The 121,896-nt window shown below is 40.7% G+C and overlaps 3 protein-coding genes across 5 annotated transcripts; 1 reads left to right on the forward strand and 2 right to left on the reverse strand.

Annotated features, from left to right (window-relative positions):
* Positions 1-25,019: 25,019 nt before the first annotated feature.
* ndfip2 (Nedd4 family interacting protein 2) lies at positions 25,020-35,545 on the reverse strand. The gene is made up of 8 exons (XM_040142267.1): positions 35,307-35,545; positions 30,943-31,159; positions 30,504-30,634; positions 30,055-30,142; positions 29,272-29,396; positions 28,469-28,535; positions 28,251-28,356; positions 25,020-28,165 (listed from the first exon to the last, which is right to left on the reverse strand). Exons 1-7 carry the CDS (start codon positions 35,331-35,333, stop codon positions 28,253-28,255), a joined length of 759 nt encoding a protein of 252 aa, XP_039998201.1. The 5' UTR covers positions 35,334-35,545; the 3' UTR covers positions 25,020-28,165; positions 28,251-28,252.
* Positions 35,546-51,342: 15,797 nt separating this feature from the next.
* On the reverse strand, positions 51,343-116,125 carry LOC120798044 (gamma-aminobutyric acid receptor subunit beta-3-like). Of its 3 annotated transcripts, XM_040141995.1 has the most exons (11): positions 115,974-116,125; positions 91,708-91,755; positions 89,845-89,936; positions 89,624-89,691; positions 75,339-75,559; positions 71,332-71,414; positions 69,857-69,994; positions 63,008-63,160; positions 54,748-54,995; positions 54,097-54,165; positions 51,343-51,714 (listed from the first exon to the last, which is right to left on the reverse strand). In XM_040141995.1, exons 1-11 carry the CDS (start codon positions 116,123-116,125, stop codon positions 51,343-51,345), a joined length of 1,644 nt encoding a protein of 547 aa, XP_039997929.1. The 3 variants fall into 3 exon arrangements, with proteins under 3 accessions (XP_039997929.1, XP_039997930.1, XP_039997931.1); XM_040141996.1 differs by lacking the exons at positions 91,708-91,755; positions 115,974-116,125 and adding an exon at positions 90,047-90,126; XM_040141997.1 differs by lacking the exons at positions 54,097-54,165; positions 91,708-91,755; positions 115,974-116,125 and adding an exon at positions 90,047-90,126.
* On the forward strand, positions 94,544-119,782 carry LOC120798045 (gamma-aminobutyric acid receptor subunit alpha-5-like). The gene is made up of 10 exons (XM_040141998.1): positions 94,544-94,628; positions 94,772-94,853; positions 95,742-95,866; positions 97,605-97,672; positions 98,926-99,146; positions 105,158-105,240; positions 110,498-110,641; positions 117,791-117,943; positions 118,170-118,381; positions 119,483-119,782. The coding sequence occupies exons 2-10, from the start codon at positions 94,804-94,806 to the stop codon at positions 119,780-119,782; spliced, it is 1,356 nt and encodes a 451-aa protein (XP_039997932.1). The 5' UTR covers positions 94,544-94,628; positions 94,772-94,803.
* Positions 119,783-121,896: the final 2,114 nt, after the last annotated feature.

Consider the following 121,896-nt stretch of genomic DNA (forward strand, 5'->3'; position numbering starts at 1 on the left):
GTGATGATTGCTAAAAAGGTGTTAATCATTTTGACTGATGAAGTTTATTTTGAAACCGAAGACTCATTGAAAACTTTAAAGCGGCAACAATTAATTTTCTTTTTTTTTTTGCCCTCTTTAAGGTTGCGTAAAAAGCTAACGACACTAATATTACCTCATAAAAGTTATTTGGCAACCATATCAGCAAACAAATGCCTATTTACACATCTCGCAGACACGGAGTTATATTAGCATTCATTAGAATTAGCATAGTTTATGGCCATCTAATAAACTGAAATCCAATACATTCTACTTTTAGTGCTGTTTGGGTCTCCATGGACTCCTGAGGGAAATTTCTGGCTCCTGATTTCCTAAATGCTCCACTAGCTAGTTGAAAGCTGGCGCTGGGCGAGTAACGTAGAGTGGGATTATCAGAGTTTATTCGCTAAAACCAACTGCTGGTTTTAGCGAATAAGATTCGCCCTGCGACGATGAATCTGAGCAGATTGTGGAATGATTAACTGGATTTGAGAGAAGAAATTAAAAACATTTCTGCAGCACAGATTGGTTTATTTATTTATTTTTACAAATCTTCGTTGTTTTCTATGTGAAATACTCAAGAGTGTTATCTCTTCAGGAATCAACTATTCAAATTAAACAATCCAAGAAGGGAACATCACTCTTTGCCATGTATAACGTGTCATAAACTAAAAATATTGAGAACTAGTGGTTAAATTATATATTTTGATGGCTTTCGCAAGCTATTTTTCATCCATGCTACAAGGTTCTGTAAATACAATGGGGAAACAAAAAATCATGGCTCTCTACAGAAACAACCTACAACCTGGGCTTTAACCAAATATATTTCCATATTTGAGTTGGTTGTTTTTTTTTCCCCCTTTGCTTTACTGGCCAGAATTTGCAAGCCAACGTCTCCTTTTTCCAGACGAGCGACACAATGTAATCCTCTGTCTGAATAGTGTCATTGAGATGTGGATCGAATTATTCAAATTAGATCACAACGAATGACGCAGAGGACATTTGCAAGTCAAATCGAGATAGACATAACTGGTGTTATGAAAAAATATGATGCAGCAGAGTACGAGACACACACAAACTTTAAATCTTAGCTGTGTGGAGGAGGAAGATGTAAAACCTGTTCCATGACCACTGTGTTAGTGTGTGCATGTCAAGTGACAGCAGCGTAGAGTTCAGAGGAGTTCCAATGACGTATTACTATATATGTCTCCACTGTCATCCTTCCGTTGCAAGCTGGAGACTGGGGGGAGGGGAGAGAGTGAGAACAAGTGGAACAAAGCCATGGAAGCAAAAGATATGATCAACCGGTGTGCCATTTAGCTCCATTAAAAAACAGATTTCCTCTTTCTATGACTCAAACTTAACGATCCATCGGGTATGTCTTAGACTGTAACTAAGAGGGGATGCACTGAGCACAAATGTGCCCTTACACGGGAAATTCTGAAATACACTTGAGACTTTCTATGAAAGGCACTGGCACACTTGCGGCATCATGTCTTTTTGAAATTGTTTCCTTTTGACAGCAAAATCTGCGGGGAAGCCAGTTGCCTCTTTCAGCATGGTGGTCCTCATATTTTAATCCGGACCTGGATATTACCGGCTACTCGCTCTAGCGGTGGACTGTATTTCCTCTGAGTTTTGGCCAAGTTTTCGGCAGGAAAAATACCTGCAGCAAACCGACGTTTCTAGCACTGAGCACTGTCGTATGCATATACTGAAACATTCACACGACCTTTCCCAAACTTCTTAATGCTACCATGTAACTGCCATAGCTAAGCACTTAAACTGAGACTATGTGACTCCTCGGAGAAGTAATAACACATTCTTCCTCTTACACATTAATAGTTGAAATCAAAGGGAATAAAATACACCCTTCTTCACTTCAGTGCATTTGGCAGTTTTGCCGATACAACCTTACTTGGTCTGATATGACCAGTAGCTTGTGGAGGCTACTGTTAGCTAATGTTTGCAGACTTTAGAGAGATATTGCGGTTTGACTCATATAACTGTGCTATTGTGCTAGTGCTACTGTTTCAGCATTTACTGAATGTGAAATACTCAGTGGCCCCAGTGTTTGCTGATCAGCAGAAGTTATGTAGTCCCACTATAAAACCGACCTTGAAACGATGTATTTACTGTAATACAACTGTAATATCACTTTTTCAGCTTCGGTGGTTTCTTCCAGTTTTTCTTCATGACAGATTGGCAGTTTACAGGTGTGTGGCCTTTTTTTTTTTTTTAGAAAAAGTGAGGGCAAGGCAAAATCTATAAATGAAAACAATGCCACGTCTTAAGCAGCCCAAATAGACATCCATTTAGAGTGGAGAGCATTGCAACTATGCATCCAAGAACAATGCTCCAAACCGCCCAATGGATGCATGCGATAGATTTTTCTTCTCTCACACTGCAACAAGTAATGACCTCAGATTAGCGCTATGAAAATGGTCGTGTGCTCCCGTATAACAAGTCGCACTGGTAAAAACTGGTAAGAGGATGGGGTGAAAAATAGCAGATCAAACGATTACGCATAGTTGGGCAACGTGTTTTTGGCCATGCTGGCAGCACGATTTTAAGGATGGCAATGTTGGTCCACCACTTTGGTTCAGACTGACGTATCTCATCAAAAATGCTAATTCGCACATGTTAGCATGCCAACATGCCAAAGTAGGATCGTGAACGTGGTAAACATTATATGCTTGGCATCAACATGTTCAGTATTGTCAGACAGTAAGCATGTTAGCATGCTTACATTAGCCTTTGCCTAGGTACAATCTCACAGAGCTGCTAGCGTGGCTATAGACTCTTACACTGTGTTTACACAGAAGGCGCAGCGGGTCCGTCACCGCTAGCAGAGCAGCCGCAGCTCCGGTGCTCATGTGTGTCCCACACAGGAGGCGTGTGTTGAGTGTAGGTCGCCCGCACTTTGGAGGCACTCAGAGCCCAATGCGCAAGAGCTGTAGTGATGCGCGTAAAACACAGAAAAAATAGACTTGGAGTGTAAAAATATGCCGCAGGCTGCGTTTACCTGTTCCGTCAGACGAGTGTGAAACGGACAACTTAAAAACCCTGCTGAAACGCTTTTTGTGCAGACATGCCATTAATCTTGTGTCCAGCTCGACGATAGGTGATACTATCTGGATACTAAAATAAACGTATCACAACATTAAATCTACACTTCTGTAATATTAGATCAGAGTGTAAGTAAACTCAAACCACTCATTGCCCCAAAGTGTGGTGTAGTTTCATACAGCTGTTTTTTTGACAGGTCCAAATGACTAATTGTCGAGACGTGTTAACCACTAAACGTGTGGATGTACATGTTGCAAAGGAAGTGGGGAGATGTTTTACATTGACCTCAAACGACGTCTGTCCTATTTTAGTTCAACTACTGATCACTTATGGTCGGAGTACTCAGTGTGCACTGATATCATTTTCGAAAAATTATGTTAAAGCTGATAATGTTTTTCAAGTAAATGGGAAGATATGTTGTGGTTTTCTTCTCATTAAAACACGCTCTCTGCTGGAGGAAATTGATCTCTTGAGTCTGTCAGACAGCTATGAGAGCGCTGCGAGCCACGGGGTCTTGTTACCGTTCGCAGGTGCGGGACGCTGACAAGCTTATGATGACTGCCGAGCCAAGCCAAGGTGTGTGCGTGTGTGTGTGTGTGTGTGTGTGTGTGTGTGTGTGTGTGTGTGTGTGTGTGTGTGTCCATTATGTGCACATGAGAGCATGTGTGTGTGTGTGTGTGTGTGTGCCTCCCCAGCCCGAAGACAGAAATTTGTCAATGGCTGCAGAGATTGTCGGCATACCTGAGATTCCTCCCGATTCCAAACAACTAGTGACAAGACAGGAGGGAGAGAGGGGCATATAAGAGAGAGAGAGGCTTTTTCTGCCAAAGCTGTCCACTCTGCAGCGAGCACAGGTGCAATATTTCACAAGATAAAGGCTCCTCTGTTTAGAAGGACATACCGCTTTACAGCCATGAATTAGAGGCAGCAGGGACATGCAGCTCTGGACTGCCAATGTACAAAAAAAGATGGAATTATCATGGATATCACTGAGGGCTACAAAGCTAAAAAAAAAAAAAAAATCACCAGATGATCACATCTGGTTACACTGCCTTAAATCATCGCAGGATGTCATAAACTCTATTCGTCATAGGGTGAATCATGTGGTTTATTTAGGAGGCACTATCAAAAGAAATCTGGAGAACCTGTATATGAAAGGTTTATACAAGATTCAGTGTCATCCTTTCCTTACAAAAATAGCGAGGATTATTCAAATCCTGTATTTATCAGATGTGATGGCCACAACACATGTAAATAAAATATTCCACAAAGCTATTGTAATGCTGCAGTAAGTCCATTTCAAGCCCAGCATATATATATATAAAGACAGTTTAAAACAAGCCAAAAGTGATGTACCAATTACAAAATGTAAATATGTGTTTATGGAACTTACTGTATGCTCCATCTCTAATGCGCCGTAGGCCACTAGACAGAGATTGCCTCATTGCTGGGACTCCAAAGTTAGAGAAAACAAGCCGCACACTTAACATGTCATTTCACTGCGAGGCGTCTTAAGAAGCAGCACTGCGGCTGGCCCAGGGCCAGAAGCAACAGAATTCCTTCAGCTTGGAATGCCTGCTTGATTAATATAGAAAACAGAGTCTTGCTTGAGATCATTTGGGTGCAGAAGTGTGTGGCACTTTCCTGCAAGTTAAGTTGCCTGTCAAAATAACGAGGCATGTCTGCCATAATGGGGGAAGGGGGCACTACACTGACACTTTTTTTAAATTTTGTTTTTTTTTAGGTTTTTTTTGGATCTACAAATCAAAACACAGGATGGAGGGTATATTTGGTACAAAACTCTCATCAAACCAGACATTCATACATTTCCTGTGATGTCTATCTACTTTTTGTGATAGAGCAGTTAAAGCAAAAGTCAAAATCAATGCTAAAGTCTCCAAGGTCTCATGAACACACCGCCATTAACAGAGATTTTCCTCCACGCACACCCACACCGGCACTGGATGAATAACACAAATGGGAGTGCTTGTGTGTGTCCAGTTGAGTGTGCATGCCTGTGTTTGTGTTTGTGTATAAGTTTGCCCACAGAGGAAGTTCCTGTGGTGAGACGGTCCTAAGCTGAACACACACACACACACCACTGGAAAAGCGCTGGAAAACAACTTCCTGTGGTCACCTGCGCTCAGTGACCCTGAAGAAAGAGACCCTTACAAACCGAAACTCACTGTCTCTCTCACATACACACACTGTACTACCCAGGCTGCCGGCATGGTTGTAGCCAGGCCTTGGCTTTCGCTCACAGGCAAAGAGGGATGAATGCAGCCCTCAGAAAAACCGTCATTGCGACGGTCGACAGGGAGGAAACGCGGCAAAAAAATCCTTTAAATCCTGTTGACATCTTTGAACAAGCATTTATTTTTCCCTTCTTGAAACTATAAAAAAAATATCCCAGAGTTTGGTGAGATAATTTGCCTTCCTCTGCAAGTGACAGTGGAAGTAATTCATTCAAACACAACAGTAACTGCAATCCATTGACTAAATTCTGCATGATATTACTACACGCAGGGGATTGCCGAGTCAGATTACATAAGTTTCCCTTTTCGGCGCAGGGGACAGCCAATGAAATCACCATGCCAGCTCGAGTTTTGCTTATTTAACACTGTTGGGCGGCCTATTAGGTGTCCACGCCTGTGGGCAGGTTCAGTGGCTGCATTCAAGGCAGAAAGGTAGAAAGGTTGTGTGGTGGATTTTGTGTTTTATAGGAGGGGGAGTCGGGACACATTTTCAAATTCCTTGAGATAAATAATACGCACATGTAAGCTCAAGATTTTTTTTGTGTACTTGAATCAGCTCAAACCGTGGCTAAAGTTAGAATGAACTGACTTGGCCAGCTTTTAGATTTATTATATTCTACATCAATTGTTTCAACTGTTTATACAGTACATTTAGCTAACGTTTTCAACTGTGTATTCATTACTTTTAGCTATTTCAACATTATATGAATGTATTTTTGGCTGGACTGCAACAGCGGGGTCAGCCCTATAAACGCGAATGTCCGTGACTGACTTACTGACTGACTGAGTGCTTGAAAAAGTTGGTCACCATTGGTCAGCCGTCCGAGTGTGGGAAGTTCCCCATTGGCCCTTGCTCTTTCAAGATGAATTGGTGCAAAACAATCCTCTATGGCGTCAATCGGCGGGGTGTTCACAGGCAGTGTTGGCGGCTCAGAGCCTTTGGCGAGTTTTCATCACAAAAGCACCTGGCGGCGAATCTAGCGACTTTTTGGACGAGCCTCAGCTACTTCCTGTAGAAGAGAGACGCCAGCATCGCGCCCGCAAGCGCAAGGTCGGGCTTTCCCTCCGCAGGCACACCTCTCCACGGGTCTCATTTTTTGACCAGAGCAGCAGCTCGGAAATGGCTTGGAAGAGACTGCTGGTCGACATGTAGTCTTAATGGGCCGGTAAAGCCACATACTGGATTTTGACCTAGTCCTTCTTCCCTAAAGGCGCAGCGTTGCATCATACAAGTACCCCTGGTTGAGAGTCACCGTTTCGACGGCATACTGACAGGGGTGTGGGCACAGTAGTCACTCTGCCGTCACTACGAGCGCCGAGCTGACAGTGAAGCTACAGTTTGCTTCTGCTGACAGCTAGCTGACAAGTGTCACGTTCAAAATGGTCCCGTGTAGAAGAAAGACGGAGAGAGAATGGTGTGGATTACTTGTCGGCTTGACTGAAAGGGACACTTTGGATTGGCAATTCATCAGACCTTAAGAGCGATAATGAAGCCAGCCCCCAAATTTGACTTTGCTCGCTGGGCGTCAGGCAATTCTCAGTCGGCATTTATGTCATTTCAAGTGCAATGGATGAAAGGCAATCAATGCTATTCTAAACTGACATGAAGCACTCCTATAATTGCAAGAACCCAACTTGCCATACTATTGTTAGTCATTGGTGGCTGTTGCACTTGTCACTGTGCATGTGTGTGTGTGTGTGTGTGTGTGTGTGTGTGTGTGTGTGGGTGGGTTGGTTGGTGTGGGCTTGTCACTGTAAGATGGAGTAGGTGGTTATACTGGGTCACATAAGTACGTGACAAGAGGCCTGGTCTTGAGGGGGCATAATAAAAGCTGGTTTAGGCTCGAAGCTAAGTAGCCGTCAAACTGCGTTGAAGGGGCAAAAGTGGTTCATCTTTATTGTTACCATTATCGTCCAACTCACTGCCATTAGGATTAAGGTTCAACATACTACAAGGATTATCGGACATAAAGTTTCATCATCATTTCCTAATTCTGAAAGATTTAAAAACACACTTCCTCTGAGCCCCTGAGCCAACCTTTCACTTTCACGTCCGGGCACAGCAGCTTTTACTTTTTCTAAAATTCAGTCACTGCCACTGACGTTGTAGCAGCCAAAACGCCATTTGTTTTGCAGTCCTTCAGGGAAGCAGCACTGTCATTTTCCAGCCAGAGGCCAGCAGACAACCTTTTGCTGGTCTTGAAAACAAACAACCACCAAAAAAGGACTGCGAGGTGCTGTTCCGCAAAAAAAAAAAAAAAAAAAGCCACCAAACCTTTTGGGGTTATGACAGACCTCTAGAACTGGACTAAGGGTCAGAGTCAGGATTATGCAACTTCGGGGAACAAGATGATTTTTCCACTGCAAACAAATTTGCAGAGCCTGAGTTTCTCTTCCCTCTTTTTGAAATAAAATGAAACGAAAGTAATTACATTTTTAAATTTGCCAAACCTGATGTAATCACAGTTACCTTTAGTCAGCCTTGAGACGTCAAACATTTAACAGAACACCCTGCGAAACCTGTTTCAAAACTGGTAGAAAGTAGTTTGAAAGGTGAGGGCATTTAACAGGCAAGCAAGAGAGATGCTATTGAGTTGCATTATGGGAATTGTAGGATTCAGCATTTTTGAAGCTTGACACATACTAGGGGATAAACTCAGCATATCTCTCCCTCTGCTCCACTGATTTTGACCTTTTTCTTTTTGCAAATCTGTCTCTCACAAGTACTTCAACTTTATGGAAGTGTAAATAGACGGAGTGAGCCTTTAATCTTATCTTAGATGACATGGCAGATATTTTTCAGTAAAAATAATACTGAGAACATTTTGGTTTAACTTTCAAATATCGATATCGTTATCATCTTTAACAATTAGGTATGACTTGAGCTATGCTATGAACCTGTAAACTAAAAATTGTTGACACTTCTCAAAGTAGTCATCTTAATCTTTGATTAAAGGTACCATGTGGAGTTTTGGACCGCTAGTAGCTCTGTGGCGCAATGTTTTCATGACCGGGCCCCAGTTCTCATGTGTTACGCAGACGCGATGCACATTCCTGCCGATGGTTTAGATGATTTCACACTTTTCCACTTATCGACAGGTGGCGCTCATGCCTCAAGAAAAGTCGCAATGCATTGGCCAAAGGCAGGAAAGAAAGAAGACTTCTAGTTCGCAAATGTGGACGCAAGTTTTTAATTATTCAAAAAAAAAATCTACTTTTTTAGTGCTGTTCAAGGAAGAAAATGCATTCAACACACAGTTAATGTAAATATGACTTAAAAGTGTTTAGAAGGAAATTGCACGAGGCAGCTTTGATTAACCAACAAAAACAGCTAAGCAATAGGATCTCAGCAAAAAGAGTTTTTCCCCTTATCGTTTTTTTTAATGCTTTGCAGATTCACAGGCTAATATTTGAGTGACATGCTGACTTGAATTGCGTATCAAGTTGTGTAATTAAGCACAGTTGCAAATGCATTTGATAGCATGACAGACTACATCAAAAGTTACAACCAGTATTTTGGCATGGTCCTCAAAACATTTTATGTGTACTGGCCTTTAGCCAAAGAATCATTTCATGTCCTACTCTTTATAGCCGGAGAAATACTGTCTATAATCTTATTTTTGTTGGCCTCCCCATAATCCCCTCTGTGCAAAAGAGGAAGTTACTTATCAAGGATCTGGTCTACCTGTGCCAAGCCAAGCTTCATGTTACGGCCTCTTTAACCAACCCAATATCCTGTGAGTGTGTGGACGTGTGTGTTTTCCATGTGTTTTTTGGAAGGAGGTGGACTACAGCTCCTTCATGTTTAGACTCAAACAGACACACACGCTGGCACATATTCACTTAACTGTGCACGCACACACACACACACACACACACACACACACACACACACACACACACACACACACACACACACTCGCACAAACAGGCTGCTGCTCTTTGAGGCCACGAAGTGAGCACAGCAAATGATCACCGTAAAGTTTGCTGTTGCTATCGACAAAGCAGCCTCTGTTCTTCATTTTGTGCCCCCCCCAGACTCCCCCACCACAGACGCCCCCTCCTCCCCCCTTCTCCTCCCACACATTTCATGCTATATATCCCTCTCTAGCCTCTCTGTTCCCCCTGCCTCTCTCTTTTCTGTCTGTATGTCCACCCCCTCCATCCTCTCTCTCTCTCTCTCTCTCTCTCTCTCTCTCTCTCTCTCTCTATCTCCTCCCAGCCTCCCCCCTCTCTCCCTCCGCTCTCGTCCTCTTAATTCAGCTCACTTCTCTCCTCGCATTTCGGATATAGGGGCAGGAAAAAGGAAACAGCGCCAAGCTCCGTTTTACAGGGGGAGAGCAGGGGCTGAGACTGCGGCAAGGGGACCATTTGTGTGCGTTTGTGTGTGTGTCGTTAGTGAGCGGAGTGAGGTGTCGAGGAGGGACGGGACTTCCACCCACACAGACAAAAATAAGAAAGATCTGGTGTACAGATCGGTCTGGGCTTTCCACGTGCCTGCAGGGGGGATCTCGTGCAGGTGATGCTGCCAGAGTGTTATTAAAGAACATAGCAAACATGACAAAGTTTTAACCTCTTACAATCTGTCAATTGTGAAAAATGTTGCTATATTTAAAAAAAAAAAAAGTAAAATAGAATATTTAATTGAAAAACTGCCTAAAAAAAAAAAAAAAGGATACAATCTTAAATTTCACATTTAAGAGTAGGCTTAAAACCTCCCTTTTTGATGAAGCTTAGAGTTAAGGCTGGCTCAGGTTTGGCTTGAACCACCGCCTACTTCTGCTGCTATGCGCCTAGACTGCCGGGATGCTTCCCATGATGCACGGAGCTCCTCTCTCCTCCTCTCCCTCTGCATCTGTACGCACTCATATGGCATCAATGCCCGTTACTAACTGGACTTCGTCTCTCTCCCGTAGTTTTGTGCTTTCTCGTCTCTCTCCTCTCGCCTCCTGTCGCTTCTTGCAGGTTTTTTATGCCCCTGGTGCTGCAGAGTCTTGATCTGTGACTGCAAACCACCTACTGCCCCCATGATCCTGCTCAACACCCGCTGCTTCAATTATTATGATTATCATTACTATTATTATATATAGTTTTATTACTATTATTCTTCACCCTATTATTATAATTATTAGTTTTATTAATAGTCTCATTATTATTATTATTATACATCTTTATATGTTTCCTGTACTGTGCTATGTTCTCTCTCCCTCTCTCCCTCTCTCTCTCTCTCAACCCGGCCGGTCGGGGCAGACGGCCGCCCACCGTGAGCTGGGTTCTGTTCAAGGTTTCTACCTGTTAAAAGGGAGTTTTTCCTCGCCGCTGTCGCCAAGTGCTTGCTCATGGGGGAACGTTGGGTCTCTGTAAATATAACTATAAAGAGTCCGGTCTAGACCTGCTCTACATGAATAGTGCCCTGAGATAACCTCTGTTATATAAATAAAATTGAATCGAATTGTGGAACTGTGCTCATATCATCAGTACATTGGAACAAGAAAAATCAAGATATTGAAGAATAATGCTTATCTTTTGATGTGTACTGATTCTATAGATTTATAAATGAGTGAGCATAAATAAATATTAGAATCCAGATTCTGAATTGGGTTCTTGGAGTAACCCTGTTATGTTCTTGCGCATGTAAACATTAAATCCTAGTTGCTTCAGAATCTACAAAGTCTACGTCACAGTTTTAAGAAACCTGGATGTTGCACCAGTACAACTCAGCTCGAGATATGTCGTGCAAAACAAAATATATGATGATAAACAAGCAAATGCACTGATAAATGAATATAACTCAGTCTATAGAGGTGGGCAGATCAAAAGCTAAAGTATCGATATTACTGATACTAGTTCTAGTTTTGAGTATTGACACTAGCACCAATTTGCTAGCAGCAAGTTCCCCACACCATGGCATCGTTTTCGGTTTGACTTGAATGTATCACCCAGTTGCATCCTATTAAACTAAGTCTCTGCCCCTGTTAAAAGGTGTCCTGTAGCTTTTTTAGTGATCATTGTATGTGTTTGTTTTGATTGAGACTGTGTACCTTTAACTGTTGGCCTATTGCTGATATTGTGAAACTCACAGTGTATTAACTGCTGTCAGTGACGGACCCTCTACTTATGGGTCTTTTTTTTTGTTGCTGTTGTTGTTTTGAGGTCTAATTTCTGCCCATAATGCCCGATCATAATGTGGTATTATCACAGTCTAGCAGCTGTGGATTTTGCAGCAGATTTGCTTTTTTGTTATCTGGAACATAAATAGTAAATGTCAGCCTTTGATGTCAGTCTCTCAGAACCAAAGAGAAAAGGCTTTTTTTATAGACTGGCTTTTTTTTTTTTTTTTACACCAACATTCAAAGATTATACAAATTACATTGTAGAAGAAAGAGGGAGGTTGACTGCATATTCATCTCTAAACAGAAGGTAGAAAAATACTGCAACCAAATGAAGAAAAGAGGAATGACTACTGGTGCTTTCAATGCCAAAAAACTGAAATTTGTATAAGTGATTGGCACGAATAGTTAGTTTGTCCAGCAGCCTCAATAGGCCTAAAATAAAATGCTGTGTCCATCTACACTTTTTACACACAAATGAATGCAACAGGTGAATTCTGTAGGAAATGTTGTTGTTGGGTAATCACTTACTAAAGTAGGTAGGCTGGTGGAAGGTGGGCTGAAATGTGTACAATCTCCCATGAAAAAAAATCACTTTTTTGTCCAAAGCTTTTTTTTGTTTTTAAAAATCTGTATTTTTATACATGTACTTTTTAAATTACAATGGGTCACATACCTATGTGTAATGTGGAAGGTGTTGCTCATAGTGATGTACTTACAGAGAATTATCGCCCAAATCGGCAGTTTCCCTCCATCTTTAAGCTCATTGTTTTGGTTTTCAATCCATGCAGCTTGAACGTTTCCACAACTTTAATTGCTCAACTTCATTTGCTGCAGCAGGCACCTTTTTCAGGCAAAAAATAATAATAAACCTCATAAAGCCACTGTACACTACCTGCCCAGTACCTAACATTGTCGAGACAAAGTCGATGGTTGATAATTGTTGAACAGCAGCTAAAGAGCTAGTTATTTCCCTCAGAAGTTGGTGGAGACCAAAATCAGAACTAAAAAAAGGGTGAATATTGAACTTACAATAAATAGTTGGCCAGAAACACGACTTCGGATGAATGTTACAGTTGCTCTGTGCTCTGCTGGATGTGTAAATAGGCAACTGTTTGCTAGCACATATGCCATTATCAACTTTAGAAGGTGATAGTATGCCAGTGTTGTGTTTACAGCTTGTTCTTCTGCCCCCAAGTGGCCAAACATAAAACAAACAAAAAAAAAAAAACAATGCCGTTTTCAGTGGTGTATTAAGTATTCCAGATTGATATGTTGATGTGTACAAATACGCAGAAGAGATCTTTCTAAAAAATTTTAATAGTGGCTTGTAATTCTGAATAGCCTGCAGTGATATTTGGTTAGTGAGTGCAGTAAACTAGCAATTTTCAACAGAGAAGGAGGGAAGTGCAGGGGATAAAGACAGAGGCTGAAGTCATCTGGCTGGATGAATTAATTGATGGATCTGCGGGAAAAACAGGATGAGTAGGGGGAGATTTTAGATCAGAATGTAAAGTTGGAATTAATTAGGGCCCATCGCAGGGAAAATGAATGGCTCATTGTTATCATGGACAGACAGCGAGGAGGAACAATCTGGCCTTTGTATTCTGAGTTCACCTCTTCGTCCCCCCTCTTTCTCTCTCTTTTCTCACCGAGTGCATAACATGGATGATAATGTGTCAGCATGCTATGTAAAGAGGACACTATTTAAATCGTGAAAACAAAATGAAGGTGGCAGAAGATACCCATTGTTTATTCCAACAGTATATAATAAAAACTACATTTTTTTGAACATTTTTGATGTGAGAAAAAAATACTTGAACAAAAAGGTTTTTTTTTACTTGACAATTAATATTTACACCCCAAATGATTTCCATTGATAACACACATGATTCATTTGTCCAGTAATGCATATGGGTTGTTGTGAAACTAAAGGCTCTGTTTGAACTCAGCAGAAAGGAGAAAGGGACAGGCAGGTGGCTCTTATCTCTGGCAGACCATAGCATGGGGACACTTGCTGCATTGTATTCTATCTCTCTCACTCTCTCTCTCACACACACACACACACACACACACACACACACACACACACACACACACACACACACACACACTCTCTGACGAACATACTCGAGCACAGGCCGGCTGGCTCGGTACCAACCATCTGCTGTGGAGGACAGGAGCTTTCCACTCTTCAGCGGTGATATATGGTGTCTGGCTGCTACTTGCCACCTCACCCCACAGTCACAAGTTCAACACTTCATCATATAGAGCCAGAAGTGGGTCAAACTCCAGCACTAATTGCTTTGAATCTTTTGAGTGTTTGAGAGCATGACTTTGTCTGCCCGCTAAGACCTGCTGGAGTTCTGCTAGAGAGCTTTCATGTTGGAATTGAACTTGAATCATTTTGAAAAGAAAATCAAGACTTTAAATGCCAAGTCTTATGATGGTTTGTACCACTTCTCCTGTCAATCTCTGTTTTCAAAAGCATAGGGTATTAATTTAACGGTGTCTTTGACTCGGTTTTTAGCCATGCCAGTAGCTTGGATCTATATGGATGGCAATGTTGGTCCACCACTTTGGTAATAAATATATGGAATGCCATTAAATTTTGTACAAACATTCATTATCCCTACTGGCTTTGGTGATCCCCTGATGGTTCCTTCATTGGGTTGACATTTTTGGTTTTCAGTGAAATGGCTGGATGACTATCAGATAGATCAGCATGAAATTTTGTACAAATATTCAAGTTTCCCAGACGATAAATCTAAATAACCTGTGATCCCTTAACTTTTTCTTTAGCATCATCATCAGGTAAATTTTATCAACTGGCCCATATTTTGCTTTATGATGAAATATCCCATTCCCAATGAAAAACGATCCAGGAAATCTGGTTGGAGTGAACATACGAATTAATTTAAAGGCTTATCAGACGCCAAAACACTGCACAATAGTCGGTAATTCTTACACACAAGATCGTACAACAAGTCATCTACCAGTGACATGTGCTTTGCCAGTGCAGTGCCTTGTAGAGCCTACATTGTTTTGCTGGAGCCTACATTAGCATCCCTGCTCAAGGTGCTGTGAATGCAGCTTTATCCTACCTGTACTGCAGCAGCATGGCTTCACGTCATGAGGAAACACTCACCATAGCGTTTTCTTCCTGACAAATTTGAAAGATTTACCAGTCTTCAAATATTCTGATGCAACCAGATCCAGCTTTATTTTGTCTTGACCTTAAAAGATTGCTCTTATCGACTCCAATCCCGCATTCAATCTCAGCCGTCTGCTGGGGAATCAGAGAGCATTTGCCAGTAAGTGCTGTTTATCCCTTTCAACTAATGGGGATCTATGCATCAGAGAGAATGTTAGACAACCTCTCCTCCCCATTGACATCTTGATAAGTGGAAAATTGGGCTTGGAAATGGAGCTGGAGAAGGTTTACGGAGTCTCTCCACCCTGCATAATTGCAGCCTCGAAGCTGGCCGTAATTAATCTTTGAGAAAACTTGTCAAATTATTAATAGGGCCCTTAAGTAATGGCCCTGAAAGGAGGCCACTGTTCAGAGATGAAGGAGAGGGAGCAAGAGTTTTTGGAAGGTTACTGTTTACTGTGAAAATATGAAGAGGTCGCTCTCCAGGAGTTCCACAATTCCACGTGTCAAGGCTCTCCACACATGAAGGAGTTAAAGGGAATGTAGGTCTCTCTGGAAACCAGAGGGCTCAGACTCAAAACTTGAAATGTCATCATGTATGAAGTCAGCTACTCTGTAGACACTAAATGGAAGACTGGTTTTTGTCTACGCACCAAGCAGTCTATGATTTTAGGAGAGAGATGTTCATGTTCAGACATACATAGGCATTCTTAAAAACTCTATTTTCCAACACATATGCTACACTCTTTACCCTCTCTTCCTCTCTCCCCACCCTCTGCTGCTGGTGAACACAACGACCATTGTTTTAACCAACTGGCCACGTCACACCATCCCATTTACACGTTTGCATCTTTGCAAGCCTCCATAGCTGTGTGCAAGAGGGATAACTCTATTTGCACCGACTGAATATGTCAATTTGTGCCTTGCATACAACTATCATGTAATTATTAGCAGGAATCCCCCCCAACCCCCAAAGGGAAACAGGACTAAGAGGCTACGCGCTAGCAGCTCACTAAGCTAATACACTCATTTTGACAATTTGCTTGCTGATGTTAAGGGGATATAATGTGTTCTATGTTCACTGTCTTAGTTTACTGTGAAAATATGAAAAGGTCGCTCTCCAAGAGTTCCACAACTCTGAGTCTAATGGGAATGTCATTAGTTTTTCAGGCCGATGATCATAAATCAAAGTAAAAAAATCTGACCTGGTGATGGTGTAAGATGAGAAGTTAGGGGTTATTAACAGATCCTGAGGGAAAATGAATGTTTGTTCCAAATTTCACGACAACCTGCCAAATAGCTGTCGAGACATTCCACTAAAAAAATAAAAAAATGTCAGCCTCATTGTGGTGCTAGGGGAAAGGTCAGGTTATCACCCCTATCATTAAGACTCATCCTCTGGGGACCATGAACGAATCAATCCAATAGATGTTGCGAATTTTTCAGTCTGGACCAAAGCGTTGGATCAACCAACTGACCATTCCACCAGGAGACCTACGTCGCTGGCATAGCTGGTATACTATCATTTTTAATCAAACAGATGATGGTGATGCATGCCTTTCTGCCTCATTGACTTCACATTGGATCCTGTCATTACAACTCTGAAGCACTCATGTGTGTAGCGTCAACATTCATTTTAGTTTTAATATGGAAAACAATTAGAGAGGAACTGCAACAGGCCAGTATTCTGTAAGCAGAACTGATTATTGTCAATATACTGAAACAGAACTCACACTATTCTCTGCTACAGTTAGCTGATAATATACTCTGTAGTCAATGTCATATCACTCTCTATTGTTGTTAGCACGAAACTAATTAAATGCTTGAGCACAGTTGACTACTTCTGTTTTCATAAAGAAACAAAAAGGAAGCAAAACGTTCAAACCGCTGCAAACGCTGAAAATAAGAATTAAGATTAAATGTTATGTGATGATAAAGGTCATAATCCTTATAGTCAATTCTCCAGGCACGAAACTCCAGAACATAGAGCATGTTCAGTGAATTCTACTTGCAACGAACAAAGCGGTAATTGGCAGTATTTGCGATACAAGGCCATTTTGTTGGATTTTTCTTTGGGGTAACTCTGACCCGCTGTACTCTAAGTGGAGGTCTTTCCTTTGTCTTTTCAATCATACCACCTGGGAACAAGGCTCCACATGGACATTTCTTTATATAAATGTTTCCGATTAATAGCTTGCGTTTTCCTTTTTTCTAAATCTACCCACAGTTGACTGTCTCCCACTGCCCTCCTGTAGCAACGTGCTGCTCCGGAAACACAGTGCTGCATGGGAACGAGGGATAAACGGTGCAGAAGTCAAACAAAACTTATAACAGCTGTCTTTGAGAAGTAAGATGTGACATTGGTTGACAAAAACTGGTTGAGTGTAGGATATTGGTGCTGCTTCGGGACCAAAAGGGTGTGGTCTGCTGCTCAGGATAATACAAATAAAGTTAAGGCAACTTAAGGAAAGAAATTAAGTAAAATTTCTTTTCCACCAGAATGGTGCCAAGGCAGGACAACCACCCATGAAGAATTACCCCACACACTCATTGTATATTTGATCAAAGACTTGGGAAAAATCTTCTCATCCCATAAACAAATTCCTTGCTGTTTTAAGAGAGATAACCTTTCGGCTAGATGGGAGGTGGTGCGTAGTCTTCCTGGGTTTCACCTTTGTGGGAAATGCCCTAAAAATCCCTGTGTACGTGCATATGTCCGTTGTGTGGGATAATGCCGTGTGTACGTGCAGTCTCGTGAAATGTCACAGTTCCATGCTTGACGTTCGACAACAGACCGGTATGTCTCCTGGACGCCATTCCAAACCCATTCTTCCTGTATGTATGAAAGACGCCCCAAGGCCCCGCTGTTTGTAGTGACTCCTGAATGAAGGAGACGTGTGTGTACATGTGAATGCGGAAAAAAGTGGAACACACAGCTATCCTGTTCTTTCCTCAGCACCATGTTTCATGCCCACTTGAAAGCCGCGCTGCCAATTTGCCAGAGAGATTACATATTTCCTCACCTAGTGCCGCAGGGTTAAGAGGCTTTGCCGTTGTGTGGGTTACTGCTGTTGGGAGTGAATGGAGGGTTTGCTAACAGCTACACATATGCACAAACGCATACAACAAAAGGCCCTATTTACGCTTACCTAAGGATCAGTCCTTACGTGGGGAGTAAAATAAATACTATAAATAATATTTCCTTTTCTTTCCAAGGATTTAATTTGACACCTTTTTTTTCATCATAGTCAGTGTTTCAGAGCATGAATGTTTTAGTACCATTTGCAGCAAGTGAAAACTCAAACACAAAACCATCTGTGCACAAAAGGGACTTAACAGTTTTGTTTGTGGTTTGACAACTCTGATGCACTGAAACTTGGTCGCCATCCATATATGATTGGATCACTTCAGTGGTTGCCTGTATCTATATAGTTTCCATCATGGTTTTATCTTAAGCGTGATCAGACAGCCATCAGACCACAAAAAATTTTTTTCCACAACGTTTTTGCACATGGTCGCTGGTTGCCAAGCAACAGTTCTTGCACGTAACCTCATAAAACCTAAACTCGCCGTTGTTGCATTTGGGTTTATGTTCACGTTAAACAAACAAGATATGGCGTGTTCGTAAGTAAAATTTATAGGTGCAAGTACTTGTAGTTTTGAGAGAGCTAGGCTAGCTGGATCCCCCCGCTTCCAGTCTTTACGCTAAGCCAATCGGCTCCTGCCGCTAGCTCCATAGTTAATGGACTTCTTATCGAACTCTCGACAAAAAAGCAAATAATCGTATTTTCCAAAAAAGTCAAATCATTTTTTGAATGCCAGGTTTAAATATCATGCAAGAAATGAAACCAAAGAAAGTCTTTGGACCTGTACACCAACAAAATGTGTTACTATGACCCATGTACATGAGTTTAGGTTTGCATGTAAATGAAGTGTTCCAAGCCATTAAATGTGACTGATCAGTATATTTTCTTGTTTGGCTAAGTCCAGTTGTTGGCCATCAGTAGACGCACCTCACCAGTCGGTCTTAAGCACACTCACTCACACTCACACACACACACACACACACACACACTTGGCAGTAGCCAGGCAGCCAGGGCCCTCAGATATGCTGTTGACAGAGATTGTCAGCGCAGTTCTCTGGCTGCCCTTCTCTCTCCGCATGTGACAGTTTACTTTGGGCACGAAACTAGGCCCCGACTAGGCTCCACCTGGTCAGAATGAGGGCGAGAGACTTTCAGATACAGAGGTGTGGAACAGGAAAGGATGCAGCGAGGGAGTTCAGAGGGAGGAGAGGGCCTCATAAAGGGAAACATTTGCAAACCGGAAGGGAGTTATGTAAATGGGTTAGTCATTAAGGCCTTCTAAAAGAGAGGAGGCCAGATTGGGGCCAGGGGCAGGCGGGTAGGCAAGTAGGGAACATAAACCCATTATGTGAATAGGCTTCTCTGTTGAATGTAAGCTACTCTTTCTTTTTCTCTTTTTACCATTCAGATTTTGTTTTCTGTATACAGTCTTCACTAACTTCACTTCACTTCCCCCAGCGGACACTGATTGTTATTCACAGTGTGCCTCTGTGTTACTACGTCAACACCGGGGGGGCCTCTCAGATCATTCAAAAAAAAAAAAAACCCCTCTGCAGAAGAGACGTTTTGAAACGATAATTCGCATCTGTTCTAAGATGAATCACATATTTGACGCCGTTTGAACCGACAACAATGTCAAAAATCAATTGTCTTACTGCTGTAAAATTGACCGAGCTGAGGCCTCCTCTCCACACATACAAATCACATCAGGTTTTGGGTTTTTCTTCTTCCTTGCTAACGCTAGCCTAGTGTCTAAGGGGGATAAGATTTACCCTTTGCAATATTTTGCACCAAATGATCAACATCCAAATTTCAAATGAAAAGACAAAAAATGTATTTGTTTTTGCTTCTATTAATGATTAAATAAAAATCACTGACAAATCCACACAAATTAATATCTGTTTTCTCTCTGATTGCCCATAAATCTACTTCAGCCAAGTTAGCTGGCACATAGATGAGTGCTGTATTTGACATTTCCTGTTTGTTTGGAGTATACACAAGTAGTAAAGTTAATGTAAGCAGTGATAGCCACCTTGGCTATGAAAGGACGGATGAAAATAACACTAAAAGTTAGCCAGTCTAGTGGCCATCAGTACTAATGCTAGCGGGAGAAGCTAACGAGCTATTTGCTGAGTGGCAGCTGGGTAGCGTAGCTTGCTGGGTTCCAAGTGAAATGCAGACTTAACAACGTGTTGGATTGGACAGAAAAAAAAACGTGGAAGAACGTCTTGTGTCAATGTCTACTGCTTCCATGGAAAATGATCTCCAAGAGTTTCCACTAATATGTCCAAAAATAGTCTTTATCCTCTATTGAAAATGTGCACAGTAGCTGCAGTAACATTACAGTTTATGTGACTTTACACAAAACATGTGGAAAATTTGAATTTCAGTTCAACTCCGGGGACCCAGCTTACTTTCGAACAAAGTGCTCGTCGGATCATATTAACAGCGCGTGAAACCTCCCGTCCGACAGCTGAATTGGGTTGTTTTGTGTCCCATGAGGACAAGCTGACAATCGCGCCCACTTTCCACAGCGACCGGCCACGTGTGTGGAGATGTGAAAGCAGGCAGGGCCTGAGCGTCTCTCTCAAGCTCCCTCGACCTCTTTCGCCACAACCCCACGAACACCTTCGTGCAGAGGCCGCGCAGAAGTGCGCGCTGTTATTCTAGTTCATTGCAGGAGGCCGTGGCGGCAGGCTTTTCTCCGTAACCTCCAGCGTGGCCATTTGGAACAGGCAAGATGGTATTGTGTGTACAAAATGTCGTATTTCGCATAAACTACTTTGTTCAAGCATACTGAACAACATCACGGCATTTCAGAGTGAGAAACAGAATTGTAAAAAAAAACAAGCAGATTTTACAATTCGATTCTTGAATTCAATCAACAGGATCTTTAAAAAAAGAGAATGCTACACAGCCAAAATGGCTCTATGGCCTTTTCAGCTGCTGTAGCCGTAGCCGGTTCGGGTAGCTCACTCAGCTGTTGCCAGCGACACGAAAAAGAAAAAAAAAAAAAAAAGAGGAAGCGAGGCCCCGCAGGGAGAACAACATCCTGTGTCTAATGTGACACATATCAAGACCTGGTGTGTAATTTACACAGGAGGGGAGGAGCAGCACCTGAGCCCTGTCTGTCAGGAGGCAGGAGACAGCTTGTAGCGTCAAGGATTTCACAGTGAACAGGCAGATGTGGTCACGCTCTTCTCCCCGTACGGGCAGTACTCAAGTCCAGGCTTGGTCTTGGGTAAAGTCACCTTTCCGTGCTTTTCTGCTGGAGTCTTGATAATTTTTCAAATGTCCTTTTTTGCTGATAAAGGAAGACGTTGTGTACTGGGTAAAAGCGATAACGCTGCATCACAGATTACTTTATTTGGGCTCCACTTTAATGGAACTGCCATAAGACGTCACTGTTGTCAATTACTACAAGGTTCAGAGGGGGAGGGGGAACTGGATCAGGATCCCTGATCTTTTTTTTTTTTATATATATATATTTTCACGTTTTTTCATAAAGACAGGAGGCTGCAGGAGCATTGAGTTCGCAGCCACGTCGGGCTACCCCTGCTGCAAAGTCACTTACCCTGTACCTGCTCCACTGAAGCCAAACCTCAATGTAAAGTCTGTGGTTTTACCTGCCACATTTACATACAGACGAGGGGAACGTGTGTGGCCAGTGCCACCTCGTGGGGAGACAGGCAGTGGCATGAAAATGACCGTGTTGACTGTGACCATGTTATCCAGTCATCACAAGCCGCGTGTCTTAATGTTGCTTACTGGGCCGGGGGGAAATAGAGTAACAGAGTGAACGCGAGAGGGTAATGTCAATGAAACTGCAGGCAGAAGTATTTCAGGTGAAAGACCAACTTTCATTCATGAATGGTTTTCTAAATAAATGCATTTCTAACAAGCTTCTTAAATTTAAACGGCAGAAGAAATGATGAATGGTAGGATATTAGTATTATCTCAGGGCTTGACTGACAAGTACAATGGGTATGATTGGAGTTTCACAGAAGGGCATACACATGCATTAGATTTATTCGTTTATTTTTGAAGACTTCTTGGATCATGATTCATTTTGTTTCGTTTGACGCTTTGTGCCAGGATTTTAACATTCCCAGATTGCCCCTTTTTCTTTCTCTCTTTTTTTTACAGGCTTGTAATTTTGTAGCTAAACAGTTCTTAATCCAATCCCTAGACACCAATTAACGGTCGGCCGTGAAATACTAAGTATGAATTCGTTTGCGAGAGGCGTCGTTCCAGTGCGTTTCAAAAATATTGACCCACCGACAAGTTCTAGCATCAGAAAAGCCTTGGAAAATTATACTGGACTTGAATTCCCTGCGGAGATCTGGGGCTATTGTATCTTAATTAATTACATTTGCATCAGGCAAGGTATGATTCAGTCTGAGTAATTACGTAGACTCCATTAATCCGATGACAAGTTAAGTAAAATGAACCCTTTTGAGAGTCTTTTACGCCCTAGATGTAACAGTTTGATTTCTCTTGATCCTAGTTTTGGTCCTCTTCTTTAAAAGTTCACTTTTTACCTAATTTTTTGATTCTTACATGTAAAATAAACATTCAACGGAGTGATAACAACTTGCATGAATTCACACGTACATAGTAAGTCTTTGGGAGAATAAACTAGGCAACATATTTTTGGAATTTTGAGCCAGATGTTTCTGTCTTTCTAACAAAGTTTCCACTTGACGCCTTAAGGGCGCGTCTTTGTAATCCGATCACCGGTTTAGTTTGGGTTGCCACCTAAACGTCACTCGAAGCACAGCCTGCCCAGTTTGTTGCAGTCTTGAGCTGACAGCAAAAACACTTAATGACCTGCTGATTTCTCGGCCACCTGACCAGCGCTGCCTCCTCGCATAAGACCGACCTTTTTAGCTGTTAACACAGGCAGCAGTGTAAGGGGCTGGTTAATAGCCCGCGGCATTGGGGGGGGGGCGGGAGGACACATTGATCTAGCGGAAAACAAAAAGCACTCCCAGAGCACTGCTAAAGAGCCTCGGGCTTATGTTTATCAAGCCTCTCCAAGTGGGACCGTGGAACCTCAGATCAGTGGTTAGGTCATGCCGCCATTTTAAACTTTGATAAAAGTGAAATAGGGCACAAATCACCACTGTATCATAGGTGACTTTTAGAGAAACTAGACCATAAAAATAAGATATCAGATCATCAATGAAGTGGGAGACATTTAATAAAATGGCAAAAGAGTTACTAAATCAATATTGCAGAAGACTTTGACTTTTAGATTTTATAGATAATAAAGATGTCTGCTCATCAGAGAATCAAAGAGCCATTCAACTTTTACGGTCCCACGCTGCTCCCGCACTCCCATACTTGAACTATATCAACGCTGCCTCCCTCGTTTTGAGCATAATGTCAGGGAGTCCCTTTACCTCAAAACTCATGAAACTTAAACGCAAAAGGACCAGATTTAAGAGGAAGAAATTGAATTATTCAATTTCATAAAAAAAAAAAAAAAAACAAGGATCTTTTTGGTGAGAGAGAAGCTGAAGATGACCCATAAGTGTCCTAAAGCATTGTCGTAAATTGTTTTGTTTTTTTTAAAAAAAGGATAAGCAGGGAAGTTAAAAGGAACCCAAAGACATAACGGAAGACATGCCTGAGTTGGAATGAGGTTTTTTTTTCTCAAGAGTTTCGACACTCATAAGAGCTTTGACCCATATAGGGGAGGTTATCCTGAGCCTCTACTGAAACTCCCACACGAGACTCTTACGAGCAGCGTTTGGCTCCATCTAGTGGACTTGATAAAGACCGACCGCAGCACTGCAGCCACAAATCGCTACTCTTTCAATCTGGCTGCACAAGCATCAAGTTTTCCGATCATATGCGAGAAATGAGATAAATCCATAAGCATGCTTTCCGAAGATCCATTGCAAGAGCAATTGGATAGAACATGACAAAACTTGATAAACTTACTGAAAGAGGCCAAGGGGTACAATAAAACACGTTTAAAGAAGTAACTTAAAAGGACATGAAGTATTTAAAGGTTTACATTAACAAAGTTAAAGCTGCGCTACTCAATATATATATATATATGTATTTTATTTTTTTTAAATCAACAACGGATCAAATGACTATGCGTAATGTGAAAGGTGTCACTCGTAGTGATGAAGAAAATTAACACCTAACTCTGGAGGATACATGTAAACTTGAAAAAAAGATGCCATTGTGACGTATCATTGTGTCTCGAGAGAATCTCTGACCCAGAAATCGACCTGTGCAGCGTCTTCAGCATCTTTTGGGGCTCATACATTCAGTAGGAGCAAACGACATCTAGTAGACACAATGTAAGAGAACTGCAATGCTCGCAGTGTATTACTTATCGGCGCTAAAGACAAAGTCCAGCTGCGGCTGATGGGAACGTCGTTAACTTTGCAGGCATTTGGTCATAAACCGCAGTAATGGGAGCATTAACATTTAGACCCGATGATGGCATTACAGGAAAAATTACCACCAAAGTTAGCAGAATTTCGCCTGGGGGGGGGGCATGAAATCTGTACTAAATTTAAAAGGCAAGTCGCCCAACTAGCTGGTGAGACATTTTACTCTAGACCAAAGTGGTCGATGGCCGACAGACAGACAGACGTTGCCAACTGAGAGCACGGGTTAAAAAAAAAAGAAAAAAGGGACAACTACAAACATGCTTTGACCAAGTCAAATCAATGATTAGTCATTTGTCTCAATTTCTTAATGGCACTTAAGCATTATTGGATCAACATGACTTTCCCGTTGGGTAAACTTCTTCTTTGCCTATAGTCTGATAAAATTGCCCAAGCACCATAAAGATGATGCATATGGGCGTAGTTGGATTTTTGGGACATTTGTAGTTGTTATGCCGTCAGGGCCATTTCTTCTTTATTGAACTGTGAAGGCCAGGGGAGAGAACACGACACGAGAACGGCGAGTGAAGCTCTTCGAAGGGACAGTTTCACAGGGAGAGCGGCAGTGATGGTAGGGAAAGAGCCCGATGACAGTCATTACGTCTTCGACGTGAATACACTGCTGCAGCTTTGTAAGTCATGATATGAACAAGTTGTCAAATAATCTTTTTTTGGATCATGGTTGCTGAAAAAAAAAAAAAAAAAAAAAAAAAAGAGCAAAACCCTCTTTTTTTTTTTTTGGTTTTGTAGTTTTAGCATTTGATACTTTAGATAATACATTTCCTTAATTTACACTATTACACCATTAAACGTGTGCGAATGGTAGCAAAAGCCAACCTGTATAATTTGAAGACACTGACATAATTCAGGCTCCAAGCACAGCAAAAAATAGCACCCAACATAAAACTACACTGGCAGGTTTTTGAACTTTATTGGCATTTTGGCAAGACATCATCTGTCAATTAAATTCCAGTTACAATTTTACAATAAATGCATAACAACTGTTTTTGGAAGATGTTACAAGGATTATTTTAGACAAAAAACAAAAAAACAAAACAAAAAAAAAACTGCTCGGCTGCCGTCTCATTTTTCTCTTCATTTATTTAGAAACAAAGAAATGTACTAGATTAATCCTAATATTAACCCACTCATTCAGGTGGATAAATCATGCAGCAGAGCTTGAATTCATTAAAAGATCTTGATATTGCTTCAAGAGGCTTGTGTGGGATATGAACAGAGTCCAAAAAAACAAAAACAAAAAACAAACAAAAAAAACAAACAAAACAAAAAACCTTTAATTTGGCAATACTCAAGCTGTCACAGTTTAGGCTAAAAGCGATGAAACAAGACACACGATAACAATATTATCAGTTTTGAAAAATAAAAAGTGCAAAAGGCAAATTATCCATTCGGGATGATTAAGAATTCCAGTTGAAAAACTTGGATGGCTAAAAACAACATTTTTCTTTTTCTACCCCACATCAAGTTAAGCAGATTCACAAATCATACTGTACAGAAGTTCTTCAAAGTGCAAATATTATGAATTGGCATAAGCTGGTATATACATATCATTTTCTGGATGACAAAAAAAAAAAAAAAAAAATTTAAATCTAAAAGCAGGTTCTTTTTTCTTTGTCCAGTCAGGCTCCATTTTCATGACGCACGCTACTCGCGCTCCATTCGTGCCAGACAGTCTCCCCTGCCTTCATCGCTTTTACACGCACGCGCCACCGAAATGGCAACATCTGCGTTCTCAGTTTATCACATAATAACCGCGTTTTGTCCACACAAAAGCCACCTTCTCAATAGGAGCTACGTTACATCACCAAAAGCTTCTCACTCCAGGAAAAGAAAAAGGAAGAAAATTCAAATCTTATCTCTTCGCAAAAGCCAAAATCCCAGAGAGAGATCCACGTGCTGGGTTTCTCTAAATCATGCAATACATGCAGAACCAGTCACGTTTTTTGTAATCCGTTTTATTGCATTTTCCTCTGATTCATGTGTAATTAAACTAAATTAAAAATTTTGTTGGTGAATGTGCACAGTAAACACACACACGTCACTTCACTGGTTCAGTCGGCACCTCGGCTTTATGTAAAAATCAACAACCACTTCAGTCTGGACCAAGCCTGGTGTCATAACTGGATCTCAATCTCTGATGACTAAACTATTCAAACTACATCTATTCCATTATCACAGGACTCTACACCCAAAAGTACATAATTCTAGGTCATTACAATTAACTAAATTGCATAAGACTCTTTTACTCCAAAGAGGTCGTACTCAGCCTGGCACGTCACTGCACTGTACTGTACTGTATGTCAAATGCTCATTCCACTTCCACAGCAGCGAAGCAGGAGATGCATTTGAGGCAGTTCTCCTGCCCTCTGGGCCACTTTCCACTGATCGGCCTGGGGCGGCCTGCGTGGCCTAAAAAAAAACACTGATTTATCCAAGGAGTTTTCACTGATTTGCCGTGGTCCTCGGTAGCTTAAAGATACGGTTCTGCCAGACGTATTCGGCGGTCAGTGTAGAGAGCCAAAAAAAAAACAACAAAAAAAAACAACTGGTTTTTATGATGTTTTACCGGTGAATAAGGAGATAGGTTGAGCCCAAATAGGTATCATTATTTTTACCGTATGCAGTGAAACATGAACAGATAAGGTAGAGTTCTGGTAGTTGTGCAGGCATTTTGGAAACATTCTTTTCATTTTTCTTTGATTCAAAACAGAGAGAATGTCAAGCACTACTGAGGTAAATGTAGACTTCCTCTTCAAAAATGTCATGATGGAGAAAAAAAAAAAATTGCTACTGCATAGGTCAGGTCAGCATGACAGTTATCACTAAAAGGCAAAGAAGGGGAGTTTCTGGGATACTGTTTGTGCACATGTCAGATTAGGTTTACAGTCTTTCTTCTTTCGTGCTTTTACCTACTTTGATTGACAAACAGGTGTCTCCAGATAAAGCCTCTGGTTTTCTGTGTCAAAAACTTTGTGTGATACCTCAGAGATAAAAGAAAAAAAAAAAAACTTTGAAGTTCAAAGGTCAGGGTGTCTGTCTCAACAAAATTGGACATTATGAAAAGAGTTTCAACAAACTCCAAGCGGTTCTCTGCCCTGTGTTATATTTTGAGCCCCATCCGGTCACGGTAAAACAAAAAAGTCCGAAGTGACCATATGCTAAGATGTTAGCACGATGCACATTATAAAACTGTCAACTAAAGTAGATTTTATTTGTGTTAAAGAGGGCGTAAAAACGCTACATCACATCTAAAAGTAAGACTTCTTCAAAACACCCTGAAATTAAAAAATGTGGAATGGTTAAACTAGTACTTAAAACTCCTGAAGATGTATTGCAATGTGCAGAAATCTTTGCTGCAGTAGGTGAATTGTTTACTTGATCTTAGCCACAAAAGTTGGAGTACAAACGAAGGAAAGTTGGAGGGGAGATTTCAAAATCCGAGGCTCAGAATAGGTTTCCAAGTCCTACACATTTTCTATTTTAAACGTGCAAATGTCCCTTTAAAGACTACAAGGTTTTCTCTGATAACAGTGCTGTCACTGTGTGTTTACACGGACAAAGCAATATCATCAAACGAGCTGACTCCGATTACCAAAATTATTTGCACATATTTCCTACTTTTAAGACATTGTTTTTAATTGAAATTGTTTCATTGTGCTTTCATTTAGCGTTTCTGAGTAAGTGTAACTGTAAAATCGGATTTCGGAACATCTGTCGGCTTCAGTTATGTCTGTCAACAGCACTTCTGCTCTAAACAGACATGACACACACGTTGGCTCGGTGTTTCACACAACTGTGTTAGGAGCTTTGAATCAAAGGAAAATGAAAAACAAAAACAAAGCCAGGGAAGAGACGTTGTCATCAGAGATGTATTTTTCGGCTCGGTTCAGAAGTTTTTCCTTTAATGACACTTTCTACCTACTTTCTTTCCTTCATTCCTTCCCCTTCTCCTCTCTTCACTGCAAGGCCTCTCAGTCAGGTCATTCGAGGGGGAGGGAAGGAACTTCACATTGAAAAGGAATGGTGATGGTGTGGAGACCTGCGGGAAATCAAATCAAATCGTCAGGGCGAGCTGCAGTGTGCTGCTTGTTTCTTTCAGATTTTCTCAGCAGACTTGACTCTACCTTTAGTAGAGGAAGAAGAGGCGTGTTCTATGAGACGTGGCCATGTTCTCGGACATGTTGCGAACTTTTAGATAGTTAACGAACCCTCTGAAGAACAGCAGGAGACCTGTGGGGGGAGGGGAGAGAACTCTTTACCCGCTTCACAACAGACACTTCCACTTTGGCAAGTTTAGTGCAAGATTCGAAAAACGTGGTGGAGCATTTAGCAGTATACTCACCGAGCAGCAGGAAGATCCACCAGAGCCAGTACTGACCATTGAAGTAGCCGGTGAAGTAGTCGGAGAACTGGACACAGAAAAAGACATTTATCAATTGGAGGAAGATAATTTTGAAACTTCCACTAAAGGTTTTTATTAATCGTACTTCAATGAGTCTGGCATTGACTGTATGGGTCAAAATGTAATATGACCGTGATTGAGACGGTCCCCCTTTTTCTGCCAACATCTGTTTGCGGAGAAAGATTTTTTTATTCTATTATTCCTATTCCCATCCTTTAAGCTTTTTCATTTATAAAGTGAACCATTAAATACCGCCGTTAAAGTGGAATGTAAATCCCACATTTTGTGTAACGTGTCTATCAGGCACACTCTCACGCGCAGTCAGCACCTTTCAGACCGTCTTTTTGCCTTTTAGAGTTCCCCCTTAGGTGACGTGGGTAATTCTTGGCGGATTTTGCGTCATCACAGCTAGTTCGGAAACCACCAATCATGATCCAGTACGCAACTTAAAGCTGTGATGAGGAAACATGAAACCTCCGGTGAACAAAGGCTGAGAATGGACTTTTCTCATTTTAGTAGGAGACCTGTTGTGTTGAGTAGTTAAAAACTTTTGAATTATTTTTCACTAAGGGAGAAGATGCAAGAAGTGTTTTTTAACTAGGTCATTAAGAGGGAATTTCTAGTCTCAACTGTAATGTGACCCCCAATTTTTCCAAACGCAATTTCCAGAACAAAATTCACAAACATCCTGTATTAACTGGGCCAAAAGTTCAGTGCGGCGCAAATAATTAAAAAACGCATACCCTGACGATGAGAATCCACTTGATGAGGGAAAGGCCGAAGCCGCAGATGGCCCCGTAGCGTCCTGCGATGGTGTTGGTCAAACAGAAGGACAAGCAGAACCCGATCCAGTTGAACAGGAAGGCCACTGGAGGGACAAACATAAAGACATTTACCGTTTTGTCTTTTTGTTTTTTGTCATTTTGTTTCATAGTAATAACACAAAAAATAAAGAAAATAGCCATAATTCTGATACATTCAGGAACACTTATTTAGTTGTTTGTGTAGGAGAGAATTCAATGTAGACATTTTTGCAATATTTTATTTTGAAAATGGCCGAGGAAAATTTCAAAATTAGAGCACAGGGGAGTGTATGTTGAAAGTGAATGTTTTTGAGAGACGGACTCGGATTACGAAAACCTAATGAAAAAGCAAACATTAGATGACAATCATCTTAATGCTAGCTTTGTTTGAAATGTATGCAACCCACAAGTAGAATGTTACACCTCTTGTTTATAACTATAAAGACAATCATAAAGTGCAGATTCAATTTAAGACTATATTTGTCATAAATTACCTTGATATTGAAACACAGTGTCATATGTTGATAGATTCACATATGACCCATTACTAATGGCCTGTGGTCAGTGATTTCAGGCTCAGTTACTGACCTCTGACATGCAAGGAAGAAATTATTTGAATTGCTCAAGACTGTGTCATGATCTTGGTTAAACAAACACTGGTTCCCACCCTCTTCTGTTCTGACAAATGCATTAAAAAAAAAAGTTCACAGGAAACAGGCTTACTGAAAAAGGCCAGCATGAAGATTCCATCGTTTCCAACTCGCAGCTGATCAGCGTCACTGAAGTCATCTCTGGGGGGGAATTCATCATCCTAACATGGACACACACATAAACGAACCACGGCAGATAAACATATAAGGTTGGGTAAAAGGTTGGTCGGATTGTGAAATAAAAAAAAATTTGACGCTCAAGAAAAAAAAAAGATTGTTGGAACATTAAACATGCCTTTTGTGGCACGCTTTGAAGTAAACCCCACCCAACTAACATGCAAGAAAAAAATAGGTAGATCACAAGAATAGCTTGCAAATATTGCGCAACCCAGGTCTGAAACTAAAAATGCTTCAATGGAAGGATGTTGATACAGCAAGCCCGTAAAAAAGACGGGGGAAATAAAAGAGAGATTATGGATTGCAAAATGAAAGGAGCATATGTGCATGAGTGTGTCTCCTCACCCGTGGCATCACCTCCACAGTGGAGGCAGCCATGGCGGCTGCTTTGGCCTTCTCCGCTTCGTCATATGTGGGCAGTGAGGTGGCGACGCTGTAGGGTGGAGGCACTGGGAAGTCGCCCGGGAAACTAGTCTCTGTGGGAGGGACAGAGACCGAAGACGATTCATTTACCAAGGGAAGAAAGGGAACCGCACTCTGTATTTAGCGATGTAGCCGCCTATAATGTGGTAATGCTGTCATGGAAATCTAAAGTGACTCATGAGCAAAGTCGCTCCAGTAGCAAAGAGATGGAATCCTGTTGCTGCTGTAGGAAGCATGCATCCACAATTTGGAGAAATAAAGTTGAAGCTAAGAACCTGTATATTTTAAGGAACTATTAGTAGACCAAGTGGAGAGTAATCCCGTAGATCACCAAATGAGACTCCATTTATACTGTACATACCAGGTGTAGCGGCAGTTGCTCCCAGGTCAATGGACGCGTAAGGAGGTGGGGGTGCCTCCGCCTCCCCCTGAGTCCTTGAGCCCGACGCCTCTCCTGCTGATGAGGCAGGGGCCGGGCTGGCCTGGGCCTGGGCGGACGTACCGGCCTGGGCCGCGGCAGAAGTGCACGGCTGCTGTTCGCTGGTGGAGGCCTCCGAAGAGTCATCCTCATTGTGCAACTGGGGGAGAAATGGGCACAGGCAGATCAGCAGCCAAAAAGTGCGACTGCTCGAGGGGATGCTCACGGTGTTTCAAATCTCTAAAACTGGCATTAATCCTGTACTTTCCTCTACGCGGAATGGATGGCTTTCTAAAGCCGAGAGAAGTATGACTATGTGAAGAGGACTTTAACATTTGTGAGCTCACACATCGGGCTGTGGAACCTGACTAACATGACAACCAGAGAGTAGAAGAGGAAAGCAGCCGTAGTGAATTTGGTATTCATTAGCTGCAGATTTGGGGATTCTGGCTCGAGTATTTTGTTATTAAACATCACTAGTCTTTGCTTATGGCAGCAGCAAAAACAGGTGCTTATGTAACCAAAATGAGCTTTGCGCAATCTGTTTTCGTTTATCGCCTTTTTTTTTTTGTTCTTTTTTTGCTGCTTTATTTCTATCGATATTCAAGCCAGATGAGCGAATTGACATGGGCAACACAATATTTGTACAAGAACGACTTTCAGTGGCACACAATGTGTTATTGGTTGCATCTTTTAGGCCAGAATAAAATATGTTTTTTTTTTCTCTAGTATTTTACATATTGTCCACATCACAGACTTTAGATGAAGGTCAGTTTTTTTTTCCATGTTATTTTTTTTGCACAGCTGCTCCAAAAAAATGTCCTTTATTGGAGAGTTTACTTGCAGCCATTTCTGGCAATTTTGCAAACAGCCAAAAGGATTCTAAAGAGATATTTATCTTGTGTCATAAGTTTAACCCGGGTTTTTGCCCGAAAGAGCAATCAGCTTGTACTCCTAATATTTTCATTTTATCTTTGTGGCCTTTTTTTCTGTCATTTCCATCACACTCAGTTATCGACAGAGTAGTTTTTGGAGTTTTGTATTCTGTTCAGCAGTGCACAAAAGTATAAAAATGCTAGAATGCGTTTTACCAGTGTGATGAGGAAATGTAATCGGTCGGCTGGTGATGGCATCAACTAGCCATTTATCATAAGCCATCCTCAATGCGCTGGATCATCTAAATCCAATTAATAACGCCGGTATATTCAGTCAAGCTACTATTGTCTCTGAATATGTATTTAAAGTTACACTCCTCAAGATTTTCATAAAAATCAGAACTTCATATTTAATACTAGTTATTGTTAGCTTTGTTCTGCAACAGCCATTCAGTGCATGTGCAGTCAGTAATGACCTCTCTATATAGTCGTTTCTATTGGTAGTGGTCCGCCATTCCTATGCTGGATTCAGATTGCCAACCTAAGCACGAGGTATGCATGTATGTAATCCAGTGCAATTTTATCTCATTGATAGCAGCCTCACTGTTTACTATTTATTTGCCTACAGCCATGTCAGAGATGAATTAAGACGCTGCTAATGCGAATCCAACATTTCCTACTTCTGCGGCTTCGCGTTATGAGCGTTCCACTCACAGAACACTAGGTGGCTTTTGTTTGCAAGAACAGTCACGAGATTCTAACGCAGGATTACAACTTTGACTGCTATTCTGAATTATGTGCTGGAATAAGATTACCGGTGGTGTGTGTCTGCTGTGCAGGGAAAGAGCAGTACCATTTGCCCTCAGCAGAATGTTTGACACACAGAGACGGGAATCTGCATTGGTATGTCAACAGAGGATGGTCACTGGAAAAGTGATACGCATGTAATCAGTTAATGGGAGTCCCCGCTACAGCTGTAGGGTCATTTACGGATTTAAGTACATTAATTTTCGTCAGACCAAAGAGCCAAACGCCTTCTGAAATTACAGAGGGGTGAGGAGAACGTGATGGTTACAGAATGGCCGGGGGGATATCTGGTTGGGCAAAGTTAGGGAGCGATCCTGTCTCACCTCATCTGAGACTTCCATCAAGGTGCCCTTGAAAGAGTTAACTTAAACCCAAAGAGCTCCAGGCCACAACAACGATCCATCGTGCAAACTTGTGCTCTATGAAAACAATAATGCTGATACTGACCTTGACAAAATGAGACTTTTTTCTTTTTTGTTTAGTCTTATAATATCAGCAACACACATAAGGTTGTGGTTTTACAGGGCCACATTATCCAGCGTTAACAGATGATAAACACAAATGAATCGGTCATGAGTTATACTTCTGAGAAAAAGCAAAGATCCACCATGGTTGTCTCTAAACAATGTGGCTGAGCAAGTTCAACTTGTTCCCTTACGTAAAACAAATTTCTGAACAACGTAAGGGAACAAAATAAGTGGCCGGTAGCTTGTGTTGATACGCCAAACATCATAACCTCTCTGCTTCAACATTTTAGTCCAATGGCTTCATTAGGTTTGCAGTTTGCAAGATAAGGATAATATCTGAAAAAGTTGACGTGGTGCTGCCTGAGTTTTAGTTTCGGTTTTAAATTTGCTTTGGTTTTGGCTGAAAGTAGGTTGAAATCTTAATTTTTCAAAGTAATTCTGAGTTATAATTATCACCATAATGGTTATGTGTTTAAGAGGGAAATTTGCCAAGTCAAACCTTTTCCGTGAAGTAATGGCAAATTTCTTGCTGCGGTATAACACCACTACAAACAGGGGAAACATCCTGTGTAATATACTCTGACTAAGAACAGAAGTGCTCAATTAACTCCTAGATTTTTTTTTTTTAAAGACAGAGTCATAATTAAACGGAATTGTGGACATCACCATGAAGATAACCTTCTCAAAATAATCTAGGGAATTCAAGCCACCCTGTAAACCTCCACCAGCGCAGGGTCGATGTACAAGTCAGAGAGTGAATGAGTGCCTGACGACTGGCTCGGAATCAAGGACAAAGCATAGCGCACCCCCGCGCACAGGGGATTACGTAAGATCTTAACAACATAGCCAAAAGCCTCCTTGTGTGTCCAAATATACCCGAAACTCATGCAGGCCTGCTCAGAGCAGCAGTCTGCCATACTTAGAGAAATCCGAGGATTCTTTAGAAATCCAGACTGGGGTCCAAATGTGTGGGTGTAGTGAGATGAGGATGGGGCTGCCTGCCCCACCACAACCTCTGATAACCCTTTTCAGTTTGGCCCTGAATGTGTTGAACTGCACAATATCTCAATAATCCTTGAGAATCCACTGCCCAAGTTGATTATCGTGTATTGTAGTAATCTTATTTTTACAAAAACTGGATTACTGTTGAAATCTCCGCTTTTGTTCAAGGTTGAAAAGTTAGAACACAACACTGATTTACTTTGGCTCGTTCTGAATCCTGTGGGATTAACACTCACATACCCAGAACCACAGGCATCCGAGCACAAAGCGGACTTTATCCCAAAGTGGTCATAGCTGTTTACAAAAATTTCTCAGCTGCTGTTGTTACTTTACATGCCTGGTAATACATTAAAATAAAATATCCTCCATACGTTCAGGACAGCTAACCCAAATATTTACCACTTTATGGAGGTGGCAATTTTTTTTTTATTTTTTTTTTTTAAATCTACATTGGTTGGACAAAGACTGGGAATAGAAATTTTACTGCCACCGAATCTTTCAAGTATTTCTACCAGAAAATATAACAAGTCAAAAGTTAGCTTGTAAGTTATAGCTACTTAGTTATTAGTGGCAGTCCCCTCACTGGCCCCTTTGGACTTTTACACTTAACTTGGGTGTCTGCTAATCTTGGAAGTTATAATAATATTCGGTTAAGTGACTGAAAAATGCCCCACTAAGCCACATTAGATATTAGCCAGCTAGGAGATTCCCCCTGCTAACACTAACTTACAGCTAAGCTCGTTAACTTGCGCCAGCCTCGTAGCAGCAGCCGCGTAACTGAACGTAGGTCTTAAATACACCTACGGGAAGGTTTATCAAGTGTGCGGTGCGGTTTATTCGGGTGTTGACTTTCAAGGCCTACGGGACTGATCTGAGCTAGCGTTAGTCTAGCCGATGCGGAAGTATCCGATGAAAGGCTAGCTGTCAAAACAAAACAATTTGTAGAAAAACTAAGGCCAAAAACACAACAGAAGTAACCATTCAGAGGCCAATTAACCAGTTTTGAATTCGAGTCCGCGAAATATAACTACTTGTTTGAATAGTAATAGTTTTTTCTTTTTTTTTTCCAATGCCTTAATTTTAGCAAGGCCTTGTTTCCTGTGTCAGGCGGGCCGAGCTTTCAAACGGTGTTTTGATCTCCCACGTCCACACTCACCACTTGGTATCGGCTTGCTGGGTCCATCCCGACGAGATTCAGCTGGCAAGGAAGCCAGCCGAGGAAAAAAAAAACAGAGAAAAATGTGACCTGTGTTTACTCCGAACTTTGTGTTACGGACAGGAGATACTTCTCTCAAACAACGCTGGATCGCGGGAGACGAGCGGATGAAAGAAATGGCTGCAATCTACAGGGCAACTGCTCAGAAAAACACCGTTGTTGGTAAAACGTTGACCAACACAGTCAAGCCATAACTAAAATGCATTATTTCCGGTCAAATATTTCATAATAAAATCATATAAATGAAATGCGTCAAACTAACACGAAGACTATATTACCAAGTGCGAGTGAATTAATTACTACTAATTCTGACCTCTCCTTTATAATTGTAATTATTATAATTATTATGATATACCTGGAACATTAATTAGGTCTGCCAAACAAGTTGATATCTCTCTCTCCCTCTCTCTCTATATATATAGATATATATAATGGCAGCTATAGTAATTTGTTACTACAGCTGCCATTCAATGAAGGGGAGTAAAAAGTAAAATATCTCCCTTTAAATGTACTCGAATACCGATGCTGGCAAAATAATTGGTGCTTAACTGTAATCTGTTTCACTATGATTTTGATGTGTCCCTTTTTTAATTAATGTATTTTTCGGTGTGATTTCATTTCCCCTTCTGTGTGGAAAATTACTTTTACACGATAACTTGGTCTTTATTATTATTTTGGTTCGATTATGCTAAAACGGCGCTCACGGTATGTTTTATTTTGAAGGCGGAATCCCTTTATTTCCGATGTTAGTCCGACTCTGGCTAACTTGATGGCAGGGGCGGGACACGGATTTCCACAAATTGAGGAAGCGTGATGACGCAAATACACACACACACACACACACACACACACACACACACACACACACACAGACGAAGGTAAATAACTGAAACCAGTAGGTGGAGCAAAAGCCAGTTTAAATCAACGAATCGTCAGCGGCAGCTTTCCATGATGCTTCAAGCCATGAAGCCAATGTTACATGCCTCAGTTTTTCAGAGATGTATGGGTTGCATTTCAGAAAAGTGTAAATAATTCCTAAATTACTTGAAGTTATTTTCACATTTTGAAATGTCGGCGTTAGCGTCGCTGCTATTCTTTTCTAAAAAAAATAAAGCTTTCCATTTCAATTATTTCATAAGAGTCTCGTGTTTATAATTTCACACAGCTGATGCTTCCGATGTCATGCATGTAATTTCTGTGAACCCTGGCAACCAATTTATTAATTTAAACTACCAAAAAGAAAAACCAAACAAGACTCCGTAACCCAACAAAGTTTATGCCCCTATTTTGTACCTTCCCGGAGTAATATCGCCTCGGGGGGCAGACTGAATCTCTGTCTTAATGTTTCGAATATGTGGAAAAGGAAATTCAACACAAAAAAGCTAGTAAGTGGAGCTTAAGATGAAGTTTTTTTTTTTTTTTTTGTCAAGCCACCATTTCTACTAATATTTATGAACTTTTGCACCCAAACTTCTGCAAAACACCCTTCCATTTTTTTTTAATCAACTCTTTTTGCAACATGGATGCACGTTTTATGAAAAAACCTTTAGAAATCAAACCCTTGTTTTTGTTTGTAGGCTTCTGTTGAAAACTTTGTGAACTTTATCTTTGCAGCTTTCGAGGCAGTGCATCTCTTTTTTCATACCTTTGACACCTAAGATCCTCTTGATGACCCCACCTTCAGTTACCGAGAGCTCTGTCCTTCTGCATGCGCGACACCCACAGAAACAAGCGGGTCCCTGAACCTCCTGAACTCTTTAAAAACAGCCCTCTGCCGCAGAGAATAACCTCAGATGGATTTCATGGTCTTTGCTTTTGGCTGCGAGCGGACTGCACCGTGCAGTATCTGGCCGATATCAACAGCTCGCTGACAAACAAAGAGAACACTGACCTGTCTCACAGGCTGCGCCGGGACAGTTGCTTGTGTGTGTGTTTGTTTTTTCTGTGCCAAAGATTTTGTAATCTCAGGAAGGTTTATAACTTGTTTAACAAAGAACTCATGTCTTTTGGCAACAGGCTCCAGAACCATCATGTTAAAAGTATGACGCTGAAAATATATGGTCAAGTTTGTTTCATCGTTCAGCACTGATGTGATAAACGTCCCTCCTCGTCCCAAACTGCAGACAGAATGCAGTTGTTTTTTATGTATATACAATATATCAGCAGAGCGAGGCGGTTTTGTGTCATTCTTAGTTTACTCTGTCATGTGTTCTTGCCTCGGGGCTAATCCTGGATCAGCACTGCAGTTGATCAGCGCATAATAGGCTCTTGGTACTTTTATGAATGCAAGTACTGGGGTTTCAAGGATAGAGCACAAAGAGGTTCAGAAACCATTACGGATTGACTTTAAAGGAATAGTTCAAGGTCCCTCAGAACTGTCTGACCAGAAAGCATCTGTAATTTGCCTTTAGAATAAGAGCTATGCAATTTTTCCCCCAACATTATTTTTAACCCCGCTAACTTTCTCTACTGCGTTTCTAACAAGATGCTGATAAATGCTTCCCCTGAAACCTCCCAAAACTTAGCGCGGGTACTTTTCGAAAGAACTCCACATCCTCCCTGCCCGCTCCATCGCTTTAATACACTTACCACTCCTTCAATTTCCTAAAAAGCTGGCCAAAGCCACCCCTAAACAGAGTGAACAATGAATGCACGGCGAGGTATTGATAAAAGGCTCGTCGCGAATTAAATATTAATCCCATTCGCTAAGAAGGGGATTACTGTAGTACATGTATCAGTTAAGCAGCTCATACTGAGAAGGTGGGTGGTTCGGAGGGGGGGGGGTAGAAAAATGTGAAAAAGACATGAGGTTTGATGCAAAAAAAGTAAAAAAAATAAAATAAAATAGTTGCACAATCCTGCATCGCTGCATCATAAAGTGTTTTGCCCTTTGCGAGGCAGCGGGCAGCAGCAGCATTAAGGATTAATGTGCAGTAGTGATATGTGAGTTTTCAGCCGGCACATTTCTACAGCGGCAGAGCTGCAGGAGAGTAACGAGGACTTGAAGTCGTTTGCTCCGCTGCCGTTACAACCCAACTTTTGGAGGCTATAGTAGTATTTCAGAGCATCCATCACCGACACACAAACCTGCGGGCAGGCATATGGACACCCACTCCTGCAACCCCCCCCCCCCCCCCACACACGCACACACACACACACACGCCACACAATCAGGATGTTGTTCCTTGGCAACATCATTTCAAGGTAAATAGGTGCTGTAAAACGGTGTTATATAAAGAAACAGTGGGCGTCTCTGTCAGATGCGGCAGCTTTTCAGCGGGGCAGACTCATTCTTATGCCGTGAAAGCGTTGCTACTTGACTGGAGGTGGGTGTTAGAGGCTGATGGCGTCGGTGTATTACAGCAGAAGACATCTGTTGGTTTTGAATGGATACAAGCTGCAATTTAATTGCCCTGTGTGTTTAGGGTAAATTCCCACTTTAGGTGTGGAAATGTGGGGGAAAATAGCATTAGAGGAAGGACACGTGGAAGACTTCAATGTAAAATCCAAATGCTATGTATACATTCTGACAAAAGAGATCATGATTTAGTCTGCAGAGCTTAAACAGGGGTTTCAGGGGTTTGAAAAGGGGTCAGATGAGGGGGAGGGTTATACATTTTTGTCATTTTCGCCCACCTCGATCAAACGGTAGATCATAGGGCCGATGTGTCTGTTCTTAGAAACACGGGCTACGCCGGATCTTTGTGGATATAAGTGATTAACATTATAACTACCAACACTGACACAAAAACAGAAAAACATTATGTGTGTCACGCGCTAACGGAGGCTAAACCTAAAGATCACAGCGTCGGGGAAACAATCTGCAGCTTCAGTCACTCTGCTTGATTCGAGCTTGTCAGGTCTTTATTGAAAGTAGTGACTACAGTATTTGCCACTGCGCTTTGTTCGCAATTAAATCCAACAACCGCTAGTTCATTTTGTAGCCCATTGGCAGGCTAGGTGAAAGCGATTGCTCCATTACGATGTTATCGGTGTCGAGTGGGGTACACAGGGGGAGGGTCCAAAGGAAATATTTAGAACCCTGGAAAGGGCCCCTCAACAGGCTCAGCCCCACTCCCTTAATTTTCATACAGTCCCTAAGTGCTGTTAGGGAGTGTAATTTTTTCCAAATGGCATATATACAATCTATATATATGTGTCACTTTTGTGCAGAGACTTACAAAATGTTGCTTTTGCACCATGTTGTTTGGATTCCTTGGACTTGCAAACAAGATCGGAATCTTCTTCTTTTTGTTTTTTTAAGTGGGCACAAAACACAAAATAACGTGACGCTTCAAAATTTCGCCCGAGGCGCAGGAAAACGTCACACCACGGGATTTCGCGTGGCAGTTGACAAAACATGTCACAAAACGCGTGTAGCATCGCGAGAGGTGACGCGGGGCCAGTGCAATTACACGCCGGCTCTGCGGGGCCACCTGCACCGCTGCGCGCCCCTGACTGCACGAAGCAAGTGTGAAGTTTTCCCGGAGAGAACGGAGTCATTTCGGGAATGACACGGCACTAAGGGGAAGACAGGAAAGCTCCATACGGCCTCAGTACTCACTCATCGTTAGTTTATAATTGGAAACTTTTCGTTTTCCACATATGTTTGTCTGCAGAACTTACCTGTGCAACACCGAGCGAAAGACGCGTGCGGTTATCCCGGCCTTTGATTGGACATTAAACACACCTCTGGTATCTCTCTGGTAAAAAAAAAAAACCTCACGGGAAATGCAGAGAATTTCGGAGTTCATGCAAAATCGGCCGTCAAATGAAAAGGGGTGTGTGTGTGTGGGGGGGGGGGGGTCGCCAGTCCCGGGAAAACCGCCAGCTCTCCAATGTTTTCGTGAAACTGCGTGAACTTGAATCGCTATGGTGTGTACTCAGGGAGGACCCTGAATGCATCAGCGACGACTGCGGTGCGCTCGGTGTCGCCGGAGCGCACTCGGCGCCGAGCAAACGCGGCGAAACAGACTTGAGATACCAAATACGACCTGGATCCGGTTTCCATCCGGCCCAACTCTTCGCGCTGCATTAAAGGAGTGAAGCGGTAACTGAAAAGTCGAATGAGCAGAAAAACTCTGCCCATTAAATTGGCCCGTGTGCGTCACAGACTACAAACATGGAGTAAATTGAACGTGTCATTATATTGTCCGTGGCGCCATTGACGGAGGCTGAGGAGGACGCCTATTTATATATCCGTCGGTGTGAGCTACAGGCAGCTGCTTATTACCCCGAAATGAGGAAACGGAGAGCATTAATCACACGAACACGCCTCCGTGTGTCTGCAGAGGAGTGCGTGGGCGTGTGAATGACTCTGTGTGTGTGTGTGTGTGTGTGTGTGTGTCGGTGGAACGGTCCAGTGCGTGCGTGCGTACTGCGTGTACTTGAAGCGTCCGGCAGAGGGCAGAAAGCGCAAGGTTATACTCGGCGCGATGTCTTTGTCTCCCCATCCTGTGAAAAAAAAAAAAAAAAAAACACACCGTATGCCGCGTTTCCTCGCGCCTGGGAAGTGCAAATGTGCCGAAGCGCATTGGTGCGAGGATTAAAATTCTTTTTAATTCGACCCGATTGATGGTTCAGACCGGAAAATGTGCATTAAACGTGGCAGAAGAACCAAGCCAGTTGTGCCGCCTCTGTTTATCTTCGGGGTTTTTCTTTGTTTCCATGCTGTGTAAGATTCGACAAAAGAAGGGGCTGCTGACACTCACCGTGTGCACTGAGCTTAAAAAAAAAAAAAAAAAAAAATGGATCAGGCCCCTTTGTCTCGTGCAGAGCGACGGCAACAAAACCAGACTGACAAAACAGACCTGTTAACCTCTTTGGAGATATATGGCAACATTTAAAGCTGACATACCTTTGTGTCTACACTCACCCTCCCCCCCTGGAAGCCCACCGCTCACTTTGCTCTGAACCCGGGACGACGTGCAGGCCGGTAATGCCTGGACACAGGAAATGGGAATGCACAGACTGGAGGAAAAAAAAAGAAAATGAAGAAAGTGCATGTAAGACGCGATCTCATCTTTTACTCAGACTTCAAATTGAGAAAAACGGCGTAATCTGATAATGCCATCCGTCATGAAGCACGTAACATTATTTTGAAGTCAGACCTACCGTGAGATACTGATGAAAGTGCGGTGGGACGACTGAAATGATTCCACCGCATCTGGCAGAGCGGAAGATGAGACTGATTGACTTCTTTAAGATGGTCTTTTTTTTTTTTTTCTTTTTTTTTTGTAATGACTGAGTGCCAGCGGATGAAACTTTAGAAACGGTGGTAAAGTCCACTAATTGGGTTCAGTACGAGAGAACTTTGGTTAGACCTGAATATTTGGTATTTGCCTGAATCATAACAAATCGAGAGTTCTTCTACCCAAACAGAATTGAATTCCACCAGTATCTAAACGTCGGGCCATCATGCAGCATGCATGTGATCATATACTAATTTAGCACTTAAAAACGTACCACTCTACCTCCTCCTGACCTCTCCGGCCACCTCGCGAATCTGAGTCCAATATTCCCTCTCCTTTTAGCCCTGGTTTGGTCTCCACGAACTTCTGGGGGAGCTATCCGGCTGTTTCGCTGCTCCGCCGTGTTCCCCAGCTACTCGCTAACCACGTTTGCCGCTTGGTGCTCAGCCGGTCGAGCACGGGTGGTTTTTCAGAGCCTTTTCGGCTGACAGCAGCTGCCTGCTGAAACCGGAAACGATGCTAATGAGGGCAACGAGAGTGAACCAGAGTATTAAAGCCGCAGGCCGTGAAAGCAAAACAACGATAAAAGATGCTAAAATTACTCCATGAACCTGAGTTAAACTGCAGAGTCCGGTGATAATACTCTGTGGGTTCATCAATAAGGGACTCCTTTTACATTACATATGTAATATGTTGTCCAGTAAATCAAATACTGTGACCCCGCTGCAGTCAGCGACGTATTGTTATATTGTTCGGCAATGAACAATATGGACGCAGAGAGCCAATCACATTCAATTAAACGTAAGATTAATCATGTTTAAGAGGCTAATGCGAAGTTAGACTGTATAAAACCTTCCTCTTCAGTTTGACAAAGCAAAACACTGGTCAATATTCTCTTTTATGTCTCTTCAAAAAGCCTGTTCTTTCCTAATAATTATTGCAATGAGCAGATGTGAGTCAAGATATGTAGTGAGTTGTTTCTGGGTCATACATAACAGGACATGCTATTCTCTGTAGTAATGAACACCTGGGGACTAGCCCTTTGAATGATTTAGGGATCTTCGGTCGCTTCTTCAACAAAACTTCGTCCGGGCTCACCCCCCGCTCAGCGAGCTGTCAAAATGTTGTCTAGTAAGGTACGTCCTCGCCCGCCAGAGGGAAGGCTTTACAAAATAACAGACAGGTTTTAGCAAGAGACAAGAGGGAAGGCAGAGATGCACGCAAGGGAGGGCGTAATGAGCGATAGAGTGTGTTAGGATGAGGGGAAGAGAGCAAGCGAGACAGAGGGCAAGAACAGCAAAGGGAGAAGTAGGCTAATACGCTGCTGCTGCTGTTGCATACCACTGAGTTCTTAAAACAGAGAGGCATCATCAAAAAGCACATCGAAGAGTCAGTGTATTCCCTCCAGTCTCCGACTAGAGCATCTTTTGATGCCGAAACAGACTTTCTTTCTCTCTCCATCCATCCCTTCTCCCTCCCACTCTCTCCCACGCTCCCTCCATAGCTCGCCGTGCTGCCGATGAATTAAAAGAAAGTGTGTCAGCTGGCAGGCAGGGAGGAGAGAAAAGAAAGAAAAGAAGACATCAGAAAGAATTCGTTCAGCGAGTTTCTCAACAAGAAGCGCGGGGCTGGGTTCTTCACCCCCCCGCGAGGTTTTTCGGGGCTCAGAGGCGGTTATTTGGGTCAGCCATTGGAGTCCACCTCGATCGGTCCACTCGGCACCCTCAACGCGGTTCAACACAAACGCTGCAGCCCAACGGGGCAAATGTATCGATAAGCTGCTGCAATTTCCCGTCAGAGCAACTCGGCTGCAGTTTCCATGGGGCGCCTCATTTTCTAACAAGCAGCACCAAACACATCTACCGTATGTAGGAAGCCCTGGCTGCGGCAGCTGCTGTGTGGCTGGTGAGGGCCCGTTTGAAGTACTGTACATTATTGCTATGCTAAAAGTCGAGGTGTTTTGTTTTTTTTACCTTGCAAAAATCGGCGCCCTTCGAGCGCTACAACACGGCCAACTCGCGGCACCGCATGATGTCAGCGCGCACGTTCAAATTCAACCGAAAAAAAGAAGAGGACGACGGGAACAAGGTAAATGTTCCCAGCATGAACGCAGCTTTTCTCCTTGATTTATAAAACCGACTCTGGTCCCAGAAGTTCGGGGTCCTTGTAAAACATCTGCTAAACTTTAACAGAATAACTTTTTGCATTAAAGTGAGTCTGCTAATCAGCAACACAGGTGACAGCTGAAGGATAGTGATGAATGCTGGAGCATAACGCAGCTGTAGCGCGAGTAACAAAGACATCGGCGGTATGATGTGGCCACACGGTAATATCTGTCTGAAGTTTGCTAATGTTAGCTCACATCAGACACCATACGCTGCTGGTCCTGTTCCAAAAGGAAGAAAACCTTGGTCAAAATCCCACTGATATTTCTAATAATGCAAAAAGAACCCAGCCTCGGAACGTAGCCTCAGTCAACACTACATCATCTGGTTCACCTCACATGGTAATTAAAAAAAAAAAACGATATAATATTGTCATTGACTCAATATTTGTTTTTCTATCTCGTCGTCCCTTGACATTTTTTAATTTTTCCACAGGGGAAGAGCGTGTTCCTTTTTTAAAGCTTTAGCATCAGGATCGAGACCGAGTCGATAAGAACGAAATGATTGATAGCAAAGTGGAGAGAGGGGATGCCGCTTGTGAAAAATAGCATTTTCTTTTGTTCCAATAACCTTTGGTTGACTTTTGGTTTACGGCCCCCTCGAGTGCTTTTTATTAGTGACCTGGCATCTAGTTTGCGCGGGGTCATCAATCACGGTATCTCTGGCAGCCTCCCAACGACCAATTCGCTCCTGAGAAACACCAGGCAGAGACTGTAAACTGTGATATGAACTGAAATCCTTTATTCATCTGTCTTTTCTAAAAAATAAGGTCTGGGGACAGCTGTTTCCAGCACTGCAACAGACACTGACAAGAGCTGAAGAGTGGGAAAGAGTAGGAGTCTGTTTCTTCCCCCTCACAGAGGCAGAGATGATCTGGGGACCCGGTGTGCTAGAAACGGTCTGACAGCAGGAGAAGTCTCTTGCAAGTCTCTGCTATGAATCTCTACTTTGAATGTGAGTGTACAGAGGGAGGAACTGTATGTACTGTGAGTAGGAAGTAATGCAGGTAGGTTCTGCCGGATAAACGGACATATTGACTGGATCTGCTATATTAAACCTTATCCGAAGCTTCCAGCGCCCTGCTGCAGCAGAGTTAGAGGCTCCTCCGTGCCGTCATGGTGATATAACCCTCCGACGAGCCTGATTATCCGATCTTTGGCCCTTTCACTCTCATAATTGGCCAGGCCTCATTATAGCATATTCCAACGTCCAAAAGAGTATGAGCCTGTCCTACAGACAAATACTGCAAATGCCTTGTTATCCACAACAGCTCCCCTCACACGCCTCCCTCAAACTGCTGAACAATGATATTCTTTAATGATTAGTTTAATGATAAACTGTGCAATATATCTTGGGGTTGGAACCCCTATATACATAATAAGGGCTCCAAAGGAAAGAGATTAAAAATCTATCACATGTAGCCCAAGGGACTCATATACTGTGGAAAGGGGGGCAGCGGATGGACTGGTAAGCCAAACTCAGCATTTTCTGAAGTCATTATGCATAAACAGTGTGTGACATAGCCAATACATATATTTTCTCTACCTGAGATGGAGTGGAGGTGATGCACACACTCCTGATGGGAATTCCACCGAGCAGTTTCCTCCCGGAGCCAAGGCTAAACACTCAAGTGCTCATTTTAAGGCTGGAAGTGATTGTTATTGAACTACATCCACTCTTTTCCCAAAACTGACCTTGTTGTTCACGTGCGGCTCATCCGGTCTGTGCACTTTTAAATGCCCCCCCAGCTATTTAGTACTTTTTTCCCCATAGAGGTCAAACACTTGCAAGAGACAGACGGTGCCATGCTCACTTCCTATTGTTCAAACTGGGATTACAAGCAGCTGAGAGGGAAATCCGTTCACATCAGCCGTCGGCTTGAATGCAGGTCCGACAGTTTAACGCTACGATATCTCATTCTTGGCGAGAAGAACTACAGAACAAGCCGCTGGTAAGATGGCGGCTCCATCCAAACACAATCCAAGACTAACAGTAATATAGACACGCTAATTTAAAAGGAACCACTGCACTGTTTGTATCTGGTCTCACTTGTGAATGAACCACTTCAACCAAAGAAGCCAATTGAGGCTATTTATTTGGATTACCATCTTGGAATAACGTGTGAAAACTCCCAAATCATAATGACAGGAGGTCTTCCTGTTCCGCCCGCTCTGCTGATATTGCTCGACGGCGGCATTAGAGACGATCATCTTTCAAACTCCGCGTACCCAGTTCATAAAACCGGCCTTTGTTAACAATGTGCCCACACTGAGATTTTCCGAGTGGTGTCACTTGAGCCATTTTCTCAGACATTAGAAAGCTTGTCCAGTTGTAAATTGACTTTAACTTATAAAACTGATGGAGTGTCGCTTTAACTTTAGAAGAAAAAAATATGAACAAAACAAGGGTAAAATCAGTGCTTCAAAAGCTGCCACACCAATTAAAATCTAATGTAAAATGTTCTGTCATTATTCTTGTCTTGGTAATTATCTCACATTGTGTGGCGCATAAATCTGACACACATTTTTCCTACGAGCTTTCCTTTATGTCCGTTGTTAGTTAACCAGCGCAACTGCAGACCTTTTTTTTTATGGCGGACATTATGATTCGTCCCGGCAGTAAAGTCACAATGAGGCAGTTCTGTCTCGGTGAGCCAAGTCTGCAGCTTGTTGCCGGTGAGACGTTTCCCGACAGTGTCGCTGTTGCGTGAGGCACCGCCCGCCTCTTTGAGCTCCCCGTTCGGTAGGCGTTGACTCTGCCCCGAAGGTTTCAGACAGGTTTTCCCGTTTCGCTGTCGTCGCCCACAAATCCCCGCCACAGTGGTGCCCCATCTGTATCTCGTTAAGAGCGGTCCCGTGGAGACTGCATTGTGAGAGACAGACTCGTCCTCAATGAATTGCATTGCTCAGATTACCTATGTATACCCAGCTGGTGCCTAAAGTTAATTAAATGCAATGTACTGTATTATTTACAGTTGCGAGTTAACCCAGGTTTGGTGTCTGTGTATCAGCAGGATCGGCAGCACTATTAGCATAATCGTGTTGAGCTATAGATTTAAGTGTCTGAGCTGTGATGGAGTTGGTTTAGAGGAGGGCCCATCCAGCATTAAGATTTTTAATCTTTCTCAGGGTTTGAATTGGCTTCTAGGTTATTTTTCCAACCTCTCCTTTAATTTTGAACCCATGCCAGCAAGACAAAGGCGAACTGATCCGCAGGTGTAGTCTAGCGTTATGGGCTAGATGTAATCTCTGCTGAACACCTTCGTTTTTTTTCCCTACATTCTTGTAAATGTAAATGTGCTGTTGTGCGTTGATGAAATCAAAAAGCGGCTCTGTGTGGGTCCCTTTTGGTGGCTCCGACCTCAATCTGATGGCCTAATTATAATCATCAGCTTTAAAGCAAGAAGCTCTCTCTGCTGATTCACATTCACACTGTCTAAATGTAAAAAAGTTACAGGGTAAGAGAGTTGCAAACTGATTTTGTAGAGACTTCCACCCTTGATATTAACTGAAAAAAAGTCCCTCGAGCAAAAATAAAAACTTTCTCAGATAATAATTCTATTTTTTTTTTACAACTTGTACGGACAAGCTACTAAAAGAATCATGAACTTTGTGGCAACTGAGTAGAATCGAAAACTGACAGGTTATGATGCCCGATGATAACCTCCACCTCCACACTGTCTTTTTTTTCCCCCCAGTCTTTCTTTATCCAGGGAATTACTGTAGCGTTATGCACCAACACTCTGGCACACATTCATAAAGTTCACTTCATACGCATAAGATGCTGTGTTGGATAAAAGTCTCCTACTCTCAGTCGCGGGATGTGTGCTGCAGTGAAACAGACGGGGGATAGGTGCCTTGCCCAAGGGTACTTGAGTGGCTGGAGAGGAGATTTCCCCCGACAACTCTTGGGATTTGTGCAGGCTACCATTTAATAGCATTTCGAACTTCTCAAGCTGATGTTTGAGACTGCGGTTCACCGCGTTTTCTTGCCATACACGTACAGCACACGCAGACTCTCTGTGGCGTGTCATGCATGCTTGCAATATCAAATACACGGGTACAATGAATATCCTTTATTTGATGGTTTAACATGATAATCTATTGAAAAAGGAAGAGAAACATACAGAGATATAAATCTAAGCCTAAATACATTTTGTGGCAGCACAGAACATTTCACATTCCATTATGGGACCAAGGCCATACAACACCTGAAGTCTTTGATGACTTTTTTTTTTTTTTTTTTGACTTTTTTTGTTCTTTTTCATGTAGGCTCACATGGCATAATGTTATCTCTAAAATTAGCAGTTGGCAGCTCTCGTAAGTGAGTTTGCGAAATATCTTTTTTTTTTCTTTTTTTTTTTTTAAATATTCCCAAGTTATGAATTGTAGTTGCATGCATGATAAACAAGTATCTAGAGTGTGTAACAGTTGCCTTCTCTTTCACTTTTCAAATGCATTATGTAGTTTGATGATAATAATAATTTTTAAAAAGGACTCATACACTGACCAACTGCAAGAACTTGTTTTAAATCTCACCAAAAGACCCAAAAGTAATTCTTTAAATCAAAGTGAACCAGTAAGCCAGGAAGATCTTGTGACTTGTGACCATAAAACAGTTATTTTCTAGCTTTAGTGTTCTAGAAATCGGTCTTTTTATATCTTATTTACACAACACCGAAGCTCCATCAAGTGTTTAGACATTTCGTAGGTACAAATGTTAACCCCCAAACCACGCAGAGCAGCTTGAAACATCTTTGGACAAACTGGGTCTGAGACTTTAACAACGCTCTACCTTGAATGCATGAGATCGCGAAACGTTTCTTTGTGCCCAAAACCAAAGTCAAGACATCTTCTGAGTGTTCAAACAGAAAGCGAAGAGGTTTCGCTTGCATACGAAGTAAAGGGAGAGACGTGATTAGAACTGATATTCGCCCCGGGTTGTGCCTTTGAGAGAAATTTGTGCATATCCCACGGTTCTGTGAATTTACTTCATTAATGTACAGAGACAAGAGGGAAAAGAAGAGAGACTGGAGAGACCATTGCTAGCCAGCTTGCAGCTAACGTACATTTGGTGCATTGCCTGCTTGGGGCGAATTAACAGCCCGGCGGTTAAATTCACATAAAAGACGAAAATGTGCTTCATCTTCTGGCTGAACACACTTTTAGCAAGATGTTTTGGCTTATTATATACAGGTTTTGTTTCATTTGTAACAGGAGCTTTTCTTCTTAGTCGTAAGTCATTTTTGCACTTTGCCCCGTCTACACAGTAGAAAACAGGACAAGAAACCAGCAAGAGACTCAGGGTCACTTGAACGTGGAATCAGCTAGAGCCCTATATTAATCAGGGTCGAGGTCAATCCTGTTTCCAGAAGGTAAATTGCATTTGTGCAGCAACAATCCCAGTACAATACATTCAGTTCTTAGTCATATATCAAACTTTACACATAAAACTTAACAAGTTTTCATTTCAAAGTTAAATTGATCCCAACTCTGACTCTTAGTGACTCTTGCATATAACAAGCTTTTCAATCACAACATAACTCACTGGTTGCTTTTTTTTTTTTTTTTTCTACATGTTTTCTTGTACATGCACTAATAGTGGATGTATATCATGTATCTTTGACAGGAATGCTTCAGATTTACATCATCGTCCATGAGTTGTAACCGGTTGATTGCTCTGCGACCTTAGGTGGAATGGCGCAGGTTATCCAAAGAGTCAAACAGGAGAGCTGTTTTTTTTTTTTCCACAAAAGTATTATACGCTGACATTTGTCCATAGTCGAGCAAGCAGCACAGAAAATAATTGATCTAGCCACGCCCTTCCTCTCTCAAGCTCTCCTTAACAATTTCCCCATCTCTCTCACACATACATGCACATGCACACACTCGTCCAACACCGTCCCTTCCCTCTCCTTTCTTCATCACTCGCGACGCAAGAACGCAAGGGCGTGTTACATTCTGGTGGAAAAATGGTGACCATGGCTCATTATCCTCTCCCTGAAGAATGGATCTGATACATTCAATGCTAGTGTGTGCTTATTAGTCAGCGGGCCGGTTGTGGCGGTCCCTCTGCAGAATCACTGAAATCCATTTGCATCGCTTGCTGTTGAATTGCGGAGCATACAATAGCTCTAAACTGCAGAATTGAACATACATATGTACAGTGTCCAGACTGGAACTTCAACATGGTCGGAGGTTTGAGGAGAAATGTATTCCACAAATGCTCAAAAACTAAACTGATGCTTGAAACTGACCTGTTGGTTCATTCGTTTAATCCCTGTCTTTTTTTTTTTTTTTTCTGTGTTCTCACACTAAATGGTCTGACAGTTAATAGCCAGTATGACAATCACAAAATGCTCAATAATTGATCATTTTCATTTTGGGTTGTACACACTATATATATATATATATATATATATATATATATGTGTGTGTACTTTTATGTATATACACACCTATGTACTTATGTACAAAAAATGGGTTTCAATGCCCCACTCTATCACAACAGTTAGTGTTGAGCAAAAGAAAACAGGACAGGTTAGGAAATCAAAATGAATACCTGAAGACACAGAGTACAAAAATATTATAATATTTCATGGGTTGAGTAACCGTGTTCGCCCAAAAGGCCCTTGGCAGTTGTTTTAAATCAAAGTAAGACAGTTTTTTAGAGGAAGTTTTGAGATATTTAAGTGCAATTCTGTCATGCTATCACTTGAAGTGCAGTTGCGAGAAAAAAAAATGGCAGTTTTATTCACGTTTGTGCTTTTCTTTCCCATATCAAATTAGCAAAAAGGATATTTGAGTGACACTTTTCTTTGTCAAGAAAAAAGGTGCCAAATAGCGAAAAACTTCAGAACCTGAGTCACAGTCATCCTGAACAGAGGACAGAGTCCTCAACTTTAAATCATCGGGTTTGGGTAAAGGTTGACCAGATCCATCCGTGATGTAGGTAAGATGAAGTATATTATCAAAGCTATAAACAAATACATCAACAGAGTCTTTTACTCTGTAAAGTTGTGCCATAACCCAAGGCAAAAAAAGAGTCACTAATTTGCCACTAAAGCTGATCATTACATGCATTAATAGTGCATAGGGAACCAGTTAAACATACATTAGTTAGCCTAATGGATTTTTAGAAATTGCCTGCACTTATCTGACCGACTGTGTAATATAAAGTTGTTTTAATTATTTTTTTTTGATTAGAAAAATTTTTGCATCAACTTCTTTCGTGTTTATTTTTTTCTTTTTTGCAAATACGGTATTATTTATTCAACTGCTGGCTTTGTATCTCTTTATTTACACAATACCGAGAGGGAAAATGTTGGGAAATGAATGTCACAAGTCCCAATTACAGTACATACTTCAAAAAATAAAAAGACCTCAATACTAAGGATTCAATGACTTCAAATATAAAAACAATTTTGACGAGAACTTGGTCCAAAACTCAGTAGTCTTTCTCAGTCTTTTTTTTTCTTTTGTTTTGTGTTGTTGCAGTCTTTAACTCGACAAATTCCAGACATATTCCATCATGTATAAAAGCAACAGAAAAAAGGAAGAAAAAGAAACAAAATGAAAAAAAAAATCAAACAACATCAAACACCTCAACAATACAGTCCAATCAGACATAATAGAGCCAGTAGACAAGGTTGAACAGTGAGAAAACAGAGGGGAAGATGATCCGTGACCAGCGGTCGATGGCGTTCACATCTGTAAGGTCAGGGATTTTGATTTTGAGCTGCGAGGACCGCCTCCGCAGGCGGCTGCGCTTCATCTGAGCGGAGCGGTCCAGAGAATGGCGGCTGGTGGAGCGCGGGCCGATTCCGCCGCTCTGCTTGCGGTACTGGATGTGCGACGAGGCCGTGCTGTCCAGCTGCACCATGGACTGAGAGTTCCTAATATCCGCCACGCTAGTAGTGATCTCGCCTCCCGCCACTTCGTTATGGATCTCCAGGGTGGTTAGCAGGATGTTCCCGTGGCCGTGCGGTTCCGCCTGGATGGGTGAATAAACGGGGACACTAATCAACAACATCATGTGCAAATAAAAGAAAGCTAAAGAGGACACTACCTAACGTTTTAAGGTACTCTCCCTCAGTGCGCAGTGCCCTCGAGATAACAACACGTTGACTTCATCCTGGAAGGATTACTGAAAGGGCCTGCTGGGCACAGGCCCCGGGGCCCTAGGGGTCGGGGGGGCCAGAGGCTCTGTTTGAGTCAAGTCAATCAAACAGCCAAAAAGAGACGCAAACTGACAACAAAGCGACAAAAATGACAACAAAGAGACTCAAAACAACCACCTTTTGTGTCTATTTCAGTCTGGGGGTCTCTTGGTTGTATCTATGCAAGGAGGCATGTTGGGCCTTTTACAAGTCTGCGCCCATAGGCGCATTGTCCCATAATCCATCCATGGAGGTTACGTCGTGCTTTTGCCGGTAAATGCAGTGCTCAGCCTTTGCTCCCGATTTGACACACATGTAAATTACAGTCACATGACACTTTACCTGCCCTTACCTGTAGTGAACGTAAACTCAGATTTCGGACGCTTAAGATCTTTTTGTGTTATCACCAAAAAAAAATCCTTTTTGAGTGTTTCTTCTGTATTGAAAATTATAAACGGGGCTGTAGAGCAGTTTCAGGCACAGCTTGAGTCATGTGCCTGCCTCTCAGGTCCACGGTCCAGGTCCATTGTGTTATTGGCAGCTCTTTTAGTGAGCTGTCAAGAAGGCCATTCGAGATCGGTTTTACTACAGGCCTGCTGCTTTGTATAACAGTAGGAAGTGAATTTCCATCGATAAAAGATCAAAGAGATGTCAGAGATTTTTTTTTCTTCTTCTGGATGATTAAAATAATCCAAAATTGCAGGGTAAGAGAGACAGAACGGGTCACAGAAATGGCAGAACTGTCAAAATGTCTACTGAAGGATGTTGGGTGCCATGCGTCTTGCTGTGGACCTCCCCTCTGAAGCAAGTGAAGATTTTTTTTTTCTCGACTGAAGCAATATAAGACCACATCAAACTTTCAACAATTCAATCAAACACATAGGAGATTCATCATGTTCCATGCCTATGGTGTGCGCGCCATAAAAAAAAAATAGACAGAAATGGTCAATGGCGATCAATCATGCAAATGGCGCGACTGTGGAAGTCCCGCATTTCCCTTTTTTAAAAGTGGCAGATTTTGCACAAGTCAAAAGGCTTTTAACCGAGAACCCTTACGTTGTGTTGTGACAGAAGGCAAAACTAATTTTTGCCCTCGGTTATTTTGCGCCGGATCATTCGTGCAAGTCTGTGAGTAGACGCCCAAAAACGCCAGTGTATCGGCAGTCATCAGCTGTAAGCTGGCTGGCTAGTGGCCAAACCTGCGTGGTCGGTGCATACTCTTGTGTATTTGTAATGTAAGTAATGCTAGATTCACTAAGCTCTGGGCCAAGTAAAAATTTTTGCTTTAGCTTTAGAAACATTTTCAACTTGCCTCAGTTTGCCACCACCCTGGGTGAATTCACGTCTATTCGCGCCCACTCGCATCTTTCCAGTGACTTTGATTTACAGGTTGTAAAGTCCCCTGAGGTTAATTTGTGATAAATAAGACTGACTTGAATCAACTTGACTATGTCCACTTGCGCCTCGAGTTCTGTCCGAACACACAATTCGAAGGAAGATCACCTTACTTGTGGTACAGTTTGTGACATGCGATTCCAAGCACGTCCCTGGAATGCAATTCATTTGAAAATACTATAATATATATACATTTTTAGAGAATTGTTACTTGACACTGACGATGAACTCCTCTACAATTTAACTCTCACTTGCTTGTTTTATTCAACAATACATATGTTACCATTTAATTCCATTCATTATTTTCCGAATATATCGCTCTTTTCAAATAAATATTTCCATTTTAAAAAGAATCCTGGGGGAGCTCCACAGTGACAACCCACTCAAAGTCAGACGGATTTACAGCATCCTGACATGCGCAATGTCACTTAATGAAAGCTGTGTGAGCGATGTGGCTTTTTAATGGTGGTATCAATGAGAAAAGATCCACAGACAGCATGCACTCAGGATGAGCACTGAAAGGAGAAAATAGGTTCATATCTGCAACACCAATTATACAGTGTAAGATCGAGCATGAGCGTCATTTCAATGCAGCAAAAACTGCGATGAAAAATCTCAAAGTCAAAATGAATACTCTTGAGGATATGGCAATGTCATGGAAATGTCTGTTGTTACTTGATTCATTGCATGGATGGAAAAATATTTCACATTAAGGCAAAAGAAATTAAAAAAAAAACAGAAACAAAACATCCATGTCAGCGAATGGCAATGGCAGAGTTGACTCGAAGATATTGAAGAGTCTCACTGAAAAAACAACTCACCGAGCGTGAGTGGCGAAGACCTTTAACCTGATTGGACCGTTTTAGGGATGCGGTCCTACTACCTGCCTCCTGAGGAGATGAAAATATTCAGCCACATGTGGGGAACAAATATCTGAAAATTGATTTTTTTTTTTTTTTTTTTAATCAACATATTTGGCTCCACTGGGGATTTAGATGCCTATGAATAATGTGATACAGTTCAATTATACAGAACATTTTCCCGTGGCTGCTTCTGCTGTCAAGAGCTGACAAAAAAGGTTGATTTAAGAATAATTGCAATGTTGAGGCTGTTGTATCATTCATGTCCTGTTGGAAAGAAAAAAAAAATTAAGGAATATGAAACTTTGTCCACTCACAGAGACCTTTCTAAAGTGCTGTACTGCGGCATTTTCTGTGGAAGTAACCAAATATTCATATAAGAGTCATTCTTGATTCAATGTGGATCCCAGAGAGCACGGATAAAGAATATTTCTACAAATATCTGTAACAACAACCTCAGCTTTCTCACCTTGAACCTATACATACAGTATCATTTATTTATTGATTTACTTATACTTGTTATCTTCAATCCATCTATCCACTGATAATCTGACTCAGTAGCACACTGGGGTCCAGAAATCACGTCAGAAATGTCATCAAATCCCCACTCACTCTTGCAGCGTCGTACTTGGCTGCCCTCTCGTTGTTGGCCTTCTCTGCCTTCTCCGCTAGCTTCTTTTGCATCTGAGGGCCCCGCCCGAAGAAGATGTAGTTGACGAAGGCGTACTCAAGCAGGGCCAGGAAGACCATGACGAAGCAGCCCATCAGGTACATGTCAATGGCTTTGACGTAGGGGATCTTGGGCAGTGTCTCCCTTAAGTGGGTGTTGATAGTTGTCATGGTCAGCACAGTGGTGATCCCTTTGGGGAGGAAAGAGGAAAATATGGTATTGTTACTCGTAATTAACAAGCAATTTTTTTTTTAAAGCTGCACCTATCAATATTTTTACCGTAACAATGAAAAAAATAGCTACTCGTAATGTGACAGGGGTTGCTTGGAGCGACAACCCCACAGAGAGTTATCGCCCAATTCTGCAATTCCACTCAGCTCCACCAATTTTTTTTAGCATCTTTAAAGTCATTGTTTTGGTTTTACAGCTCACGACTTTACCGTTTTGATTCACTCCCCCCACTTTCATCAAGTGTTTCCAATCGCAGAGCTGCAAGGAAAGTGAATACTGAACTTGTGTTCACTAGGTAGCAGGACACAAAACTCCAAATGAATGCTAATGTTGCTCCCGGATGTGTAATTAAGCAACTGTTTGCTGACACGTTTGTGGCAACAACTTTTAAGTTATAATATCTGAAAGTGTTTACACCTTGTTGTGCTGACCCCATGTGGCCAGAAAACTCATTGAATACATTTGGGATTTTGATTGGTCGCTAACTTGATATGATGGGAATTTGTCATTATTTCTTCATATTTTATAATCACTGAATTGTTGCCAAAAATAAATGTAATTGAAATATGTAGTCATCTATAATGGAAATAATTATCAGTTCCTTAGATGTTCGGTCAGAATCAATAGGCTATATTAGCATCCATTACAGTACTAGAATAAGAATCAGGTATTGTATTATGATTATTAGGATCAGTAGTGGCATCAGTATTAGTACAATATTTGTATTATAATTAATATTAGTACCAATACCACTATATTATAGTGTTAACATTTGTATTGACAATAATATCATTAGCAGGATCTATACTGAAACCCCTGAAAACTCGATTTTGAATCAAGTTTCTCTATAACCTTAAATAAATGTATATGACCAAATTTGAAACAATCAAAGTTAAAGTTTGAGGAAAAAAGACCCTTGTGTATTATTAATTGAGAGTTCAATTGTCAAAACCTTTTTCCCAACTGAGCCCCCTCTACTTCAAACCAGTGAGAAGAGCTCAGACAAATACACAAATACAGAAAGTTCTCAATTAAAATGAACAAAACTTAACATGTTGAATTCATGTAGAACCAATAAGTAAAACACTGATTTTCAGGGCCTATTTCTATTGTAAAGTATGGATAATACGGGCGTCTGAACAAGCACTGATTACATTTGACCTGTGATAAATATTAGTATGAGTATCACAGTTAGCATAAGTAGTATTATTGTCTTCCTACTAGTAAGTCGTAGGCTGCATTCATGTTTTAGTTTGGTAATTAAAAGACAAACTCTTGCATCCCGTCTAATTCTTTCCTCTGTCTCTCAAGTGATGATTTTAAACAAAAGAGCAGTAAATTCTGCCCTGTTTCTATCATTCATCCTCATTTAAAAGACAGAATGTTTTTCTTTTTTCGTTCACCAAAGCTCACTCATCACCAATCGTGGCAGTCTGTCTGGGATGGTAACTCTTAATTAGCCCGAACCTGTCATAGAATAAGCCCATCTTCAAGGAGAGCCCAGCCATTCTAAGCAGATGCTGCTATCTTGTCAGTAACCTTATGGTCACGTTGGAGAAAAGTCCAACAGACGTCTTGGGCGTTACTATAGTAATGAGGATATTTTTATAGAAAACATGTTTCTTCTGTGGCTATTTCCTCTGCTACCCAGTGAAAAAAAAAATTAAAAATTATGTTGCTGTGGGATTGCCTTTTGATAGTGTGTGATAGAAGAAACAGTGGGGGGGGGGGATAAAGCAAACACTGTATGTATTTTGCTTATGCATTCTTATAAAACAATTTTCTGATCGCTTCCATGTTTGATCTTATTTTACTTGCATGAACACACATACTGGTAGGTGGTAGCAAAACCTCTGCTTCATTGAAATTCAAAGGTCTGCCTTGAAACCTCCAACTGCCCCTTGGTCATAAAGCAGAAATAACTCATTAAAATAGTGCTGCATGTATCTAGCCCCCAGCTCTTGGTAACCTTAACCACTAGGGGTACCGAGTGGCATGGTTATTTGCTATCAGCCAGTAAAGGCACCTTCACACCTTGTTCAGCTTGACAGAAGGAGAAAAAGGACATTAAATGAGACTCATAAAATTACAGACAAATACTGTAGATGAGGGGAAATTTAATTGGCTGTAGGTTTCTACTGTGGCCTTGAGTGCTAAATGCACTGCACCTTAAGAAAACAAACACAAATAGGCAAAACACAAGCAAAAAAAAAAAAAAAGAACAAAAACATCTTCACCAAACCGACAGCGTGCACAGCATTTAAAAAAAAAAGCTGCAAAATGAGAAAACACAACCAAACACGGAAACGAACTGCAAATACAGAAAACACAACCAAAGACAGGAACACACTACAAAAACAGAAAAACAACTAAATACAGAAACAAACTGCAAAGAACAAAACAAAACCCAAAAAACAACCAAATAAAGGAACACGCTGCAAAAACAGAAAACATGAGCAAAAGCAGATTAGAATTACCGCCTCGCAGTTGTACGCCTCCACCAACCAGATCAGATAAAACAGTCATCGGGTTCCTTCCATTTTGCCCATTACTGGGAGTTGTTCCTTACCCGAGTCGAGGGTCTTAGGATAGAGGATGTCGTTGCTGTATAGATTGCGAAGCCCCTTCAGGCAAATTCTTGATATAGGGATATACGTAAATAAAATTGATTTGACTTGACTTTGTTAAGCTTTGCTGTTCTTGTTCTGCTGTATGTCTACCATATCAGTGTATAAGTTCAATGAGAGAAACAAAAGAAAGAGTCAAATTCCTTGTAGGTGTTCACATACTTGGCCCATAAAGCTGATTCTGATAAACAACAAAGTCGTAGCCGTGACAGCAGACAATGCTTCAACATGGATGTCACTGCAAAGAAGCTACATTTTTCTAAAACGTGGATGTTTCACACACGTCTTCAACCCGACAGCACAGAAGATATATACAGTCACCACAGTTTCAAAGTGGGCACCCAAGATTAGTGTCACCAATTCAGTATCCGACCAAATGTGAAATATGGTCACAATCTCCCCTTCTGTTCCTGAGTTATGGTGTTTAATAATGGCCAGAAAAATGTTTTACATTACGTGGTCGCAGCGAAGTGGAACTTTGACCATTTGGATATAAAATGTTATCATTTCATCCTAGTAGACATGTGCTTTGTGAGGTCACAGTCCCCTCGACCTTTGACCACCAAATTCAAATCAGTTCATCGTTGAGTCCAAGCAATAAAGAAGCGTAAAAGAAATTCCCTCAAGGCTTGCCTGAGATATCGCGTTCACAAGAATGGGCCGGACGCACAACCTGAAAATCATAATGCCCCCGGCCACGGCTATCACCGGTGCAGAGCCATAAAAACACAACCAAATACAGAAACACACTACAGACAAAACAGAAAACACAAGCAAAAACACAAAGAAGAAATCAACAGCAACACAACAAAAGCTATAGAAACAGAAAAAAAAACCAACCAAATACGGAAACACTACAAGCAAACAAACAAAAGAAGTTTCCAGGGAACACTCAAAAGGGATAAGCTGTTGTCTTGTAACTCATTTCCATTGTGTTTTACGTTTTTTGCAGCACCGTCTCGTATTTGCAGCTCTGCTAAAATGTGTGTACCATGTATTTTTCAGGGCCACTGTTCATTTCACATGTTGCAGCAAATGGACACATCATCCATTTTCATGCAAACCCTGACCCGCAATGCAATAACACCATCTTATCTCATTATCGATATGTGGCAGATATATCTCTACTATTTTATCTGCCCGTATTGGAAATAAATGGAGCCTGTCAGTAACTGGTCTGCTCACAGAATACACACGGGCAAGGCTCTTGGAGTGTGTGTGTGTGTGTGTGTGTGTGTGTGTGTGTGTGTGTGTGCGTGCGTGTGGTAAAGTACAGTGAGGACACACGGAACAGTCAGGGGCTCGGGAGGAAGGAGAGGGATAGCTAAGGTCAATCTAGCCCTTAGTATGATTTATTGGCACATTACAAGGCTAACACCGCTCATGTGTGAGAGTGTATGCGTGTTGTCAGAAACATGGTGAGAAGCGGGTGTGAATGTGCATGAGCTTGCATGCATGTGCACATGCTCTGTGTCACTGTCCCTATTGGATGGTGCAATTTTTTCTTTTTTTTTTTTTGCTTAACGACAGCTTTGTTCTTTATAGCTGTTTTGTCGGCTGTTCCATTACTCTCTGTCCTTTACTCCCTTCCTCCCTCCATTCCTCCTTCCCTCCCTATCGTTTGCTTCCTCTCTCACTCCCTTTTTGGACAATTTAATCAAAGGGCCATGTGAGATGGGCCTCCCTCCTTTTTCATCATGCTGTTACACTCTCCGGGGAGAAATAGAGTTTTATAGGGTTTCTCTCACGCTCTGTCTTTTTCTGTCTCTCTCACCCTCTCTCACTGTCTCCTCCTATTGTTCTCTTCTTTTTCCCCTTTTCTCTACCTCTGCCTCGATCTATCCCCCTCACCCTCTTCACTCATCCTTTATCCATTCTTTTCCCCCAGATCTCACCATCATTTATTGGTGGTTTCCCTCTTTGCTCCCACTGCACCTCTTTCCATCCCATCCCCTTCCTTTCCTCTTGTTATATGTCCCCAAGTCTCACTTCCACCTTAACAGCTGGAACAAAGGCACACAGCAATCAAATATCCTCTAATCATAAGCCAATAGGCCATCAGCAACACAGCTCAATATTACAAAAAGGAAAAGGTATCACGTAGGATGCAATAAAGTACATGTAACAGAAATGAATGTTAACTGCAAGAATAGAGGCATGGGAGGTAAATCAAAGCAGGGTTAAATGAACACTTCCATTCATCACTTGCAGACAGCCCAAACTGTCAGTTATCTAGCAAGCACAATTTTTCACCTCTTGTCATTTCGGGAGTCTGCGATTGAGAAAAAGTCGGTTTCCGAGGCCCTGGAAGAGCATACAGTGAACTCCAACTTGTCTGTCTACCTTTACAATAAAAATGCTCCCGTACCAATTACGGCTAATGCCTACATCTTGACTGTTCATATAATATGGTTATAAACAAAGGGCATGACTGTGGGAAATGGGTTGCAACCGGATTAGGGTGTGAGCAGGTAATTTGTAACTTTGCAATCCTTTGAAATTGCTCAGGAAATGAAATTCTACTTCAAACAATTCAATTGTTTGCCTTCTACCTCTTTGAATTGATTTCTCCCTGATCATTACATTGCTCTTACTGGCAGGTTTGCACAAACAAAAGGGCACAGACGTGCACTGACATGCATTCCCCACACACACACACACACACACACACACACACACACACACACACACACACACACACACACACACACACACACACACTCTTCCACCATCAAGGTACCCGCTGAAAGCTTGTAATGATTCATCAGGAGAACTGAGTGGACCTCCAGTTGCCTCTCAGCTGAGGAGGCATGCACCGGATATTGCAGTTAGCAGGACTTCGCACGTACAGTATACATCCACTAGCAAAAAGGTACACACACACATACACACACGCACACACACACACACACACACGCACCCACACACACACACACACACACACACACACACACACACACACACACACACACACACACACACACACACACACACACACAGACACACAAGAAGACATACACCCAAAGGCATACACTAATGACCGGATATTGCATGCATGCCTTAACGACAGAAAGCCAACCAGTTCATGCAGACACATAAAGGGGGACATAAAACATATAAAAGTATATGCGCACACATGCACAGATACGCACTGATCCATTCCAGAAAGGAAATGGTAGGTAATGGATTCAGAGCATGGTTTCCAAAAAGCATTATGATGTGTTAAGGTTATTACTGTTCCATTATCTCTCCATATAAAGATGATCAAGCAGCAGTCAATTGGCATGGCCAGATTAAAGTGATAGAAGGTCCCAGGACAAAGATTTGCAGCTGGGCCCCTACTGGCCCACCTTCTCCACCATATAACATGTCCACACAGTACACGCCACATGGCAGCTTCATGATATGCCCGCCTTCAATATTCCCACAAATGAACGGGCGCGCGTTGGACCACGTTATCTATTGTGTGGTAAAGTGGACTGATTCCAAAATGAACATTCAGAACGCAAAGCTGTGTTTCAAGTATTCATTTACTTGGCATCAATAATTTGGTGCAGCTTGGAATATGGTGTTTTGGAAAAGTTTGCCAGTTGCAGGGCTTTGCAGCACGAATGAATGGATTGTTGCCAGCTCAGAGACAGCCTTCTTTTTTTTTCAGTGCAAAACTACTCTGAATTAGTCCCCGGAGGAACTATGATGATGTAAGTTTGTTCTAAACTCCTCCAATATCTTCAGCAATGAGAAATATTACTGAAGTCTCAACAAGTTACTTGGCTTAGCTTGTAATGGAGGGCAGCAATGAAAAAACAACTAGATACTTCTGACAACACATATATCATTATCATATTAATAATTAATTAATTACAATCGACTGCCCTACCACCCCAATCTGTTGCTATACCTGTCAAGCTTTCCTTTCACCCCTGGCACATATGCGGTTTAAATACATAGTTTTCTATAAAAACTATTTTTTTTATAAATGATCCATTTTTTGGTACAACGGGTCCTTGATTTTGGGCTGAGGTAAAAAAGAAAAAACAGCAAAAAAAACAGCTTCTCATTTCTAGCAGGTGACCATCAGTTTTGTTTACTATAAAGACAACTCTCGCTGGCAGATTTTACCAGCTATAGCTAGCTAGCTAATTGATATAACATTAGCTCCATGAGTTGGCTGACAACACTGTCCAACACATCCACTTATATGGATGGACACGTTTGGCAAACTAAACACTATCTTGGGCAACACTGACTGGGTTTTCCTGGAGTGCAAACTTTTCCAAATCCAACAAAGAACAGGAGAGCTGCTAACGTTAGACAAAACTCTGATAGCATCCAGGACTGGCTTTCACACAGTGGCGAAATACTAGACAGTTGACGTGTTAGTCACGAACATCACTTTTTAAGGTAACCTGTTACTCCACAAGGTAAAATACAGTTCATGGTAATGATGTGCTCCTTCAAAGTATTGTTTCATTACTACTGCAATAGTAAGCTAGTTAGTTGGAAAGGCTAACGATTGCAGTTTACATTGAAGCAGATAAACACACTGTTTAATCCATTCTGTACACTTCTGTTCTTTACGACTGCTGTAGAAAGTGTGTTGACTAAATTGTATTTTTAGCTATTGTCTTGACAACCTTCATATTATGACTATTACTCCTGTCAGATATGTCATCTAGAACTAGCCGGGACGATATTCAACAAAGACAAAACAGTGCTGCAGCCTCCTGAGAGGTATCACGGTGATTACAAAAGAGTGACCCGCTACTTCCATCTCTGCCTTGTTTACTGCAGGAGCCTCACAGTGAGTGGGTCTTTGCACCCACACAAGCACTCCCCATTAAGAAGTGAAGTTGTGCTCATCAGAGATGCAATGTATTTATAGCTCCTGGAGGTCTGTCCGTGACCACAGCAACTACAGATACAAGGTGTGACCTAGTTTGGTCCAAGTCAAGGTCATGAATTCATGCAGGTCACAATAGACAAAAAAATGTTTACATGCTTGTTGCAATATCTCATCAACAATATCTCCATACTTTGAAGTAAAACTGATTGGCCTATGTGCATAGAAAACAGGGACCTAATTTCTTTTTTTTCTACAACAACAGACATAATACAAATGTTCTTCAAATCCATTTCCATTTGGCCCTCCAATTTCCAAGCCATTCCCTATAGTTCCCACTAATCCAGTGACAGTGTGAAGAGTTCAGTCTCTCGCCGCGTTCAGGAAAACACATCACTTTTGGGAATCCATCAGGGAGAGAGGGAGCTTGTGGCTCATTTTGGTCCCTGACCTCGTCTGTGAAAACCAAATACCTGCCCCATAACAGCTACTGGCTCTTACCTAGAGCCACTCTGGCTGCCGATGCATCATAGTTTATCCAGAAGGAGACCCAGGAGAGGATGGTAATCAGGATCGATGGCATGTACGTCTGCAGGATGAAGTAGCCGATGTTCCTCTTCAGCTTGAAGCTCAGAGACAGTCGAGGGTAGGCACCTAAGAAAAGAAGCAGTGCATTTTAAATCTCCTGGTTGAGAATTGAAATTTTTAAGGTAGTGTTAATGTTCATGGTGTATAAAATAAAACAAAAATACATCTGTTTAACTAATTAAAAAAAAAAAGTAAAACATTAAATGTTGAAAATAAAAACAACATCTATCTTATTTTATTCTAAGGAGCACACAGTTACCCGTTTTGTTTTTGTTTCAGTTTCTATGACAACTCCAATAGCATGGGTTGGATTTATTGCCATGGTAACAAGTATCCCCTTCACTAGCTTAAACACACACCAACTCCCTCTCTTACACACACACACAGACAAAACTGTAACCCCTATTTCATGATGATGTGACACAATATTCAGTATGGTGATAAGAATTTCAGCACATTTTGATTTTATCTATTCTCAACATCTCTTTCACCTCCATATTTCATATGATGATTCTGAGGGATTCAGCATTACTGCAGGAATAATAGCTGTGTAAATGCATGTAGCGCTGCCTCTGATGCTTCATAACTCAGGAATTTGAAATAATATTCCTCAACATGATTTGCTATGAGAGATCATTTCTGGCATTACTTTTTCATGACCTGGAAAATAAACGGTATCTATGCGTGCATGATCATGAAACTCCGATATAAGGGCATTGTGGGATTTCTCATCAGTCTCCCAGTGTATGTCTCTTTATGGATTGAATCTATGGTTCGTTACTCACACTATTCTCAGCTATTTTTCCATTTTCGTTTTATAATGGAGGAGAAGTGGGGGCCATTACACTGTAATTTCCAATCCGTGGGTTTCAGCCAAAGCTACTTGTGGCAAGCGTGGGTCTAATTGACTGCACACTCATGTGCAGAGTTGGAAACACAGTCATTCTGAAATAAACAATCTCATAAAGATTCACTGCCTACTGTATGTTAGATTGCAATAAATATCCCAACATGTTATTTTAAAGCTCAACTGTTCATCAAATTTAATTATCTAACTGCAATTGACTGATACTGAAACTGATTCACATTTAAAGGAAATCTGCACCCAGAAGACCCAGTTTGAGCAAAGATATGGGTTTATATGGCAATGATGTTAGTTAATTATTATGTTAGTTCTGTTATTTATTGTACAGGCACATACAAGTGCCCAGCGCAAGTCTGGGCACAAACTTACAAGACACCAAAAATATCATTGAATTGGAGAAACATTTGTAAGGTATAAAAATAACTTCTTACATTTAACATCGCAATGCAAACAAAGCTCTAAAAATATCCCTTTCTTCCATCCTAAAAACTTTTTTAGCTGCGCTTGCGGCATGGTTGTCTGTTGGTTGGTCCACCAATGCATAATTAAAGTCTGTACAAAACTTCAATAAACCATCTTTCTTTATACGTCAGGAACAATTTGTGTTGAGCATCATGAATATTACACTATAACTTGCTGTGAAAAACAGAAAAATAAAAATATAACTTAATCGTACAAATAAAGATTTCACCTAACTAAATGTTTTTTTACCCCTTAAAATTTAATAACATGAAAGCCATCCCTTAATTTATACCATAAGGACCTTAATTTTTCAAATAAAGTGAAAATTCGGGCTTGGCTTTCAAGCTATTTGGTAAGGGATTTGAAGAACCACTTTACATATCATAATTTTTTAATTTAACCTTTGTCCAAAATTACGGGTTTTTCCCTACCTTTGCACCTTAAGTGAAAAATTAAGGTCCTTTTCAATGTAAAAATTAAGTGGTATTTGCAGAAACCCAATAAAAACCCATGTAATATGTTACAACCCAATACTTTATCTATTAATTTATCCAATAGCGGATTATCTGTTTGTTCTTTATAGTCCAAATGCCCATTTCCAAGTGTTCAAATGTTTTGCATAGATAACAGATTCAATTTACAATGATATTAAACAGAGAAAAGCAGCAAATTTTTGCCATCCTTGCTTGATAAATGATTTCAACAATTACTGAGTTACAAAAAACAGCTGTCGATTCATTTTTGGTTGAAAAAACGTATTGTTTTTGGCTACCGAGTTTCAAAGCTTCTGTGTTTGGCTCATTAAAAGTCTCAACAGAGATAGGAACTCTGTAGAACATCAAACTTTGTATAAAACTAAAGTAAAAAGCTCAGCTCACTGTCAAGCATATTTTAAAGCTGGTCGATAGAAAAGCTTATATAAATACACAAACTATGTCTCATTTATCATGCTTGATGATCCTCCTGTATTTGGCTCATGGTTGGTAGTTCTGGCAGCCGTGAACAAACTCACCACACGCTGGTCATACACTTCATTACACTGAATATGGGAACACACTGTCCCAGGTCTTAAAATATCTCATTAACTCCTTTTGATGCATCCTTAACGGCAGCTCCTCCAGCCTAAATCCAAACCAAGTATCTGTACAGCAACAGATGCAGAAGTGATTTAAGAAAAGAGGAGGCTGAGGTTCACCTGCGTGTGGGTGTAGAACTGTACTGGCTGTAACTGCTGCACCAAACAACATCCACAAGTGGGAAGAACACCATGTGTGAGGCCGAGGAGGAGAGGGAGGAGGAAGGGGAGACGGGATACATGGATGATTACAAAAGTTGAGTTGATAGTGACAGTACAACAATAGAGTCTGGGAGAGCGGCTGGGTAGACAGGAGCAGTGAAGAGTGGGAGGTCTGCTGTCTCCTTTTTCTTCTCTTTTGTCAGCGTCATGGCAGAGCTGGTACAGTCAAGTTTTACACGCAATGAGGGACTGTGCTGTGACCACCGGCAGCTTTGATCTGGCAACAAAGGTTTTCAGTCACCTCATTCCGAGGCACTCCGTTTCAGCTTGTCAGGTTTTTGTTTTCCCTTTTTCAAGTTTTTGTTAGCCTTTCGGAAACCAAAAAAGACTACAGCAAAAGTGTGAGGAATGGATTTAATAGTTGTGGTCTGCTCCAGCGTAGCTGCAATCGTTAGCATGTCTGGCTAACGGGTTTACTACCCATAATATGTATGTAGCCATCAAGTGCATTTTTAAGATCTGTTTTACAAGATTCTTGTTTTTAAAATAGCTCAGTTCAGTCAGCCGCAGACAGTGTTTTCAACAACTCACGGAAATAATGTTGGCTTAATTAGCTAGCCAGCTACAGCTAATAAAAGCTGCCAGCATAAGTTGTCACAGTCGCCAGTTAGAAATGAGTTACCTGCATTTTTTTTACCTCTGCACAAAATCAAGGACCATAGATCATTTCCACTGTTTGAAAAAGTACTAAGAATTTCGAGTGGTAAACCTGCCACTGTTATCATTGTAGGCCGCATTGGATGCCTTGCAAGAGCAGAAAACTTGACAGGCATAGCACTTGACTGGACTTAGTGTGTGGTCAATTACTGGCATTATTAAAGCTAAAGAAAAATATGCAATCTCTTTTTTGATTTTTTAACTCATTTTAAATTAAAAAGGAAAAACTTTTTTTTTCAGAATGTAAGCTTCTTCTGAACAAAAAATATCTAATTTGGAAGTAAAACAAAATCTGTACTTGATAGCTGTCTAAAATATAAAAGTCACGTTAGCAGCATGATTGTTTCGTCCAACCTCCACCTTAATGCATGTGTTTATCAGCAAACGTCTGTGGCCACAGGTGTGATTCTGCCGTTCACTGCGAGACTGTGATAATAAACCTACTAGATAACCATGAGCATTAATGATTTATATAGTTACAGTATATTGATAATTGCCCCATCCCAATCATGAACTCAGGTGGTGAAATTGCTCTTCATAAAACGGTTGCTGTATCATTACCATCCATATATCACTGGGATTTCCTCTAGAAAGTGAGGTATCCATCCTTGTGTGCAGAGTGGACAAGGGTGCTGAGGCATATTAATGAATGTCTGAGCAATATTAATTAAAGAATTTTCACTTTCAGGGCTATTTTCAAAAGCTGTGTTTTCAGATTCAGATTCCATGCCTGTACTGTCAAAGTGCGGCAAAAAACGTGAAATATAGATGTTATTGAATATTTAAAGATGTTATTATCGCAGCTATCTTGACACAAAGAAGATGACAGTGAGGATGAGGATAATAAAGGTGATGAATGTGCACAATGCTCAAACAACACATGCTTAAATGTCATCTGACATAGCAATGTTGTTTGGTCACGCATTCATTTGCATATGGATATGCATACTGTATGTACACACACAAATGTGTGTGTTTGTATGTGTGCTTAGAGAAGAATAATTGATGTTTTGGGCCTCATACCACATGAATATATAATGCCTTGAATCTTGGGCTGTTTTTCTGTCAGACAGCAGGATAATTGGCATCCAACCACACCTTTTACAAGAGAGAGGAAAAGATACAGTAAACAAGGTTGGGGAGGAAAAGAGGAGAAAGTAAAACAAGAGAAGGGGGTTGAGAGCAATACCAACACAGGACAGAAAGGAGGGATAGGAAGAGAGAAAAAGAGGGAATTAAAGCTGAATAGTGGCACATGTAATGGAGGAAACCTGGTCATTAGCCAGCCTTGCGGGGAGCCTTTGATGTGCTTCACACATCCTGCCAAAAGCACGGGAGCGGACCACTGGACGCTAAACTTTAATAGTCGCCACCCACAGGGGACATGCCGCTTCTCGCAAACAAGTGCACTCTGGTGCGCTCGCCTCATCACATTCACATGTAATTCACAGATAAAAGCAGGGACACACATATACTGTACACAACCAGGAATGATGGTAAATTCAATGCAGCACATGTGCAGCACACACACACACGCAGTGAAAATGAGGGCGTAAGAATGCGATATCTTGAACAGCGACTCAGGCACTTGTGGGAGAGGGATATATTTCTTTGCTGTGTATCTGCATTCAAAGTGTAAAAAAATACCCAAAAAGCAAACAAATGATTTACTGTCCATGTCCTTGTCGGACTTGGTGTGGCTCTTCCTCATGAGCATAACTTCTGTGAGAAATTATATTATAAGTAAATGTCACAGAGCTTCCATTTCCCCGCTGTGGCTGTGGAGAAGCTGCGTCTCTGAATGTGTCTCTACTGACCAGATTATATGGCAGTTGGTAGGGCAGCATCAATAAAGTTCTGTATCTAGGCCTAAAAATCAGATTAATTTAGGACCTTGGTGTACCATACATAAAAACCAAATTTCACAGAATATATTAGAATACCCCAGCAGGCAATAAGGATTGTTGAATTATTCTTGTATGCTTCTCCATTTAGCAACACAGATGAATTACAACATGCAAACAACTGCAAATGTTTTTCCTGTACAGTAACTTGAAAAATCGCCTGAAGATGCTGCCTGGTCTCCTAATTAATTGCCATTTTGCTAAAAAACAAACAAACAAAACAGCTCTTCTGAACCTATAAATAACACTTGATTGACGTCTTTCACAACACAAGTCAATGACGATGCCAATGTCAAAAGATTTACAAGCCGATTTACACCTCTTTCTTGTATTTGCATTTATTTATCCTTAGTTTAAATGTTTCATTTTTCATCAACAATGTTTTATCTTTGAATATTTATGACACTGAAACTCTGTTACATTAGTGTTGGTTTTGTTTTCATGTAGTTTAAGGCATTGGATTTATGTATTTTACCATGAAATGTATCATCTGAGCTTTGACACAAGGACAAAAAGTATGTGACAGCTAAACATGGCATATACCTTTATTTTGAGGGTGTAAAAGCTTTTGCATTGCCTTTTTAAACAATGAATTTAGATTATTAAGAATTAAGAATTTATTTTCCATTCAAAAGGCAAACTCTTTTAAGAATATATGTGAATACACTAAAACTTAAAGGCCCCTAAAACAATTTCTCACTGATATATTACTTTATAAAATTGGCTCATAATCTCACCAGTTTGAAGGAGTCGGACGATAGTTGGAAAAAGTGTTGTCATGAACCAATCAGAATGGAGCAACATTAGTCTCAAAATCCGATGACAGTCGTGTGGTTGTTTGTTTGACTTGCCAGCACTGTCAATCAAATCCGATCAAACCACACTCACACGCTCCTGATAGCTAGCTAGCTGACTTTTAAGTCTTCATCAATCATAAGTAAGGATGCTTGTTCCCCAGAACTGTAACTTAGATTTTTGCATATTTGGTCATTACAATTTAGAAGAGGTTTGAAACCAGGTTTTCAGGGGCTTTAAGATCGACTTACTTCTGTTAACACTGATATTGACTGACTGAATTGATTGGGGTCGTGGCTATATTTTGTTAACGTGAGCATGATAACCAAAAACAATAACCATTAATTTCAGTGTCACCTCTCAGGGTCAAGAACCATCTGACATGGACACAATTTGCTCTGTAAATCACAGCATTTATGACCTGTTTTGGTTAAGTACCATTCCAGCGTCCTTCAGCCTCAGCTGCTATTACTTGAGGGGGACTTCAAAAGCAGCGCAATTTTTCACTTCAACCCAATTAGAAGCACTGACAAACACAACTTTGGCTGTGTGGCAGTAAGATCAATAGATCAAGCTTTGGCACAGATACGTTTGCTACAGAACTTGATTAAATAATAACTGGATTAAAACTTGTAAAAAGGCCAAAGCTTGATATGAACCATATCATCTAAAATGTAACATCCACTTGTCAGCCTGTCGTGCATTATTCCCAAAGGAAATTCAGTGCGTGAAGGCTAAAGGCCATAAAACACATACACAATACATTACAGTAAAGCATTTACCTGTGGAAAAGACTACGTTTCTGGACACCAACTTGTAATCGACAATGGAGAACTGAGGCAACTCGATCCGTGTCACCCCCGTTACAGCTGACTCGCCCCCTTTCCAGTAGAACTCAATGTCGTCCGTGGTGTAGCCATCTGTACAAGAAGACACACATACACCGAGGTGTAACCATCTGTCTAACCATCACTGGAGACCAAGATATTCAGTGTTGCTGATCATCCAACTGGGCTGTCATTTGGGAGGAAAAAAAACGTTTGAAGTGGTTTCCAAGAACCAGACGTTGCTTTGAAAACCAAGTCAGTTAATAGGTTCACTTGAGTTCACAAAATATCAAAAGAAATCAAAAATATCCGACATTTCCTCTGTTCCCGGTAGCTCTTGCTTCACTTTTTAGATTTCTTACTTTTCTTTTTATTATTCCAATACAAAAACTATCAACGAAATCTTAAAAGATCCTACACTGTACTAGAGAAATTGGCCTACAAGGATGCCAAAAGGATTTGTGTGTCCCTTATATTCTCAATCTTTGTTTTCTATCCTACCATGTAGTTTGTGTGCCCTGGTTTGTCAGGTGTAAATCACTTCCAGATTACAAGGCTAAAAACTGCGGCACTCTGTACGTTGTCTTTAGGACATTCACTAACAGTATGTTGGGTGATAGTAGCGCATTAGCATTACCTAAACTTGGAGGACAGCTCTGTTACATACAGGGCTAAACTTGATACTTCATAACCTTACAGCTGCTCTGATGAATACTTTTATCTTAACAATGGATCAAATGACTATGTGTAATGTGAAAGGTGACAAACTGAGAATTCTCAGCTAGCTCTGCAGTTCCACTCAGCTCTACAGAGCGTTTTAGCATCTTTCTGCTAATTGTTTTGGTTTTTCGGCCTGCAGCTTTAATGCTTTGATCTACTCTTACTGCTCTCATCAATCTTGTTTTCTAACATAAAACTCTGATACAACAAAACAACAGTGTGCTACGTGCCCTGCACCAAACAGCAGACGGACAAAGTTAGTGACTAGCTGGTGAACATAGCAGTGCATTAAGCCGCTTAAGAAGCAGAATCTCCCATAAACTTGCACAGAAGACAGTTGTATTATTGCTTCGGTGGCTATGGAGGGAGGTTTCTGAAGTCTGACAAAATAACCCTTGTGAGGTCATCAGGGTTATCTCCGCAAGTCCCCAGCCTTTATGGAAGTGCAATATTAAAACCATAGAATAACCCTTTAAGGCGAGCTGATGATTTATGTCATCAGTCATAGTGTTGTCATACAAAGTAAACCCCATCCTTCCGGTACAGATTTAAAACATGCTACAACACTTAAAGGAAACAAAAATGAACCAGGTTTGATACTGTTTCCCTCAAACTGTAACATTTCACACAAGAGACCATGTTGGTTTTCTTCTCAGCCGGCGCAGTGTGCTGAATGTCAGCCCTAAAGGCAATTCGGCCTTTCTACTCACAGCTCTCTATCTCCAGAGTGCAGTTCTGTTCATCCAGGGGATACCTCCTGAGATCCATCATACACGCTGCTGTTGTAGTTATCCTACAAAAAGACGACACAGATGAGGGAGAGGGGAAGCAAGAGAGAATATATGTTAGATACTGTTTGTGATTGTATTGAAAAGACGATGGACAGGAAGGGAGTAAGGAAGGAATGGATTACTAAAAGTTTTTTTTGGCCAGCAATGCAGTGAGTAGTTGCTTAACAGAGACGCATAAGGGACTGTGGGAATACAATTAGATTAAAGCATTAAGATGATAGCACTTGACTTGGTCTAATCATCTTTAAAGGAAACTAAGTGTCCATTTGTCTTTACACTATGTTCCTCAGTTGGCTTCATATTACTGGAGACTATTGGCATTGTCATGTTAAAATAAGATTATGGCATCACCTCCCAGGTAAAATGCTGACTGTGTAATTGTATACATAATTGTACTCTAGATCCCAGATAGACAAGCAGTCCTCACTCTTGTTTTTGAATCAGTTCATGCACCGTTCACCAAAACTGGCTGCCCTCCATCCTGAAATTAAGTAAAAATTTGTGCAATTAAAAATCATATTAAGGCAATACATTTTGGCTGAGTTTTGTGCCTGCTCATCTGAACTAGGTCATGAGGAGGTATCCCTTTGTTTATCAGATGTATGAGCTCCAACGGCTGACAATCAGACAGTTAAAATAAGCAGCAAAGTGAAATGCAAATTCAAAATGATTTAGGCTAAGTCTGGCCTGATTAAAAGCCGGCTGGCTGCTTGGCAGTTAGCCACTGGATGTCTTCATTCAGTTAAGACTCAGATGAGGCTGTAGAAACGCATTAGATGATATCATTATACAGCTAAGTTTTACGATAACATAAAATCAGGTCTGCAAAATTTAAACGTATTTTAAGGCACTGCAGTTGATGTATAGATTTCATAACTTGGATTTCCATCGTATTATATAACTTTTTATATTATTATAGTATCTATGAAGAGGGAAGCCTGTTTCACTTTTTCATTCAGAGCACTGTCAAAATACAATTAAATATTTACATATTGCAGACCTCAAATCCTAATAAACAGTAGAGTTGAAATGTTTAGCTGATTAATCAGTTAGTCAATGGACAGAAAATTAATTGACAATAATTTTTTTTTTGAACAAAAATGCCCCCAAATTCTCTGGCTCCATCTTTTCAAATGTGAATATCTAATGTTTCCCTTAGTCTTCTGTAAAATATGAAACAATGAACCAATCATTTTTGAATTAATGTTAGAAATGATGAATGCAACTAATTATAATGAAATTTTGTTTCATAATCCTTATTTCCATATTAACAGAGCTATCGAATTCATTTTAATTTAATTAATGAAACTTTTAATTCGAAATGCCCTTTTTCAAAAGTCTGTGTTTATTTTATGATTGTATTTTTCCCCAGGGACATTCTTATTTCATGTCGCAGTTTCTTTCATCTTGTCAATTTTTATAATGGCATCTTTTATTTCATAATGCTATTTTTTACTTTATAATGTCACTTTTTGTGGCAGTGTTGTCAGCAGTTGCCTCTTTAAACAACAACTGCTACAAAATTTAGCCTGTTAGCTCCTGTTAGCAAGAGCAATAACAATATCTAAGTAATCCTGAATTGCCCGACTAGAGGTTGTTCCTGTAAATAAACCCCAGTACACCGACACAGAGAATAACCTCTCCTTTTATTTAGCCTAACAAGGCTGCATATGCTACCTACCCAGCAAGCTAACTAGCTGGGCTAGGTTTTGAGCTTGGTTTATTAGTCAGAATCCAATTGAAAAGCCAGCGGGAATGGCAGCAGCTAACGTTAGCGAGCAAATTCGGAGTTCAGTTGATTAAAGATGTTCCTGAGTGTATTGTGGATAACGGTGAAGAGCAAAAAGACAGTCTTTCTCTGTGGTTGCTCTAGCTAACTGGAGCTAGCTGGCAGTTATCGAGCTAACTAGCAGCTGCTTGCTGCTCCTGTGCAGCAAGCAGCAAGCATGACGTTACACTGTCATCAAAAGTGAATTTATGAAATAAAATGTGACATGAAATAAAAGTGCCATTGGGAAAATATGAAATATAACAGACTATTAAAAAGTCTGGCATATAAAATTGTACTAAAACAACAATGCTATGAAAACTTGATACACTTAACAGAATAAATGATTAAATGATAGAGAAAATAATCATTAGTTGCAGCCCTAATGAACAACACACATACATTTATAGGAAGAATTCATTCTTTGATGCCATGATAGGAATCTGTACCTGACATAAATTTATATAACAGCTCATATCACAAACACCACGTCACACATCTCCCTCTCCCTTTGATCTCCTGAAAGCATTGAGAAGTCTATAAGTAGCCAACAAGGCTAATTGCTATGAAACTCCCCTTGTATAATCATGCATAAGTGTTTGGCTGTGAAGTATGAACGCTGACTGATACAAACAGAAGCATCCAAGTACGCATGCAAACACACACACATACACACACACACACACACACACACACACACACACACACACACACACACACACACACACACACACAGGTCACGATAACGCTTCTGAACCTGCCCGTCGAAAAAGATCAATGGAAATTCAAAACGAGGGCTTTATGAAACAAATATCAAACAACAGCAAGCTTACCATTGCATGAATGCATCTTCTAACCTGTTCATACTTCTTTTCTTGAAGGATCTCTGACTGCACCCTCCCCCACTTAAAAATCAAGTGCTGAGGTGCCCTTGAGCATGCCACACAATCCTCTGGCTGTTCATTGGCCAGCACCAGAGAACTGCCAAGTTCTCAGCTTGGGTAACTGTGGTGCTGTAATAGTGCTTTAAAAACATATATTTAACTTAACACAGGGAAACATCTGAGAACATTTCTGACCCTGAGATTCACTTTGTTGCCTGCTGTGGGGAGTGTTGTTTATTTGCATGGCCCAGAAATTGTGGATTACAAATCTATCAACATAAATAAACTCAGTTGTGCCACAGTACTGGGAAAAGTAGCAAAGAATTACATCTAGGGTGAATTTAGAGACATATATTTTAAAGGATAAGGCTGGTGTTATTCTGTATTATTCTTAATGTCAACAAATCCTGCAAGAAGACCAAAACTAACAATGCATCAATATGTCTTTCATTACTTTCACACTTCTCTACCTTGTCTGTGGCTTTCAACCCCAAAAAGTTAAAAAAAAAAAAAAAAAATTGGTCACGAATACAGTATATAGTTTAATTTGTAAACAATTCTCAATAATTTCATAAAACAACTGGGCTCTGCAGTTTTTAGCAAACTTTACTAAAACCGGAATAAACAGTGTATTTGTTGGGGACTATTTTCAGTGGCGGATTAACACACATTTGGTTCTCTAGTGGGTATTTCCAGCAGCAGCAGAGTGTATGTGGAATTCAAAATAAACTGCAGTGTCTGAGTTCATGGTAATGAAGGAACATATCACTCAGTCCAGTAGTGTGGCTAAGCAATGTGTTTACTGGACAACAATGGAGCTCTGTGGCACTGAGGAGTAAGATAGATTAGGCTTTAGCTACACAAGAATTAAATGCTACTAGGATCCATTCACTGTGGTTTCGGTCTTTGCATGGTGATCCAATTTAATGACAATATGAAAAATTGTGAATATCTCCAGACTCATCCTTTAACACTCACATAAATGATTAAGTTGAAACATTTAACAACAAGTAGTTCTCTAAGTAAAATACAGGCATGTCATCTGTACATTTTTACAGAGGTATTTTTAATTTTTTTTTTTTTATTTTTCACTACTCACTCAAATTTTGATGCTGGAGGTTGGAGCTGATAAAAATCGAAAAGAGAATACTGTTTTCGGAATTGTAGCTATCGAGGTAATGGTAAAAAGGAGAAGGAAAAACAAACACAAACACAAACATGAGTGCACAAGACCTACTAAGAAGCATACTGTTACAGCGCAAAGCAGACGTTACCTGAGGCCGTAGAGAACAGTTCCATCAGGATGTAGGCGAATCATGCGGTTTTTCACTGTGACTCCGTGGACGAAAGACTTCTTGTCGTTGAGGAAGTAGGTGTCGGGGACCCAGAGCTGGTCGGCAACCCTGTTATCCAGGGTCAAGTTGAGGGGGATTCCTACGTAGGCTAGACGCTTGTCCCTCCAGTACTGCTGGAAATACATGGTCAACGTGTAGTCCTATGGATACAAACGGAGGAAAAGAGACAGTGAGAATAGGTCACATTGGATGAATACTAAATCTTTTATTCTGATTACTTTAATTAAACAGACATGCTTGAACAAGCTGCTGCAGACCCTCAAAAGCAAGCATTAACAGCTTTGACATATTTGCTCTACCCATGCCCCACTGTTAGTGCTCCTAATATTTATATGACATGACACAGCATCCTCCAAGCTGGAGGGAGTGTGGGCCAACTGGTTCTCATGCTGCAGCCAAATTCTCAGACGTGCCTTTGCCCTCCCTTCTGAGATTACAGTAACGCATACAGTTATGCGCCATTGTACAACAACGTGTGGGCAGGCCGATTCATGTAGCTGCAGCTTTAGGTGAAAATTTCGTACAAAATTTCACCTAATATATCAACAAAATTCTCTCTCTTAGTAGTATATTCCCAGTATAGGCACAGTCATTCACAAAGCCCTAGAGTCAAACTGTAATGGTGCCCAAAAGCTTTTTAAACATATGTTACCTTTCATCTAATTCAGACAGGCTGTATTTTTTTCCTGGCTGTTTTTATTTCTTTATTTTTTCATGCAGTTTTGTTGTAAGCTGCTGTTGTTTGTACTGTACTGATGTTTTCTCTTCATAGCAGACCAAATTTTTACATAACATTTCAGTGTGCTATCCTCTGAGGTCATACCTAATTTGTAAGCAGTCAGAATCAGAAAGATTGAATCTCACAGGCTCAGTTGCAGATTACAAGAACTTTGGAGTTCTTTTACCTCTTCCTGTAAACACAATCTGAGCTGTATAAGCTGATCGAGCTAGTTGTTAAACTGAGACTGTGTAACTTTTGAAAGAAAAAATAACACATTCTTCATTTTACAATGAGAAAGAATTAAATGCTGTCACAGTTTATACTGCTAGAGTCTTACTTGGTCTGGATCATTTCCATTATTGATTAATCTACCAATTTTTTTTAGCCACACTAGTGGCATGGCTCTAGGGATGGCCATTTTGGTCTGTCGGTCATGGATAACTAATGACATTCCCATCACTCTCAGCTTCGAGTGCTAATTAGTAAATGTTAGCATGCTTGTGCGCTAAACTATGATGATCCTGGTAAATATTATCTGCCAAGCATGAGCACGTTAGCACTTTCATTATGGGCATGTTTCGCATGCCGATGTTAGCATGGCTGTAGACAACGGCGACCCAGATGTCCCCATTTTCAGCCTGTCCCCGGCTGGAGCTGTTCCCAGAAATGTCCCCGGTGAATTAGAAACAGACTGGAAAGAAAGACCTAGCTGCAGAGCAGACGGGCAGGCGTCTCGTGTTGTGCTTGTGTTGGCCATCAGAGGGGGCTGGCTGCTCGCTATAACAGCTTCATATCACTCCTCCTCTACTACTAATCACTTGCTTGCCTAGTTTGAGAGAAAACTGCTGTCCAAAACTCGACCAGACAGTATCAGGTTTCAAGTGAAACACACAAACATCTTTTCAGGCCAGGAGGTAGCCCAGAGTTAGAATCAGGGGTGGGGTTATGGGACTTAGGAAACATACTACCAGGTGATAGGTAGCTGATTTGTAGGCATACAATCTACTTGGATGTAGGCTACCACGCGATCTACAAATATAGTGCATCATTTTACATTTTACACACATGCTATTTGTTTAGCAGGTGTCGAGGGCTAATGTGGGCCACCTCTGTAACTTGTTTTACAAATTGTAGATGGGGAATACGATTTGGCCTGAAAAAAAAAAATTCAGTCAGAAGTTTGTTTGTTTTTTTTTGTTTTGCTTTTTGGCTTTAATCTCTGCAGGGAAAGTGGAGAGGAAGGAGAGGAGGAAGACTGGATAGGAAAAAAGAGTGAAGATGATAAAGGAGGACAGGTAAAGAAATGATTACAGAGCCCCCCCCATTTATTATTGTAAACAATAAAATACAAAAATGAGGCAAGCAATGGGAATCTGTTAACAAAGTATTTTATTTAATAGTGTACTTATTTATTTGTAACTAGGCCATTTTTTTAATTGAGTATTCCATGGTTTACCATAGCTTCACTCACCATGGTAGGCTACTATATGATTTTCTGACACGCTTTATAAAGTTATTAGTTAGTACCCAATAATCACCAGTCGGCCTTCACCATAGTTTACTACAGTACAACAGTTACCACTGTCAAAATACATAAGACTGGAACTGTCCCCCTTTTTTATTTCGTAGATAAAAACAGTGGATATTTTCAGGACATATTGACCGTCGAACTGGAAACGTCCCCCGGTTTCCACTTCAGAAATGTGGTCACTTTACTGTAAACTGTCGTCTTGCTTAGATGAGATTATTGTTTAGCCTATAAAATTAAGAAAATAATAGCTACCCGCTCAAATTTAATTTTACAAATGGGCTTCACACCTGAGTTAATTATTGGTTTTCTTTTAGATCACTGAATTGTCTGTAATTTTTAAAGTGTTAATGTAAGATTCTGATATTCCCTGTATCTTTCTGTGTAACCAACCCTCACCATCTGGCACCTAAGCCAAATAAGTATTGGCAGGAGGTACTTAAAGTCCAGCCATGAGGATGCCAGTAGTTCGGTGAAAACAAACATTTTTAGGACAGTTGTATAAGCTTAAAAATTAGGACAGTGAGCAAGTAACGCTTTTGTTTTGCCTTGATTCGAGTAGTATTTGACCAGAGCAAGAACGGCAGCAGAGATAGAGGACAGAGCCTCTCCCTCCTTCCTCCACATCACATAATCCACTTACCCAAACCAACAGTCTCCCTCCGCTATTTCTGTTTTTCTCTCAGTCTGTACCTCTCCCTCTCTTTCCTCTCCCTTTCTCTCTCTCAGGGCAATGCCATGATCTCCCCTCTGCCCACTGTGGCGTTGGAATGAAACCAGCCCGCACCACGCTGGCACTGGCAAAGGCAGACATGTCCGTCGGGGCTGCAGTTTTCAGGTGCACACCCAAACGGGAATAAAAATGAAGATTAAAACAGCCACTGTAATAAGATAAGCATGGCTTCCCAAAAAGATTCATGCGTGTTATGTAACTGGAATAGTTATTTGTCTCTTAGCAGGTCCGTTAATGCTCTATCTCAACACTGTTACTAATGCTTCCAAAACACTTGAGGTTTTGCATTTCCATGAGATAACTAAAGAATAGAATGAAATAAAGCTATGCAAATTCAGGCAATTGACAGAAAGTGAATTATTCCTTTATTTGCACTAACAGTTCATACTCAATCATTTTGGTTTCCAGGTTTGGTTAGCACACGGAGATATGAACAGGGAAGATCTTAGTCAGCACAGGATACAGATTGGTCACACAGCATGAGAAGGAAAGCTCATTGGCACTGAACCATGAATGTATAGTGGTAAAGCCACGGCCTGTGAGGTATCTGCAGCCCCCAAACATTGGACAGTCCTGGCTGTGTGGCTCCGAATTCTTACGAATAATATCGGAAGGAAGGACATATATTTTACTTAACCTTTATATATTGTGGCACTAGCGCGATCTGTCAGCACAATTCATCTTTCTCTGTTTTGGTCTGACCAAATTGCGACGGTCATTTTTCACTATTTTCTATTTATTTAAAAAAAAAAAAAAAAATTAACATATAATCAATAGATCAGAAAAGTAATCAATAGATTAATTAGTGATGAAATTGAAAATGATCGTTGGTTGCAGCCCTAGAGGTATGCGTGGCAGATGCGTTTCCTGAAAATAACGGGCCATTAATGATAAGTGCTCCTGCATCAGAATAATCGATGTGTTCCAAGCACATGTTGTGATGCCTCGTGTTAACACTTCAGTGTACACTATAAAAACTAACTAGTATTATCTAAAAAAAAAAAAAAAAATTTATCCGCTAAAAGCAAGTACAAGAGGAAGCCAAGTTACGCAACGGTGTATGCCACATCTATAAAAAAATATTATCAAAATTATCAAAATAAAATGTTATATTATTAATATTAGCCACAAGCAGAGAGAGGCCTGACGCTGACTCATGTGACACCACTTGAGGCAATCCATTAGCTCCCACACAGCTCCCTCTGGAGCCACAAAAGGATTATACATATGCAGTAGCACTCCCCAACATCTGTAAACAGACTTTGATGTTTAAAATCGGTGAAGTTCCCTTTTAATCCAGCCATGACATTGTAGGGACTACTTTCTCTGATCCCATAGTATCTACAGCTCTGGTGGATGAATATTTTGTTGCGAAACTTCAGTGGTACCAAAACTAAATGTATCTACATGGGGTTTTTTTTGGGTGATTAAAAAAACACTAACAACTTCTTGTTACAAAGATTTACCTTCCTCCTTTGAATAACTTGCCCGCAGCAGAGTACCGAAGCCTATAATCTACTAGCACGACCATGGAGTTAACCATTCTTCTGTTCCTTTAGGTGATAGGAAAATAAATTCTTGTCAGTTTCCAGGTTTTTGTGACATAAAGGGCAATAAGTGTTACTGCTCATAGTCCCATTAAAGCGGTCAATGTGGATTGATCACAAGGTGTAGGGGAAATTAAATTTGCTGTATGACTGAGTACTGTAAACTTGCCTTCCCTTCCATTACCACTGTAACTTTACCCTCAATCAGTCCCCATAAATGACTAACGTGTCTTTCACACCGCCTTGTTTTGACCCCTATCACATCACGTCGGAAGCGGTGCTGCTCTTCAGGTATGCATTTCAGACTCCCCACAGTGTGTCAGCAGCGGGGGCATCCCAGTGAGCAGCTAGAGTGCAAACACACACACACACACACACACAAACAAACACACAGGCCTCGTAAGACATAAATGATTTAAATTAACCATGTATCCTGTACAAACACACGGCCAAGGAATCCTCATCAATCTTGCATGGAGACAATCAAAATGAATTTCAGATGAGGATGAGTGCAGCTTTGCTGTACCTGCCCTGGAACTATTTTTTTTTTTTTTTAGGGAGGTGGGCTCAGACTTTCTATGAACTAGGACTATGGATTATGAATTATTGACAACCCTCCCATTTCCCACAACGCACGAATTCCCAGTACACCCTGCTGTTTGGTTATTAGCATATGTTTTCAGCAGATATGATGACAGTGACCAGTGGAAGTGATTTCCCGCAAGCCTCAATTATTCAATTTATTTGACTGGATATTCACTTTCATTCAGGGTGTGTGAGAATTCAGATAAGCAGAGTTTTGGCTGTGAACTGACCCATATTCAATTTAATCTCTCTCTCTCTCTCATACTGACTGCTATGTCGTGATAACAACCAGAATCTAGGAAATATCCCGCTAACATTGTTTGTCACATGGCATATGTTCTCTGTCCCTGGCATATGTTGCGACTAGCTCATCATCATACGCTCCAGCGCAATGGGAAAGAATAGAAAATGTGTTAATAGGCTGAAAAATAAAGAATCACTGTCATTACATGTGACACGTATCAAAGCCGCTCCGCTCAACGGCAGCATGAGAAATAAATGGCCGCAGCTCTGCAAGTTATCCCCAAATTAACTTCCCATTTTGGCGCAGGAGAGACTAACAATTGTATGATAGGTAATCACCATGTACTCCATATGAACCCCTGTTGAGTAAAGCAATCTGAGTCACTTCAGTGTAATTTCAGAGGGCTCCCTCGGGATGGCCCCGAGGCATATATCACCGCAGTGCGGGGGGAATCCCTCAACGAGTTCCTATCCCCCTCCTTCTGCCGCTATAGAACGGCAAAAATAGCACCGTCCCTTACTGACAGCAAACACGGCAAGGTGATTGAATTGGGCTTTTGCCTCTAAATGACAGTGCTGGCCTTCAATATATAGGATAATTTCCCCAATGTCTAATATTGTATGATGTACTGCCTCATAACAAGGACAGACGGAGAGAAAGACTGGGAACAACCAATAGTAAATATGTACAAATACAACAATTTTCTCATATATGAGCAGAATCACAGGGACACTACAGTACACATAACTGTGCACACATTCTTTTCGTTTTTTTATTTATCAGTGTATATCCTATTGTTTTCCTTGAAGATTTTTTTAAGAATTTACTTTTTTCGTGGAAAACTGCTGTGTCGGACAGTATTTGCACCACTTTTAGGTTGGCTGTTACCTTTGGGTTTTTTGGCGAGTGCACAATTTGAATGTGGGTTGTTTCCTATCAAACGAGGTCCCAAAAGTGTGTCATACGCTAAATTAACAGACGCAGTTAGAGAAGGCAGTGCTCCAGGGGCAAAACAGGTTTTCAGCAGCCAAAGATTAGGTATCATCTGACGCAGGCCTCAGAAGAAAAAGAACAGTAGATGATTATCTGCCGGTTCAATCAGTGACACAGTGTAATGTGTGCCCAAACCAAGAAAAAGACAAAGGGTTTCATGCAAGAACCACTCATGTGAACAAATTTGTACAAATAATTTAAGAGAACTTCACCAGTTTTCTCGTATTAACAATTTTCTATTAGGTGCAAGCACAATTCCCATTGGGCTTGAGAATTATAATGCCTCCACCAAAAATTCATTGGGAGTTTTAATATGTTACCAAAATCAACTAAAATAAACTTTCAAATCTAAAACGAACTTCAAGAAAAGAATATTCTCTTCACTATATCATCATCGTGGTTGCCAATTTACGAGGGAGGTTGACAACATTTCTTTTCTCTTTTTTAGATTTTATGATATTTGGCTGTGGTAACCTATACAGGGTCTGCACGCAAGACGGCGTCAAGGTGAACATTCTGTTATAACACCTGTCAGTGTAGCATTACTACTCTTATCAAGGCTGTATGTTTAGTTTCAGAAGTGTATACATTTCCTATATTTCAATCAATACAGCAAATAACATAAGATAACATATATATAATAACATTGATAAGACTGGTAATAGGTTATCGTTCTTTCCATAATTACAGCAGTATAACAAAAAACAGAAATATTAGGTAAACCTCTGCATTAATAGTAGTTTCTTTTACAGATACCTGATACTTCCTGATAGACAATGTTGTAGTTCCATCTTTACTGCAAAGAGCGCTGCGCTCTACTGTCTCGACTTGTCTGATATTCATTTCTGGCTTTTAAGGAGAATATTAACTGTAACTAAAATTTTATGATTTTATTTCATTTATTTTTTTTAATCCAAAAAAACGCAGTAGGGAGTAGCTACTTCTTTCAGCCATAAGTAGGGTCTGTAGTCTGGACTATGATGGTTGGATTAGAGAGACTTTAGGAAAAAAAACAACCTAAAACAATAGAAGTGAGACAGGGGAGATGTCCCCCTCCATCCCCAGTGGGAAGTACAGCCTTAATATTCTCTCATCCATCACATCATTTTCACTGTATGCCTTCGCGGGCAAGATGGTTTTCAGTGTCTAACTTCATGTCAGATCATTCTCTCTTTATTTCTGCCAGATTTCAGTGCCACTCTTAGTGATTTCCTGCTAAATGTGTTGCATTTTTGTCTGCTGATGTCCAAACAGCTGGACTTGAAGCTCCGACGTGTGAAATTCTTCTCTTTACTGCTTTTGTGAATGTACCTTGCCACAAACGAAGCAGAACGGGCAGCCTTGTATAGCAGTTTAGGGATGTCGTTTATGCTAATGATGAAATCTCACCGACGCGGAGCTCCTCAAGAACAGGTGGCGTTCATCAGGTTGAAAGAAGCCATTTATGACAGTTTTGTGCAGCAAAGAGAGTTTGGCGAATCTGACTTGGAAGCGAGCCTCGGATGAGTGAGATTTAGGATAAGGGTATGAAAATGTTCTAGCATAATCAGATTGTTATATTTGAATAGCTCTCAGACGCTTGAAGAGGTAACATTACCCAGCAATTCACAAAAAAAAGCAAAGATTAGATCAAAGCCTAAAAAGTAACACATTTTGCTGTGGAAATGCCTTTTTTTCCCCCCTTCCTATTCTGTTAATCAGCTTGAGATGCCTAAGATTTATCTTATGACCCTTTGGGGGGTCCAGATCCCAGTGATGGACACCACTGCTCCTTTACTCTGCAACTGATCCAATTGCTAAATCATAACGGCTGCTTGAGTGGCACCGAGAAAGGAAATGAGGCCGCTAACTGTAAATTTTAAATTCCCCAGGCCAATATATGAAGTCTCTTAAAGTTGTATGCAACTCAGCGCGGGGCTATTTTCTTGAAGGGACTGCAGAGTTAGAATCAGTAGAACGGGAGATCCCCCTCCACAAATGATGAGTGCCCTCAGTGGGTTGGCACTCCAACCCAGGAAGTGCCCGCTCTGCTTATTGTAAATCTTAGTGATCATCACTTCATCGCGCAGCGCGCTCTCTCCTGAGGCCAATTACGTTCCATCAGACAGGAAGCCGGATGCTGGATAAAAGACATGGGGGTATATTAAGCCACACTCAGAGCACAGAGAAATGATATTCTCTTTTTGCATAGCTGGAAGACCTATATAAGATAATTAGGGTGCCATAGTTAGTGCATTGGCAATTTCTGATTCTAAGACCTATTTTATGCAGGAGGGCATGCAGTATACAGATGTTTTTTGTAATCGTGGCACAGTTGGGTTCAGACCAGGTTGCGTATTTGAAACGTTATTAACCTTAACGCCTCATAAAATTATCCTGATGTCATTTTGCAAACATCTAGATGCATACACGCATGTAAGTTACCTGAGACCTGAAAAACCACTAGTCAAGGCAAAGAAATCAAAGGACGGCTAGTTTAGGGGCTTGTTGTGTTACTGGTGCTAAAATCTAAAAAAACAAACCAGTCAGCGGGAACATTTGGAGAAAGAGAGATGGAGAGAGAGTTCTATTCACCTCTCCATTATGAGAGATTTTTTCTTTTTTTTCTTTTTGACACCCACACGCAGCCGTGGGTGTATGGATGACTAGCTTGTCCAACCTGTTACTGCAACTGCACTGACAGTGCAGGCTCTGACCATTTCCCCCGTGTGAGTAGCTCTACCTTCGTTGTGCTGTGATTTCATTTCCCCAAAATTACGATGACTTTCACGCGGCACAGATAATGGGCTAGGATAAAGGTCTTGATGGCTCTTACCGAGACAGAGAATCATGCCTGTTTGTCCATTACTGCAAGGGAAGGTAATTATAATGAAAACACACCTACACATGCTGCCCTTATTTTGCACTTAAACTTTCTTAATAGCAGTATTTCAAAACATTTTAAGTGCAGGCAAACACTATGCTCATTTCCACCCCCAAACATTACATTAAACCAATTTTCTAGGATCAAAAAAACCTTTTAAAAAACCCTGATTAGCATTCCAAAAGAGCACTAACAAGTGACACATTTTCAGGTGATCCGTTCTGAAGTCCACAACTAGTTTCCAAGTAAGCAACTAATGTATTTTGCCTTGTTCTGATCTTGTCCCAGTATGTGTTTGTCATCAGCCGAGGCCCCAGGCACACTGCAAACAAACCTCAGAGGTAATTAGTGTGCCTTTCTCAGTCACTTTAGCATCTGCTAGTGAAGGAGCTCACACTCTGCGAAGGCGTCGGAGAGCCAGCGACTGACTTAGTCGACCTGCCCTAGCAGGTGGGTTTCTTGGACGAGCCAGATGTTATATTCACTTGCTGTCTCGCAAGCTCGATCAGCTACCACCTCCTCACGCTGCCTCTCTCCTTTCCCTGGATTTCTAAGATCTTCAATTCCCTCACTTTCTCTGCTCTTTTCTGTTTGGTTCAATCGTTCAATAAATCTTTAGCTCTTACAGTTCTCGTTCCACCCTTTATTTTCTAAGTCTCTTGGTCTGCCCAAGTGTTATGTCCCGTAAAAACTCCCAGAGCTAATAGCGTTGCAAGGACCACCTTTGACTCTGGCATGGGTTGATGAAATGAACTCCCACTCCAGATCAAATAAAACCAGAGTGCAGGAATGTATAGGAGTCAGGAGAATATATAGGGTTAGGCAGCAAATACCAAATAAAGGTCGGGGGGTCACTTTTTATAAAACAACATCCAGCATTACTAATAATTTCTTTTGACACTCCACTTAATATCTAAAAACATTGTTCATAATTATTATTAAAAACCAAAAGAGGTAAGTCATAAAGAATTTAAGATGGTGTATTCTAATTTCAATTGTAATATATTAAAGGGGAATTCCGAAAATTTTACACATCAAAATCTGTTAACAGGCTTTGCAGAGTACTAATGCAAATGTGTAAAAAAAATTGTATAAAGCCTTTTGCAGCCCCAGAGGGACCTGTGTAACCCGCGTAACAAAATGCCGAACAATCCACAATAAAAGGTTGAATTTTAACATAGACCAACTATATATGACACATTTAACTCTTTTTTTTAACTTCCTGTTATGATGCAGACTAAAGTGAAGGCAGGAACAACTGTAGAGTTAGAATTTAATCACAAATACTCACAAAGATTCAGAGTATTCTGCACTTCTAAAAGCTGATATATCAGTCCTATACTCTAGTTAATTGTAACGGGAAATGTAAAGACCTTATATGGAGACAGGATTGTTCTCTTCTGCGTATGGAAAAGAGCCATCATTGGCAGTAAGTATTTTTTTTAATTATTTAGGATGAGAATAAATTAGATCCTTCTCTGCTGTTAAAAAAAAAGTCTACCATCTCTACAGCAAGAGAGAAAAAATACATAACCCTCTCCATTTTCTGACCTCCCCATCCCCCTAATAATTGGTGTACAGTCCCTAATAAATCCTAATGAACCTGCATAAAGAATCTGAAGATGTTCGTGTTTTTAGGCCAAAACAAGAGATCCGTCAGTCCTTTACATTCTCTCTAATAAGGTTTGCAGATTCACATTCCTGCAGATATTACCTTGTAGTACTGGTGAGAACATTCTATTGACTTGCAATCATTTGTCACCCCTTAACCTCAGCTTTCATCCCCGAGGTCAATGCTTAACTTTAACCTTATGCACTAATTTCTGAAACTTCGTTAACCTCTAATTCTCTTTGATCCTGACATTAAACCTCAATCCAGCCTTTGGAAATGACCCTTTTCTTAGCTTCCCTTTCCCCTTTGTATAGGAGCGAAAGTCACATCAAGCCTAGAATTTGGCAGTATTGTTTCTTTCTTCATCTGCGGAGCAGGATCCAGTTCTCATTTCAGCATAACAAGCAGCCTTTGTCTCAATAAACCCTCAACTTTTAAGACTAGTTTCACAATTATGCCTCTGGGTCCTTCCACTAGGCTGGTGAAGTGGATTTAGTAGCTGACATTTTATTGAAATTAATGCAGAATGGTGCCTAACAACTTGGAAATTGTCTCCTTTGCAAAAGAAACAGAGGGAGCAGCATTTATCTGGGCTGTACTGTTTAGTGTTGCTGAATGGATGAAGCATGGCGCTGTCACTGTCAGGACAAAAGCATTCATTATCCATTTCCCTCCAGAGTAACTCCCACGATAAAACCGAAGTCGGTCCCAGCACTGGATGAAAAGGATGCACTAAATGTCAAACACTGGTGGAAAAATAAACAGCCTGCCCAGTCTCGTTTTGGCTGCGACGCTGGACGACATCCAGGAGTTGTCCATCTATCAAGCGCAGATGCACAAATGCACATGTGCAGTCCCTCAGTGCATTGTTGGCGATGAGAAATAGACCTAATTAATTATCAGTTTAAGTGTGATCTCAGCTGCCTGACTCCCTGGTTGATTACCTGCCTTCATCTGCTCTGTGAAGAATGGCCTGCCTGGCTAGCTAGCTAATGTTAGCAACTGAACTGTTGGCAAACAAAGCTTTTAGCATGGATCATAAAGGGTCAGCTAGACCATTAGGTGGTGTATTATTCCAAACATGCATGCTTTACTCTTTCACTCTGTAACACTGCATGACGGGATTCCACACAAACCAAGTCTCTCCCCATTTGAAATCCTATGGATTTCATTTGAATTCATTAAAAGATTTGGGGAATTTCTGCAAACATACACATCTAAGGTTTCTAGTCCCATGATAATACAAATCTGTCTTCCAGAAATTACATTTATATAATACTAATTTGCAACAGCAAATGCGTTTTCAAGGGAAACATTATGCCACCTTGAAGTATGTTTTTTATCAACATGAGGAAACGCTTTTAACGAATGTATCTTCCAAGTCACAAAATAAAAACCCAGAACATATCTGCAAAATATACACTGACAGCAATTTGTTTTTACCTGATATACCGTATGCTCTTAACAGCTAAAGCATGATGAACATTTTCATGGTTATGTTTAGGCAGTCACTTGGATAAGGCTAGGGAATGATCATGGTCTTGGTTAATATTTTCATTAACCAAAGTATAATTTACCAGGAAAGGGCCAGTTGTTAACCTCTGGTCATCAATTCATCAATTAATGGAAAAAATAATCGATGGATTGATTGATAATGAAAATAATCAGTAGTAGCATCCCTCGAACAAGAGAATAATCTAGGATTACAAAACAATTACAATCATGAGGATAAAGCGATATTGATAGAATAGCAGCAATAAATATACCAAAACAAATGACATAAAATGGTGAAAAATGCCAGTTTCATACGGCCACAGTTTATGTAATCAAGTAGCAAATATTTTGTCCAATCAACAGTCCCAAACATCAAAGCTATGAATTTACTATCACATTAGTCAAAAAACAGCAAATCCTTACATTTGAGAAGCTTGAACTAGGAAATATTTGGTATTTTTACCTGAAAAATGGCAAAATTGATTAATTGATTAAAGGTAGCCCTTCTCTGCTCAAAAAAAACAAAATCCCCCGCAAAAATTAAACATAATCGAGGCAGCAACAACGTTTCCCTCAAATGTTGTTTTCAAAGTCAGGAGTCACGTGGTGAAGTAATCATTGGCTCATTAGTATTGATCAACCCCCGCCCACACACCATCCGCAAGATACATAATAATCGTTTTCTGATATGATGAAGTATAAATGTAGCCTTTTTCCTCTCCAGTAGACCTGGTTAATGAGAACGTGTGAAATGCTGTTCTATGCACTGCGATAATCCTTAAGTGGATGGTGTACACATACAGAGGTCGGGGTGTAAACTGCTGCAATCCCTAACATACCTGAATTTGACTCCTCCTGACCGCATTCGCTTTGGTGACCGTATTGTTGTGGAAGCACATGGGCTCAGCGGCCGGCATCGCCAATAAAAGACATTACGGTGACACCTACACAAGCGGTGGCCCGTGAAACGTGTCGGAGTAGAGGTGTTGATCTAGAATCAGCGACTCGGGCTCGTGGGTTTTCAAAGCCCGGGTCCAGACCAATTGCAAGAAACGTCCAGCATTCAATCTGGTGCTGGAGCCTTAAAATATTTCTGCAAAAGAATTGAAAATATAGCCAATAGGGCAAGACCGTGTCTCTCGTTTCCAGTGTAATTTGGGTCATCGTCGGCTGATATTTTAAGAAACAATAGCCTGAAGTTACTTTCCTGCATGTGGGTACACGTGTCAATTCGGGGCAAACAGCATTCGGCTCACAAATTAGCAAATCCAATCAGAGTTCCCTGATAGCTGTCTGCTCAGAAGGGCCTCCTGGGTGGACACTCCTGAAACGCTGTTAATTGTGGCTCCAGAGGTTAACAAGCAGATTAAAGTGAGAGCTAAGGTTGCTTCTGGCTGTCGATTCGGAGAGTCCAACATCACCAGTGCATGTGTTTTCCTTAGTCTGCATAGTGCGTATGCATTGTATGTGGACTTTATTGATTGTAAAAAGACTGCTCCAAGCTTTAATCTATCCTCTAAGTGAGTCGGTGCTGCTGTCTGAGGATCAGCATTGTTGGGACCAGGAGCAGGAGACTGTATTATGTGTATTCTTTTTACAAACCGGGCTGAGCGTTCCGTGCATGTATGGTAACACTTTGCGGGCGGTGTGTGTGTGAGATGAAGATGTTTTATTGCTTACAGGAAACCCAGCCCATCCATCTCAGCATCCTGTAATGGCTTCAGAGGCAAAACTGGACTTGCACCAGCACTTCCTACTTGCAAGTAAGCTATGAAATCATGTTGTGTGAGTGCAAGTGTGTCATCAGACGGCGGCAGCACTCCCTGCGCCGGGTGGCCCAGTACACACGGAGAAACAGCACTGATGTGATGTACATCCACTCACCATGTTGACTTCTGACACCATGTCTATGCTCGCCACGTCGATGCTCATCCCGACTGCAACAGGGGCCCCTGGAAGAGGTTAAACAGCAGAATACGTATATAGGCCTACATCTCTGCACCTGACCACAACACTGTGAATGGCGCCAAAAATAAAGCTGCCTGCCTACGGGCGCGAAGGAGGATTAAATCGGAGGGGGGGGGGGGTGAGAAGACGGCACATACCTCCAAAGTCTGGCCTCAGTCGGATATCGTATCCCTTCAGTAGTTTATCAACCGTCTCCTTCACGAAAGACATGTTGCTCGGCTCATTGACGCTGAAAATGACAGCAAAAGCAAGAGGGGGGAAAAACATCACCTTGGCTCGTGCAGTCAATCAGCAATCGGCAATAACCTTGACTTCTCCAAATGTGACAGAAGCGCTCACCTTTTCGCGCAGCACACAATCGAACCGACAACCAGTGCGGACAGGACGCGAAATTGACGAACCCCGTTCAAAGAAAACATCACCCTTTCCTTTTTCCTTGTCTTTTTTTCCCCCCGTTGTTTACAGCCACAACAACAGTAAAGAGCACCCCCCCCCCAAAAAAAAAAAAAAAAAAAAAATCAACAGACGGATCAGAGTAAATCCATTGATTGCCCAAAAGGAGCAAGTCGACTGGAGGGGCTGGAAAAAGTCAGCAGCTTGCTGTGGATGGAGTCAGTTATGAAATACGGGCTGACATCGCCTCCACGGCATGAACACTGGCTCCGCTTTTCTTTGCCCTCTCTGACTGTGCAAGAGGCTCTTACATTCAGGAGCTGAAGCGCATATTGATGAGCAGGGCGTGCAGAGATGCTGCTGCTGCTGCTGCTGCTGGTGGCGGTGGCGGTGAAGGCACTCGGCTTGTTCAAACGAGAGACGAAGCCGAGCACTTACACACTGTAAAAAAAAAAAATACCCACCAGGGGTGTTTTTTTTCCCCTTTTTAAAATGAGGGGTTCAGATAATCCAGCGGGGAAAGAGCCAAGATCATCTTCCCTGCTTTCTAATGCAAACGAACGTCTTTCTGATCCTTGAACTGTTTTAACTGGGCTGCTAAAAAAAAAAAAAAAAAAAAAAAAAAATCTCTGTCTGTTTTCAGAGCTGTAAATGAGTAGGATATGGGTGTTTAAAGGGTCCCTCCGGCGACGTTATCGATGCACTTTCGATAAGTTGTGGAGCTCACAAAAGGCAGATTCAAAAAAGAGTGGTCGAAATCGAAGCAGCAGACCCTGAGATCCTGACTTTTAGTCCTTACGGTATGGTAACACAGGTTTTTGGTTAAAAATCTGAAGCTGCAAGCCCATTTCAAAATGACTCTGATGACATCACGAGGGTCATTTTTTCTCAGATTGTAAAAAGTTCCCCTCAGAGCCACAGAGGACATTATACGACTGTTTAAGATGATTTCACTTCCCTCTAGGACGCAGTGTCTTGTATTTTACTGTCTTGTGATCTTGTGATTGTATTTTTGTTTTTAATTTAAATGACTCAGTCCTTAGTTAAGCAATTTGGGCTTCTCCACTTTGCTTTGTTATTTTCCTCCCGGCAGAAAGTTCTTGAAAGAGGCGAAAATTAATTACAATAAAGTTTTTTGTTTTAACATTTCAAGCTTCAATAATACACAAAATTGCCTTGTTAAAATGGACATTTTTTTACAGTGCTCCTCACACCATCTGCGCCAATCCCCTTCCCCTGTGTTTCCTATAAAAATGGCAGGACCTGAATAATATGGAGCAGGCTCTATTTATCAACCCATTAATCGATGCTTGTGATTGATTAGCCGTTTAATCGTCTATAATGGGCTCTTTTCCTTGCCTAAAATGGAGGGCTCCACTATCCATTACTTAGGGCTGAGAAATATTGAAGTCGATGTCAGATATTCCCTGGATAATTGGGACCGTGTGCATGTGCTGCTCATGACACACACACACACACACACACACACACACACACACACACACACACACACACACACACACACACACACACACACACACACACAGTTGGAGAGCCTCCTTAATAAATAATGTGTGTGTTTGCGTGTTGCGGTGACGTTTCCCTACCTGGTGTCATAGATGGCGAACAACTTCTTGTTTCCGTCAACAGCATTCCTGAAAAGAAAAGGGCGGGGACATCATTAACGGTAAAACAGCGCGCAGCCAATGAAAACGCTGACGGTAGATTACAAGGCGGGTGATCAGGTCACCACATACAACCATCTACGCAGACACACGTCCGTTATCGGGGAAGAAACCCGTTTTAAGCTTTGTGTTTATCAGCCCCTAAATACCGACTTCTATTTGTTCAAACGTCCCCGATTGGTTATGTGGGTTAATCGAGCAGCCTCGGTTTCCACCCAGTTTGGTGGCCTGCGGTAGCGCAGGAAACTCAAACAGAGGGATGCCCGTTGGGGTCGATACGGAGAGGCACTGGCCCCGTATCCACACACACCGCCTCTGAATCTGTTTTCCCCCTTCCCTCTTATTCTGGTCCCGGCGGCCCGTCACTCCGCGGGAGCTGTCCGCGCCAGGCGAGGTGCTGAAATCCGGCTCCTGGGGTGGGGTGGGCCGGGGGACTGTTTTCTTACGTTTCCTGGCCGGTGCTCCGCGGACTGCACCGCCCTGACAGGTTATAGAAAGTGGAGGGAGGTTAAGTATCAGACGACAACTGCCGTCTACGATACATGGAACTCGGCTACCCTCTTATGGCAACTGTCAGGAAGATGACGACCTCGAGACTTTTTTTGAGGAGGCACGGCTGTGTTGTCGGTACCTACAGTATGTAAATTCACACCAAGATCACTCACTAACTCCCTCGGAGTGTCGTAGTAGCCTAAATAACTTCCCATTCTCCGTCTCTGCCGCTAAATGGGGGGGGCGGGGGCGGACTCCCAGCCCCCCTCCACACAGGCTTCACAACAGGGGGAGAGCGAGAACTATTTGATACTGCGCATTAATCTCCCCCGTAAAAAGAACCGCTGCTATTTTATATCTCATCCATAAAATAGATTAGATGAGAATAGGGGGTTCTTCTGTTGCCAGCGGGAACATGGAAAATTGTAGAGTAACATAAGGTTGACTAATTTGAAAAAAAAAAAAAAAAAAAGAAATGAAATAAAACACTGTGTGAAACTAGCAAGCTAGCAGAGAAGTCTAAAGAGTTATAGGTAGTGAGTAAATGGTTGAAAGCTAAAGGTAGCGAGTAAACCGTTGAAACGGTCTAAGCAGCCCTAACGAACAGACATATGAAACGGCGAAAAAAGGTAGGCTAATAGATAAATGGTTGGAAAAGTTAGCTAAAAGTAGTAGTACATGGTTCAAATAGCTAAGTAATGGACGAACAACTGAAACGGCTCCGAGCAAATCGCTAAATGAATCGATAAACGATTGAAATTGTTACTTTTAAGTAAAGGTTCGACAGTTGAAAGAGCAAGAGTTAGCTAAACGTATTGGATAAATTGGTTGGAATAGTTAACCAACTATTAAACAGTGTGAAAAGTTGGTAAAAAAGGATAAATGTTTGAAACTAAGCTAGAAGTGGGCTAATGGATAACGGGTCAAAGTATAGCTAAATGTCAATCATAAATGGTTGAAATAAAACTAAAAGTCACGGATAAATAATAGACATTTACTTGAACTCATGGATAATGTTGAAATGTCCAGCTTCTGCCTACTCCAACTGGGAAAAGTACAAATGCAATTGACCCAACCGACCTACAGTATAAACATTAGCTAACTTGTATGAAAACATTATTGCTTTGTAGCTAATTAACAGTGTTAAATAACACTTCGTACCACGACAGGTATGCAGGGGTGACTGAGTGTCATCCGACGGGGCTGCAACCACTGGTATGTGCTTCTTTAACGGCCTCACTTACGGATACAGCATGGTTTTGCTGTTGAATTCAGGGTTCAGGGTTGAAGAACCCGGACCTGATTTTTGTTCACATCTGCCCCCCTCCCTCCCGATGGCAATGCCAACGCACCTCCTCCTCTCAGCCCACCAATGGGGAGCACCTACTATAAAATTATTAGCCTCCGTCGCAGCACTCCATTCTCTCGGACCGGCAGTAGGCGGTATGTGAAAGGAGACGGAAAAAAATGTGGAGTGAATTCACTCTCCTCGGAGCCTGGCGGACAAGACCGAGGAGGCAGCCCGTGTGATGCTGCTGCCGCTGCTGCCTTTGCTGCTGCTGCAACACCTCTGGAGGCGATGCAGGAGACGCGGTGCAGCAGGCACTGAAGGAGGAAGGCGGCGTAGCCTATAGGAGGAGAAGACCAGACAGATACTACAACACTGCCTGATGGGGGACCACTGATTGAGAGAGAGAGAGAGAGAGAGAGAGAGAGAGAGAGAAAGAGAGAGAGAGTACAGAAGCAGCCCATGGTGGAGAAGCTAAACAGAGGAAAGAGGGGAGACAACCGACAAGCAAGGATTAGGTGACTGAACCCGTGATCGTCCAGCTTCGACACCGCCGACGGAGACCCCCAAGCCTCTGGTAGCTTTTTTTTTGGGGGGGGGGCAAAAAATAAACCTTGGTGGTGATGGATCTGCGTTCAGGTAGCCCCGATCCCCCACCCCCCTCCAGCTTTGTTTAATTAGACACAGAACGGCTAATAGGATTGGGGATGAAAATCAGTCTCAGGTTTTTAGTGATGGAGAGAGTGGGAAAAGGTGACGGTGGAGGAGAGCAGGGGAGAGTGGCAGGGGATTGGGGGGGGGCAGGGGGTGGCCCGTATGAATTGTAATAAGCTGATTTCAAACGCAGTGGAAGCTTTACACAATGGGGATCATACTGCAGGAAACAATTTCCTTATTTATATTTCTTTTCTGTATGATATACCAGCCTTTATAATGTTTGTGAAGATTGTGATGTGGATGTTTTGGATGTTTAAGAGTTGCACATTGCAGCCTCCTTGAGCAGAGATTGTCCCACCGCTTGATTGAGTTCCTGCGCATGCAGCGGGATAAAGAGTTTCTTTGTGTGAGTTGGGGTGCCTTGTTAGGGTCCCTAGACCTTTTGTTTTTTGGGGGGTTTTGTTTGTTTTTTTGCAGTGGCTATGATATTTTGTGATGCAAATTTCGGATTATTTTTTGTCTTTTTCTGTATGTGGATATGTGTTACAGCTTTAAACAACAAAGGGAGCAAAATTTCAGTCATGGAAAAGCTCATCCTTTCCCTCCTGCTCCTGTGTGGATGCCAAAATAGGTAAAGTAATCTTAAATGTGAAAAAGTTGCTGAAAACATTTTGAAGCCTAGCAGTTATGGGATGTCAAGAGGAATGCTATTTATCTCACTAATTAAACCTACTTAAACTACGTATCTTTGCATTGGTAGTCTTACTATAAAAGGAAAATGTCTTAAAGTTGTCATTGATTTAATAACGTTCAATCATAAGTTTCATTTTCAGTTGCAGTCAGTATTGTCAGAGTTTTTGACTACTCCGTCCGTAATTAAGTAAATTAAATTCTTGGATATTCATATATTTCTTGCTGGGGATTCCTGCCAGCTCTGCCCTCCTCGCTGTGATTGATCGCATAACCCAGCTGCACTCTGCTACAGCGCTGCTTAAGTGGCTGTCCTGCACTTAAGAAAAGGAAGAAGAAAAAAAAAAGATCTTTGGCATTGCTGTCAGTAAATCACTGGAATAGTCCACTCTTATCAGACTAGATCAATGGCTTTTAGATCACATTCTCAAAACTAGCTTGTAACCTTTGTGCATGTCTCTTTATCTGGTACTTCTTGTGCATGAAGACAGTGTTCTTTGTTTAAAAAAAAAAAAAAGAAAAGAAAGAAAAGGGTCATTTTCCTCATTTTCAAGCCAGAAAAAATGTGCTCATCCTCACAACACAATTCCTCTTGACGTATTTAGAGGGGGAACTAATTTGTTTATATTTGGATCACATGTCAAAGCCTTAATTATCTCTACTGGTAGTTGTAAGCAGAACTTATGTTCAATAATTAATCACAACAAGCCTGTCCTTAATGTAGCAGGCTAATTAATAATTATAACCATGTCATGTTTGAAGTCCTGCAGTTTAACTAACCCCAGGATGATGTTTCTCCTCATTTCCTTCCCCTCTTCTCCTCTCCTAGCCTCTGCCTGTCCTCCTCAGAGGCTCAGAAGGAGACAGGCACCAACGACAACAGCACAGTTTTCACCAGGATCCTGGATGGGCTCCTGGACGGTTATGACAACAGGCTCCGGCCGGGGCTCGGAGGTTTGCTGCGGACACCTTATTCATTTCTTATTTCTCATTTAACTTTGCAAATGCAACATTCAGGGCCCTCTTATTTGACAACAAGAAAGTCATTTCATATTCAAATATCATACTGCCGCAGTCGAGCCTCCAGGCGTGCTAACCTAACCCGCTAACACGTACTCCACTATGCAAGGCCCTGTTTCTGGCTGCAATTTCATGCACTGATTCATGGACAATTGCTGGGAGACTGGCAGATACAAGGGTAGAAACTGTGCGAGCAGATGTGGAATTTGTGCTCATATCAGCTAAGGTGAACGCACACACATGTTGTTGTCAGATGCTGTGTTTCCTTCTCAGGGATCATGAATGCATGCGATCTTTTCTTGCTCGCCACCATGGTAGGGGGAGAGTAAATCAATCAAGCCATCTCTAACACAGCCTGAATTCAGTGTGCTGTGGTGTTTTATTCTCACTCCTCACCCTGGCAACAGGAGATAACCTTGACAGCCAACAAACTGCCATTCAGGGATGGAAATTTTTTTCTAAGGGGCTATTGAAATGAAAGCTTTTCATTTTTCATGTTTGCCATCCCTGACTCCTTCCCTACCCATTTCCTCAGTGACGTAGCACTTACTGCATTTATTCAACCGATTTCCTTTATTTCATCCTCATGACATTGGTTCTCATTTCAATTTGTTTCTCTTGTACCTAAAGCACTTGTCCCATAATAGGTAGAAACAGGGCATTTTCATGCCGAATGCCTGATGTGTCATGGCAAAAGCCTGCGCTCACATCCTGGTAACGGTTGCTACCCTTGACAAGAGGGCCTATAAATACATACCAGAAAAACATTCAGGCCCTCATTCAGCATTCAACAAGCTGCTCTCCACAGCACCACCAATCCCAGCTCGCCAGGACCAAATTTATATGCAGAGAGGAGATTTTGTTGGCCTCGCTGGTACAAATGACAGAAATAAGGTGCTGCCTTTTTCACATCATCTTCAGAAGAAATGCATCCTGAGAGAAATTCATGGAAATGTGCTGAATACTGAGAGAGCTCTGGTTTGTTCTGTAGCTGGAAACCCAATGTGGGTTTTTAAATGCCAGTATTGATACCGAACACGGGTTTTATCATTCAGAGTGTTCTCAATATCTTTAAATTTGACTGTGTTCCATGCCACAAAGTTATAAGAAACCAGTATTTTCTTCAGAATTTCATATTTGTCAAAGTGTAAAAGCCTCTGAAACTACAGTTTCAGCAATTAGTTGATTAGCTTATCAACTAATTGTTGCTTGCTGCTTTTTGCTGTCTTATCATATATCATAGTGAACTGAATATCTTTGGGTTTTAGATTGTTGGTCAGATAAAACAAGATATTTGAAGACGTTACCTTGGGAACTGGAAAAATTGCTGAGGACATTATACACAATCTGATGTTTTAGTTGCAGCCCTGGGAAAAGCACCATTGAGCATTTCCAATAAAAAATGTACACAGAAAATTTGAATTTTTTTGTTGTTTTTTTGTTGTTTTTTGCAGTTTTAACAGACATTTTATGTAACTGTGTGTCACGGAAGAATCAGAATCTCACAAATATTTGGGGAAGACATGAACTTGCGGACGGCTAATATATAGGAAAAGAATCCCCAGTTTCAGTCTTATTTTGGTCCAGTTAAAATTTACTAAGATTATAATGCTTTTTTTTTAAGATTATAATGCCCACACCTCATACATTCTCAACTGTGCTATCTCAACAGAGAATGTCACAGAGATCAAGACGAATATTTTTGTCACCAGCTTTGGCCCGGTGTCTGACACAGAGATGGTGAGTTCATCTGCAGCAAACACCGTAGATACACAATGACAGAGATTGACTAAACTGGACAAACAAACACACACACACACACACACACACACACACACACACACACACACACACACACACTTGTCTACAAAGTCCATCCAGACTAGTGTCGGTATTTTTAGATTGAAAACATATATTCACATTTCATGAGACTGGTATCGCTGCTCCTTCTGTTCCCTGGAAGTACACTCATGTCCTAGTCGTGTCTTTGGAGACTGGCTCTTTTTGACTACTTGTAAATGAAATCAATGCAGATTACTTAAACTGCTAAGATTTATTGCAATGTGTCTGGGCCATTCCAACTTGTTCCAAATTATTTATCTCTTTATTAATTCATTCTATAATGAACTATAAGGTTCCACCTGGATATTAAATTGCATTAACTCTCGTCCTTCATTAAATCTTCTGTTACACCCAGCCATACTCCTGGTACACTTTGACACAGCAGTGATCAAACTTGCCACTTACCTGTAATTGACTTGAAATGTGGCAAGAGCCTCGAACAGTTCTGCGGTCCATAAAAGCATATATGTCAGTCTGCTAACAGCGTCATTATTCTGTAGGAAGGAATAATGTCTTTGTTTCTTGGTCTTTTCTCTTTTTTTTTTTTTTTTTGAAATTTGAAGCAACTTGATATTTCAAAGCGAATTAATAGACTTATGAAGGCATAAAGAAGAACTACTCCAATAGTAGGCACATTGTTTGAACACTTTGTACTGATTGGCAGTCAACTGTAAAGATGTTAAATTGGCTATCTTTCTCAATGCTCTGTAACTCTAAAAAAGCCTTTAAAGCTCCATTAGGAAAGAATTTTGTGTAAAAGTTTCCCATCTTATGAATCTAAGACAGAAAATGATGCTGCAACGGAGTCAAGAAACAGAAAGTGAGACCCTATATAACTTTAAATTCTTACTTTGGATGAATAAACACCACAGGAAGTGATTTTCTGAAGCTTAAAGAGAAATAGACAACCATCTCTTAAAACGAATTGAACACTCCAGCAAGAGGAAGGTCTTTTGCCTTCAGCATCTTTTGGTATAAACTGATCACAGGACAGTCAGTAAACATGACAGCATTGTGAAGTTTACTGGCATCACATCGCATGGCCTCGGGGTCCAAAAAGTTAGTTCTCACTACTATTTTGCACTAAATGTGCAACAAGTTGTCACCCTTATTTTCTAAAACTTAAATCTGTGTTTTACGGTTTGTTTCAGGAATACACCATAGACGTCTTCTTCCGTCAGAGCTGGAAGGACGAGCGTCTGTGCTTCAAAGGGCCCATGGAAATGCTGCCGTTAAACAACCTGCTGGCCAGTAACATCTGGACCCCGGATACCTTTTTCCTTAATGGCAAGAAGTCTATTGCTCATAACATGACCACGCCCAACAAGCTGCTGAGGCTGAAAGATGACGGTACTTTGCTTTACACTATGAGGTAGGTCATAACGCAGATGGTGTTTTTCCTCTGATGTGATTTATTCACAGAAACCGGTGTATTCTTTGGCCCTGAATAAATAACTATTGGTAAGTGGTTGCTTCACAAGAAACGTAATTATAAAATCCTTTGTTGTCCAAGGTCAGTGGTACTTGACAATTTAGAAAGTTTTTGGTAAACTGAGGAAACCTCCCATTGATGTGTCCGACAACTTTTATTAGAAGATAGTGACGGAAAGATTTGTAAGAGTACACAAAAAATTTAGAAAATAGGCAGCAGGACCAATATAAAACACTATACAGTTTTAAAAAATACAGTGATAGAAATGCTGTGTGTGAGTCAGACCGCAGGGGAATGGTGACACCCAGTGGCCAATTGGGGGTATTTGATTTCTCCATTTAAAGTCCATTTTACCATATGAGCAAGTGAAATAGTAAATATAGCGAGTGTTTTTTTTTAATTCTTGCATTTCTTCCAATATTTAATGGTTGTTGATTGTTTTCCTAATACATACCATACCAGTGACATGTCTCTTTAAATGTACAATTTTGAGAAACACTGCAGAGGGAGATCATCCATTATGAAAAGCAACCTCATTGTGAACTGTAGTTTTTGGCAGTAATGTAGTGGTTAAAAAAAAAAGACTGAAATAGGCCAACTATGAACTCCAGATGGCGATCACCATAAACTAAACCACCAGTATTTAAACAAAAATACTGAAAATTCTCTGCTTAAAAATTGACGACAAGAAATCAAGAAATTAGCCCTTTAAGATGGAAAAATGATTGTTGTTTTTTTTTAGTTGAACATGAGGTAAGCACCAGGACTCACTGTGACCTTTGGACCAGAGAATTAGAATAATTCTGCGCTTATCCTCAGGAGTTACTGTAGCTGCGAGACTTAAGAGTCACTGTATCACGGATGAGAGCACTCTATCTGATACCGGTCCCTCCCACAGGGAGAATAATGCTGGATGGAGGGCAGATTATCCATCCGGATATACTGATATACTGATATACTGCATATACATATCCAAAGAAGTGCATATTTATAGTCACCTCCTTGTCACGCACACAAAACACGCACCGTGGGTGTCGAGCATGTTAATCTTTTGTAGTGACACTGAACTTTGACCTCAAGGCTTAACAAGCGAGTTATTGTGTGAACTTGTGTGTGTTCATTTCCATATGTGTAATTTTATGGAAATCTATTCATTCATGCATTTATATAGGAATGCAAAGATGTATATATGAGTGTGTATGTGCATGTGTGTGTATGTGTGTGTGTGTGTGTGTGTGTGTGTGAGATAGAGAGAGAGAGCTTATGTGTCGACATTCTAAAAATGGCTTCAGATTTCCTGCCACAGTCGAAATGAAGCAGCAGTAGGTTGCTTTTAATCGTCTGATTGTTACAGTACTGTGCTTGTCATTACCAGCAGAGCTTAACCACAGGCAGCACTGATGTTATTTGCTACATAAACACACACTGTCACACACACACACACACACACACACACACACACACACACACACACACACACACACACAGGCCATCTGGGTACTTGCAGGTTGCAGCTAACTCAACAGCAGTGATTTCTCTTTATGCGCATTTGCACTACATGTTAGTTGTTCTTTATACGTAAACACTTTATTGTCATAGGAAAAAGGCAAATACTGGTGACACTAGTGACATTTTTTTTTTGTATCTAGCAGTCTTTCTATCTATTGCCAATGATGCTATTAACCATTGTGTTTTGTTGACCTTTGACCTTTGGATGGATAAGATCCAACAGGTTTGTAAGCAATTCCCAAAAAATGTATATGTATCAAGCTGATAAAACAATGGTAAGTATGCTCAGGTCTCCAAACAGAACATTAGGGTTATAAAACAAGATGGTGAACTACTGTATATCTTACAGTCAGTGATCCTCATGAGCCAAAGCCTCTCCAATACGAACACAAAGTTGATTGTTTAAAGAAACAAATCTCCCAATTCCTTAATATAACTATAGTTATATCAGTTTTGCATTATGTACTATGGTTTACAATAAAGATTAATTTTAGTCTGTAAATATGATGAAGTAAAAGTAACAATACCACACTGTAAAAATACTCCATTACAAGTAAAAGTCCTGCATTGAAAATGTTACTCAAGTAAAATACTTACGTTTTATTGGAAAAATGTACTTAATTTATCAAAAGTAAAAGCATTCAACTGCAGAAAGTTGTAATAATAATAAGGAATATTATGACATTATTAACGCATTAATGTGTAAATTGCATTTATTGTTGTAGCTTGTCAAGCTGGAGCTAATTTTGGTGCACCGTGCACAAGTACAGTCTCAGTGTGTTCAACATGCAGCACCACAAACACATACAACACATTCAAGACAGTCTTAAAGCACGTACAGTACACACTAGTAAACAGACATGCTGCCAAGTAAGAAACATCTCTGTGCACATTACAGATAGTATATCCACTATCACACATACTCCCTCACATCACGTATGGGTGTCAATGAAAGCTCCTCACCGGCACATTAGAAAACCATTACTCTGCGGAGGAGCGGGTGGTTTTATAGAGCCAATTTCGATGCCTTTGTCTCCATGGATAATTCATAAAATTCCCCCTCTCACATCACTATGCTATCTTAATGCATACAGCCTTGATGGCGGCCCATTATAGCCAGACACCAGATAGGCTGCAACATTTACAGCTTTTTCAGCTGGTTGAAACCTCTATACTAGTACGCAGTGAGTGCATTACACACCATTATCATTAGGCACAGATGAGTTGCCATTCTCATTCATGTTCCTAGAGTTGCCTCTAGACTGGTGAGCTTCTGTCTAGACATTGGAACATGCTCCCATACTATGAATTATAACAAGAGAGCTGCAGGTCTTAAAAAAGCATTTCATTCTGTTCCCCCGAAAAAATCCTGAATTTCATTTACAAGGGTCTTGAATATTTTTCTTGCTTGCCGTACACAGTAATGTCAGTTAAAATTTTTGGCTGATGGGAGACAATTGTTAGGAAGCTCATTGACTCATAATTTACAAGTGTTGATTTCAGGGCCAAGGCTTAAAATAACAAAAGAATTATTTTTAAAAAAATGCTTAATCAATCCATCAATTTTCTTCCCCTGGCCCCTCTTGGCCCTGAGCCCGTGCTCCACAGGCCTGTTCAGTAATCCATACGTGGGTCATTGTTAATTGATTAAGTATATTACTAGGTATTATTGTTATATACAGATAAGTACTGACAGAAATGTGATATAAATGTCAATAAATATTAACCGTCGGCCTTTTATTTTTTTGGCACCATTTGTTGAATGACTGTGAAAAATTCTCTGTGGTCTTAAAAAGTCTTAAATTCAGTTTGGTGAAAACTGCAGAAACCCATATTATGACAGTTATTTTCTGCATTTGACACTAACAGTTCAGTTTTTTTTTTTTTCAAACCTTGGATATACGATTTAACCCCAACTCCTGTGAAACTTACTGTATGTGATATAAGTTGGGAGATTTTAAAAAAGGTGCCAGTTGATGTGAAAAGACAGATGGTGCAGCATGGTGTATCAGTGGTTAATACATCATAAAGGCCCAGGACTCAAGACTCAGCCCTTTCTGTTTTGTCGTGTTGTCCAAGTGCTCGACTTTTCTGCAATGTCAGGCGAATTGGAAACTTTAATTTTCCCATAGGTGTGACGGCCCATATGCGATTCTGTTTTTTGGGCTTTTATCCCTGTGATCTACTGCCTTCCACTCAGTCCATACTGGCTATAGGCTAACAGAATCATGGGCATCATTCTAATATGCTATTGTATCCCAGTATTTGAATTAGAACTGCAATGGGGTCCATAGATTCTGACTTTAAAGGGACTGGTTTCTGGCCCAAACCAGAATACACACAAAATTAAAGGGAGCTATCTTTACAGGCATTCTTCCTAATGGGGGCAATGCCACATGAATAATTAGAACATGTTATAACAACCGACAGTCATGTTCTGATTGATTTATCCCAATGACAATCTTTCCTGTCCTCTGTACAAAATCCCTCAGCTGTTTACGACACAATAATGCAATTGGATAATCCTGCACTGGTGTGGAAAGCAAGCTGAGCCCCAAAACAGTCATCTCTATAGGGTCTTATCCCACTTTGTTATGCTTCATTCACCTAATTGGGAAACCTCCTGCCGTAGATACATACTGTACGTGCAGGAGGTTTTGGAGCATGAAGAACATGTCCCAAGAGGATTTTGCCCCATCTTGGCGACACAGTTGTCATTAAGATTATAATACAAAAAAATAATTTACCTTATTCTGTAACTCATGTAAGGGCTGCTCATAGGGCCTGGGTGGTTAAAGCAGTAAAGAAAAGCCTATGCAAGAGAAATCTTTAATGTAATAAATGTATATTTTTGTGCAATGGTTTCCACATCGCTTAATTTTCCTTAATGCAGTCCATTAAGTTCAGTGAATCCACATTATCATATCACTGTACTACTATTTATCATCATGCAAGCAGCAAGAATACCCAGAGGGATTTGATTCAATCTAGGGCAGATAGCTAAAAAAAAAAAAAAAAAAAAGAAAGAAGAGGAATTATTATCTGTGTATCCTTGAATTGTATGTCTGAGTTACTTAATAATGTGATTCTTTTAGGGCATAGAGAGGTAGCATCATGGCAGCTAAAATGATAACAGCATGTCTCAAATGATTGTGAATGACTGAGAGAAAAAGATCTGAAAAGCTGTTGTTGTGTTTGTGAATGATTTAAACAGTTTGTCATCTGATTAAATAAATACAAACATAGTAAAAATAGATTAAACCTCAAGTTTAGCAATTCAAATAAGGTTCATTAAGAGAAAGAGTTTTAAGATTAGGATTGGGCAAGACTTGGGCGGGAGAGTTTGTCCCAAGGTTAATATGGAAAAACATTGAAGTTTCCCTGTCTTTTATGGAGAGATGATTTACACAGTAACTCTGCGACCACTAGGTGGTGTTATTGTCACTGTAATACTAGTGTTGCTGATAGAGAGAAATGCAGCACTTGTAAGTGTTAGGTGTGAAACTGTACAATGATTTTACTGTTGAGAGAAAAATATCAGGGTATCACTTTCTGATATGACACCATTAATAAATAAATAAATAATTAAGATGTAATTGATGGCTAGTTAATGGTTAATAAATAATTTACTAATGCGTCAGTTATAAGCCATTAATAAGAACAGCCTTTGGGTTGGAGAAGGGCTGTGGGCCCATGGACCAAAATCCATTTAGAAACTTGATGGATTGTAGAACCCATGATTTATTAACAAATACAATTGCAGGTGACTGACAAACTTTTGAGAATGGCTCATTAAAATTGAGAAACTTGGGACCCTTCATTAATGTCATACTAACATTTATAACTGCAATTAGAAAGTGTGAAACTCTAAGTACTTATAAATGAATTTCCCTCCACCTGGCAACCCAAAAGTTGTTCTTATTAAAATCTTATAACTGATCTAGAAAGCAGTAGTAAATTATTCATTATCGATATGAATAACAAAATGTCCTCATAATTATACCTGCTGATGCTGCAACTGATTGAAATATATCAAATCAGTCCACGATAGCAAGTAATAATCTGGACTCTAATGTAGGTTTTCAGAATATTTTTTAAATTTCCTCCCTTATCACCCTCTTTCTACTTTATATTCCTTTTTTACAGGCTTGTTTAATGGTTATAATTGTAAATACAGTAAAGTCACAACTTTCTTTTCTAATTGGTTTTGGTACCCTGTAATTTTGGTGATCCAGCAATTGTCGCTATTCCTCTAATTGTACAGTGCTCTCACTTAAATGTTCAAAAGTTAAATAATATGTGAAAAAGAAACTGAATTCAAACTAAGATACTGACAGTAATTGTGCATTTCCATGTTATTCGTCTCACAATGTGTTAATTATTACATCCAATGGCAAAACTATGTTAGAGGGTTAATGGATATATTGTATATTTTGTCTTAGATTGACCATATCAGCAGAATGCCCAATGCAGCTGGAGGATTTCCCCATGGATGCACACGCCTGCCCTCTCAAGTTTGGCAGCTGTAAGTAAAATCATGTCTATTTTTTTTATTTATTTTATTTTTTACTATACTAATCCTAGCTATTAGGATATACTCTACAGTAGTAGTTTTACACTCTAATGCAAAAATCTAGATTTAGAGAACAATAACAGATTATTTTGGGCAATGTTGGACAATTAATGCATTGTTTCTTTGGCAGATAGTCATTTACTGGATTGCTGAGTTTGCTTCCCTTACATCAAATTCACGATTGTCAAGTTCACTTGTAAAGAAAGTCTGTGCAAATCTTGTCCTGAACAGCAGTCACTGTGGCCACCACTTTTTATTCATGAGACAGAAAATGTGGTGTTTCTTCTCTCAAAAATTACATAGTCTTGTTTTAACTTGTTTTCAATCAACAAACTATTCTAATAAATAACATACAAGTGACATGTGATGCAGCATCTATCTTGTACAGTATTTGGTTAATAAATAAAAGCCGCAAATATAGTATGACTTCAAGAAGATATACATGTACAACGACTAAGATCAACATGCAGTGTCACTGGCAGTAAGACAAAGGTATTAGGGAGGACCTAAACGTTACCCAGACTGTAAGTTCCTGGATAACAGTAACATGTTATCGTATGGTTTACTTTGTGGTCCTCCCTTGCAACAATTATTAAAAATTTAGGAAGAGGTAGAGAGAAAAGAATAGAAGATTACTGCATGTTCCCAAACACTTAATAAGGCCAGTGATCAGAAGGGTTTGCCCCAGTGCCTTCTTAACAGGACGGCTTTTCTGTGTCCTACCAGTGAGGACATGTATAGAAACTTGAGTGGCCCTGGGGGTATTTAAAGACAGATCTGACTAAATGCCACACCTTGGGAGCCTCTTGGGCTAAAAGGATGAGGCTCTTATCCCCAGATTTCTGTGAGACGCAGTCCACCCACACTCCCTATGTAAGAGAGGCACTGTTGAGTACAATCCAATTATGGAATAAGGAGCTGTTGGGCTTTCCCATTGCAAAATCTAACCTACTTGTCAGGGCAATGCCCTGTAGGTGAAAGGTATAAGTTTATGATAGGAATAATTTGTTAGTGACAACACTGAATTTTTAAAAGGTAAAGTGTCCTATTTTGTGGAAGATCATTGCTTTCATTGTTTTTTTCCTGAAGCTTTGAGACTAGCTGACCGCTTTTTCTGAACTGACCACCTCCCGATTTATCCTTTGTCCTCATGGGGCCTAATGCTGTGTAAACCTCTATTACAGTGCTGGACCTCCACTATAATGGAAAGGATACAACATCCGGTGTTATGAAAAATGGGAAAACTTAATCCCCCATGTACAAAAAAAAAAAAAAGCCACCAAATCTCTCCATCCCTTCCTTTCCAGAGTGTCATGATCTGATAATTCAGTACTGCCCTATGAAGGCATAGAGCAGAAACTATAGAAACAGTCAAGTTGATAAAAAATAAGGGTTTAAAGTTTTCAAGCTGGCCAAAAAGTCCAGAATCAACAAACAAAACCTTTTTTTTTTTCAGTTTTACTATCCATTTTAACATTAAAAACAAAAGTAAACTTCATTTTGTTATTTACGGTCCATATCGTACAATTAAATATATCTCTGTCTTTCCATTGTAAATTTATATTAAAAAATATATATCTATTTTAATAGACTTTAAATATGTGATTTAAAGGTAGCTTAACCACACCAAATCGACAATTTCCACTAGAGTTGACGCTGTAATGGCAGTTACTGCTAAGCTAATGGTAGTTACCTTTAGCAGAAATGTAGTGAGATTTTTCATCTGTCATGATTAGAGTTAGAAAATGCCACTTTTATTTTTGTGGAATAAGAAACTGAAAGAATTAACAAGATGTTTGTTGATGGATATTTTAAAAATATAGATAACAGCTATGGGAAATGTCAACAGCCTTAGCTAATTGTAGGAGTGGCTAGATCAATGGCTAGCTTTAACTTGATTCAGTTCTAATCATTTATTATGCAATTAAAGCACTATACATCGCTCTAAAGTTAGCCCGGGTAAAGGGCGGCTAATCCCTTAGTCTGACCTAGAGTACCTGTATCCCAGTTTCACTGCTAGTCTCGTATACACTTAGGAGTTAGAGTAATATTCTGTAGTATTCAGTTATGTTGACCACAGTGATAGGTAGCATTTCATTTAAGATGCAATCCTTTTTCCTGAAACAAACCAAATGGCAGCTAAAAGTGCTGCATTTTCTTATTTTACCATACATCTTTGGGAGTTAGAAACATTAGAAACTAGTTGAGTTGAGTTGAAGCACAACATGCAGTGGCCAGCAAATTTGCAGAGGCACAGTAGTGAGCGTTGGGATTGTTGGTGCATGAGACACAAAAGCTGTAAAACTTGCATCAGTAAAAGGCCACAGGTTGAAACCAGCTCCTACAGACAGAAGAACATTTGCTAAAGAAAACTTCTTTCTTTTAAATTACCATGATTAACATAATTGACAGCTCTGTGACAAAAAATAGGGTTGTGTTCTTGGTGAGGCAGGTGTGTAGAGACAGCTTGTTCCCCCTAATAAGAACATAAAGATGCAGATGATGATGTGAGGGGCACAAACCTGGTCCCCTGAGCAGTAAGAAAACAATAAATCATGGTCCAATGAGTCTCTCAGCCTGCCCTCAACCCACAATGCTCCTGTTGAACATATGTAGTGAATCACTTAACAATTACTCTCCTTCTTGGAGCTTTTCATATTCTAAGATATTAATGTCTGAATCATTCCTCCGATCCCAGTCACCAGATCTGAACAGCAATGAACCTTGAGGATAAGGATATTTCCTCTTTAACAACAGTCAGCATCAGGTCCGGACATGGGGGTTCAAAGTGAGGACTGAAAAGAAAAGGGTTTCAAATGAGGACTAACCAATGTGTTTAAGGAATGTAACGCTATCCCGAATCACTGCTGGGGTTCCGCAAATTCCATAAAGAGCTGGATAGAGCTTTTAACACTAGCCTAAACTCTGATACCATTTAGCTTCCACATAGCGGGAAAATACTATACAGTGGATGTAGTATTTGTAAACAGGGATTTTTGTTACATAATTTGTAACCCCACAAATTAACATAATATAGTTAATGTTGTGCTCTTTGACCTTAGAAATATTGCTTGGTTACTACTGTATGGTAGTGAGCTCGATAGCTGGACATGCTAACGATAACAGCTGATAAACACATGGTTTAATCCCTTGCTTACACTTTTGCTTGATTTGTTTTAGCCTTCCGTCTGATAACACCCACCGTTCAGGTCCCATCACGTATCCACAGTCAGCATTGGTTTTCTTATAACTATCATGGTTATGAATTCCTTAACCAAATAGACTTAGTTACCTAAGCTTATCCAAACCTAACCACGGAGGTAAAAAATCAGAAAAAGCTCATATGTGTCATATGGCTTTTGGGAAGACACTGAAAAGGACACCTAGAGACAATCTGATTAGGAACCAACCCTGTGGCAACACTGGGCTTATATAGACATTATGACGTACTGAAGATTTATATGCCGGTAACTGTGTTGTTTGATAAAAAACACATTTTGTGCAGTGAAATCCTCTGTATTCTTTTAAAATTCAGTGCGAAGAGCTACTGTATAGTAAGTGATGAATTTGGCTGAGCTGTAGCTCCCTTTGCCTCATACCCAAGGCGGGAGCAGCAAAGCATAAAGTGTGAACTGTTGAAAAGTTGGCACAGGTGCATCGTCTTGCCTGCCAAAGTCTTTAGCCCTTCCTCTGCATAATGAAATTCACCAATAATTCCTTATTCCAATCTAACTACCTTCAATTAAGATGCTGGAATTTGGCCTGACAGTGCCTAAATTTAAAGACTTAATATACTGTACACCAATATCCAGCTACCAAGTCAGCACCTAGAATGGAAATAGTCAAGTTAAGATGTTATCTGCTGGCCAGAAATAAACAATGCCAACCTTCTTACACAAGGCCAAGCCAAGGGTTTAAGTGGTGTTTGTGACAGTCAGCAAAATTCGTAGTAAACATTTAAATATTTTGATGCCATTTTGGCTTCTCCTATGTTCTATTCATAGACATTTAATGTACATAATTGTCTACTTCACACCTCCAGAAACTTCCAACCGAGGAAACAAAACTTTGCTGTGCAATTATCACTGTGCATCCTCTTCAGTGTTTGTTTTTTTTCTTAAACTCCTCAAAGCAGTGCTTGTCATTGTAGAAGAAATTAAAGCAGCTTTATTTCCCCCGTATTAAGTTGTAGCCTTTAGAGAACATCAAAATAAAAAATAAATACGAAATTGAGCATCTACCATACGTGGGCTGACGCCGGCCTCCTTTCTCATTAATTTTCCTGTCAGCAGTTACCTTCTTTTTCCATTTTCCCCACAGCCTGTCTGATTTTCAAATCCTAATATGTTTTTAAGATCTTCATCAGTAGTTTTCCAAATCTAATGCAAGTTGACATGATCACAAATAGCTTTTCAGTTCATGCTCCCTCCTTGTTCCCATCCTTAAACGTCAAAACACCCTGTTATAAGGCTGCTTCAGAAACAGGTGACAATAATCACAATCAACAGTGAATTAAATGACATGAATGATCATCTTTTCTAATACATGGTGCACTTGGACTGCATGCTACAGATACGGATGACAAAGATGTCATCCAAAATTTAGAAAAAATTCAGAGAGATGAATTCCTCTCTCCATGCAAGTAACAATTTTCATATTTTCATATTTCAGCCCTCAGAAAATGTTCGATTGATGTCCAGTGTCTGCAGGTTTCAACATGAATAAATGAGGAGAGGCCTCCGAGCCTGAGACCAGATTTCATCACAAGCGTTACATTATGGTTAATCTGACTCAGTCTGGTTGGTGCTGATAGTGGAGCTCACCTCTGACCTAGAAGTGTGGTTTAAACAAAAATATACTCAAATATTCACCCACACACACATATACAGGCATGAAAGCAAAAATCTGTTTTTGACCTTAAGCCCGCAGTCTAATCAAAAAGTGCTAGAGAGACTCTGCATCAGCACTCACTCAAATACACACACTAGCACATGGGCAGCTCTGTATAATATGATTGATGACAGGGTTGAAACTACCTGTGATATGTTACTAATCTACTGTGGTTAAAACAAAACTGTTTTTGGAATGTTTTATTTGCGATTTGGATGTTTATATATTAAAAATGAACATGATAAATTCTAAATTCACAAATTAATTTCAACTAATCCTTCTCTGTCTCTCTGTCTGTCTGTCTCTCTGTCTCTCTCAGATGCCTATCCAGTGTCAGAGGTTGTCTACACTTGGACTCAGGGAGCTGCGAAGTCTGTGGAGGTGGCGGAGGACAGCTCCAGACTCAACCAGTACCATCTTATTGGGCAAACTGCTGGCACAGAGGACATACACACAAGCAGAGGTGTGTGTGTGTGTGTGTGTGTGTGTGTGTGTGTGTGTGTGTGTGTGTGTGTGTGTGTGTGTGTGCGTGTGTGTGTGTGTGTGTGTTATGGGTGTATGTGTATAGATAGGTAAAGAACACTTAATGTACCAAAAAGAAAAAAAGAAATGCAGGTCTAAAACTAATTCAAGCAAAGAAAGGAAATGAAAATCCTTTTTTAATAATGGTATTGAAATAGTACTAATAGTAATGTAGACATTGTGGTTATAGTAGTAGTAGGAGTAGGAGTATTGGTGAAACAACAGAAGAAATAAAAGTAGCAGGAGTACAACTTAATCTAAAAGGACAAAGATCGTTTGATAATTTCAAAAGCACAAAAGGTGCAAGAAAAACGAAAAATAGGTTACATGTACCCGTGAAAGAATTAGAAGTGCAACAGACAGCTACTGTATAACATAAACTGTAGAATCCACAGTAGAATAAAATAGGACAACTAGGGTTGTACCAAAGTTTATGTAATAGACTAAAGAAAACTAAAAATACATAGGTTTGTGTATTCTTAGTTCTTAGTAACAACAAGCTATTTTTAAGCAAGTAATTTACCAATTGTCACACCATTAAACACTTTGGTAATATGTAAATTGTTGCCAGAAAACAACTGTTGTGGCGTCCATTCAAAAGCAATCACCTATGCAAGAAGTAAGTCAGTTTTAGGGATGCAAATGATTTTTATATTTGCATACATGGATAAATATGTGTGTTTCAGAATTAGTAGTATTCGTGCAGTTTATAATGACTGAGAAACATTGGATAATGCCTACCGCATCGATTACTTTTTATCACGTGCCAGGTCAGATGTGTTGACAATATTTCATGTTCCTTTACTCCTAGCATGGTTTTGTTAGTTTTGTCATTTAGTTAAGGGTAACTATGCAAAAAGTTTCACTTAACAGTTACTGGGTGTAGTGGTTTAGTCACAGCTAATCTTTATGTAAGAACTTGTTTAGGTGGTGTAACCTGTTTTAATTTCCATTTAGTAAACTCTTAAGCTAAATTATAACTGTGCTAAGTTTGAACTTAAGAAGATCTGGTGCAGTCGCCCACTGTAGTTTATTTTCAGCCACTCCCACAGACACAAACTTGGTGCTGGAAGTACTCATTGGCAAATATTAATCCACGGCTGAAAATAGTTCCTAAGGAATGCACGATGCTGTATACAGTGCATTTGTCAGTTTTTTGCTAAAAAACGATAGCCCACAGATGTTTTAGGAAATTAACCTTTTTTTAAGAGTTGTGAACTGTTTTTTAAAGTCTCTTTTTATGTTTTAAAGTTGCTTTTACATCTTTACCAGGAACTAATGCACGTGGGACCTGAGACCCACAGACAAGGTAGAGAAATAGAAAAGTAATGAGAGACGACAAGCAGTATTGTTAGTTTTGGCCTTTTCATGGGTTTCGGTGACATCAGAAAATATATACAATAATGCTTTATATTTTAATCTTTTTAAATATAATATGATTCACATTAAGTAATGTAAAATGTTAAAATTAATTCTAAAGTACTAGGATGACACTGCATTTTAAAAGCCAAGTATACAGGATACTGCACTGATTTTCACTGTGTTTGATTTACGTCACTGACTCACTCATCAGACCACTTTTAGTGTATCATTCCCCCAGTCGTCTCACTGACAACATTTTCAGATAGTTTCCTCCTAGCAAGTGAAGGGGTTCTCAAGGCAAAGATGGAGTCACACCAGATTCCTGTGGATTTAAAGAAGGCTGACGTAGCTGCTGCATAACAGGGCCCTATCTGTTGTATTTACACCCCATCATTTTCTAATTACCTAAAGAAACCTCAAGCTGACAGATCCTGACCCTGCCGAAAGGGTCTTCTACCACCTCCATAGCGCAGTAACAGTTATCCTTATTTCACTCTTACTCTTCACTTTTCTTGTATACTTTTATCATGAGTAATTTCATACTTTATGTGATGCATGATAAGTGTAATACCAAATAACGTGATGTAACTAATTCTAGATTAGAAAAGATAAACGCTGTGAGGAGAGATGGGCGTGCGAGGCGGAGAGTAAATGTGGGAAACATTATCAGGAGATCAGAGTCAATGAGTGGAGGCTAGTGGAGGAGAGTAGCCTATCCCTCACACAACCAGCTGTCTACAGGCCCGGACAGCCCTGTCAAACAACACTTATCCCCACATGAGCCCATGCGCGCGCACACACACACACAAACACACACACATAGAGCTAGAGAGAGACCTGAGACCTAGGGTTAATCCCCCCCATCCAACCACCCATCAGCTTTTGCATAAGAAGATGACATCACAGATCAGTGAGGGATTGGTTGGTTGTCTGTCTCTGAGTGTATCTGTGTGCCTGTGGGTATGGACGTTTATCTCCGTAAGTACAACTGTCCTCACAATGATGGCAAAAAGCCTACATAGTGAGAACTTTTTGACGTTATGCCCAATGACCTGGTTAATTCAGGGTTATTTCCGAGCTGTGAGTTAGGTCTAAGGTTAGTGTTAAAGTGGGACATTAAATAACGATAAGGCTTCATTTTACAGGATATGATGGGGTCCTAATTAAAAACAAGAGTTTAACATGATGGAATCAGTTTCACTTAAAATTGAATTTAGGTCCCCACAATGATAGAAGAAGAAACTTGTGTGTGTGTCTGTTTGTATGTTGGAATTGGACAGCCTTGCTCTGACACGTGGGGGGTGTGGGGGTGGGGGCGTTGAAAGGCATCTGCTTAATACTCTTATGTAAAACGGAACTGTATTACACTTCCCTCCAGTTTCTAGTAGAATCATTATTAAAAGCGTGGATTTCCCCTGTTTTTTATTCACGCACCACAACAGAAGCCTTGCCTTTGCTGGCTGACCCAGTGGTTTAAGTGGAAGGTTAAAGCGTTCGTTGGTTGAGGGACTCCATGGCTGCCCGGCTTGGGGCTGAACTGCCGGTTCCCTGGCTGGATGGTTGATCAGGTGGCTTGCTAGTTATTAGTTTGCTAGTTAGTTGACCTGTAGATAACAGGCTACCTGAATGGCAGAATGGGAATTGCCTTTTTTAAACTACTGGCTGCTGCAGTCTCTGGTAACTACAAATAAAATGATAAGGACAAGGAATATCTGTACATGCAACATGTATATGATCAAAAAATTCCCATAAACACAGTGCATGAGTCTAAAGCCACTCTGAAAGTGTTTACTAAGAACTCTGTGAGCCGCAAATGTTGATTAGTTGAAAAGTGGGACCTTACAACACAGATTTAAAGATAAAGAAAGTGCCAAAAATGTTGAACAAAATCAGGATTATATGCACACTTTCATTAGAATAAAAAACTGTACAATTTACTTTTTTTATGAAGTTTTTTTGTGTGAAATTCAGCAAGACTATGCTGCAATTAAAACTGCCCTGTGGAAGTTATGTTTACTCACCAAAACTTTGAGGCCTGACAAAACACTTGCAAACCTGGGTTTTTTTTATTAAATATTTTCAAACATGCACTGTATACATACATGTTTGCTAGCTAGCAATCATCTTCTTCCCTGCCTTTGTTGGCGCGTCGCTCTGCGTCTTTGCATTTTATCGTCACCAACTGTTTGTTAGCAGAATAGCTAACCAGGGAAACTGGTGGCAGGTGCACATGCATTTTTGCGCACAATGAAAATATAAACACGGACCCGCTCATGAAAACATTGCTTCATAGCAATAGTAGTGACCAACATCTGTACAGCGTACCTTTTAAAATATGCTGTTTTTGTGTTTTTCTTGTCCAGTACTATTGAAAACATAATATTTAAACACATAAAATGCAGTAGACTGTTGTTGTATTTATAGTGATGTTTCCAAGTGAGATTCTAAAAAATCATTCTACCATTTCTGCTCTCCTTTGACATTGTTTAATAACACCAACTACTACTTCCTTCTCCTACGGGCGATCAGGCAAAGGCCAGGCATATATAATAGTTTATCCTCTCTTGAGTATCATTTCATATACCTGTATAGACGTAACATTTACTGTGATTTGCTTCAACGTTTAATCAATTTCCAAGGTAATTTTTCCATGTATTTATATGTCTGACAGTTTTCTTGACATTACCTCGTTTGCCCTAACTCATCAAACCGCCACCATCTGGTGTTCTGACCATTACAACAAAATACTAAAAAACATTATCTGAGAATTCCATTTAGCCGAAGGACTATAGGCAGTAAATCATTATTCATGCAGCTCAAAGCTCCTGTCTGGAAACCGTCCAAATCAGTGGTGGAGATTGCTGATGACTCTGAGCTCAGGGGTCACATTCAGTCCAGTAGGTTAATTTCCTTTCAGTATGTCTTTGACTCTCTTGCTAATAACTTTTACACACCAAATATGACACTTGCACTTTTTTCATGGATGTGAAAACAGATTCTACCTTTGTCTTTTTTCGTACCTACGTGTAAATCACAACCTGAAGCCATTTTTTACAACTTTGGCAACAACTTCTGACAGTTGTGTTGGTTGCATGTCCCTGCAACATGACTGGATGTGATATTGGTGTATATACAAGTCTGCAGAGCCTCTAGTTCTTCAATTTAATGAATGTAAAGTTTCAAAATGATCTGAGAGTTGGAAGATACAGTATGTTACCCTGGAAATTGACAATGGCTGGGCTTCCAAAAAATAATATTGTTTTATTGGGTCTAGACAGAGCAATGAAGCACTTGAACCTGAAATTCAAAATAGAATAAAATTAATGATTGTCTGGCCTTTCTTATGTTGTTACTCTTGGCAGTAACAATTTGTCTCCTGGCTCTGGACGCATGGCCTAATCAAAAACAATGGACATTCTGGCCTCTTCCATGGGTCACGTGTGTTATGAGATGGGTGGATAATGAACATAGATCTTGAAACCTCATGTATGGAGTTCCATAGCTCAAGGTAATCAATGGTTGTGATGTTGTGAGCCTTTAATTATCACATATAATCTTCGACAACATTCCTATTTTAGGACATGAAGGAGCAGATTACTCGACAAGTTTTGCTTTTAAGGACATGACATCTTTAAGGACGTGGTTTTTTCTGTCTCAGAAAGCAGTATCTTTCCTAAAATAGCTCTCTGGCTCTAAAAGTAGATAAGTCATAATATAGCAACAGTTCAGTCTACTGTTTGCAGGGACTTGTAGGACTTGTTTAAGAATGTTATGCTTTGGAATATTGGTTTTGTCATCTTTGCAAATCATCAGATACCTTAACTAATGTCCAGAGGATAATCAGTCATTTGGACTCTTCAAGCAAATAAGCAAGGCAGTCGAAGGCAAAAATTGTTCTTTTTCCTACTCACCAGTTGACCAGCATGGCGGCATTATTCCCTGACATAAACGGAAGTTCCCCTTGGACGTTGTGAAATACAAATCCTTGGGAGAAAAGCAGTATGATCCACCAGGGGAACATGTTCCTCCTCATTCCTCTGCCCCCAGTCCTGTCGGGATCCATGCATCAAGGGCAAAGGTGACCCTGGGTGTCCCAGGTTGGCAGTGCCTGGATGTGTCCGGATGTTTCCGACAGCAGTAGAAGTTGACGGGGTAGTTGTGAGCCAGACGGCCTGGAGTCATGAGGGCGTCAGAGGGCCCAGATGATGGGGTTGCAGGAAGAACTAATGGTGTTAGGGATCTCTGATCGAGGCATGGCAGTGGGTGATGATGATAGGTCTTGTATATAGTGGTTGTTCGCCCTCAGCCGGGAGCACCTGCAAAATAACCAAATTTACCTCACTTTCTGGCTGCTGTCAGTTGATGCCCGCAGTGCATTTTCCTTTTCCCTTTGCACGCCAGCCAGTCCCATCAAGAATCTTTGATCATTAGTCCACAAACAGCTGCCAAATAACAGAAAAACAACATAAAAAGGAAATGATAGAAAAAGTCCACACGGTTACCCCCCCTCTCCATCCCACCAGTGATTAGCAGCAGTGGCAGGAGTGTCCCTCTCCGTGGCTTAGAGTGTGTGCTGAGGTTGTGTATGTGGTGGCTGTCAGCAGTTAGAAATCATGCATCGTGTGTGTATGTGTGTGTGTCGGCGCCTGGATTGGCAGGGCGGAGTAGGCGGGGCTTAGAGCTCTGTGAGGATCCCAGGACAGGAAGCCTCAACCCCCCCCCCTTTACTCCCTCTCTTTCTCTCACTGATGGCAGGATGCAGATTGTAACCAGGGATTAGGGAGGTTCAAAAATCCGATTTTGCCCGGAGAAAGCCTTGTGTATTACTCTGTGTGTCTGTGTGTGTGTGTGTGTGTGTGTGTGTGTGTGTGTGTGTGTGTGTGTGTGTGTGTGTGTGTGTGTGTGAGAGAGGGAGAGAGAGAGAGAAGAGAGAGCTTGTGTACATGTGCTCTAGTGTTTGGAATATAGTCATTGGATTTTTCAGTTTATCAGCGCCTGCAGTCGCAAACTGCTGCTGGCAAGAGGATTTTTTAAAGCCTCAAATGCAATCTTCAGTTGTTTAACTGAATATTGTGCCCCCTCTCTTTCTATCTCTCTGTCCGTACACTTTGTCTGTCTCTGGATTTACCTCCAACTGCCATCACTCCATTGTTGTATCCCAGACACTAGATGCATAATAATCTATTGTCATGTTCTCGCCATAATTAATACCGCTTAGCGCTCGTTTTTCTGTTTAATAATGGAAATTTGCCGTTATGTTGAACTCAATATGAAATTTTCTCTTCATCCCAGCTTCATTTTTTAACTGTTGGCCTCTGCTGCTTTCCACTCCGCAGTTTCCAACACCTCTGATTATTTCATTACTGAAATAGCAGGAAGGAGGAGAGGTACATTAGCTGCGAGGGAAGCATGAGAAGAATTTATGTCCACTTTTGTTCCTGTTTTATTCAGTGATTGAGCACCATCAGAGCAATTTCAGACACAAGTTTTTAGTCATTAGAAAATAAGCCTGGTGTGTTATGTTGTCCTATGTGATAAACACAAAATCTTTTGTGCTGTAAGGAGGTCAAATCACACATTAATAATCACTCTATGTACGAACAGTATTTAACCTTGTGTGGTTCAACCTAAAGCAGATACCTCTATCATTAGGATACATCTAACCATTCACCTTGTTTATTGTCCCCGTCTAACTTTATATCCTTTTCATTTCCTTGTGTCCCCTCAGGACAGTATACAGTGATGATGGCCCACTTTTACCTGAAGAGGAAGATTGGATATTTTGTCATCCAGACATACATGCCATGTTTCATGACTGTAATCCTGTCCCAGGTGTCATTTTGGCTAAACAGAGAATCAGTTCCTGCAAGGACTGTCTTTGGTGAGTGAAGCTGCTTATTTAGTCTTTTTTAAACTTTTTATTTATCTATGTAATATTCTTGTCATGCACATTCACACCAGGGAGAATAATAACATTTGTCCACCAAGCAGCAGCAGCACTGCGGTAGCTGGCAGTTAAGAGTTATTAAAGCGCCCAGACTGTTGCTTGTTTCCAGGCAGTTTGTAAAACTCAATTTAAACTTGCCACGGCCTTTGTTTGCACCCAGGGGTGACCACTGTGCTGACCATGACCACCCTCAGCATCAGTGCCAGGAACTCACTCCCTAAAGTGGCCTACGCGACAGCCATGGACTGGTTCATTGCTGTCTGCTACGCTTTCGTCTTTTCTGCCCTCATCGAGTTTGCCACAGTGAACTACTTCACTAAGAGGAGCTGGGCCTGGGATGGCAAGAAGGCTCTGGAAGCACAGCATCCTAAGGTACAGCTTCTGGGCACTCAGTCACATACATGTATTTGATAGGCCTTAAAATAATACACATGTAACTTTTGCGGTGTCTGTGCCATGCTGAGTCTGCTTTAGAGGATCATATCACTGGTTTTACATCTTTCAGCCCATAAATTATAAATCACAAATCACTGTCTACCATCTTCAAAGGATACTGTACTTTTAAGACTGGTTTTTTACTTTTCAACAGCCTGGTTTCGTGCAGAGATGTTTAACTTGGTTAAAACAGATCATCATTTAAAGTGATTGATTTCATCACCTGCATTTTCGTCTGTGGTGCTGTGTACGAGGATGTTGTTTTGTAATGCACATTGTTTGAGATTTCCATAAAAGCTTTGTATTCATGAGCAATGCTATCAGAAAATCATCCCTAGAATGTAAGCAAGCAAAGATGTCTTGAAAACAATGAGGTTTTTACCTTTGGACAGAGACCTCATTAGCTGTTTCCCCTTGATTCCAGTCTTTATGCTAAGCTAAACTAACTGTCCCCTGGTCCTAGCAATGAGGGTAGTGGTATCAATCTTCTTGTCTGTCAGCAAGAGACCAAGTATGTGTATATTTTATTCCCTTAAGGAACAACTTAAATATCAATGTATAAAATTAAAAAAGTATTTCCAAATGAAATATAAGTTAGTCCGTTTTAGATTTGTGAACCGCAATCAAAACTATGAAAAAGAACTTTTTTTTTTTCAATTCCAGACCAGATAAATTGCCTCCTGAGTTATCAAGATACTGATACCCATTCACAACATTGCTTATCATACAGGTTGCTTGCTTTGGTATTACCAGCTGCAATCAATCATATACCTGCATATTGCAATCATAAATAAAAGTCAAACTGCCAGACCACCAGTGGGCATCATGCTACTACCTGAGTGAAATTCAACTACACAGCAGCCCACATTCTACCAGAATGTTTTGCCAGAAATGTTCTACCTATGTGAAATCACTAATCATTCCAGACAGAATAAAACGCATTGCTTATCCCTCAATACTGGTAATAGCAGAGCAAATGGCATCTGTAGAGGTCTTAGGACTAATTCAATGTATTCAATGTAATATGTCCCGCTGTAGAAACGAGACCCCATGGTGCTTTCGAAAAAGCCCAACAACGTTTGCTCGGCGGGCGTTAACTACACCCCCAACCTCACCAAGGACGTGTCCATCTCCACCATCTCCAACACGACATCGGTGCAGCTCCGAACCTCTGAGACCAAGATGGTGGACCCCAAGAAGACCTACAACAGCGTCAGCAAGATCGACAAGATGTCGCGGATAGTGTTCCCCGTCCTCTTTGGAACCTTCAACCTCGTCTACTGGGCCACGTACCTTAACAGAGAACCGGTGGTGAAAGGAGTTGTCACCTCAACGTAATCTCTCTCTCTTTTTTCTTTTTTATTTTCGGAAACAGAGAGTTTGTGTAAGGCAGGAAGTTTGAGCCTAATTGGAAAGTGGGTGGACAAGTAGGAAGGGGGTTGTTGTAAGGTCTCTGCCCAAGACAAAAAAAAAACAAAAAAACAAAACAAACATCAGTGCTTAAAGAAAAAGAACAAACTATACTCACCTATCTATTCAGCATTTTGAATGGATGCAAGGCTGCAACAGAATAGCTTTCCTGTTCTTCATGGCCTAAAAAACTGCTTGATCAAAAAGAAACTGCTTTTAAAACTATGTCAACGAGAGAGTGGTTGCTTTGCTTCTTTCTCATCCATCCTGCTGCAGTTTGCATGATGCTCTCCACAAAAAGAAAACCATGGACTCCTCTTTGTCTTGACTACCGACCATGTATATGTCAATCACTCCTTAAAGTATGAGAGCACACTACATTGCTACTACTCGAGGAAGGGTTTTAAATTGACCTAACATAGGCATTTTGAGCAAATATATGCTTCATATTCTTATCATGGAGGCTTGAAATGTACTGAATTTATGCCATGAAAAAAACTGCATTACAACATGCATTTGAATTTCAAACATGAATTTTTTTAAAATGTACGTAATTCCACTCTGTGTGGAAGAAACATCTCTTGAGATTAATGCTGCAAGTGCATTAATAATTTAGTTTAATGTCACTTTTTAAAAACCTTTTGCAATTTTTTTTCTCCTATTGCAGTGAGTGATTGTGTGTCTCTTTGTACATCTTTACTTGAAGATTCAATGCCCGGTTTCCCAAAAGTTTTGGCAGTCGAAGTCTCAATGAAGAATGAAAAAAAAATGCTACCTGAAGGTGAAAAAATGTATTCGGAAGATTATCATTGCAGTGGTTTCTGAATTTCTTAATGAAGAGGCTTTTCTTCTTTCATAAAAAATTCAAAAGTTTTTATTTAGGGCAGCACGCCAACAAAAATATTAGAAAATTGTTTTTGGCCCACTAACACTGAGTGACTGGAAAGCTGTGGAGGGGGGAATCAGACAAGTTTAGGATTGGATATATGTACTGTAACTGAATTTTGAGTCTGGGTCACTCAGCTAGGGAACTAATATTCACAGTTGAGAAGCCAGTGCTTGGAGTGTGTTACATACAAATCAGCACACTGACTCTGAGAGTTTGGAGACTGTCATTCTGTGAGATGACCAGGGTTCAAGCCACTATTTAGGTGATCATCCATGCTGCTGATGTGTCCGTGGGCAAAACACTGCACCGCTAACAGCTCTAGCAGCCGGTTTCACCATGATAAACTTTGACTATGGCACAGATCAAACCAACAGTCAGACTTCAGATGTAAGTCTATATGAATCCATTGCTACTTAAGTTTTTACTTTTTTAGGTAAAACTAATTTGCATTGAATTGTGGGTTAATTAAGACTCTTTTCAAACTTAAAAATACAACTGACCGAGCAACTTTCTCAAACTGAACATCTCCGTTCACTACAGCAGAAAATGTTTGCCTTCCTGAGGACTTTAAATGTTAAAAAGACATTCTACGGGGAAAATTCAACAAAGAGAGCAACAATACAAAAAACTTCCATAAAGTATCCTTAAGTCAGATAAATAACCTGGAAGATAGAAACAATTTCAGTTTTCTCTGTACTGAGTCGTTTAATCTTCATGGCATTTTATTCTTGGGATTGTACATGATTTCATTCAGTAAAGAGTTTTTTGTTTTGTTTTTTTTAAAGGGAAAGCTAGCTAGTTAGCAAGCTTTTTAGGTAAGTCGCTAATGGATTAATATGTTCATAAAGTTTATTTAAAGGACATTCTGTATTGTACCATCAACTCTTGTCTCAACCGTCTCTTTTGTGGAGCCGTTTTTTCTCCGACACAGGAGGGTTAATAAAAGTGGATGGTGCTACACAGCTAATAAGCTATGCTAGCTTCTTCCATTTTGGGCTCTCTGTCCCTTCAAAGGTTAGCACTGTCAACGCTGCTTACTATTGGGTCAAGAGTGCAAATTTGTTGGGGTAGAGTTCACCATTATTGAACATGACACAAAAAAAATTGCGCAGAATTACTTTGCCCATGCAACCCACTGTCATTGGAATGTATT

The sequence above is a fragment of the Xiphias gladius genome, chromosome 13, assembly GCF_016859285.1.
Source record: "Xiphias gladius isolate SHS-SW01 ecotype Sanya breed wild chromosome 13, ASM1685928v1, whole genome shotgun sequence".
Lineage (NCBI taxonomy): Eukaryota > Metazoa > Chordata > Actinopteri > Istiophoriformes > Xiphiidae > Xiphias > Xiphias gladius.

Bases quoted from the DNA above. Each gene is read 5' to 3' on its own strand.
- LOC120798045 (XM_040141998.1), top strand. From the start codon at position 94,804: ATGGAAAAGCTCATCCTTTCCCTCCTGCTCCTGTGTGGATGCCAAAAT. The intron at 94,854-95,741 runs GTAAAGTAATCT...CTCCTCTCCTAG, and splicing joins CTGTGTGGATGCCAAAATAG to CCTCTGCCTGTCCTCCTCAG. The intron at 105,241-110,497 runs GTAAGTAAAATC...TGTCTCTCTCAG, and splicing joins CCCTCTCAAGTTTGGCAGCT to ATGCCTATCCAGTGTCAGAG.
- LOC120798044 (XM_040141995.1), bottom strand. From the start codon at position 116,125: ATGGATCCCGACAGGACTGGGGGCAGAGGAATGAGGAGGAACATGTTC. The intron at 89,937-91,707 runs GTAGGGAAACGT...TGTCATTTTCAG, and splicing joins TTCGCCATCTATGACACCAG to CGTCAATGAGCCGAGCAACA. The intron at 51,715-54,096 runs GTGAGTTGTTTT...TCACCCATCCAG, and splicing joins GTCTTCGCCACTCACGCTCG to GCGGAACCGCACGGCCACGG.
- ndfip2 (XM_040142267.1), bottom strand. From the start codon at position 35,333: ATGGACCCAGCAAGCCGATACCAAGTG. The intron at 30,143-30,503 runs GTGAGGAGACAC...TGTCCATGTTAG, and splicing joins CTGTGGAGGTGATGCCACGG to GATGATGAATTCCCCCCCAG. The intron at 29,397-30,054 runs GTAAGCCTGTTT...TTGTCCCTCCAG, and splicing joins CTTCATGCTGGCCTTTTTCA to TGGCCTTCCTGTTCAACTGG.